General features: G+C 40.3%; 1 protein-coding gene and 2 long non-coding RNA genes across 3 annotated transcripts; 2 read left to right on the forward strand and 1 right to left on the reverse strand.

The window, feature by feature from the left end:
• The first annotated feature begins 7,403 nt into the window (after nucleotides 1-7,403).
• Nucleotides 7,404-13,476, forward strand: LOC125936812 (uncharacterized). The gene is made up of 4 exons (XR_007462131.1): nucleotides 7,404-7,689; nucleotides 9,378-9,518; nucleotides 10,779-10,929; nucleotides 13,285-13,476. It is a non-coding gene; the product is annotated as an uncharacterized LOC125936812 (long non-coding RNA).
• Nucleotides 13,477-30,497: 17,021 nt separating this feature from the next.
• On the forward strand, nucleotides 30,498-115,248 carry SNAP25 (synaptosome associated protein 25). Its single transcript, XM_049651135.1, has 8 exons — nucleotides 30,498-30,626; nucleotides 85,230-85,371; nucleotides 87,262-87,303; nucleotides 94,328-94,376; nucleotides 101,096-101,213; nucleotides 105,155-105,280; nucleotides 107,797-107,941; nucleotides 113,935-115,248. Exons 2-8 carry the CDS (start codon nucleotides 85,300-85,302, stop codon nucleotides 114,001-114,003), a joined length of 621 nt encoding a protein of 206 aa, XP_049507092.1. The 5' UTR covers nucleotides 30,498-30,626; nucleotides 85,230-85,299; the 3' UTR covers nucleotides 114,004-115,248.
• LOC125936814 (uncharacterized) lies at nucleotides 58,020-92,080 on the reverse strand. The gene is made up of 2 exons (XR_007462132.1): nucleotides 91,989-92,080; nucleotides 58,020-58,276 (listed from the first exon to the last, which is right to left on the reverse strand). It is a non-coding gene; the product is annotated as an uncharacterized LOC125936814 (long non-coding RNA).
• Nucleotides 115,249-144,179: the final 28,931 nt, after the last annotated feature.

Below are 144,179 nucleotides of genomic sequence, written 5' to 3' on the forward strand. Positions count from 1 at the left end.
CTACAGATGGCCCCAGCCTGGCCCAGAGTTCCTCCTACTATCTACCCAGCAACAACTCCACAGTATTTCCTGAGAAGAAAATTTCCTAGAAGGCACAAAGGCAGATCCAGGAGGAGCTAAGGTTTTCCAGAATACAGTCTTGGGCCTTGAATACCTTTGGATAGAGCTACAGATGAACATTGCATGGCGTCTGTGACTTTATAATCACTACCACCCCTTGACTGTGAACATACTGTTATTTCTATGTCTTAAATTATAGGGTAAGGGATACTCCTCTGAGGAAAAAAAAAACAGCAAATAATTCAAAAGTACATAAGATGAGAAAACTATGGTGTGGTTTCTACCTCATTTCTCAGGGGTAACCATTGCTTTTAATTAGGACACATCCTTCTAGTCTTTTTCCTACACATACTTTTCTGTGTGTGACTTTCATGCATTATTGACCAAGACTGGGGGAATGAGGCCAACATTCTAGGCATCACTCTGACAGTCCAGAAAGCCAGGCTTTTCCTCTTTCTTGTCCAACCCTTGTGCCATCCTTCTCTAACCACAAAAATGCTCCCCCTGGAAATGAGTGCCAGTCTGCATGTTTATGAAGGATTAACACTGGAAAATGTAATGTAGAAATGTTGGGGCAGGGGAGAGGTAGAAGAAGATGAGAGAGAAACAAAAGAAAAAAAAATCAAGAAATATCAGCAGGAAAAAAAATGTTAAAATGGAAAAATCTGGAAAATGCTGTGGAGATCCTCTGGGCTGATATTTGATCTCAGGACCTAATGGAAGTACATCACATCCTGAATGAATATGGGTGATTAGCCTAGAGATTAGATACATCTTAATAATGAACAGGCCAAGAGGGGCCTCACATATCCCATTTAATGTTTACCATTTTTAGTGTTATTAATGGACCATTTCAGTTACAGAAGTCCCACTTCTACCAGAACTTTCTACTTGAAAAGCATATGTCAGTTTGCATTGGATTTGGATGTAGATACGTGTGACAGAAAATGTAAAACAACAGTGCCTTAAGGAAGATAAAAGTTGTATCCCCCTCACATAAGACGAATATAGATTTAGATGTCTGGGGCAGATTTGGCACTCTGTGATGCCGAAGACCCAAGTTCCTTTTTCTCGTTGATCTATTATCCTTTTAACATGGCCTCCACCTCATGGTCCAACATAGCTCCTAAAATTCCAGCCATTAACTTTGCATTCCAGCCTGCACAGTTGGAGGAAGGCAGTGAAGAAAGGTTGAGACTATTTCTTTAAGGAAACTTCACACAACACTTCCTTTTATACTGCATTGGCCAAAATGTAGTCTCATGACCATGGCTAGCTGCAAGGAAAGCTGAGAAATATAGTGTTTGTTCTCTAGGGAAGGATCTGTGCCCAGCTAAAAATAAGGTGTTTTATCACTAAGTATGAAAGGCAAAGGGATATGGAGGAGCAAATAGTAATCTCAGACATATAAAGTCATCAAAAAATTTCCCCCTGAACCTTATTGAGAAACTGAGTACATAAACACGGATGATGTTTGGGCACCTCAAACTCATTTTATTTTATTTTATTTTTTTTTAATTTTTTTTTCAACGTTTTTTATTTATTTTTGGGACAGAGAGAGACAGAGCATGAACGGGGGAGGGGCAGAGAGAGAGGGAGACACAGAATCGGAAACAGGCTCCAGGCTCCGAGCCATCAGCCCAGAGCCTGACGCGGGGCTCGAACTCACGGACCGCGAGATCGTGACCTGGCTGAAGTCGGATGCTTAACCGACTGCGCCACCCAGGCGCCCCTCAAACTCATTTTAAATATACAGTTTGCTTTTTTTTTTTTTCCAAAGGAGGATAGAAGGAACATTGTCCAAGTTAAAGAAGGCAGAAGATTGAAAATCATCGCAGTCCACTTGGTTTCCACAACCCCAGAGGTCATCCCAGCCCAAAGTCTTTCCCATAGAACAGTGGGCAATGATCTCAATTATTCTCTAGAGAGTTTGTGGCTATGAAGTTGGTAGCTTTTTCCTTACCTTCAAGGAGGAATACTACCTTTAATTACCCTTCAACAGGGGAGGGGGGAAGTTGAGTCTATTCCTTGGGCATAGAGCCTCACCTGTGACCAGTCTTCCCCAGGCTCTACAAGGAGCGGGAAAAAGAAAGCCTGTTTTGTACTGAGCAAAACAGGCTGAGAGTGCTCTTGAATGTTTGGTGGAGTGCACAGAAAGACACGGGGAAGAGGACAGAAAGCTGAGGGTGAGAACGCCTTTGCATACTCTTATCATTTGGAAGGCACCGGAGAGAAAGATGCCTTGCACTTACAGCAAGTTCTCTCTCTCAGCTTTCATTTTCCTAATATATAAAATAGGGACAATGAAATCAGCCTCATAAGCTTATTAGAAAGGTTATTTGGGAAATACTTGCCAAAATTCCTGATAAACACCTCCACTTAATATGTTAAGTTCCTTTCTCTTCTTCCTTTTGGAATAATATAATCTAATTGATTAGTAAGGATACTTTTCTACAAGATAAATTTGGCAAACAGTCTAGAGCTATAATATGGTAGCCACTAGCCATTTGTGGCTATTAAGCACTTGAAATGTGTCTACTATAATTAGAAACTGAATTCTTTATTTTATTTCATTTTAATTTATTTAAGCTTACATTTAAGATCTGATACTTGATTCAAGTATTGGAAAATGTTTATGCATATTTGGAACAACTTGGGCATGTGAATTCCTTTGTCGACCACAAAGTATGAAATTGAAATACACATCAAGGATTTCCTGTGAGAATTTAACACTTGAATTAAGATATGCTGTGTCAAATACTTAGCATATTTTAAAGACTTACTACAAAAAAAGAGAGAATGTAAACTATTTCATTAATAATTTTTACATTAGTAATTTTTATATTTATATTGATTACAAGTTTAAATGATATTTGGATATGTTGGGTAAACAGAATACATTATAATTTTTTTAATCTGTTTCTTTTTACTTCTTTAATGTAGTGACTAGAAAATTTAAAACTGGGGCACGTGGGTGACTCAGTCAGTTAAGCGTTCGACTTTGACTCAGGTCATGTTCTCACGGTTCCTGAGTTCAAGCCCCGCGTCAGGCTCTGTGTTGACATCTCATAGCCGGGAGCCTGCTTCAGCTTCTGTGTCTCCCTCTCTCTCTCTCTGGCCCTCCCCCACTTGTGCTTGCTCTCTCTCAAAAATAAATAAACTTAAAAAAGAGTTTAGGGGCACCTGGGTGGCTCATTCGGTTAAGTGTCTGACTTCAGCTCAGTTGATGATCTCACAGTTTGTGAGTTCAAGCCCTGCAATGGGCTCTGTGCTGACAGCTTGGAGTCTGGAGCCTACTTTGGATTCTCTCTCTCTTCCTCCCCCACTCACACTCTGTCTGTCTCTCAAAAACGAAAAAAAGTTTTTTTTTTAATTTTTAAAAAGAGTTTAAGAAAAAAATTTAAAACTGCATAAATGACTTGCATTATATTTCTATTGGATAGTGCGTGGCAGAGGACAGCAAATAATTAGATTGAGTTTTCCTACCAGAGTGGCTGGTGATCTTGGCCTTGGTCAGATATTTCATTAATTGAGCATCTATTCTGAGCTAGGGACAATGGAGCGACTGAATCATAAATGAGCATATAAACAAACACTGTAAATAATATAATTACAAATAATTCTCTTGAGTACAAGGAAAAACATATATTCAGTAATGAATGAGGCCAAGAGATTGGGGTAGTTTCCTTAAATGAGAAAGCAGGCAGAGGAGGCTTCCAAGAGGAGGGACATTTGAGTTAAGATTTGAAGGGTAAATACGAACTAGAAGTGCAACAATCTTGATGAGTGGAACATTTTATAGGAATGTTAAATGGTTGTACTCAACGTCAGACAGTCACTCAAGAGTCAGACTGGGATTATACACTCACATTTGTCAGCCCCCAGAGTCTGTGATCTTAACCATTTGTGAGAAATGATGCTTTTCCCTCTGGTGATAATATGGCTCTAGTCTTCTAAAGGGGCAAAATTATTGCCACTGACTCACTGCCCTTTTCCTGACTTATTGTATAGAACCTATCTCATTATGTTATGAATGTGGCATTCCCCAGTTAGGTTCCTAAGGGTGGGAATCCATAGACATAGACATGTGATGTCTTGGAGGAAAGCATCCTTTTCTACTCTTTTTAGTATTTTGATCTTCTCTGACAAGGATAAATTACAAAGATTGCAGAAATGGTGGAAATTATTTCTGAGGAAAGGAGTTAAACAGGTGTTTCTTTCTAAAGCTATGACTTAATGGGGTCAGGCTAACAAGCTTGAGGAAATAGAAATGACCTAGTGGGAAAACAAAGGTAATTCTGAGAGAAGGACAGAGTGGATTTTGGAGCAGGGGAACAACCAGCACTATAGTCCCATGGGGAGTTATTAGACCTGGAAGAGCAGCCATCACTTGAGGCTTTTATAGACTGAAAAATTGATGTAATCTGCTGCATTGGGTTACAGAATTTATAGGCAAAACTGATGAGGAGCACCACCTTTTTCTCAGACTTTGAGTCTCCAGGCTTTCTTTTGAACTTCCAGAGAGTGCTGTGAAACTACAAATGTATGGCATGGAACCATTTACACTACAGATCTTGCTTGATGTTTTTTTAATGCCATGGCTAAAAACCCAGAAATCTGGTTAGGCTTTGCTTTACTTCACAAAAGAAAAGGACTAAAGAAAATCTTTATAGGTACAAAAACAAATATGGAGGAAGATGACCCCAGTGCTGTGTGCAAAAGCATGGAGGAGGATATTGAGATTCATAAGTTTGGGGAAAGATCAACATAGCTGTGTCAAAAGAATAATTCAAGTTAAAAAAACCCTCATTTTTGTGTAATAAAAGAAATTCTATATCTAGCTCTGATCTCTCCCCTGGCCCCAGGCTTATAGATCCAATTGCCCACTTGGTGTACAACCACCAATAGAAAAAAAATCTCATGGTCATCCCAAATGGAACATGGCAAAAATAGAACTTTTGGGTTCTATATGTAGTTTTTTTCTCACCTAGGGAAATTAGCACTATTTAATTGCTTAAGCCATACCCTCCAATATCCATTCTGTCATCAAATCTAGTTAATTCTACTTCCAAAATGTATTTAGAAGTTCTTTACTTTTTTCCATCTCTAAAATCATTCCCCTTTAGTCCAAGCTGCCATCATTCCGTATGGCAGCAAGAGCCTTTGAGCAGGTGTCTTGGCTTTTATTCTTGCTTCCCAATTTGTTGTTCAGGTGACAATCACAAACCAACCTAGATCCAAGGTAACATGGACCATTAAGCAATCAGTGAAAGGAGTGTCAAAGAATTTGTGGCCATTATTTTTTAACTGCCACACTGACTCTTACAGAAATTGGTATCCCTTGTAAAGTACTTCCTTTGGCATTTCCACTGCTTCTGGTCACAGGCCTTGCCCAATATGAAAAAAAGTCCACACCAATGGCATCTTTCCACAAAGTCAGTTTTTTTTTTTTTTTGCATGGTTTACCTACCTACAAGAACTCAGCAAGCCTATCTGTTTAGACTTTGAGGTGGTTAATTCTGAGTAGCCCTTTACCTCTGTGTTATTAGCTCTTCAGTTAGTCTTTGGCAAATTATTTAGTCTCTGTAGGTCTCCGTTTCCTCATGAATTAAGGGTCCTTATATCTCATCATCTCTAAGTGCTTTGCAATTCAGCCAACAAAATTAGAGTTTAGTCACTGACCATGCTCACAGACTATGGATATGTAGCTAATCGTAAGTTTTTAGTTGCACTAATTATAAGAGATCATTTCATCTTTTGATCATGGAACATGATGCAAGTATTCTGAGGATTTGGGCTGTCTTGCCATCCTTCCTCCGTAGCATCCCTAAATCATTCAAACCAACTCTAGATAGTATGATGATTTCTACAGGCAATTTTATAAAAACTACTTTCTCTTTTTGCCCCAGCCAATTTGTCCCCATTCCAGTTTTCCCAGCAAGCCCCTGTCTGATTTGGCCTTTTTTTTTTTTTTCCCTGCAGTCTTTTCTTTCTAACTGCTCTTAAGTTTTTTCTTCAGTTGTCTTATTCAGAAGAGGCTTCTTTTTGTTACCATAAATTCATAACAAAAAATATTTTCTCCTCTATTTGTATTTGTTTTGCTCTTGTATTAAAAGTACAATGCATGTTGAAACAGAGAACTAACTTACTTTTACATTTGGGCGTTCTTTTAAGCCAGGGTAAAAGACAAAATATTTTTTTTGCAGCATTATTCAGATGAAAGTTTTTAAAATCCATTGTGATTGAATTACATATAAGGAGAAAATATTTATTTTCTTTATCCTCAAGCCTCTTTTTCTAAATTTTGGTTCTGAAATATACATGAATATATCACATATACGTAAATAAATGTAACAAAAGTGAGTTCCTATGAAAAGACATTTAGTATGTTTAGTCAAACTAAATAGCTATCAGGTTCAAGAGGGTTGAGGTAGCTTAAAAAAACTTTTTATTGCAGTATAACTTATACATGGAAGATTACACAAATAATAAGTGTATGATTTGAGGAACTTTTCACAAACTAAAAACATCCATGTAACCAGCCAAAGGATAGACTTTTACCTTGCTAAAGGATTTTCAGTGGTGGGTTCTTGAGAAACTCCTGTATAATTGTCCTACATTGTTATTAACTTTATGTAAGCATGAGGCTATTCCCTCCAACTAAATTATACATTCAACATGGTTTCTACAGTGGGACCATAGTTTATACCTCATTTTTTCTACCACAGAGCTAGCTAAATGCCCTGAACTGAGGACACCTTCAATAAATGAACATGAGCTATATTCAGACTCAGTTTATTAAACATTAATACAAACCAATTTCTTCTTTATATGCTTCTATTTCCTACTTCACCTTCTAGATCACTGACCTTCTGAGTCTTTTTGCTGGCCCCAACCTCATCGGCCAAATGGAATTTCTTGAGACTCTTCTTCATCTATTCTTTCACTCTGAACTCAACTGTTTCCACGTTTTTAACTAATATCTATGTGCTGAAGACTCTCAAATTATAACCTATAATATAGTCAATTAATGGCAGTGATGGCCCAGTTAATAGCCTCTTGGAAGCCCTACCCCTTTGCAATGTGACTTTGCAACTGCTCCCATCATGAGGTAGAGTCTTTTTTTCCACCCACTGAATTGGGCTGGCCTTGTATCTCTCCTTGGTAAATAGAATACTGGGGAAGTGATGGTATACCAATTGTGAGTTTAAGTCTCTTCTTTTTTTTTTTTATTCTTTATATATGTTTGAGAGAGAGACAGAGAAACAGAACGTGAGTGATGGAGGAACAGAGAGAGAGGGAGACACAGAATCCAAGCAGGCTCCAGCACAGAGCCCAATGCAGGGCTTGAACCCACGAATGGTGAGATCATGACCTGAACTGAAGTTGGATGCTTAACCGACTGAGCCAGCCAGGTGCCCCTAAGGCTTTTCTTACTCTTGGAACCTTCTCTCTATTATATGAGTAAGCCCAAGGCAGCCCATTAAAGAATGAAAAACCATGGAGATCATTACACCAACTGACAATCAACCAACCCCTAGAAGCAAACCACCTAGCCAACTTGCAGCTGACCACCAATCCATTAGGGAACCCAAGTGAGACTAAATAAGACTCCCAGCTTAACCCAGGGTAAGTTGCCAACCTGAAGAAATAGTTATTGTTTAAGCTGCTGACTTTTGGAGTGGTTTGTTACACAGCATTAGCTGATATACCAGTTTAGACTTATATATAGACATACATTCAACTACCAGCCTGGCATCTCCATATAAATGGTCCACGGCCATCTTAAAAAAAAAATCTACACTATACTGTTGATTTTTACCCCCACATACAAAACCTCCCTTTTTCAATCTTTTCCTCTTGGAAAGTAGCTCCACTATATATCCAGATATTCAAACACAAAATCTGAAAGCTATCTTTAATTCTTCCTTTCCCTTACCTCTCACACTCAATACATCAGCAAATCTTGTTGACTCTCCTTTCTAAATTTGTCTTGAATCTACACTTCTTTCCAGCACCTCTAACATCACTTCTCCCTGTCTAAGCCTCTTCTGTCTCTTGCTTATAGCGATACAGTAAGCTCCTATCTGATCTTCCCCACTCTACTGCTAAACTTCTCCAACCCCTTTTCACACAAAAGTTAATTTTGGCTTTAAAAATTCTACAAGATCATGTCACTAACCTGCTTAAAACTCTTCAAAGACTTCCCATCATGATTAAAATCAAATCCAAATTTCTTATCATGGCCTGTAAAATCCCACATGACCAAGCCCCTGTCATTTTCTCCAATCTCACCTCCTGCCCCTCTCCCTTTAACTCACCATATCCCAGTCCATTGGCCTTCTTGCTTCTCCCTGAACAACCAAATCCCTCACATCTCAAGACTGCCATTCTTGCTGTTCTGTCTGCTACAAACCTCTTCCCTTGCTTTTTGTTCTTAATCTGGTAGGATCTATTACATCCTTCTCAGGTTAAATCTCACCACCTCTTGGAGGTCTTCTGTGGACACTCTCAAGTGGTATTCCTGCTCCACTCATTTTCCTCCATCAGCCCATCCTGTCCAACTCATTGAAATTGTTACAATTTCTTATTCTTTGTATATTTACTTAACAATTCCTTTCTTTTTTCTTTTTTCTCTTTTCTTTTCTTATTTTTTTGCCTGTCTTTTCTACCAGATCAGAAGTTGCATGAGGGCAGGAGACTGTGGTTACTTTGTTCATTTAATATCATCAATGCTTACCACAATTTCTCTCCCACACTAGGCACTCAGGAAATACTAGTTGAATAAATGAATTTAATACAATCCCTTCAATAACAATGTCAGATAGATTTTTATTACCCCAATTTTGTAAATGAGAAACTTGAGGATAAATATTATCTGTATAATTATTTTTCAGAGCAGATAAAAGGATGGAAACATGATAGCGAGGCTAATTTGTTTAAAAAAAAATACAGTAGGGGACTGGAACAAAATTAACCTACTGGGAACATTTACAAGGCCTAATCCTTAATCCCTCAATCCAGTGACTTGATTACCAAGCAAGTGTGCACTTGTTGGGAGGGAGTGTTGTAAAGAGATATGAAAAACAACATGCCCCAACTCACAACTGGTTGTTTCCCACCCTTGGACTGTGGTTGCAGCTCCCAGAGTCATGTCCTCATGGAAATAAATCCAGATGTAGGAAGAAAGGGTCATAAAATAATGGTTTTTCCTTAGCACCTCCTTCTTAGCAAAGAGCAAAATATTTCCCAAAAGCCTGCAGCAAATTTTTAGTTATATTTCATTGGCCATAATTTGGTTCTACTCCTACTTCTAGACAAATCATTTGCTAAGGAGACCACAACTGCCACGTCTGGTCTGCATTCATCACCATTCATCACCTGGACTAGGCTTGTTGCCACACAAATGTATCAAGATTTGGTATCTGTGATAGAAGGGGAGAAAAGAAATTGATCATGTAAGCAACAGCATCTGTCACAGCAATTCAATTATCCTGTGTTATTTTGTCCCATTTTATCCTAGAAATTATAGGTGCTATAGATTTAGTCCATGGGCTAGGAAACTCAGAGTTCAATCTCATGACATTGAAGGTCAGCAAGGTTACAGCCTATTTTTCTCAGAAATTGATGAACCCATATGTTGTACTCAAAGAATTTCAACCTCTCACCTTTTGGCAATGGATAAATTCAAATACCAGGCATAGTGAAACAAACAAACAAACAAAAAATGAAATCATAAGGCACTTTTCTGATGATAAACCTAAAATTGTCCTGATAAATAAATCTAGCCATGTTTTTAAATTCAGCACTTTATGCAAATATCAAAATACATCCCTTTTGACAAATCTCTATGTTCCTTTCCTCATAGAGACAACTTTCATTTTCCATAAAATTCCATCTGTTTACGTTTCATGCAGTCATACAAAAATGCTGAACAGTACGTATAGACTAATAGAGGCAAGTTTGGCCTGGTGGAACCAGCTTTTGCCTGAGAATTGGATACTAGTCTTGCTATATCCCAAAACTGGCTGTATGAACTTGGGCAAGTTGCTTCATTTCTTCTTCTGTGAAATAAAGAGATTAAATAGACTGAGAGCTTTCTAGGTTCTAAAATTCTGTGATTATATCTGATATCCAAGTTAAAGCCAAATGGACAATGTATTGGTAAGGACAATTGATATTATAACAAAAAATGCCCGAAATTATAGTGGCTTAACACCATAAAAGCTTATTTCTTACATAATGCTCCAATTAGATTCATGAGGTGTTCCTGGTGTCTCCTCCTAGCAGTGTTTCAAGCACTCAGCTTCATTCATTTTATGGTGCTAGTGTCCCCTGCATTTGGCTTCCATGGTTTCTATAAGAGAGAACATGAATAATAAAACAGGAGGTTTTATAGCAGACATGTCAGTCTTGGAAGATGCATTGTCCAGAATCTTGTGGCCAGAATGCATGGCCCCAGACAAAATAAAAGTGAGGTTGGATAATGTAATCTGTGAGACTATAAAGAAGGAACAGGATTGAATAATACTGAGCCAGTGTCAGCCATAAACATTTTTGGATATATTTCTTTCTTTGAATTCCAAGTAACTAAGGGAAATAATAATCTTACTTTGAATATTCCTATTGTGTCACTGCTTATCCTGTGTTCCCTAGTACCTCATACTACCACTATGTTTTATCATGAATTAACTCTTTACATGTCTATGTCTTACTAGTTGCTGGGAGCTCCCTGAAAGAGGGACCTTGTGTAATTCCCCTCTATACCCTCAGCGCTCAGCACAGTGGATGGCATCTTCTAAGGATTGGAGATCCTGAACAAATCAGAAAAGAGGATATATTCCCAACTGCTTTGTCTTGATGTTGGTGGTCAGTGCTCATTCCCAAATATCTATATTGAGGAGGCATGATCTATATGGTTTGATTTTTGTGTCTGTATGGGGGGAGGATAATGGTAAAATTATGTTTGTTTAATGCTTTAGAAAAGTTTTAAGAAACAGCATTTATCATTTCACAGAATGATGGGGAAGGTTTATTAAATGGAGGTGAAGGAGGTAAAACTATCAACTTTGAACCCCACTGGTGTGGCAGAAGGATGGTAGTGAGAGTAGGTAAAGAGAAGATTGTGTGTTTGTGAAGCTCAGATCTTTTTCAGCACAAGCGGACTGAGCCCATGGCCTTAACAGAAGATATTAAGGCCACCACAATGACTGGCATTATAGTTCTGCTCTAGAACAATCGCTGACATTCCCTCCACCCATCCCATGGTCCAACACTGACACCCAGGATGGCCTAACCCCGAGTCCACTCCCAAAGAAATGATTCTGCAGGTTGATAGAATCTCGAGATGCCCATATCCCAGAATTAGAAACTATCCCTGTGGCAGTCTCAGGTTTTCAGCATACAGACCAGAGATGCACACACAAGTTTCTTTTGTTTCAAGTTAAGGATGCATTTTCATGTTTTTTTTAAAATTCAACAATAATAAACATTTGTTGAAAGCCCAACTTCTAGAAATGTACTACTCAATACAGCAGTCACTAGCCACATGTGGCTATTAACATTCAAATTTAAATTAATTAAAATTAAACAAAATTCAAAATGCAGTTCCTCAGTCACACTAACCACGTATCAAGTGTTAAATAGCTACATGTGGCTAGTGGCTACCCCAACTGAACAATGCAGCTATAGAATATTTTCTGGCATCACAGAAAATTCTACTGGACAGAACTGTTCTAGAAACTGCTTCCATATAGTGTGTCCAGTTTTCTGGATCAAGTTATCTCAAGCCTATATGGTAGAAGATACGATAAACTCTTTTTAGGATATCAAAAGAGGACCTGTGTTTTGCTAAAATTTAGATATATACATGCAGTTTCTTAAAATAAATTTACATATTTGAAGGGTCAGTCCACCTTGGAAAGCTAAATTTCTCATCTCTAATATGAATGAAGTTTTAACTGCCGGAACTCAGCCATCATTATAGATTAGAGGTTAAATAAAACAACAGATCTAATATCTCCTGACATGTTCCAAAAAGAGAGACAGAGAGAGAGAGAGAACAAGCAATGTGAGACCCTTTTCAGATAACAGTAGAAGCAAGAATGAACTGAAAAGGAACCTTGCCTATCTTTTGGGTATTATCTCCAAACATGTATCATTTGAAAAATAAAATTCTATTTTAAAATATTCAAAGCACCGAAACATTTGTACTCCTCATACATGTTAACCTCTAAGCTGTATAATAAGATATGGCATCATTTTTTTTCCCCAAGAGAAGTTAATTTACCCAAAAGAAAAGTAAATTGGCCAGGAACCTATTTTGTCATTGGTCCAGGAGAGGCAAGAATCCTACCTAATCATCAGAGAGGCCATCTGGGCTAGTTATTAGAGATGTTCATAAGAATTTCAGCTCTATTTCTCCAGGAATATGGGAGATCCACTTCACCACTCCCTAAAGTAAGAGAGGCCAGATAATTTGTTTGCGTGGTTAAACATGAGCAGGAGTGATGTATGTCTCTTCCAGTGTTAGCATTTAAGTTCCTGTGCTTGGCCGATTCCTCCTTTCTCCTCATGATGACAATCATGGAAGCCCACACGGGAGTTTCCATTCATGGAAATCCATTACTGATTATGATGAAGAAAGGCCCTGCTAATTTGTATCAGACAAACAGCAAGTAAAAGAACCAACTTTTATTATATTAAGCCATTATGAATATGAAGGTGTTTGTTACTGAAGTACAATCTAGCCTGTTGTGACCAATATCATCCAAATTCAGGTCATATGGCTCAAAATGGAAACAATGAGTTCTGAGCCCTTTGTTTTTGTGAATAAAAATTAAAAAGCCATATATATGCAGATCAAGAGTTAGACAGAGGCAAGGGATCAAATTTGACAAAGTCAGTACTAGCCTGGATTTCCTATAGGCATTAAACATAGGAAGAAAAAATAGCTTGTTCATGTGAGCATAAATGGTATGTAGAGATTTATTTAAGCTCTGCTGTGAGTCGGGGCCTCTTTTTTTTTTGCAAGGTTGAACTAAAAAATGCTATATAGGCTATGTATATCTATGATGCTTTTCCTACAAGAGGCTTAAAATTTTCATTCCCTTCTTTCTAGATATGCTGCTAAGATCTTTTTTTTCCCCTTTAAGAAAAAATAAACCATTAAGATTAACATCCAGCTTGCTGAGTCATTTGTTTTCTACTTGATGTTAACTACAGGGATCTGAAGGCAGCAAGGAGAGAGAAAGAGACACAGAGACAGAGATGAAGACATGGAGAGAGAGAGGAATTTAAGGAGAGAAGGAGAAAGATTGATTCTAGAAAGAAAGAAGAAAAATCTGTTAAGTCAAATGGAAAAGCAAAAATAAAATTTGAAAGATTTGGCTATGACATCAGTTTTCTTACTCTGTAGTGGAAGCCCTTTATACAATATTTTAATGAAAACTGTAATGTGATTAAGGTTTGAATTGGATTTTCAGAGTGGAAAAGGGCAAGGTCATTAGAATGGGAAAAACCTAATGTTTTTAGCACAGTGCCTCCACTATTAGCTGTCTGACTAACAAAAGTCAGCTAACTTTTCTGAGTCATGATTTCTTTGTCTATAAAAAGAGAATAAAAAAACTTAGCATATACGTTGGTCGGAAAGATAGAATGCTATAAAATACAGTAAAGGACATTGGAAAGTGGATGACACCAAGCAGAGATCACTGTTTCTTTCTCTCTTTGGACTCTCACATTATCTCTTCTTTATTCTACCAGAAAGTTTCTTTCTCTATAAGGCTTTTTGAATACCAGCTTTAGAAGGGCAAACGTAGTTCTAATTCTGCCACTTACTGGAATACTGTGTTAAGTTTTTCACATTCCTGGGTCACCTGGGTAGCTCAGTCAGTTAAGCATTCAACTCTTGATTTCAGCTCAGGTAATGATCTCACAGTTCATGGGATGAAGCCCTGTGTGGGGTTCTGTGCTGGGTTCTCTCTCTCTCTCTTTCTCTCTCTCATAATAAATTAAAAAATTGTTTTAAAGTTTTTCACATTCCGTATTTAATATTCACATAATTCTCTGTAAGTTTTTCCCCCTTTTACAAAGGAAGAGGCTTATAGAGAGTTAGAAATTTGCCCAAGTTCACATAGATAGCCTTTTAGTAATCTAATGCCACAATAATGCAGTCTTGCAAAATTCCTCAAATTCAGGGGCTCATAAACAGCCGTTTGGTATGCTTGTCAACCTGTGGATCAACTGGGAAGTTCTGCTCATCTGAATTGCCTCAACAGGGTCCACTCATGCAACTGCAGTCATTTGGGGTTTGGCAAGTCTCTCTAGTCTATGACCAAAGAACAATAAGTGAGCAGCAGGAAATGGAGTAATCTCTGACTTCTTCATTAAATGAAATGCTGACCATGAGCCAGCAAACTAACCTTCCTTGGACCCTAAGCCAGGGACCTCCTTTGGTCCAATGCCTTAAATCTGTACAGACCTGGAGTAGGGAAATGATGAAGCCAATGATTCTGACAGAAAGGATGCCTCAATCTCCATTTAGTCCCTGAGAGAGATGACTGACAGCAGGACAGAGCCTAGTAAGGGCATATAAAAAGCTTCTAACCCCTAGAAGGGACTAGAAGGGAAGGATTTCAAGGGAAGGGCAATCAAGCTTGGGAATACACCACAGCTAGAGATGATTGGAGTTGATGCTTCAACACAGTGCCACACCAAAATGTGGTCCATGAACCAGCAGCATCAGCATCACTTGGGAGTTTGTTAGAAGTGTGGACTCTTGGGACTCCACCCTAGACCTCCTGAGTCAGAATCTCAGAAGCACTTTTTTAGGAAGAATCAAAATAGACTCATATCATTGAAATAGCATCTGTAGCCAGATTTTCACTAGTAGGTGAATTAACCCTTCAAGTCCCAGCACCTTGCTGAGCCTCTGACGTCCCAGCCAAGCTTTTAATACCTTCAGTTGCTCAACTGGCCCCACTCTCTAGAATGAACATCTATTATTTTTGCTTACTTAGCATCCATTCCCCTTCCTGTTGACCTCACTCAGAGACCATTCTCCTCCTCAACTCCCAGTCCATGTCTTTTGGATGGGATTTATCATGGGAATGGACATGTGACCCAGGGTACCGAATTAGAGCACAACACCCTTCCAGTCACAGTGACTGGTTCTGGAAGAAGCACATAACCCAGGACTAGCCAATGAAAAGAATAGTCAGGGATATTTGTTGGAACTATTAGAAAAGCAGCATGCTCTTTTCTGCTATTGAGCACAGCTAGTGGAGTCTATCTGAAAATGAAGTCAACACACAGATGTTAAGAGATTAATTTTTGATGACATTGTTTGAGCACCTGAATCTAGCTTTGCTTGAAGCCAGACCTAACGCTAGAGGTTTTAATTGTGTCAATACGTTGCCTTTTTTGCCTAAGTTATTGAAATTTGGATTTCTATAACTTGCGAGAAACATATTCCTGATATACAAAGCCACCCCATGTTCTAAGCTTGCTGACCCCACACAAGTCCTCACTCAGCTCTCAGCTTCCACTCTCTCTTCTGTTCCTCATCACTCATGACATGGTCATTTTCCAAACTCGAAATTTCAAAATTGTTTGTAATTGTACTTGTTTCCATGGTCACAAGCCAAATGGAGTTTCATAAGATAATATTGGTCATGACCCCCAGAGATTTGGGTGGACATTATTTTTCCCAAGTATAACATAGACCTGAAGTTTTGGGTTCTATCAAAACCTCATTATTCAAAATGTGGACCAGGAGCATCAGCATCATCTAGGAGCTTGTTAGAGATGCAGAATTTCAGGCACCACCATGGATCTGCTGAATCATAATTTTCATCTTAACAAATCCCCAGTAATTCATGTACTCAAGTGGCAAAAGTTACTGTCTGGGAGTTAGAAGACTGGTCCTATCTTCCTCTGTCTCAGTATTTTTTTACCTGTGAAATGAACAGACCGGGCTATTTCAGAGATTTACTCCAACCTGGACTTTCTATGATACTCATGTTTTTCAGTCCTTGACTCAGACTGTGACAGCTTAGCATGCAAATTAATAGAAACGGCAGGGGGTGGGAGTCAGAAAAATAAAAGAATGCTTCTATCAGTCAGAAAGCAACTGGTTGGACCGTTTGTGTAAAATGATATCAACCTCCAAGTAGAAACATATTCTATTTTAAAAATGAGAAAACAAGCCCAGAGAGGTAAACCGGTTTTCAAAAACCACATAGCACAGATACAGCAGAGCAGAAATGGGAAGATATAGTATTGCTGAGAAGGTACAAAAGAACAGGGGTTAGTGTTTGCACATGGTTGTTCTGGTGCTGGGCTGCCTAGGCACTTATTACAGGGTCCTTGGGAAGATACTTAACTGTTCCGTGTCTTGGTGTATTCATTTGTCCAATGGACATTATAGTAGTACAAACTTCATGATATTGTAGGGAATTAAATCTGTAAAGTGTTTAAACTATGCCAGCAATATATAACATTTGATATATGTTTGTTAAAGAAATAAAAATAAATCTTGATCCCAGTCTAGAATGATTTCCATAGTATACTGCAGCTCTCCCATGCCAGAAATATCCTCTCTTTCCCCACAAGATTTCTATAACCACCAGGCAATGTGTCTGAAACCCTACCTTAGTTCTTTTTAAAATTACTTTAGTATTTTTTAGCTTGGTGAACATGAATTAATTTAACACGAATTTAATATTAATCAGTTAATAAATGGTGATCCATTTTTAATAGAAACTACCAAGGCAGCAGGTTAGCTCTGCTAAGGTCTTAAAAGGAAAAAGGGATTTAATTAAAAGATTGAGTGAATAGAATGAAACAAAAAGAAAATAAACAAGGTAACTCCTATTCACCAATTTATCAATGGCTTACCCACAGCAATAGTTTGAAATACTGGATACATTTGGGAGGCTTTAAAAACATTATCAATGTCCAGGGCTACTTCAACCTAATTAAATTAGAATTTCTGGAAATGGTACACAAGCATGAGTGTTTTTAAAAAGCTCCCTCTAGGGGCGCCTGGGTGGCTCAGTCGGTTGGGCGTCCGACTTCGGCTCAGGTCACCATCTCACGGTTCGTGAGTTCAAGTCCTGCGTCAGGCTCTGGGCTGATGGCTCAGAGCCTGGAGCCTGCTTCCGATTCTGTGTCTCCTTCTCTCTCTGCCCCTCCCCCATTCATGCTCTGTCTCTCTCTGTCTCAAAAATAAATAAACATTAAAAGAAAATTTAAAAAAATAAAATATAAAAATAAAAAGCTCCCTCTAGTAGGCTGAATGATGTCTCCCAATGATACCAGGTTCTAATTTCTGGAACCTATAAACATTATTTCATTTAGAAAAAGTGTCTTGCAGATGTGATTAAGTTAGGGAGCTTGAGATGAGATTATCCTAGGTTTTCTAGTGTAAGGCTTAAATGAAATCAGGCTTCATGTATCCTTATGAAAGGGAGAGATTTGGACATATGAGCACAGAAGAGAAGGCGATATGCATTTAAGAAAATTGTGTATTCTGTTGTTGGGTGGAATGTTATATAGATGTCTGTTAGGTCTAGTGTGTTTTAGTGTTGTTCAAGTCTTTGAATGTTATTGATCTTCTATTAAGGTCTTCTATATACATTGAAAACGGAGTGTTGAAGTCTCCAACTATTATTGTTGGAAGTATCTATTTTTCCCTTCAGTATATTTGTGGTTTTGCTGTGGTGTATATATTATTATGTCTTCTTGAGCAATTGACACTTTTATTATTATAAAATATGCTTCTTTGTCTCTAGTAATAATTTGTGTCTGAAGACCTATTTTATCTGTTATTAGTATGGTCAGTCCGGTTATCTTATATTTGTTTGCATATCTTTTTATGTCTTTTTTACTTTCAATCTATTTGTATCTTTGACTATAAACTGGGTCTCTTATAGCCAGCATATAGTTGGATATTTGAACAATTTAACCAACTTCTGTCTTTTGATTCAAGTGTTTTATCCATTTACATTTAATACAATTGATGAGGTAGGCTTTATTTCTGCCCTATTGTTATTTGTTTTCTACATGCCTTATGTCTTTTTCCTCTACTCCAACTGCCTTCTTTTGTGTTAGATATTTTCTAGTGTACCATTTTAATTTCATTGTCATTTTGTTTCTTTTACTATGTTTTCTAGTTATTTTCTTAATGGTTGCCCAGTGCTTAGTACTTCATGTAAGGCAGTTGTGCTACAACAAATTTCTCAGGTGTTTTTGTTATCTAGGAATGTCTTAATTTCTTTTTTGAGTGATAGTTTTGCTAATACAAAATTCTTGCTTGGAAGTCTTTTTCTTTCAACACTTTGAATATATCATACCATTGTCTTCATGGTTTCTGATGAAAAATCAGCTGTTAATCTTATTCAGGATGGCTTATATGAGATGAATCACTTCTGTATCTGTTTTCAAGATTTTTTCTTTGTATCTCCTTGAGTTTTCCTACTTGAAGTTCAGTAAGTTTCTTAATTATTTAGATTAATGTAATTTTCCAAATTTGGGATGTTTTGGCCATAATTCCTTCAAATATTCTTCCTATCCCTTTCTCTTCTCACTTTCTTATACTCCCTTTATGCATATTTGGTACACTTGATGGTGTCCCACTTGTCTCCAAGGTTCTATTAATTTTTTAAATTCTTTTTACTTTCTGTTTCTCAGACTGAATAATTTTAATTGACCTACATTTATTTATTTTTAAAAAAATTTTAAAGTTTATTTTTGAGAGAGAGAGACAGAGCTTGAGTGGGGGAGAGGCAGAGAGAGAGGGAGACACAGAACCTGAAGCAGGCTCAAGGCTCTGAGCTATCAGCACAGAGCCCAATGCAGGCTTGAACCCACAAACCATGAGATCATGACCTGAGCCAAAGTCAGATGCTTAATCGACTGAGCCACCCAGGTACCTCAATTGACCTATCTTTAAATTTGCTAGTTCTTTCTTCGGCCAACTCAAATCTACTACTGTCCTTCTCTAATGAATTTTTCATTTTAGTTATTATACTTTTAAGCTCTGGAATATCTATTTGGTTCTTTTTAAAAATAATATCTATCTCTTTATTGATATTCTCTATTTGGTTGAGTTATTTTTCTAATAGTTTCCTTTAGTTCTGTAGACATGAGTTAGTTCTTTTAGTTCTTGACATACTGATAATCACGAACTTAATTTTTTGCCCAGTTAGTCCAGTATCTAAGTGTCCTCATGGGAAGTCTCTATTGATCATTTTCCTCCTGCTTATGGGCCATATTTCTTTACATGCTTCAATACTTAGTTAAAAACTGTACATTTAAAATAGTATAATGTGACAACTCTGGAAATCAGATTGTCACCACCACTACTCCTAGCAATAATTACAGCCACTGTTTGTTAGTTTAGTGATTTTCCTAAACCACTTCAGTAAAATCTGTATTCTTTATTGTGTGTGGCCCAAAGTCTCTGTTCAGCTAACTTAGTGGTCAGCTAATGAATGGACAGATTTCCTTAAATGCCTTGAACCAATAGGTCTCACAGTCTTTGCAGAGAACCTCTGTGTGTTAGGGTAGTGTTTCAACATTCTCGCAGGCAGTTTACAAGACTACCTTAGTCTTTACTTCCTGCTTTTGCAGAATCTCAAGATCATGCAGAGCTTAAGGCCTTCTCAGATCTTTTCAGGGCATGTGCACAGCCCTATACATCTGTATGAATATCTAGATTCCCAGGAATATATTGGAGTTTTTCAAAGCCCCTATGTTCATCTCACTTTTAAACATTTCCTTTTAAGTTTCTTTGTCAGCATCTTGTTTGCCCCAACTATTATTACTGCCTCAGGCAGCTGCTATGTTAAACATTTGCTGCTGACTGTTTTTGACAAATGCCCTGGGGAAAACACTGTTCACACTGAGTTCTGAGTCATTTCAAAGACAAGCACTGAGAGTGGTAGTTTCCAGGAAACTTTCAAACAAGTAAAGTAATGACAATTCTCTTTGGATGGGGCTTCTGGGGAGCTCCGAATCAATTATGTCCCCCACCTTCATTGTCTTCTAGGCTTCTAGGCTTTCAGGGCTACCACAGAACTGAGGAGACGGGGGTGGGAATAGAGAAAGTTAAATGATAAAAAATTTGATGTTCTTACTTAGATCTAGCCTTTTTGTCTTTTTTTTGTTTTAATACATGCTCTTCAAATTGTTGCATACCTTTAGTTAATTTCCAGAGTTCTAAAAAGTCTGTTTGGTTTTGACAATTTTTGCCAGTGAGTTTATTGCTTTTATGGAGTAACATATTTTGGAGGTCCTACCTCCACCATTCAAAAGTGGCTCTCCCATAAACACAATTATATTATTGAGATGTTGACTCTCAACCAGACTTCTGCCCAGATATTACCTTTCACATCTCACTTTTCAATTTTAATCCTTTAGCTAAAGGGTTAAAAACACATTTCAATATTCGTTTTTATTCTCCACTATAAAAGTGGATAGCATTTTAACAGACTGAGAAAATAAGACTTTAGAATTGCCAAGGCATTATAAGATAGTCATTTAAAGGAGAACACTGCAGCCCACACAAACCAAGTGTGCCTCTTTAAAAGCATTTTGAAATAATTTCATAATTTTGCTATCTCTATTCTTTTTTACTTTTTTTTTTATTTGAGAGAGTGAGAGAGCATGTGTGTGAGTGGGAAAGAGGAGCAGAGGGAGAGAGAGAATCTGAGGCAGGTTCTACATTCAGCATGTGGAACCCAATAGAGGGCTCACTACCCTGGGATCATGACCTGAGCTGAAATCAAGAGTTGAACGCTCAACCAACTGAGACACTCAGGCACCTCTATCTCTATTCTTTTTAAGAGTTAATATATTCACATTAAAAAATGAGAAATTAAAAAAATATAAAATCATGAGTCTTTGTCTTTATTCTTTCCCAAAGAAACTATCTTTAAATATTTCAATTTTAAGTTCTTCTTGTTGTTTATAACTTTAATTTTAAATTACATACTTCTATTCTTGATTCATGAAATTTGAATAGTATGTATTAACTCTCCTTTTTAAAGATTAGAACATCATCTAATTGACTCTCTCTTTTAAAAAATTTTTTAAAAAATGTTTATTTATTTTTGAGAGAGAGAGAGACAGAGCATGAGTGGGGGAGGGGCAGAGAGAGAGGGAGACACAGAATCCAAAGCAGGCTCCATGCTCTGAGCTGTCAGCACAAGCCTGATGTAGGACCCAAACCCACGAGCCCTGAGATCATGACATCAGCTGAAGTCAGATGCTTAACCAACTGAGCCACCCAGGTGCCATGGCTCTTTCTCTCTTATTCAAACACCCAAACTTTATTACTTTCATTGAATTTTTGTTTTCTGTTGATTGATTTTATATATAGCTTTGTATATAATCATGTAATATGATTAAACCTTATTTCTTTCTTCTATCAACTTTAGAGTAATTATCTTAAACCTTTACCGTAGAAAATTAGTAAATTGGGGCTTGTATATTAAATGACACCCCTCCACCTTAACCCCTCCTCAGCTCCCTCCTTTAACTACCACATTCTGACAGTTCTATCACCACTTTTATAGTTTAGGACTCATACCATTTAGATTCTGTTAGGAAAACATAGTGAAGTTTCTTGTGCTTGATCTACCACTTGATTATAAACTTTAAAAATCAATAAATAGCATTTATAGCATTATGATCATATAAATACTATTCACTGCAGAACCAAGCAGTGACTCTTTAAATATTCCTATGACACCAAATCTTCACACAAAGAAAATAATCAAACAAAAAGGACAAACAGAAGCTCTTTCCTTAAGCTCCATCAAAAATTGCTCAAAACTGGGGGCCCCTGAGTAGCTCAGTTAGTTAAGCATACGACTTCGGATCAGGTCATGGTCTCACAGTTCATGGGTTTGAGCCCCATGTCAGGCTCTGTGCTGACAGCCCAGAGCCTGGAGCCTACTTCAAATTCTGCAGTTCCCTCTCTCTCTGCCTCTCCCCTGCTCTCACTCCATCTGTCTCTCAAAAATGAATAAACATTTTTTAAAAAATTGCTCAAAATTGTGTCATATTTGGACCAAAAATGTATGGTAAGCTTTCATTTTTCCTGACATTTATAGGACACTTTTATTTTTATTATTGTTCAAAGAGACCTATGTCATTGTCAGACTAATACACCTTTTAAATTACACTATTTGTTAAGTTACCTAATTTTTACTGTTTTATTTCTGTACTTGCTTCCTAGTTTTGATCCTAGGAGAAATAAATCCTACATTAGTTCTAACATTTACTAAATCCCTAGCCTTCTGCATTTTGTGTATTTTTTTGTGTATTGTTGTTTTTCTGGGGTACAATCCTCAGAAAATGTTTTTATTTGCAGACTGAGTGCACAGGAAGTAAGCATCCTGAATCTGTGTATTTCTGGAAATGACTTTATTTTGACCTTAATTCCTTATCAACATTTTAGCTTAATAGAGATTTATAGACTGCAACTTATTTTTCTTCTAACACTTCAAGATTTATTCCATTGCCCTCCTATCATCCAGATTTGCTGATGAGAAGTCTGGTGTTGATGTAATTCGTGTTTCTTTGTAAGCAACCATCTTTATTTCCTCTATAGAAGCTCTTAAAACCTTCTTCAAGTAAAGTGGGATATTATGCAAAAGAAGAAGCATACTCATTGTGTGGGATTAACAATGTTAACCTATTCATATTAATAACTGAGTCATCATTTAACAAAAAGTCATGGCATTGAGAGGATGGGGAAAGGGTAAAGGGGTAATATAAGAGAGCTTGATTATCATTGGTCATAACAATAAACCCAATGATAGTCTATTTTATGAGTCAAGAATTAGCAATATCTGCACATTATTTAGAAACAAAAAATACTTTACCCAAAGGAAACACTGATGTCATTAAAAACTGTTACCTTTATATAGAGATAGATAGATAGATAGAGATATAGACTTATATATATTATACATAATATATATAAACAAATATATAATGTCAAGAGGAGAAAAGTGTTATGAAGAAAAATAATTCAGGGTAAGAGAATAAAGAATGATAGTGAATTGGAGATTAGCATGATTAGCTAATTTGGGTTGTCAGAGAAGACTCCTTTGGAAAAGTAGCATTTGAGGAGGTGAGACATGAGAAGATCTGGGGGAGAATGTTTCAGGTAAAGGTAATAGCAAATACAAAGGTCCTGAGGTGGAAGTTCATTTGATTGTACAATGAACAACAAGAAGGCCAGTGTGATTATAATGGAAATAAGTATAAGGAGAGTGTTGGGAAATGAGTTTCAAGAGGTGGCCAGAAGCCTGATCTTGTAGGTTAGGAGAAGGACTTCTAAAAGTCATAGGAGCCATTAAACGTTTTTTGAGAAAGATTTTTTATTTTTGCCAGTGTCATTGTGATAGCTATATGAAAAAATAAGGGCTAGGAGACAAACTAGGAGGCTACTGTAAGAGCCTAAGTGAAAGATGATGGTGGCTTCAACTGTAGAGGTTGAGAAGTGGGTGAATTTAGGAAAAGTATTAAAAATAGAGCAACATTTTCTCACACATGAGATGTTCACGGGAAAGAGATTAGCGAAATAAGACAAGATTTTATCCTAAAGAAATAGGTGAATGTAGATGCCATTTACTAAATGGGGAAGAGAGCCATATTGGAGTTAAAAATCTCAAATTCTACTTGGTACATGCTAGGTTTTATATCCATATTTGCTTTATATTTATGTTCAGGTATTGAGTAGGAAGTCAGATGGACAAGCTGAAGTTTAAAAGATAAATCAGGGTTGAATATGTAAATATGAGGACATTAACACATAAATGCCACTCAAGGTTCTAGAACTGGATAAAATCACCAAGAAGTGAGTGCATAGATAGGAGAAAAGGTATATGACTGAGCCTATAGAGCTGGGAAGATGAAGAAAAGGCATAAAAGGAGAACGAAACTAAGATCCTTCTGAGTGCTAATTTAGTAAGCAGGACACCTACTGAGATTGTTAATTAAGAATGTAAGAGATGAAGAAGAGTGGAGGAAACCAACTGATGCATATATATGTTCAGTTTGACATACCTTGATCCTACAGATGAGAGTATTCAGTAAGAAGCTAGGAATATGACTCAAGCTCATGAGAGAAGATGGGACTGATAACATAAAATTAGCAGTCCTACATACATAAAGAATGCTTAAACTCAGGGGGCATGAATCAGATTCTTTTAAGATAACATGTGAAGGAAGGAATAGGACATTGGTTCCTATTTTCCTACCATGAAGACTACAGGAGTCCGAAAAACTCAGTCAGAATTCTCATGTATTAATTTAGAATTAAAATAGAATGGCTCAGTCAGTTAAGCAGTTAAGTGTTGGACTCTTGATTTTGGCTCAGGTCATGATCTCATGAACCATGAGATCAAGCTCTGCCTCAGGCTCTGTGCTGACAGTGTAGAGCCTGCTTAGGATTCTCTCTCTCCCTCCCTGACTACCCCTCCCCCGCTTGTGCATGCTCTCTCTAAATAAATAAAATTTTAAAAAATTTAGAATTGAGATAATAATTGCTTGTACATATATCGCAGAGAATTGTGAGAATAAAATGAGACCTTGTGTGTGATAGTGCTTTATAATTTGTACAGGCCTTTGCAAATGTGAGCTGCTAAATTTTCTTCTCTTTGGCTTAGAGTGCAAAAGTTTTCATGGTGGAGAGTCAGGACACATTACATGGACAAATGGAGCTCCCAGAGGGCTTGTGTGGAGCTCAGGAAAATGTACAGCTTAATCTGCTGGGCGCCACAATTCTGCTGCTTCAACTCATTTGCTATGGAAAATGAAGAGTCAACAAACAAGGGAGAGAAACAGAGATGGGGGCACTTCATAGAGCACTTTAAGAAATGGAATGAGCAGTACAGAGTATCAAGTGAAGGCAGAAGTTAAGAAAGATGGGAAGTCCATTGGAAATGACCAGGAGATCATTAACATTACCTGCTGAGATATTAAACTGAATAAATGCTCTGGTGTTAGGTAGCAGAATTGTGCTGTCTTTCATGGCCAAAACCAATCGAATAGTTCCAGATATCCTTTGTACATTCCCAGACATATCCTGAATTATTCACCTTAACCCATCTCACCCTGATTTTCACTGCCTGAGTTCCTGGCTCCTGGAATAAATTCTTATTTATTTGTTTGTTTGTTTGTTTATTTATTTATTTATTAAATAAATTCTTATTTAAAATCTCCTATCGTTCCCTCAAAACCAGTGGCCAACCTTGCTGTTCTGTTCTGACTTCCTCGACTGACTCTTTCAAGTACATTTTGACTGCATCATCTTGACCCAATTCTTATTTATGCTCCTTATTTGGTATTGATCTCTAAATTCCTTCCTTGATTATACTTGGCACTCTTCTCCTTTAACTCTGTTGTTTCTGTTTACTCCAAGTAATCATCTTGCCAGCCTAGATCCGTTTCTTGGAATTCATCCCAACCAAACCTTGTGGTCAGTGTCCATAGACTCATCCCATTAGCAATGGAACCCTAAAGCTGTTAATGAAAAAAGTCATACACAAGCCACAATATGTTGAGACAGAGAGGTTAGCTGTAAAGGGAGGATCTGATAGTTAATTTTATGGATCAACTTGACTGGGACACAAGGTGCCCAGATATTTGGTCAAACATTATTCTGGGTGTTTCTGTCAGGGTATCTTTGGATAAGATAAACATTTAAATCAGTAGACTGACTAAAGCAGATTACCCTCCCTAATGTGGTCAGCCTCATCCAATCAGCTAAAGGCCTAAATAGAATAAAAAGTCTGAATCTCTGCTCAGCAACAGAAAGTTCCTTCTGCCTAATTGCCTTTAAACTGGGATACTGGCTTTTTTCTGTCTTCATATTCAGACTGAAACAACATCTCTATCTGAGGCTCAAGTTTGCTGGCCTTTGGACTGGTACTACACCATTGGCTCTCTTTGGTCTCCAGCTTCTGACTTACACTCAGATCTTGAGGCTTATCAGCCTCCATAATCATGCAAGCCAATTCCTTATAAGTCTTTTTGCATATATATATATATATATATATGCACACACACACATACGCACACACATATATATACATACATATACATACACAGAGAGGGGCAGGGAAAAGAGAATACACGTGTGTGTATTTGTGTGTGTATACATTCTATTGGTTCTGTTTCTCTTTCCCTGGAGAACCCTAATACATAGGGAAGGAGTCTGATGGGGCTGGAAGATTTTGTACTAAAGCATAATGATTATGAACTTGAGCCATGGGGTTCAAATTCCAGCTGTACCATTTATTAGCTGTGCCTTTAGTCAGGTTATTTAGTCTTCAGTTCCTTCCTCTGTTTTACCTAAACTCCAATATGTGGCAAGCATATGGAAGGTTTTAGATGTTGAATAAATGAATGAATTCAAACAGATGAAGAAACCAGGGCCCAGATGAGTTAAATGATACATATCTAGTCATTAGCTAATGAAAAAAAATCAACCCTCCATATTAAAGCAGCAGTTATGAGTAATTAGAGAAAGTTAAGAGTCTCTCAAATTGATAGATTTATTTTATTTAACCAATACTTCATAGTGTCAGATACGATGATTCTAAGTACTTCACAATTGCCTTGTGAGTTGATTATAATTATTGTCCCCATTTTACCTATGAGAAAACAGAGAGATGACAGAATATTAAGATTCTTAAAAGATTTACTGAAGAAATACTGTGATCTCTTTCAAATAGCCTTTTTAAGTTTCACTAACTTTGACTATTATGTTCTCCTTCCTTGTATCCCTGGTTGACACAAGGTTCTTCCACCCTCCTTGACCACAGGCACATCTTGGCATTGGAGAGAGTTCTAGGGTGCATTCATGTACAAAAGAGAGCCTACGATGTAGAGGTTTTAAGGAATAGGAGCATGGAAGCACCTACCCTCCTCTGGCTGATGAGGACTCTCCTCCTTTCCTACAATGCTGTTCTTAGTAAAAACCAAAGTATTATTTAAAACTCTGGGTGTGCAATCTTATTTCTTCTCTACATGGCAAGCCAGAAACAGAAACCAATACTCCTGATTCTTTTTCTACTTCTCACAAAATATGGCCCTACCTCAATGGCTTCAGGTAATAAGGAAAACCTGGGGAGTTTAGAGCTATAGCCCTTAAGCTTTCACCAGGTACTATTTATTCACTTTCTGTGACTGGGGTGGGGGCTGGGGTAAGGGCTGGAAGAACATGTAATGAAAATGCGGTAAACACACCATGTGGAAAGTAAACCAAGGAATCAAAACAGTTGATCTGTCAAATTGTATATTCTTGTGCCCAAGCCTTGTGCCCTCATGGTGTTTTGAAATATAGTCACAGGATGCCAGGCCTATCCCAAAGGTGGACCTTGGAAGGGCGGGGGGGGGGGGGGTTCTGAGCTAAGAAAGTAACTAAACTATTTGCAAATCGACTTTGGAAAGATCATATGATATAACGTTTTATTAAAACTTTTATTATTATACTCTTTGAAGTAGTAATTTTTTAATCAATCATACATCTTGTACCTTACCTGGGAAATACAAGCTAAATACCTTGGATCTGGACCTATTACAAACTAGAATACTTTGGGGCATGGTGTACCAGAAAAAGCTTTCAGAGACTGAATTAGCATAGTGTAAATATCCATCCAGCAGAGAAGGTAATTTTCTCATTACTCATCAAATGAGATCCTAACCATTAGTTACTCTACATGTTGGTTCTTTGGTTGGTTCACAGGCAGCTGAATCATTTCAAAGCAAATTTTCCATCACCTTCCTTCTGCGGTTTAGACCTTTAAGACCCTGAATAACTTAAATCTGTTGGTTCCCTACTGGTAAGGATGACTGTTGATATATATTTTTTTTTAATCAAGCAATGAGAAAACCCTGGGGGTAGGGGTGGGGTGGGAATCTTATTATCATATTAAAAATATATTTAGGGCTATCTGATCATCCTTAGTAGACTTATATTTATCCAGTGTTTATGTCTCAAATCAGACTCTGCTACCTTTCCCAGAGCAAGATGAAGAACCTCCTAACCTGTATAGTTTTCAGCTTAAGCACAGGAGAGTGGAAAATGTTGCCACCATCACAAGATAATCCTTTGGGCCTGTGGTATTTTCTGTGAACCTTTGAATCAGTCTCACTCTTTCCTCTTATGTGTAATATTTAAAGATGTCAGTGTGGGGCATCAGCAGTTGAAAATTCAGAATACCAAACCGGTCCTCCCTGGTGACTACCACATCACTTTTGCCTGCAGGATGAGCCTTAGTCAGTGACGTACTTCCTTTATTTATTTGTCTTTTTAAATCTGGAATATCCCCCAAGTCCTCCATTCTTTCACAAAACTTTCTGCATGAATGACTTCCAGTCTGAGGGCCTTACACATATTTTGTTTCTCCTCACTGCAGGCTTTTCCCCAGGAAGATTCTATGTGCTAAATAAGTGCCACATTTTGGAAACAAATCCTGACTCTAAAGGATTTTGTAGTGACATTGCATTTGTCACCACTTCCCTGAGCCCATTCCAGCTTGCTTTATAAAGAAAGTGAGAACTGTAACTAGGAATTTTATTGCCAATTAAGTATCTGAGGACCGTGCAGATTTTCTTCTTCTTTATTGTATAAGAATCTTAAATGTTTAATGAATATTTCAGCAACATGCCTTGTTTTAGGAATCCAGCTTTAATAAAAATCCAAACAGTATTTGTTAATTATTATTGAAAACATTAATATTTCAAAATACCCTTTGGGTCAGGGAATCTTTAAGAAACAATGACTTCTACTTATTTCAATTAAAGGCATCCTTTATTTAATTCTTACAGCTCTGCTGGCTCTAAACGCCCCCTTATAACTCTGCTTTCCTTCTTTCTTTTCCTAGCATTCTCTCTACAATAGCTTGCAATTAAAAACTTGAGCTTGGTTCTCAGGCCAGAGAGCCGGGTGTGCTGGGGGTGGGGGTGGGGTGTTTGTGTGTGTATGTGTGGTGGCAGGGGTGGGGGCAGTGCGTTGTTTTTCCGGACTCGAGACCAGGATTTTCCATCGCCTGAAAGAGGCCATCAAGTTTCAACATTGCGAGGCACGACTTCTAATCGCATCCTTCCCGGAAAAGTACAAACAGTTCCTCAGCCGAGGTCCCCCACCTCCCACGCGCTCCCCAGCTCTCCCTCCCTGCGGAAAGCCCCGCGACAGCCTCCCCAACACCTGTGAATCATCCGAGAGGCTGCCACCGCGGAACCATTTGCATACCCCACCACCCGCCCTCCCTCAGTGCCTAATACACAACAAAGGAGGACAGTTAGGATTATTGCTTTATGATTATTATTGTTAATCTCTCATATGACCAGCACAAGTAGCTTTTCTCTCCCACGCCTTTTTGAGCGGCCCCCAACCTAGCCTGGGTTTGCGCACTGAATGAACCACCAGAATTTTGTAGTGTCCCAGAGATCCTTGAATCCGCAGTCCTCCACACTCCCCTTGGAGGTCAGGGCGGTCCTATAAGGCGCGTATGCGACTCCGTGAACTATTCCTAAGAAACCCCAACATAAAACCCCAGGCTCCGGTTGCAAATTCAACCGAAAACAGCGTCATCGATTTTGCCCTTTATAAACAACTCTCAACTCCAAGGCTTGAACTCCAGCAAACCCACGCTGGTTGGGTTAACTACTTTTCCCTCCCCCGTCTCCCAATTCATTTTATATCTCCCAGAGATAATTGCTCTGACGTACTTTAAAATAACGTGTACGAGTCTGTCTCCCCAACTGACCACACTAATGCAAACTCCAAGCACTCGATGCTGCTTTGATAAAATGGAAGAATTCACTCATAAAAATAGCAGCCCACGTAGCCTGGCCATATATGGAGCTGGCAAGGGTTGACAGGGATGCCCCTTCCGAGCCGCTTCTTTAGAAAAAACAAATTGCAACTGAAATCTTCTCGACTCCCTCCCCCGCCCCCTTCTACTCCTCTGCCTTCCCCTCCCCTTCCATGACTCAATCAAAGACAACTCAGCAGGGAGAAAAATTATATATATCACATGTTTATCGCATATATAACACACATATAATATATGCACAAACAGATACGTATGTACAGACACACGCACACACGCAGAATATCAGAAAACCAGTCGCGAGATAAATGTATTTGCCCGAGCCCTGGTGTTAAAATGGAGTCATAAGAATCGTCCCGTTCAGGTGTTTATAAAAGACTACAATACAAAGGTTTGCAGTAAAGCGCCCCGGGAGCTGAGTCAAGCAGTCCGCACATCTCGGCTCCTCCCCTCCCACCACCAGCTTCCATCCTCCCTCCGCCCTCCCCTCAACACACTTCCTCCCCGCCCCTCCTGAAGAGGGCTATTAAAAGCTGCTGACGTCAAAAGGGACGGCCATCTTTGATGAGGGCAGAGCTCACGTTGCATTGAAGACGAAACCTCGGGGAGGTCAGGCGCTCTCTCTCCTTCCCTCCCAGCCCGGCGGCTCCTCCACACTTGCGACCTGCAGGGGCCGGGCGAACACCACCCTCTGAAGAAGCCAAGGTAAGGAGCCTCCACCTCAGGTCGTGGTTCTGGTTTTGGATGGCTGCATACCCAGAGGGGACCACAGCCGCGGAGACCAAGTGAGCTTGAGCAAATACAAGTATTTGTGCACCTAGGGTGCGGTATTCCGTGTGTGCGCGTCGGGATAGCTCCTGTCTGGGGCTTTATAAAGTATTTTCGAGGTGAGCTGCTTAGGGAAGGGAGGAATGGGGACACTGCAGATGGAGCGATGGGGAGGAAGCGCAAGGATACGTACCGAATAATAACTTACTCTTTCGAAATAGTAGTGGGACTCTCTCTCTTCCATCTTGCGATGCAGTTTTCAGAGGTCTTTAGGCTGCTGGTTTTTTTTTTTTTTTTTTTTTCTGTAGACCAAAACAAACAAACCCTGCCGTTCTGACCCTGTTAGTTTGACTATTGTCGTTAAGGCGCTATTATCCAGGGAAGAATTAAGGAGAGGGCAGGTTGTGGGAGCTGGCGAGGCGAAAGGAGAAGGGGGAGTTCCCGCCCCGGGCTAGCTGAGCTGCAGCAGCGGCAGCAGCCTCCATGCCCCGCGGACTTGATTTATGCCGCCTGCTCCACGTCAACTGCAGGCTGGCGGGAGGCGGGCGGGTCGTGCTGTGTGGGAGGGCTCTGCGGAGGGCTGGCGGGGGTGGGCTCGCCTCGGGGACTGCGGCGGCCCGCAGTCAGCACCCTGGACAGCAATACCGAGGGACCGCACAGGCGCCCGCGACCTTTCAGCACCGCGGACAGCGGTCGGCAGCAGCGCCGCATCTTCCTGCCGCAGAGATGCCTGGCCAGAGCTGGGTATTCAGGGCTGGAGGCCAAATTGCCTCTGTGAGACCCTGGTCTCACAGAGACTCCCTCATAGAGAACGCATAGTAGGTTAAAATTTTTTAAAAGGGGGGAAAAAATCCTTCCCATAGGACTCCTGTGCAGGTAGTTACCTGCTCCCATCCTCAGCTCCTGCATAGCTTCAAAAAAATAAGTCTACTTGTGGAAAATTTCATGTTACCTTTTACCCCTTTTTTAGGTAGGAAATAAACAAATTTTAAAAAAAATCTGCATTCATCCTCCAGTTGGATATCAAGGATTTTGTTTGTTTTTGTTTTTAACACAGAGTATATTTGTCTACAGACCGCGGGTGCACATGAATGAGGTATATATGAAGATGCCAACATGATCTGTTTACAAAAGTGATATATTTCCATATATATTTCTATTTGATAAAAAAATATATATATGGGGGTAGAATCAACTTTAAGAAGAATCAACTTTAAAAATGAAACCCACTACCTCTTCCTTCTCCCCCATCCTTGTAATTAGGCATGAACAGAAGCACACACTCACACAAATACATCTCTGAGAAATATTATTGGTCCTGTAGGGTGTAGATTTAATCTCCTTGGCCATGGTTTCAGAGTGAGTGGAAGTGTTTCCTATGGACATTGGTTATCTCAGGCTGATAGTTTTTGATTTTGACATCATTAAGACTGGTTTTCCTCAGGAAAATGCAACTTTGTCCTTCAGGGTAATGCAGGTGTTAGACTGAAACCGGACTCTGACCTAAAGATCTACTGCAATTTCTATTATGGCACTGCGGGATTTTGCTGAGGCAGTGATAAGTACTTTAACCATTTTCTACTCTGAGGCTTGGGGCCTCTGAGTGAACACAAATTACCACAGGGATGTTTCCTGCTGTTTGATATAAATAAAATAGGCATAAAATGACCAGGAGCAAAACTGTGCTATTTGAATAATTGTTAAGTAAGAGTAACAGCGTCATATGTAAGAATATATGCAACGCATTAAAGAAACGCTGTCATGATCCTTTGAAAAGCCTCACAATAAGATCTTGGATTGTTTTTGTTCGTCATAACTCTGATTATTTCTATACTAGAGCTGCTAAAATGCCTTGTCCATATAGATAAGATATTTTCATTCCCAGCTATTTATTGCCTAGTGTTTTTCAATTTTATAAATAACCATGTGTTTCCACATAAATATATGTTGATCTATTACTATATATGGGTGTAAAATTAATTTTCAGGGGTATGTAACTGCGTGGAGGAATTTTTTAACTCTGCAATCCGCAAACGAAATAAACAACTGTGTTTTAGTGATGGGAGGAGGGGAGAAAAAAAGGGTAGGAGGCTTTTAAAATGCTTTGACTTCATGCTGCATGTCCAGACAGCTCTGCGTAGTTGCGTCAAATGAAAAAGCCTAACGCTGCCAGAATTACGTGCTTGGACATTAGTAATTACTGCTGGGTTTGTTTGCTAGTGGAAGACTGGGGGGATGGGGGGTGGAGGTAGAAGACCGCAGTGAAGCTGGCAAAGGGCACGTATTTGGGAAGAAGTGGCGATGTGCACAATTATGGAGCTAATTCTAGAACAGCTTACTGAGAAATTAAAGAAAAACATAATTTAAGCATGAATTTAACATTTATATTATTGATAAGGTTCAGGGGGGAAATGAAGAGATTTTCTATTTTAAGTTTAAAATTTTAAACATCCAGGGCAATACGGCAAGAAGAGGCAGGAACAGATGGACACAAGGATGTGCCAGGAAACATTCATGCAGACCCTCTGATGCTACCTACTTGTTTGTTCATTGGCATTTTCTGCATTATCACCTTGGCATTCAGAATACGAAACCATTTATAATCTCCTTAACCTCTCCATGGTAAAATCTCCCAAGAATTTACAATTTTTTTCTACTCTGTTAAACATGTACGACCACACATACACAAACACAATAAATTGCCCCTTAATTAGCTTGACTAAAGACATTCCTAAACTCTAAGTGCTAACCCCAGATTGATGGTTATCAACCAGAAAACTGATATTTCTGCCAGTGGCACCTCTTTTCATAGCAGCCAGCCTTCAGCAGAACATGTAGGTTTTGATGATTAGTAGAAATGAGAGGTAACTTGAGAAAGAGGTTGAAAAAGGAGACATGAAGGATAAAAATAGATAAATCTGCTTTTTATATGATGCACTATGAATAAACTATTTTTCCCCCATTATGGAACTGCTTTTCAATTCTATAAAGGTAAGAAAATTGGTGTTGTCAGCCTCAGCGTAGATCCATTTCTGCAGTGTCACCCCTTGTCAGCAAGGACCAACCTAATAGGAAGATATTGACCAATCAGTGAGTACCAGATACATAAATGAACCCCATGGAGGATATAAAGTCTCATGTTTATATGGTCTTTGACCTCAATAAATTTAGCATGTAGTAATCTTAGTAAAAACAATAAACAATAAAATCAATAAATAATACCAGAATGAAAATATAATACAACAGTGGAAGAAAAATCATGAGGGAGTATATAATTATTTGCCAAGTGAATGTGACCAGAAATAAGGAAGGTAAATTCTGAGGAGGACATTGTTGCAGTGGACTCGAATGATCTGAGCAAGGAGGCAGGACTCCAGTTGGCTTTTGGTGGTTGGAGGAGAGATCTTCTCAGTAAAAGTTACAGCGTAGACAGAACTACAGGTAAGGTAAGCCCAAGTTATGGACAGCAAATGCCATCCATTTGAGTAGTGGGGAGCTTACGTTGAGGAATACACTGGAACAGAGACTTGATGCCTTCTATGGAAGGCCTTGAATATACCATGCTGGTAATTTGGTGTTTTATCATCTAAAGTTGATTTCAGAGCAGAAGCCAATATAATTAAGTAATCAGGTCCTTTTTAACATCTGAGAATTGCTATTCACAGATTGGATTATATAGTTCTTCCAGAAATAGAGGGGAGTAAATTGGTATAAAGGATGATTAATTAAAAGAAAAAAGAAGTAAGTCCTTATTGAGGCATCTTTTAAGATCCCTTTCAGGATATGAGTCCTGCCCAGAAGTTAATTGTAAGTTTCAAAATTTTCATTATTGACTAGAACAAATTATACAAGATGAGCACCTACCAGAGAGATTGAAAAGCAGGTCAGGAATCCAGGAATTAGAGGTACCAAGAAAGTACACTTGAATAATAAACCTGCAGAACACCCTCTCACACCTTCTGAGTATTCTGCATTGTCAAATACATTGGCTAGCTATATGAAAATAGGTGCCAGTTTTTCTGTGCATGTTTCAGGCAGCATGACGCACAGAACCAGCCCCAAGTGGCTAAAACTGAACAACAACAAAAGAGCTGTAGTAAAAATGTGGAAAACTGAGGTGAGGTAGACAGAATATAATATTTCTTTCCCTACTATCCTTGCTGACTTTGGCCGAGTACCCTCACTCCAGGGCTGGCTCAAGGTCTGAACTATACCTATTTCGTTTTTAATCTTGTGGTTACTACTTGCACAGCAGAGCTTCAGAATTCCAAATGCTGACAGAACTGCTGAATTGAAATTGTCAATGGCTTCATGTGGAGGAATAAGTGGTGGTTGCAGACATAGATCTTGTCGCTATTTCAATTCTTGCTCTGAAGTGTCAAGGGACTATCCTCATCTGTTCTTCACCAAAACACTGGCAGGAGAGACAGCCTTAGGATAATATGTTGATTTCCAAGCTGATTCCCTGGGGGAAATTTGGAAATAGTGACATTTCAGAGGTCAAACTGGTAGTTCTTAAACTGAATGCAGAGGGCCTTCCAAGTATCTGGTAAGAGGGAGGGAGGAGACACCATGTAGCATTGAGGAAACAGGACATGGTGAGTGGAGAAAGACTTTTGAAAAAAAAATTAGTTGTAAAGGGGGAAAGGGATTTCAGAGAAATTTCCAGAGAGTTCTAGCTGCAGCTTCAGAATTACGATCATTGCTATAACAATAATTGCTACACATTTCTGCATAATTTTCTTCACAAGGATTTCAGTGCACTTCACCCAATGTAAAAGTATAACCAGTTTCTGATTTCTAAATGAGTAATGCAAGCCACAGTAATAATATGAGTTCATATATGATATTAGATAACATTTAGTAAACCATAGATCTGATTAAGAAGAACAGAGATACCCAAAGCAGTGATTCATCAGAATGGGCCTATCAGGGAGAAGAGTGAGCCACTAATTCTAAAAGCTTTTACCTGTACTAGTTCACTGAATCTTCATAACACCCCCGTAACCAGGGTACCATTATTATTTCTATTTTACAGATGAGGGAACTGAGGCAAAGAAAGGGTCAAAAACTTGCCTAAGATCACAGAGCAGAGCCAGGATTTAAAAGCAATCTCTCCGAGTCCAGAGACTAAGCTATTAACTATCTATTATACGACCTCTTGCATCATCCACATCTTTCATATTGGTCAAATCAGGCACAGAGAATGTATATGATTTCTTTTCCAATATCTTTTCCCCCTCAGTTGGGTCGCAGGGCATGATGTCAAGGATGCTTGCTGATCAGGAGCCAGGAGACCTGGTTCTAGCCCTGAAGTCTGCTTGTAATTTCCTGTTTTGGAATCACACTGTCTTTAAAAAAGTCACTCAACCACCATTGAAAGTCAGTTTGTTCATCTGTAGAATGACAGAACTGGAATAATATTTTCCAATATCCCAACCATTCAGAAGTTAATGAAATCAGTGCTGAAAACTCTGGGTAATAGGTCTGGGTCCAGTGACCTGTTGGTCTCAGCTGGCACTGCCTTAATATTGCTTCAGTACCTGATTTGACTCCCTCCCCCATTATAAGATTAATTTACATCCACAGCCTTGCTCCTCCTCAACCTCCCTCTCTCTCTCTCTCTCTCTCTCTCTCTCTCTCTCCCCCAATAATTTCTTTGACACCATTTTTCTGAAGCCTTTCCGGTCAGATTTCAGTAATCCTGGCCTTTTCCCCAAAGCCCTCATCTGAGCCATTGCTGTTGTGGGGATCTTCTTCCATCTCAATCAGATTTATTGCTGTCTGTCAGACTATTTCCTACAACCTGCTTAAACTTTTCATAATTCTTTTTCCAATCTAATTAGCTGGGTCCCCCCCCCCTTTCTAGACCCCCTTTTGATGCTCTCCTGTGTCTGACTTAAAACAATTAGCTACTATTGTTTCATTTCTCCTCTCTCTTCCTCTGCCACTTAGAAAGAGAGAAATGGACACTTTTATGGGATCTGTGAACTCTTAAGTACTTAAAAAGTAACAATTCCATATGACCTGAATCACATGATGTTAGTAGCTAGCTGAAAAACTAATCAAATTTGAAGGATGGGCTAGGGGTGGGGAGGTAGAGTAACATTTCCAAAAAGCTTTGAGGTCAAGGGACAGGAGAAGGGGAAGCTTTAAAGCCTAGGCGATTTAAAGTTCAGAGGCTAGCAGCTGGCAGTACAAAGTTTATTAATTAAACTCATAATCACATGTGAGTTAAAGTCCTGTGTTCCAGAAAAGCCATGTTCTCCTTGTTGCTACAATCCCATTCCTACTGCAATATTTCAGCATCTTTTTACTGAAGTAAAGCATGATATTACAAGAGGAGATCCTAACTGTTTTTCTTACCGCTGCTGACTCACAGAGGTTAGCCTCAGTAGTGATTAACTGATGATAAGAATTAATCTGTATCCCCAAAAGGAGACGGGGGGAAATCCTGTGTAAGGGTTCATGTTTCCTTTTAAATGCTTAACAGTCATTCTAGAGAAAGTCAAAGTGAATTGCAATGCCAGCACCAGATTGATGCTGAATGACAGCTGCACTAGGTTTATGGATTGTTTTCTGTGGTCATGGAAAAATATACATGATCCTCTTAGCTGGTAAAGGAAGCCAAATTCTGTTCCATGTGAAGGGGGAACTAGAACAACTCACTAATCTTTTCTTTTGCTTTTGGGTTTTTTTGTTGTTCTTGTTGTTGAACTGATTTGGTTCCTATTACCCAAACATGGCTAATTCTCCTGTCAGAAATTGAGACTGTTTGCACTTTCTGCTGACTCACCTCATCCATCTTCCAAAATGGTCCCTTTTATGCTTGAAGAGCAAGGTTATATTCCTGCTAAAATGGGAGGTTCTGCAAAATGACCATCTGGTCTCATCGCTTCCGGTATCCAAATAACACCAGTCACAGATTTTGAACTTGGGAGATGACTTTTCATGCCTGCAGGCTTGAGTGAGTGGCTTCTATTCTTTACTGATGGCAGCACATCAGAAAATGAAAGCCTTATAGGTACCCCCCTGGCCTCACCCCTATTTCAGAGAAATACCTCGAAATACCTCGGTATAGCTCTGAGAATTCTGCAAGTTGGACAGAATTCCTTTCCAATGGAGAATCTTAGACAAAATTGATGATTTCCTTTCTTCATATTCATCTTTTGTACAATTTCAAAAAATAATGACTGAAAAATTGCAAAGCAGTCTATTTCTTAAATTTCTCTGCAGCTAGTCTGAGATTGGTCTGACAGCTAGCTAGAAGTAACTCACACTGAGGCTTCTCCATCAATAAACAGAAAGTAGAGGGAAGTAAATGCCTGTGAGTCTGCTAGGAAGACTATGTAATAGTCCTGTCAAGTGAATTTTTTATTTTAATGGGAAAGCCTATTGTAACTTCACTATAACACTAGAAATAGAGATAGCATTCCTGATTTAGGCCAGAGAAATTGCTGAACATATCCACTTTTTCCTGTTTCAAGATGACTATCCCTGTATTCCTCAAACATAATCAGCTGTCATTATGGCACTCTTAATTAATTAATTCAACAAATATTTATTGAGCATCTGTCATTTACCAGGAAAACACTGTACTGATTACTATAGAGCAGTAAATTAAAAATGCATGTTTCAGCCCTCAGTGCATTTTTCTGGGCATCCCCTTTTGAGGTATTATTATTTTAGAAGACCTGTTTCACATGGTATCCCTTTTTGAATCTAAGATATTAACCCAACTTAGAAACGAACTTGGTTCTCTATTCAGTATATGCAATTGATTGAAGGTTTTTACTGAGTGATCAGTATCCAGAGAGAGATTGCTACATCATAAACAGAATATGTATTAAGAACCAGCCTCAGCCATCAAGGAATTTAGTAAATATTTAAGATATTCCCTTATGTAGATTTGTCTCTATTGACATGACAATCAACTAGGATATCACTAAAATTTTCTTTAAATGTGTGTCTGTATTCCTGTATCCCCATCTATTAGAACCTCTTCCTATATAGATCATTCCCGCCACTCATGGGGAAAACAGGTCAAGCTTTGAGGAACATGGTACCTCCTAGGCCGGAAAAAAACCTAGCCATGACTATAAAGTTCATGGAGCAGTACAAGAATAAGGTGACAGAGAAACAGCAGCATCTTTTTGATGACAGGACTTCCCAAGCCAATTCACTTCCCTCCTTTGAGAACTCTGTCTTGTTAAACAAGGTTCAATGATTCAGGATTGAGTAGAAGTGTGTGTTAGTCCCCCAACTTTTGCTTTTAGAAAGTTGCCTCTTCTTACCAATGAGCAATGCTCTCATCTCCCTTGTATGATTTATCACAGTGCTTTGTAATTACATATTTATGCATTTCTCTTCCTTAACAGACTATAAAAGTTTTTGAGAGCAAGGGCAATATGTTAACCATCTTTGAACCCTTGGTACCTGTAACAGTGCCTGTCACACACCAGGTATACAGGAAATGAATGGGAATACCAACTGCTCTTTTGCAGAGAAAAGAATTCTACCACTGTAAGTAATTCCTCCTTTTATTGACCAAATGTTACACTTAAAACAACTCGGGAAGGTTGATTCACCCTAAATGTTGGAATGAAGTTATGTCCCAAAGGAAGCATTTTTGTTCACCCCCTACTAGCTGCCAAATTTCAGCAAATAGTTATTTTTCGGACGTGCTTTTTTATCTCCTGTGAATCAGGGGTTAAAATGCTAATGAAGAATCAGGTGATGCTCAAGCAAAGCATTGATAAGAGCAGATTTATATTCAGAGATGAAAAACCATTGCCTGTGAGTGATTTAAGTCAGTTTCACATACAGAGCCAAGCTATTTGACATATATCAAATACACAGTTAAAAAAGAGAGAGGGGCAGAGAGAGAGGGAAACACAGAATCCAAAGCAGGCTCCATACTCTGAGCTGTCAGTACAGAGCCTGATGTGGGGCTCGAACTCACAAACCGTGAGATTGTGACCTGAGCCGAAGTCGGATGCTTAACCAACTGAGCCACCCAGGTGCCCTGAAAAAAGAGAGTTTTGATGCCGCTGTCCATTCCTACCAGAGTCACCAGGGGGATAGATTGGTGGCTTCAGCTAACTCTTATTTTCAGGGTCACATATTTGCTGCTTCTCTGTTAGAATGATGGCATAGGGTATACAAGAGCTCCATGTTGAGTTGTCTTCCCAGAAAATGTCCTCAGACACATCAGCTTCTAACTTTTCCTTTCACGTATCCAGTGTTCTCTTGCCTAGGGGAGAAAAATAAACTGAGGCATGACATGGTAAATCACTCCCATTTGTCTTTAAGAAAAAGCTGTTATCAACTAAGCATTGAATTTTGCATTTCTTTTTCCTAGTCCTTCTCATGAAACAAGTCTAAAACCTCTGGCCAGTTACCCTGTACCCTACTTCCTCCAACTGGGAACACAGATACCACTTGATAACAATAAAAAAAAAGTAACTGACTTATTGAATGATTGTGGTGTGGTGCACTAGACCTTTGGCATCCATTATCTCATTGAATCTCTATGGCAGCCTAAATTCTAAAAGAGTTTAGAAATCTTATCTCCGACTGCAAAGTCTGTGTTTTTTTACCAACACCTTGTGAATTTTCCTATGAGTTTTCCCATGAGTTGCACGTAATCCATTGAGATCTTGTAACAGAAAGCATGCTCCTGACATGTAGAACATGAGTTAGCAAAATCCAAAGAACTCAGCCCTCTGGACTAAAAAGTCAAGTGAGAAATGTTGGTACAAGTAACCAGGAGAAACTAAGTATCCGGAGAAGCTCGCTGAGTGCTGGATTGAGAGAGATGGTTGCGTACCTGGCCCATTTCTGCCGCTTCAGTTTTATGACCCTGACCAACTTACGTAACCTGAACTGAGCCTCAGTTTGCACATCTGTAAAAAGCAAGCAATAAACTGCCATGCATATGTCACGTGGCTGTCATGGCACATAAAGGAGCTAAGGCTTGTGAAGTGCTATTCCCTCCACTAGTCTGGGAGCAAGGGAGGAACTGTTGTTATCATGTCTGTTAGCCGTCATTCAGCATACCAGATTTCCAGGGTTCTTTTTTGCAAGTTATGTGAAGGCCATTCTTTTCCTCTTTATAATGTTGAGTTTGCTTAAAGAAACGGGTCTTGGTATCGCATTATTTTTTAGCTTGAGCAGCATGCGTGATAAATTGGGAAAATGTGTCAACAGTCGGATTTTTCTGTTTGGGGGAGGATTTTTAAAAATGCCTCTGAATAGCATCTCTGCTTTCAAAGTGGCTTTGTGATTCTCAGAATAACGTCTGGAGACCAAAGAGGCTCAGTTATGGTTTAACGAAATGCTAGTCCCCTCTTGTTCAGTGCCTTGGGATTTAAGGCCCTTAAGGAGTTAAAAAGAGATGGTATGCAAAATTTCCTACTATTCTTTAGCTTGAGAAAAAGAAATTTGCTGTAAGCTATTTAGCGAATCATTTTTAAAGCTACATCTGTTGGCTTCATTTTGTATTCAGCTTTGTGTTAGATTGTTTGTTGGGGAGGGTTGGATTCCTTACTGAATACTGTGTGTCTGCATGTGTGTATTTGTATGTGCACACAGTATACAGGCAGAGAGGTGCAAACACCTCTCCTATCAAGGTCCTATCAAGGTGCTAAGTGCTGCCCCTTTCCTCTCCATGAACCAGTGGATACATAACCAGGAGTCAGTGCTTTTTGTTTTAGTCTGATTGGGGAAAAAATGGTTGGGACCAACAGCCAGAATCAGACTAGTTCTGCTCCAAGTCTAGGCATTGGGACCCACCAAAGGAGAAAGGGCTGCAGAGATATGCGAAGTCAGACAGAACAGCTAGACTACCTAAGATCCTCCCTCCCTCCTCCACCCATCCACCCCAAAGCACAGAACCTTTCTCAGGAGGTTTGCAGCTTGGAGGAGCAGAAAATGCAATCTTGCTATGAGCAGGCAGATCTGAGAGAAAACAAAAAACAAGTTGGCAAGGAGGAGGCTGGGAGCTAGGATTGCTCACTGCTTATTTCGTTATCTTGCCGAGTACTTAAGCTGGGGTGGGAGGGGCAAATAAAGGAAGGGTTGGAAGGGATGATAGAAGCTATCTTCCCAGTACTGGTCTTCCCAAAGAGTAGAGGCTCCCATTTTAAGGGACAAGGTAGGAATTGATGAATCTTTGAGCATCAGAAAATGATTCCTCCTTCTTCCACACAGCTAATAAGAGAGAGAACTTGGATTTGAATTTAAGATCCTAAGTGCAATATTACTGATCTTCCACCATCAGTGACTCATTACTCTAGGACATTGGTTCTTAGACTATGGACATTAGACCAGCAGCATCAGCATCACCTAAGAGTCTGGCAAAAATGCAGTTCTCAGGCTGTACCCCAAACCTGCAGAATCTGAAACTCCAGTGGAATGGGGAGGGACAGAGTCTGTGTTTTCATCACCTCCAGGTGATTCTGAGATAGGCTTAAGTTTGAGAACCAATGTCCTAGAGATCTTAGTAGCTCCTTCAAATGTTCACATTCATCTTAAACTGGGTCTGATGGGGCTGAGGTGTTTCCACTGTTCTCTACCTCACAAAAGCAGTGACCAGTTACTTAGAGAAGAACTATCCTGGGCCACTGGACCAAAGTCTCTACTCACCCTCTGACTTAGTAATAAAGATGCTGTTATTCATGAGAATGAATTTGAAGGATGAGGAAGGTGAGTGTCCACAGCATGAGGATAGGGGTCTTGGGCAGGGGACAGAGAGCTCCTTCGTTATACTTCTCTCCCCCTGTAACAATGGCTCAATCTCTGGCTCCAAGAATCTTCCTCCAAAAACTTAGCAAAATTTAAAATCTTACGAAATGACAGGACAGCCCCTTTCTTCTTTCTGCTGTGTCAGCCTGCAGCCTCTGAAGGATACCAGAGAGGAAAATGTATCCACTCTGCAAAGGATAAAGCAGTTCCCATTGCTCCTCTTTTGGAGCATGAACAGGGAGCATGAACAGCCATGGGAAGAACAGAGAGGTGTTCAAACACTATCAAGGCTCTTGCTTTGCCTTCTGTCACTGCTTCTTTCTGTACATTGACTTTACTTTCTCTTGTTAAAACACCAGTTCCTCCTTCCACATACCAGAATATCACCACCCACCATGAACTGTCCTGGTACAGGGAGGGGGCCTGTCCCCTTTCCACACAGCCATGCAATTTCTTATTTTCTCCTCTGGATCACAGCACGAACTGCCTTGGAGAAAGTATCCTGATGGCTCATATCACCCCTTCTTTTCTGCCCTCCTCTCATTTGGGGAGAATCACACATTTGGGTTTCTTGGGCAAACCTTACAAATGGCATTGTTGAAAAATGACAAATGACCAGGCCCAGAAATAAATTACTTACCAAAGCTGCATGGTGAGAGCTGCATCCGGGACTCCTGACTCACAGTTCAGTGCTGCTGCTCTTGCCCTGGGCTGCCTTGACGCTACTGCCTCCAACTCTTTCAAATTTCCTCTCCAGCACAAGTCCACACTCCAATCTGGAAATCTCTCGGTCTGCTGTTACCCTCAGAGATCTTTGGCCTCAAATAGTGACCCAACAACTGTAAAAGCAAAGTAGGAACATTCCTGTGATTCCGAGCTGCCAACAGAGCTTCCTGAAAAGGTTGACCATATTGCTTATGTCTGTTTGGTTTTGTACATGACAAAAACCAAAGGTAAATGGTTTAGGCTAAAATGCAGATGAATTGGCTCAAAGAATGTGAATAAATGTTGAACAGCCAAGCCATGGGAAGAACAGAGAGGTGTTCAAACGCTATCAAGGCTCTTGCTTTGCCTTCTGTCACTGCTTCTTTCTGTACATTGACTTTACTTTCTCTTGTTAAAACACCAGTTCCTCCTTCCACATACCAGAAATATCATCACCCAGTTTGTGCTTCCTACACATCCACTATGGAAAGGCACTGCCATTTGTTTTCTGTACCCCCTGTTCAAAAATCTCAGGGAAAGACTCTGGTCTAGCTTGGGCCAGGTGCCCAGCTTATACCAATGCGTTGTGAATGTGGAGTGTTATGGAAGTGTATGACTTATATACTGGGACCACACAATTTGATTGGGGGAAGTACCAGTTTCTTAGCAGACATAATAAGCCATATTATGTGTCCTATATACACAAGCATACTTTATCAGGTCACTTACCAAATAGTTGTATTAATTCAACCTGTTAAGTGTTTAATGACACTTGTTTCTTTTTTTCAAATTGTTCCCCCCACTATGACCTAATTTTTTTAATTTTATTTTTTATTTTTTAAAATTTACATCCAAATTAGTTAGCATATAGTGCAACAATGATTTCAGGAGTAGATTCCTTAGTGCCCCTTACCCATTTAGCCTGTCCCCCCCCCTTCCACAACCCCTCCAGTAACCCTCAGTTCACTATGACTTAATTTTTAAAACTTCATGGCAGCTCTGGAAAGAAAGATGGTAAAAGAAAAAAAAAAAACAACAACCATTTTTCAGATGTAAAAACTGGAGCCTAAGAATTTGACTGCCCTGGAAAAGGCAGTCAAATTAGTCAAAGGCAGAGCTGGCTCAAGGATGAAGGTTGGCCAGATGTCTAGTTCTGCTCTTAATTCGTGGATGGCAAACTAATGGCCCCTAGGCCTACTACTATCCAGAAACTTACTTTATTTGGCCAATGATGGATTTGCAGATATCTTAAACATGAATGCCTTAAAGCAGGGTATTTCCTCTCCAATTTGCCATAGAGCCTAACACTACATGTCTTTATATACCTAGTTCAATCCACATAGCTTTATTATCTTCCCGACCCCTGTAGATATTTCAGTTTGCGTCTGCTGCATACCAAAGTTATGGCATTCTTGTGGTTCTGTACTGTGCCACAATCAACCACAGGTAGAAGTTTCTTGGGTTATTTTGCCATAGTTTTTCCCTTCAGATGTCTTCATAATTTATGTCAATATTTTGAGAGACGAGATTGGGCAAATAAATTGCACATAAATAAGACCAACCAATTTTTTTTTTTTTCATCTGAATAGAATCAGCTTTTTGTTTTTCTCATTGACCCTGCTGACAGTCTGGTGATGCCTATGAATCCCTTCGCAGAGTGACATTTTTTAATGTATAAAATAAAATACATAAAATTTCATATGAAACAAATTGTATTGAAATACAGTTATGAAAATATTTTTAAAATTTGTGATATAGTCCTATATAGTCTTTTAAAAATTGTACCATTAAATAGCAGTATTTGGTGGTGAGTCTAATAATGACCACAATTTAAAAGTGGTGATGAGAATACATATTTTGAGAAAGATGTAACAATTGTGCAGTGATATGAAAACATCTGATATTTCTACTGGTGCTGCATCAGGCTCAGGCCCCCCTTTAGCCCTCCCGGTGTGAGGGTGGGAGGAAGCCAGTGGAGAGAAAGGAAGGGTAGATCTACATGTCATGTGGGCACAAGTGTTATCTGGGGTTCCCTGAAGAAGTTGTTTCTTGTTATGTAACAGATTACCCCATAACTTAGTGGCCTAAAACAGCAATTTCTTATTGCTCATGGGCCTTTGGGTTAATTAGGTGGTTCTTCAGTCAGCTGATAGATTGGGGTCTTGTTGGTCTGTAATGTCCTCACTTCCATGAATGGTGGTTGGTAATGGCTGCTGATTAGGGTGATGGGTGACTAGACCACATATCTTTCATCATCCAAAAACAGCGAGAAAGGACGAGCACCAATGTATGAGCACTTTTCAAGTCTGTTTAGGCCACATTTGCTATTGTCCCATTGGCCAAAGTAAGTCTCATGGCTAAGTACAGAGTCAGTATGGGTGGGGGCCACCCAAAATTATGGATATTGAGAGAGGAATTATTACAACCATTTTTGCAAAATTGTCTACCACAGCCCCCACCAAACTTGGGAGCCTGAGTCAGAGAAAGCTCTTCCATCTGTCACAGGCTGAGCACTAGGCTCTCCCTGTCCATCCTGGAGCTACATAACTTCCACTACATTCCATAAACCAGGGAACTTAGGCATAGATTATTATTACCCTGCCAAAGTTAGAGCCCTTAGGGTTAAGTTTTGGATATCCTTGGGTCAAGAAGGCACCTGAAACATCTCGCTGCATCTCTCCAAGTTAACTAAACAATCACAGACCCAGATGTCTGGTAAATTCAGGGGGTAGTCAAAAGGAAAATGTTCTCTAAACATTGAGGATCTGAATTCAAACTGGAAAAAACACATCACCTTTTTGTTGTTTTGCGATGACATTTCTTTATCTGAAATTTCTCCTGGGCTTGCCTTGGCGAGGACAGTTGTATTTGAAGTTTTTTTCTTTTTCTTTCCAGAAACCCTCCCCTATTTAAGCAAACTCCACTTTCTCCTCTAATTGCAAGAGCTCCCCATAATGGTAGAAACAATTCTCAGCCAGCCCTCTGCCCAATGAGAGATTTGGAAATGGGAACCCAAGGGAGGAGGCAGTGGAAAAAACCCTGAAGGCTTTTCAACTGTGCTGCTGCGTCATGGAAAAGAAGCCAGGCACCTGCCTTGGTGCCTCACAGCAGGCCCCACCAGAGCCTTGTCTTAGTCATTCCATAGATGAGCAGGGGATGTCTGACTCACCCAGCTGTCTAGTCCGGCACTTCAAAGAGCATTCTGAGTCCTGCTCTCAGTCCTTTTCTCAGCTCACTTTAGGTATTAGATGGCAGACTCCTGAGGATCAGACCTGGAGCAGAAGAACTGTTCACTCTTTCAGATCCTGCACCAGCTTCCTTACTGAGCTCCCTCCCCTGCCAAAAAAAAAATTTAAAGGTTTCTAAATTCTTCAGTCAGAATGCTATCTTAAGTTGGGTCCTCCCAGAAGCAGAAGGTGAGGAAGGATGTGAATGCACATATTTTACTTGGGAGGTGATCCTAGGGATCACAGGTAGGTGAGCAGGGATGAGGAGGAAGAATGAGGAGGAAGCCAATGCAAGGAGCGTTAGTGAGCAGATTACCAGCTGTTGGAGCTCAGGCCTGAATTGCTTTGTTTGAAGGGCAAGGAATCTGGAGTATTTGCGAACCAGCTCCCAGCCTTCAGTGGCTAAGGGCCATTCCCAGGGGTATAAACTTGCATCCAGCCCTATAGAAGACCAAGCCTACTCCAGAGACTAGAGAAATCCCCCTGGCAGTGAGTCATAGCTTGAGTAGAGAACCTTAGGATGTACAGGAAAGGTGGGTGCCAAGGAGATACAGGTGGAGCATTAAGAATGGCTCCTCCAATTTTGCAGACTGTCATCTCCAGACACCCCAAGCTTCACAATACCTGTCTCCAGCTTTGGCGCATTAATGGTTTAGTCCTGTGTTTGTTCAACACCTATTCATTGGGCTCCTGCTGGGTACCATTTATTTGGCATCAATGTGCTATGCAGTAAACTAAGGTTTTTGCATACATCATCTCATTTGATTCCCATGACAACCTGCGAGGAGGTATTATTAGTTTCATTTTACAGATGAGAAATCTGAGTTGCAGTAAGGTTAAATAAATTACCTTAAGTCCCTCAGCTTGAAAACGGCAGAGCTGAGATTCCCATCCTGGTCCACCTTCAGGTCTCAGCTCCATCCAGTATATCCCCCACCCAGTCAGGTCAGGAGACCATTCTGCTGATTTGAGAGAAAGCTCAACCACGCCCAGCCCCTGTACCACCATTTTCCGGAATCCTTCCCCTCTCCCCTCTTTGTCCTGTTCTTTTATATCTTGTTCTCAAGCTGGCTCCAGGGAATTAACCCCTGCCTCTTTGGTGTTCCAAATCCTCTCTCAGGGCAGTGGGCTGTCCCTCCCATCCTCCAGGCCCCCTGACCCTGGGCACGATGACCTCTTTCTCCAACCTCATCACATCTTTGACTCTCTAGGTCCTTAAACACCCAACTCACACCCACTCATGATCTGTCCTCCTCCAACCAGTATCCATCAAGCACTTTGGCAGGTTTTGCTGCTTCTGGTATCCTGCCGAAGGGATCAGAGAACCCTCTCTTCATGACATCTTGTGACTTTAGGGCTAATTTCACCTGTGGGCCCCAAGCAAACAGGCACCAAATGGTTTGTTTTTGAGCAAAAATGCAAGTCCCAATTTACTGTTGTTAATATTTTAAAAATAAAATGGCATGAGATGAGGACCGGGAGAGGGAATAATTAATTCCAGCTTGCCAGCGGGGGGTGAGAGGAAGGCATCAGCTCTCACAGTCTCTGGAGGATACCCTGCGGTAAACACAGAGCTGCAGCTTCCAGGTGGCAAAGAAATATAAAGGGGGCAGGTGGGGTGCAGAACAACACTGCACAGCACCATTTTCAGGATAATATGTCTGGCTTCATGAACACATCCCATCATTTTGAAAAACAGTGTCAGTAGAGCACCAGTGCCAATACCACGTCTGGTGCTTCAGAGCCAGTATTGGTGAGTGGCCTGTTCTCTCCACCTCTCCAGACAGTCAAGTTGGAAATGGTGAGACGTGAAACAATAGGGCTGAAGCCTGTGATGGAAAATGGCATGTTGTAGATCAGTGAGTGCAAACGTTATACCAAGGGTCCAACTAGACCATGTAAATGACAAAATCCAAAGTGTTTTAGCAGAGAACGAAGAGTAGGGGCCTTTGGTCACTCAAGACCTAGTTTTGAACCCCATCTTGGATCCTACCTCTCGAGGCACTTTGGAACCCCGCAGTGTGCTGTGCTGTGTGTAGGTTACATCGTAGCATCAGGGGAGCTCAAGATGGAAGAAATGTTGGGAAGCATCCAACCCCAAACTCTCACTCATAAGTAAAGATACTGTTGTGACTTTGTTAAATTAACCCTTGTTAAGTAGAGTCCCCACGCTGCACCACTATACCCATGAGGCTTCCCTAAGTGGAGGAGCAGAGGGAGACTGGAGCGGGTAGAAGCCCTCTGATTTCAGGAGGCAGCACCGGGAATGCACCAAGGCCTTTCTAGAACCCAGATGCATTTCTTATTTATTGCTGTGTTAACACTATTACTGCAAAACCAGAGGCTGCAACAGCACACATTTATTATCTCACAGTTTCCATGGGTCATCAGTCTGGGCATGACGTGGCAGAGCTCTCTGCTCAGGTTCTTACAAGCTACTGGGGCTGCATTATTTTATTTATTTATTTATAAGTCTTTATTATTATTATTATTATTATTAATTTTTTAATTTAATTTTTTAAATTAGTTAGCATATAGTTAGCATATAGTGCCACAATGATTTCAGGAGTAGATTCCTTAGTGCCCCTACCCATTTAGCCCATCCCCCCTCCCACATCCCCTCCAGTAACCCTCTGTTTGTTCTTCATATTTAAGAGTCTCTTCTGTTTTGTCCCCCTCCCTGTTTTTATATTATTTTTCTTTCCCTTCCCTTATGTTCATCTGTTCTGTGTCTTAAAGTCCTCACATGAGTGAAGTCATATGATATTTGTCTTTCTCTGACTGACTAATTTCGCTTAGCATAATACCCTCTGGCTGCATTCTTATCGGGAGCCTGAGGTCCCCTTCCAAGCTCATTCAGGTTGTTGGCAGAATTCAATTTCTTGCATCCTAGGGCTGAGAGCCCAGTTACCTGAGAGCTCTCAGACAGGAACCATCCTCAGTTCCTTACCGCACTGCCCCTGACAGGCCCTCTCACAACATTGCAGTTTACTTCTTCAAGGCTGGCAGCAGAATGTTTTTGAGAGGGACCAGCACCTTCTTTTCAGGGCTTTCACCTGATCAGGGCAGGCCCATGCCCAGATAATCTCCTTTTCAATGGTCTCAAAATCAACAGTTTGGGGACCTTAATTACACATGTAGAATCCCTTTACCTTTTCCATATAATATAACCTAATTACAGAGTGACATCTTGTCATATTCACAGATGCCACCCACACTCAGTGGGAGGAGATTCCACACAGAGCCTGTGTGCCAGGCATGGGAATTGTGACAGTCATCTCAGAATTCTGCCTCCCACACTAGGGAATACCCAATTCTTCCTTCAACCATCCACATACTTCTACTCTAGAGAGCACCTGGATCCACATCACACGGTCAGGGGCCTCCCAAATGGCCATTTCTCAGCGGCCAGGCCTCATTCTGAACTGGGTAGTTTTGATATTTGCAGACCTGCCTGCTGGCCTGTGTTGGGGCCTGCGTGCGTTTTCCTGACATTGATTGCCTCAATCCACAATCATCGTTCCAGAAGAGATGAGGCTTACGGAGTCCTGGAAGAGCAGGCAGGGGGCCCTAGAGGATTTGACTTTCAGTGTTTGCTGTTAGCATCCTGCAGAGTGATGCCAATGGCTCCGATCATTCTGTGGGGCCAGCAATCACTGCAGGTTTTGGGGAGGGGAGGTTCCTGGCATGAGCTATGAAAATGCCTCTGGGAAGTAGCTGCTGGGGGTAATAGGGACGTCGTGCAGCCTCGCTGAGCTTCCACAGAGCCACTCAAGAGTTCTTCCACCCCGCTCATGGGAGGTCAGTGTGACTGTGGGGCTCTTAGCATACTGAACCCTGCCAAAGCCAGACTGCTTTGAGCCAGAAAGAGCAGTGGGGGCCTTGGCTAGAAAGACAGGGATCGAGATGGACCTCAAGGGGCAGGCTGGCAGAGGAGGTACAATCAGGACAAGGGTGGTCTCTTCATTCAGTGACCTACAGGTAGCCTGGAACTGCCTCCTGGGCCTCAGAGGGCATTGGGTGGGTTGAACCCTGTGGATCCTCACCACTCAGAGTTAGAGCCCATAGCATCAATTCTCCCTGCCTCCTCCTGGCATTCACCACATATTTACTGAGCATCTATTACACACCTCATGCTGCTATAGGTACTGGGAAAACAGGGGTGAACGTCAGGCAAGAACTTCTCTCGTGGAAATACCATTTTAGTGGGAGGAGACAAATAGTGAACAAACAGATAGACACTGCAGTATCAGATTGGGCCAGAAGCTAAGCAGGAGGTTGGAGTGGGTTGTGGGGGTAACATGAGACTGAGGTAGGGGGGACCCCTCTTAGGAGATGGGAGTTAAGCTGCAGATGAGAAGGGACCCATCATGGTGGGGAGAGTATTTCAGAAGGTTGGCGCAAAGCCCTGAGACAAGAGCAAAGCTGACGTGTTTGTGCATCTGGGGAACCAGCGCACCTGCCAGGAAAGAGTAACAAGGATCTGGACAGGGCACCTCCAGCATCCATTACCATTACAGTAGCCATGACTTTCTTGGCTGAGGAGGGGACATGACCAGGCTATGAAGCACTCTGCTGCAAGAAAACACTAGTCCCCCAATTTTTAAAATAAATTAAATGAGCTAACATGGGAGGTCTGTTATAAGAGGAAGCTCTCATTGCCCACAGGTTCTTGTCAAAAAATCTTTAAGCAGTCAGCTCCCACTATGCACCTAAAATAGGAATTGATTTACTGGTGTTCCATTCACCCAGCTTCTCAGGAATAAATTCAGTGCATGCTGGAAGGTGTCAAAAAACCAAACTGCATACTAAATAAAACAAAGTAGAGAGATGAGTGTATTGCAAGGCTTTTGATTTGCAAACCAGGAAAACCAAGGCTGTGGGCACAGTGAGTTCCAAGTTGCTCACAGACTAAGGAGTTTTTGTAGGATAAATACAGACGTTATTTAGTTTTTTCAGCTGATTGGTTGCATAGTGGTCTTCTTTCTTGTCTGGATCGGGGTAGCTGAGTCAGGGAAACAATGAGTCCAGAGATGGCATGGATAGACTTGGAGTTTTGGGGATTGGCTGAGTCCTCTGCTGATTTCAGAGAAGAACTGTAAATTCCTATAAGGGTAGGTTATGTTTCCTTAATGCACCTGTTAACCATATCCATTTTGTCCTTGACATAAGTAACTCCATTTTACTGTGGTTCTACAAAGGTTATATCTGAATATCTGTTTTGCTAACCTAAAAGAAGATTAGGATTAGGTCCTAACCAGTACCTTAGAGTCTCCCACCAGAGAGATCTAAATGTGTTTCTGAGAGTAAATATGAGAGTATATGTGGCCTATTCTCAAGGAGTGTGGTTCTGGGAAGAACCACTGCACTGTGATAGCAGAGAAGGAACCAGTAGGTCAGAAGTAGGGCCATCTTAACACAGCTGTCCCTTGTGACTTTACTTAAAAACTGGCTTTACCGCTCAACTGTGTAGCTCTTGAGAATGTAGATCACTGGGGGATACCTGGGTGGCTCAGTCCATTAAGCATCAGACTTCAGCTCAGGTCATGATCTCATGGCTCATGAGTTCGAGCCCCACATTGGTCTCTGTGCTGACAGCTCAGAGCCTGAAGCCTGCTTCGGATTCTGTGTCTCCCTCTCTCTCTGCCATTCCCCTGCTTGTGCTCTGTCTCTCAAAAATAAGTAAACATTAAAAATAAAATAAAATTAAAAAAAAGAATGTAGATCAGTGGTTTCCAAAATCTCTCTGCACATCAGAATTGCCTAGGGTCTTATAAAAATTCCCAAACCCAGGCCATATCTTAAACCAATGTAATGACAATTCCTGGGGGTGTTTTAAATAAACTTTTTATTTTGGAATAATTTTAGATTTGCAGAAAAGTTGTGAAGATAGCATACGTCTCCCCTCACAGAATCTATACCCCTCATCCAATTTCCCCCATGGTTATCATCTTACATTATTGTGGTACATTTGTCACAACTAGGAAATTGACCTTAGTCCATTACTATTAAACTCCAAATTGTATGTGGATCCCACCAGATTTTCTATTAATGTTCTCTTCCTATTCCACGGTCCAATCCAGGGACCACATCGCATTTAGTTGTGTCTCCCCTGTCTCCTTTCTGTGACAGTTTTCCCTCTTTCTTTGTTTTTTGTGACCTTGATAATCTTGAGGAGCATTGGCCAGGTACCCAATCTGGGTTTGTCTGTTGTTCTTATCATTAGACTGGGGTTATGGGTTTTGAGAAAGAACATGGCAAAAGCGAAGTGCCCTACTCATCACCTCATGTCAGGACGTATAGCAAATCCCTATGACCTCACTGGTGATGTTACACTTGACTATTCACCCAAGGTAGTGTTTGCCAGGTGACACCACTGTGAAGTTACTATTTTTCCCTTCTCATCTTTGGATGAGACTCTAATCTTTGGAAACGTGACACTGAGTCTAGCCCACCATCAAGATGTGTGTGTATGTGTATGAAGGGAATTGGTAATCAAGCCCTACCTGCAGGCAAAAATCTGAAGGGCACATTTTCATGGCCACCATACTGTCCTAATTTCTTTGCTTTGTTCCCAGTCACTACAGTGCAAGCTTTGTCAGATGGTCCAGGACTTGCCATGTTCCTCCAGCCCACTGGGAATGAACCAGCACTCCCTGGCTGTATTACCTCGGGCAGGTTATTAGTCCCCTGCCTCAGTTTCCTCATCTGACAAATGGGTGTCAATAGAGTATCTATCTCTAAGAGTTATTGAAAAGATTAGTTACATAATGAATATAAAGTTGTGACTGTCCTGCTGGGCATAGAGCAAACCTGCCATAAGTGTTAACTACCAATAGTGGTAATAATACTAGTAATGCCTTCCCTCCTCCCACCTTGTGTACAGGTATGTAGTATACCTCAGTGACACAAACCAATAAGTTGGAACTTACATATGAGGACATATTAAACAACTCATTCCACAAAGTTTACTTATTAAATGAACACTTATTTAGCATTTACCATATGCCAGGCACTGTTCTGATCATCTTCATGAATATTCACTCATTTAGTCTTCATAAAAAGCCTAGGAGGTGACACCTACTATTATCCCCATTTTACTGATAAGGAAACTGAGGTACAGTGAGGTTAAGGAGCGTGGCTAACTTTGGCACATGGCTAGTGAGTGGCATAGCCATTTGCACTGAGGCAGCCTCACTCTCAAGTCCATGTTGGTAACCGCTACACTACACCAAATGATACAAATAAGTAGCATTGTGTGTTGTGAGACTATTTAAAGGGGGGCTTGGCCTGGTGAGGGAGGGGAGCCCAGTCAGAGAAAATATCCATGAAATCTTAGGTCATCATATACCAGGCAAGTGTGGGGTAGGGTAGAGGAAGGAGAGCAGGGGTGTTTGGAAAGATTAAGGAACATTCTGGTTCCCCCCAAAAGGCAGCTGATGTTAGGTATTCTTTCCCTGAGAAGTCTCCTCTCTCTCATCTTCTCACTTGCTTTCTCAACTCTTTAATGTGCACTTGGGAAAATTTGGCATGTCTTTGATATTAGGGACATAGAGAGCGTAGGACACCTCTTTCAATAACTGGAACTGATGGTTGGCATAAAAGAATCTGGACCATTCAATACACATCCTCATGCTTGTCTTCCACACGTACAAAATTCAATCTGTCCTCCTTCATTTTTATGTCAGGAGTTTGGTAATGCAAAGGAAATTCCTGATTGTGAGAACTTAGATTAGCTATCAAAATGTGTTTTGGGAAAATTATTATTCGTGTGAATCTGTGAGACTATAAAAAAATACTGGTTCCCTGGGTTTCAGAGTATTGCATTTAGGTCTTCACCCTGGGGGTGTCCCCAGATCCATATTCTTGCACCCGAATGCAACTACAAACTTGGTGAAGGGAATGCTATCTTATCTGTCTTTTACACATCCACACACTAAAAATTCCCACACAGTAAATGCTCAATATGTGTTTTGAAGTGGATTTATAATTACATAGACTCATGATAAGATACTGTGACTTGCTTATTATTTCCGTATTTGAAGCTGCATCTAGATTTGAAACCTCAGGAGCATATGCAAATCACAAGCTATGTCACTTCCTTTGTCCCATCATGTCCCCATATAAAATAGACTTTCTGCTTCCAAAATCGGCAAGAAATAAAAGTATGTTCATTTACATCATAATTAAATTTTTAACATACTTTTGCTGACATCTGAGACTTCAAAGTAACATGTCTTTCAGCCCAGGTAAAGAGTGTTCTCAAGCACTGGTGTTATTTAGTGGAGCTCACTGGAATTCACTTTATGCTTGAATATGTTGATTCCACTTCTGTCTGAAGCCTGCTGGAAAAACGCAGAATTCTGGTGGTTTTGCTGGGGACATACTGATTCTGAACCAATTCTGAGTCATTGTATTTCAAAGAACAGTATCACATTGAATTTTTCTGGTTTGGAACAAAAGAAAGAATGGTGGGCGTACATGTTCTGTGCACATCTGTATGGGTATGTGAGGTGGGAGTAGAAGATGGAAGGAAAGAGATAAAAGGGGCTGACCTACTTATTGAGAAGGAGAGCAAATTACACTTGCAAGATTCTTATCAATAAAGACTGAAAGATGCTGAACCTAGGAGTTGATGCTTGGCTAACCCATCTTACAGAGTTGATGCAAGTGTTGATGTTTGGCTAACACCTCTTACAGAGAAGAGAGAAAAGAGGCAAAGCTACCCTGACAGTGATGGGTGTGTGAAGGAGGTACTTCTGTCATCATCCACACATAGAACCTGAGTGCAAACTGCTTGCTTGGTGGGATAAGTCACTTTCCAGACAAATCTACTAACCTTCCTACCCAATTGCCACTGTTTGAGCTCTAAAGAATTTCAATTCTTTGAACTGAATTTCCAGAAAGAATAGATGTGCTGAGAGTGGCCCTTCAAGTGGAAATACACAGGTAGAAGAGGAGAATAAATCAATACTCATCACTAATATTTATTCCCCAAGGGCACTCAGCCACCCCCCCCCCCCCAGGTGCAACGTCCCTATTAGGGCTTATAGGGTAAGTCAGACACGGTTATTTATCGAGCATCTGCCATGTCCATGCACTGTGCTGGCCTCTGGTCCCGATCTGGTTAATGGCAGGTGCTCTGGCCTAAGACCTAGGGGAAAGCTCTTTATTCTTTCTGTTCCTCATTTCTTTGTGTCTAAAATAGGGGTGATGATAATAAGGTTGTAAGGATTCGCACACACAAAGAGGTTAGACACAGCAAGTTAATGGTGTGTCATCTATGGTGCTTCTAGGCACTCAAGATGGAGTAATTCATCTAATTAAAATCTATATGACCCAAAAGGTAGAAAAGCATAGGCAATGTCTCAACAGCTAAGGCAAGGACTTTCTTACTCCCTAAAGCTGCAGAGAACACCCTGCTTCTGCCCAGATTACTGTGCCTGATGACTCATTAATTGATGGCTATCAGCAGAGCAGTAAAGATGTGCCACCAACAATCACTTGGGCAGATTGACAGTGACATCTGGGTTCAGCCCTGCATCGACTTTTTTTTTAGCCTCCTGAAATGAAATCTGATGAAAACATTTTATTTTACCAACTACATTCTTCCTGTCCTGGCCCACAACTTCAGTATTCCTTTTTAGACCAATATAGACATTAACCTGAAAATAAATTTCAGCATCAATAGAGGAAAAGACTAAGAATAGAATTACTGGTTGTTCCTGATATGCCATATGAAAAATTTATATTAAGTCATGCTTCTTTCTTTTCTCTTGGCCTATTTTCTTTTATTAAAGGATGTGAAGACAGCACCTTCCATTACCGATGTGCCTTCCAAGCATGCTTTATTTCTGCTCTACTTGCTGCCTGCTGCTTACTCATACTGATAGTTCAACTGTCTGTAAAGCTCCTAACATAAAAGAGTGAAAAGTTTGGCTGCCGGGTATGGAAGGCAGAACAGGATGATGACACTATAGCCAACTCTTGAGGTATACCCAGTATATCAGTTAGCTTTCACCGGGTAACAACTTCCCAAATGTAGTAGCTTCAAACAGCATTCATTTATTTAGCTCAGGATTCTACAAGTCAACAATATGAGCTGAGTTCAGTTGAGCAGTTTTTTTCAGTCTTGGTTGAGCTCACTCTGTGGCCTGTTGGTGGGTCAGCTGGGAACCAGTTGGTCTAGAATGGCCTTAGGTAAGATGACTTATCTCATGAAGATCTATCTCATGATCCACTAAGCTAGTCTGGTTCATTCACCTGATGGTTTTATGGATATCTTAAGCCCATGCCAATGGTAATGAGGCCTAAGAAGTTGTTCTTCCTGATTGATTACATGGGAATGATCAGACTCACTCATGTATGTTCAGAAGCCAATACAAGGTATGCTGGGCTATATGGAAGGGCACGGGTATAGGGAGACCCATGAGGACCCATGAACTATTGCATAGCCAAACATAACACCTCATCTACTTCAGTTGTTAACATTTGTCCTCCTTGAACACAAATCATTTTTATAGTGTTTCTTCTGGTTATAAAAGCAATTCATGGTAATTGCAGAAAAAAAAATGTGTAAAGAAAAGTATACAAAAAGAACAAAAATGTTCAACAATGGTCTGATGGTTCAGAGGCAATAATTATAAATAAATTACTATATTATATATGGTATAACATTGGCTTTGTTTTTATCTGTACTTAAATATCCAATGATACTATCTGTTGAGCCCTACATTTCAGGCCTTCTGTTCCTTTACATGTGTTACCTCATTTAATCCATACAGTAGCAATGATTTTTGTCATGAGGAAAATAAGTCTCAGAGAGGCTAAACACCTTGCCTGAGATCACACAGCAAGTTAGTAGTACAGTCAGCATTTGAAAAACTGCAGCCACACTTCTTAAGCCACTTGTTTCTTTTAATGTTTAGTTTTGAGAGAGAGAGAGAGAGAGAGAGAGAGAGAGAGAGACCATGAGCATGGGAGGGGCAGAGAGACAGGGAGACACAGAATCTGAAGCAGGCTCCAGACTCTGAGCTGTAAGCAGAGGGCCCAACGTGGGGCTTGAACCCACAAGTCGTGAGATAATGACCTGAGCCCAAGTCAGACAATTAACTGACTGAGCCACCCAGATGCCCTTCCTTAAGCCATTCTTAACCATTAGAATCTTCTGTCAGTCATCGTATTCAGTGTTACTCAAATTTCAGTGTGCATCAGAATCCCCTAGAGGACTTGTTGAAACAAATTGCTGAGCCCTGCCTCTGGATGTTAAGATTCAGATGGTCTGGAGTGGGGCCTGAGACTCTGCATTTCTTTGTGTTTTTTTTTTTAATTTCTTTTTTATTTTAGAGAGAGAGGGAGAGAGAGAATCCCAAACAGGCTCCATGCTCAGCACAGAGCCCAATGAAGGGCTCAATCTCAAGATCGTGAAATCATGATCTGAGCTAAAATCAAGTTGGACGCTTAACGACTGAGCCACCCAGGTGCCCCACTGTGTTTCTAACAGAGTCGTAGGTGATGCTGATGCTACTGGTCCACGAACCACACTGAGTAGCTCTGCTCACAGCAGAATTTAGTTATGTAATGTTAATTCTGCTTCACAGATGGAAAGACAGAAGTTCAGAGAGGTTTAGTAAGTAGGTCATGGACACATAGCTGGTCAACTCTGTTATTTTCTTTGTCCAGTTTACTCTCATGGAAAACAATGAGTGGGCTTTTCTTCTCTTGACGCTGTAGCACTCAAGGAAATGGTTCAGGATTTAGATGCAGCCTCTGTGACAGTCAGGCATTTCTGTGAGATGCAAAGATTGCAGTTATTCCTTCTTTATTCATTCATTTCCTTCATGAGGGGCTCTAGCTGGGAAGCCCTGGGATGGATAATGCTGATATTTAACTGTCCTCATCAAAAAAGATCTAAAAGGAAAAAAAAAAATGCATGAAGATACTGCCTTTTGAAGCTACAGAAAGAAACATGCTCCAAAGACTTCTGTGCTATTTTTAAATAGCAAAGAGCCTGGTAATATTTTGCCAGGTTTCTTATAAGAAAAGGAAAACCCCTCCTTGTAGTCACCAAGCTTTCATGATGTTCCAGCTAGATGGAGTATAGCTTTTGTAGCCACGTAGGATGAGCTGATAGCTTTCTGGGTGTCTGTCCTCACAACTCAAAGTGTGGTCCGGGGACCAGCAGAATCACCATATGACTTGGTAGAAATGCCAGTTCATAAACCCCACTCTAAACCTACTCGATTAGAATCTCTGAGGTTGGAGCCCAAGAATCTGGTTTTTCCAGGCTCTCCCAGTGATTTTATGGAGAACCTGCAGAACTAATTATTTTGCTTCCCAAGGACAGCTGGCCTTCTGGAAACTTCTGATTCTGCAAGTCCCAGACTCATGACCATCAGGATCACATGGAGAGATTGTTAAAACAAATTTGGGGGCAGCACCCTCATACTCCAATTCAGCAGATCTAGAATGGGGCTCATGAACGTGTATTTCTAGCAAGTTTCCTGGGTATGCTGACGGATGCTGCCACTCTTGGACCATATGCTAGCTAGCACTCAGTTAGCCAACATTCTTCATAAAGAAAAAAAAACCTGACTTTAACTTTCAAGACCTTTTTAAGATCTCTGATTCTATACTTATGTTTAAAAATGCTGTTTCTTTAGTTAGGGAACCCATTTTCTTCAGACAACTACTTACCTCTAAAATAGTCTTCAACCAAAATCCACAAACTGTTTTGAAATAGAGCTGATTCTGGTGTCCAGGGCATTTCTAAAGAAGCTGGTCAAGTCTAAATAAGTGGAAGAGTGTAAAGTACAGCTTCACGACTTCAGTGTTGGGAGATATTGATAACCTTCCATTCGCTTAGACCCAGAGCCCACTGATAAACGGTGCATGGGTATACATTTTCTGGGTGTATTAACCAGGCCCCCACAAAAATAACATCCAGCTGGCCAAGAGTAGTCTCTAAATTCTCCAAAAGAGAAACCTTCATGTGTTTCTCTAACATTTGCATCTGCTCATAAGCCTTCAGTACCAGTGAATGAATGTATGTGTGTGTATGTGTGTGTGTGTGCATATGTATAATTTCTTAAGTTGCTTATTGGACTCTCTAATAAATATTAACATGTTTACATTAATTAATATTAACATGACAACATACTGCCTCAAAAATGGTCAAAGGAAGATTAGTGCCAGAAAGCTGCAGGAAATAATTAAGCAACGTATATATGAGTGCCTACTCAAGTTTGAGACATAGCATCATGTCAAACACAAATGTTATGAAGAAGTATGAGCTATGATTTTTGTCCTCAAATTATTTACTCCATGATTTCTGTGTACTAGCCCCTGGTACTAAAAGGGTGCTCTTTGAGAACCTGCCTAGGGTGGTGGGGGATGTAGATAACATAAAGAGACCAATGTAGTACAAGGTGAAAACTGCCAGGCCAGGACACCTGAATCCAGAGGAGCCATGGCCCAGGCTACCAGCCTCCTCTGGGAGATGCCATTTGTACTGAATTTTGAAGGCCGGATGGAAGCTGGCCAGATAAGGAGGGGTGATATTCTGGCAAACAAAATGACAGGGGTTTGGAGGGTTACAGTCAAAGTTAAATAGGTAAGCAATTTTCATCAGGTTTGCTCCTGAGGGAGCAAATGATTAATAAGCATGAGATCTGATTCCTTGGAAAATGTTAAACAAACCTACCACTACCTCAGAAAAGCAACACATAAATCTATTTGAAGGGAGTGATGTTTGCACTTGTGATTAAGACAGGCTAACCTTTCCTGGTGGCTTTTGTCTTAACATTTTGTTATTCATGAAATCTTTCATTTTTATCACATCCCCTCGAGGTTCTAGCTGCTTGGACCACAGACCCAGAAAAGCCTGTTTGTCTATGATACCCACCTCCTAGAAAGCAAATTTATGGAAATTTTAGATATTTGTATAGCTATGGAGAAAAAAATCTCAAGTATGTTGGAAGAGAAAGAACAGGAACTCAGGGAGACTCAAGGCACAAATTCTCTGGACACAGTGTTTGCCAGGTCACTCCACCAGTATGTACCAAATAAGAATGAGGGAGAATCACAGACTTGCTTTCTACCATGGCAGCTATGATCTTCTAGAAACATCTAGAGCTTTACCATTGTTAGGTGGATAAAACAATATGTGCCCTGATTTGCTGTCTGGAAGGGCCTATGGACGAGGACACATCAACTCATTCTGAGATGCACATACGCAAACTCAGTAGTGACAAAATACAATTTCCAGAGTTAAACCATGACTCTTCTACCAACATACAGTGAATATATGTCAGGGGTTCACTCATGTCATTAGTGAACCAGGAGGCTGAAAAGCTCATTCACAGAGCATTTGAGGAACAAAGATTTATATAGACAGTCAAGAAAGGAATAATAATATGAATTTCTCAGCTAAGTATGAAACTGATTAATGTCCTATAGGGCAATAAAACTGTAACACTTGGGATTATCTTTTCTACCAAAGAAATCATTTGCATCTCTACTGAATGAAGGTCATTTGCTCAGTTTTCTATAAGGTAACATCTAAATTGATAGTCTGGTCTCTAATTGAGAGTAAATAGTAAAAACTTTTGGGAGTGATGGATTTATTTATGACCTTGATCCTGGTGATGGTTTCATAGCAAAGTACCTCTGACAAAATGTGTCACATTCTATGCTTTAAATATGTACATTTATTGTTCATCAATCATATACCAATAAAGCAGTTGAAAGAGAAAGGAAAAAAATAGTAAGCAAAACAAAAGCATATTCCCTCAGAAAATTAGATGATCCTTGGATGAGTCTATTAGACAATGTTTTTGTATGCTATAGAAGGATGCTATAGTCCTTTTGCTTCATTTCTAAGTTTTTGATAATTTTTCTTGACACTAATTAAAGCAATTGATTCTATAATAAAAGAGATTTAGGTTTTGGTTACTTGCTAATTGTGTAACCTTGGGCAAAATATTTAAGCTTGCCTAAGATTTTTCTATCTGAAAAATTCAAGATAATAATGTGCTCCTATGTCACAGGCATATAACTAGGATGAAATAAAATGGCACATGTGGTGCCTAGTAAAGAACCTGGTGTATATTATATTAAGGACCTAATAGGGGCGCCTGGGTGTCTTGTTCGGTTAAGCATCTGACTTTGCCTCAGGTCATGATCTTGTGGTTCATGAGTTCAGGCCCCTCATCAGGCTCCGTGCTGATGGCAGAGACTGCTTCTGATCCTCTGTCCCCCTCTCTCTACCCCTCCCTGGCTCGCACTCTCTCTCTCAAAAATAAACATTTTTAAAAAATAAAAAATAATAAAATATAAAAAAAGGATCTAGTAAATGTTAGCAGCTCTTAATTATTGTTTTCAAGGAAGAAAGTAGCTGAAGACCCTGAATGAGACACTATGGCAGATAGAAAAACCATAGACTAAGAATGAGGCTCTGTGGATACTAAGAACTGCGGGATCACCTCCCTTTACCCATATCTCTCATTTCTCACCTATTAAACTATAAGAAGAGTAGACAAGGGTCAAAGTGGGATCTAACTTTTAAAGTAGAATTCACTCACTAGGTCTTAAACTGAATATTGATGGAATTCTGGTTTCATCTCATTCCGAATCTATTCATAAGCACTTAGGGCTGAATGTCCACAGTGATCAGTGGCAAAGACTCTGGATTCAGGCTCTCTAGCTTCAAATCCCAACTCTGCCATTCAGTAGCTGTGGAACTGGAGGCCATCCACTTAACCCCTCTGTGCCTTGGTGTCCTATCCATAAAATGGAGACAATTAAGGCACCTGTCTCACATAGAGTTGCTGGGACTGTTAAACTGTGTTATTACATCCAAGGATCTAAACAGGGCTTGGCAGACACTAAGCATTCAGTGATCATTCCCTATTATTAGGGCCTTTGGATGAGTGGCTGAGTAGCCACAGGTTGTGGACATTTAGCAAGACTGAGGACTTTTTGTCGAACTTCTTAGAGTGATGAAGGTTGAAAATGTAATTTTTACATGCAGGGCAATTCCCCTTTGGAATATCATTCAGTACTAACTAACTATAAAGGTATATTTGGGGTTGTCTGGCAGTGTGTGCAGTTTAATGACCCAAAAACGTTCTGTTATCTACGCATCACCCACACCCTGGGACTGGAAAAAAGGTGTTGACACCTACAAAGGGTCTGGCCAGGCAGGTTTCGGGGTGACCTGGCCAGGCCTTCTACCCTGCTGACTGGCAAGGTTCCATAAGCAGGATGTGCCCTCGTGTTCCCACAGAGCCCACAGATGGCTTACCACCTGCTTTGGGCAAGACATCTTCTCTCCAGTTCTGAGAACTAGCTTGGCCCAGAGCTGCAGGAAGATCTATCCCCAGAGAGTTCCTATAGTGGACACTGTAGCCCCCCATGACATCCCCTTGGATCCTTTCTACCAGCCCACTGCTCAGATTCTGTAGGTTTTGCTGCTAAAGGCAACTTATGACTTTCCCCATGCAAAGCATTGCCTGTGTATAACCCCATAGAGGATTGCCTCATCCTTACAGGTTTCCAGAAATGCAGGGAGTTTTTGTCTCCTGGTCCCATTGAGTGGCTTTCACCAATAACTGACTGGTCCAAAAGCCCAACACACTGGCCTTGAGGTGGGATGTCCTCTAGGGTGTATTTTACATATCAGAACTCCCTGCAGAATGAGATTATCTTGCTAGGCTTCTATCCCTTTCTTGGTTGACTTCCTCCACCCCCTCCCTGGTCTCCCAGGGCAGCAGAGTGGGTTGGGATTACTGGAGTTTCCCCAGTAAACCTCTTGCACTCAGATTCTTGGCTCAGGATTGACTCCTGGAAGAAGACAGCCTAGGGCTACCTCTTTGCCTTACTCTCACTGCCAGTGGAGAAGTGCCTTTGGGAGAACTTGTGGAAGTTTCTATAAATCTAGGGCTTGTTTTGAGCAGTTGGCCCCATCCTGAGCTGCTTGCTTTGTAAACACTTTGAGTACTGGAGGGGAAACAGGAAAGGACGTCTTGGGGCTTGCAGCAGTAAGGGAAACAGCCATTCAGAATCCTCTGAAGAAAAAAATCATGTTTTTAAGGCAATGTGTGGGCTAGTTAGGCCTGCCTTCCTTGAGGCTTTTCCCATGCTATGGGAGGTCCCATAGCCTCAGGAACTTCTGAGATACAATCTGCTCTGTGCCTCCTTGACCTCAGAAAAGTTTCCTCCACCTCCTCCTTCAGCTCAGCCATAATAGGGGGTCTGAAGCTTCTGTTTCTTCATTTTAGGTAAAAGTTTGCTGAAGCACACTAGGACTCTGCAGCACAGTCATCTGCTAGCCAAAGGTCCTTGAAAAGACTTGGAGGGATCCCTTCCCTAGAAGGTGTCGACGCAGCCCATAGCCTGGTTTTGGTAAAAGACCTGAAGGTCTGCTTCTTTGAGTTTGTGAGGTTACAGAGTCCAGGGGAGCCCTTGAGTGAGTATAATGAACACAACTGCCAACGTGCCAGATTTCCAAAAGTCAGGATGGTCTAACATGGACTCTGGTGCCAGAAAGCACTTCAAAGTTTGATCACTAAAAGGGCCCTGGCCATAGGTGACACCCTTAATTCTTGTCCACCATCTGGCAGTGTATCCTTCAAATGAGCAAATAAGTTCTTGACCAAGACAGAGGCTGGGTAGGTGAGGGTGAATGGATCAGGGTAAGCTCTCCCCAGTTTCTGGAACAGCAACACACACTCACATACACACACCTTCCTCTGTCTTCTCGGGGTTATGGGTGAAAATTTACTGAAGTCAGCTGTTTCTCTTTGTAATATGCAATCACTAGTGGTCTGTGTAATGCCTGGCAGGAGAGGCACCATAAAGGTTTCTCAGACACAACAGAGTTAAAAAAGAGCAATAGCTAATGAAATGCAACTCATTAAAAAACTTAGTAGGCAAGTCTGCCTTTCCTCTGATCTAACAGAGGCATCTTGCGGGTGAGGGGGGAGAAGATTGGTGTCCTATATTCATTGAAAATGTTTCTGTTTTCTTGAGTGTAATCTGGCTTTGATGACTTCGGGCTTCTTTTAATGATTTTCAATAGGGCTATTAAGCATTGGTCAATGATATTATGCTGACTGTAGAAATAATATTAAAAATAAATAAATATAAACAAAAATACATAAAAATGGATCTCACTAAATTCAGAATTGTTAATAAGTCAGTCTGGGACATTACATAGAAAAACCTTTCTTCAGAGATAATGCAAGGTATAGCCAATATTACACAGGAAGAATGTTTAAAGTAGAACAGATGGATTTAGGCAGGTCTGTTATTGGCAAAGCTACAAGCTGCTTGCAGACAGATTAAAGCCATCTTAGAGAGGATGAGCTTTCAAGTTGTTTTTCAACACCTAAGAGTTCTGTAAGGGAGTGAGTGAGAGTTAAAACCACAACTAGATCACTCCAAGAAATAGCAATGGTTAAAATTGAGACAAGAATATACTCAAAATCGTTTGTTACTAGTCTGTCTTTTTCATGTGCATCTGTGAGTCTATCCACTATTACAAAGTACAGTTAACTAACCTATATATTTTTTAAAAATCAATTCCATTATAGTTATCATACAGTGTTAATATTAGTTTCAGGTGTACAATATAGTGATTCAACAATTCTATACATTACTCAGTGCTCCTCACGATGAATGTACTTTTAATCCCCTTCACCTGTTTCACCATCACCCCACCAACCTCCCACCCTGGTAACCCTCAGTTTGCTCTCTGCAATTATGAGTAGTAATTTACATATTTTATGTTACATACATTAATGGAGAAAGAATGAATTATTCCACAAATGACATTGAGAAAAGAAGCTGTTTGGGGGAAATCTCAAATTAGGGATTTAAGTCTTTCCATATACACACTAAAATAACTTTTAGCTGTATTAAACTTAAAAATGCCCTTTGAGGGAGACTTTTAAAAATGATTTTTTAACTGTTCTTGGCATATGCAAATATTTCATAAATAAATAATTGAGGAAATCATCAGTTAAAAAGTATATATTTATAAGACTTTGTAGAAATAAATGTCTTTAAAACATTTATTTTCAGGGGCACCTGGGTGGCACAGTCAGTTAAGCGTCCAACTTCAGCTCAGGTCATGATCTCACAATCTGTGAGTTCGAGCCCCGCATCGGGCTCCATGCTGACAGCTCAGAGCCTGGAGCATGCTTCAGATTCTGTGTCTCCCTCTCTCTCTCTGCCCCTCCCCTGCTCGTGCTCTCTCTCTCTCTCTCTCTCTCTCTATCTCTGTCTCTCCCAAAAATAAATAAACAAAAAAATTAAAACATTTATTTTCTTTGCCCTATAAATCCAATCCCGGAAGTCCATTGTAAGGAAATAATCCAAGATGTAGATAAAGTTTTTATATAAATATGTTCATGGCAGTCTAGCCTATAATGGGAAAAAAAGAAAGAGAAAGAGAAAAGAAAACATAGCATTAAAAGTCCAGGAATAAGAGATAGCCAGATAAATCATAATACATTTATATGAAACACAATACATTCTTTTAAAATAGCATTTGAGGGGCACCTGGGTGTCCCAGTCACTTAAGTGTCTGACTCTTGATTTTGGCTCAGGTCATGATCTCACAATTGTGAGATCTGTGGGGCTGAGTGGGAAGCCTACTTGGGATTCTCTCTCTCTCTCTCTCTCTCTCTCTCTCTCTCTCTCTCTCTCTCTTTGTGCTCCTCCCCCACTCATGCTCTCTCTGTCTCTTTAAAAATAAAATAAACATTAAAACAATTTTAATGGAATTTGAAAAAATAAAAAGTAAGAAAATGGCATTTGAGCAATGTTTAAGTTATTTATTATTTTTGATAGAGAGAGAGAAAGAGAGCAGGGAAGGCGCAGAGAGAGAAGGGAAGAGAGAATCCCAAGCAGGCTCTGTGCTGTCAGCACACAGCCCCATGTGGAGCTTGAACTCATAAACTGTGAGATCATGACCTGAGCTGAAATGAAGAGTTGCATGCTTAACCGACTGAGCCATCCAAGTGCCCCAAGCAATGTTTAATGATTAATGAAAATTTTCAAAGTGTAATTAATAATAAAAGAAGAAACAGGATAAATATACCTTAGTATGATCCTAATTTTAAAATAAATTTATGTATACACATACATATATTGCTTCTAAGTGGTACAGTGGTTTCAGTCTTGATTTATCTTAGAATCACCTGAAGAGTTTTAAAATATACTGCTGCCTGTGACCCGTTCTCGGAGATTCTCGTTGAATTGGTCTGGGGTGTTGGCTGGGTATCTGGAGTTTTTGAAGCTCCTTAAGAGATTTTAATGTGCCCCACCATTCTCCCACCAGGTTTGAGAACCATGGGCATAAGATGTTTAAGATGCTTCACTAAGTGCACTAGGAGAACACATGAATATCCACTCAGCCTTCTGGGGCAAAAAGTTCAGCTGGTGGCTGCTACCAAATATAATGGCATAGTGCCCAAAGAAAAACTCACTCGTTTCTATTATTGAGAAAAATTATCCTAAACTAGGAAATAAGGCAAAGGATGGATGCATGTCTAATGGACCCACTCAAATATTATGTAATTCTCTTTGTTTAACTTACTATTAACTTTTGATTAGGCTCCATACTCTGTGAAGTTACATGTTTCTTAACTCGAAGATTTTTGTGTGCTGATTTAAAAGATTATGTGTGGTAAAAAAGACAACTATAAAAGTTACAGTTTTATTGCCCTATAAGATATTAACTAGCTTTGTGTCTATTTGGCAATCTCGTTCCAGCATGATTATATATGAATTAACTTCAAACCAAATTTATCATCTTATTGGTTCCCTCATTAATGAGTGAAATAAACCTTTGACACATATTCACTCTATGTTTTTATGAGAATCATGTTTTTAAGTTGTTGAAATTGTACCTTGAAACTAGCAATGATCAAACACACATTCAATAACAGAAGTGAACATGGACACTCACACTGGGTGGAGACTTATCCAGCATGAACGTCTTACCATTTGACCACAGAAAGCTTCCTTCTCTCTGATATTTTCAGTACATGCAAAATAATAATAATAATAATAATAATAAATAAAAATCCCCAGTCCCTCTGCCCACAAAGGCTAGTCCAAAGTGCTTCTTAAATCCACTCCACATTAATGATAGTGAGTGTCAAATAGAGTAACTAAAGAAGCCAAATTTATACACTGCAGTAGTTACTGTCACATTAGTTACTTATCTCAAGCATTGGAGATTTGGGTAAATCTAATTTTATAAATCAGTCTTTGGTTTCCAATGACTTACACAATCACTTCAGAGACACTTTATCATCAGTTGGAACTCTTGTGCCATCAGCCGGGACTCCCGACACTTTGGCCAGACTTTTTAGTTTTTGGTCCCATTCTTTCTGTCAAGTACTTAACAGTCTATGACATGTTATAACGTAAGCTAGGAGCTTTGCTATTTGAAGAAACCCTGCAGCAAATTCATTTTTGGAGCAAATAATTTCCTATGAGTCTCTTAGCTTAACTATTTAAGTAGGTTGGATCATGATAAGTTTGTTTGCAGTGGGATTGTGTTTTTGGGTCCTGGTTGCTTCAAGAAGAGACATAGCAGAACTGTTATCTAAGGCAAAAACATAATAATGATTATCTCCATCGAAGGTAAAAATAATTAAGTCCAGGGTGAATGCCTATATTCTTTGATATGATATTGTCAGATTAATCTGGGAAATAATCATTAATTTGTCATTTTTGATCTTCTCACCTCCATCAAGCAACTTTGCAGGTAAGTTAGCTCCTCCCTGAAACCTGTCCACTTAGGGAATGTCTTCCTTACTTACAACCACAGTGGATCTTTTAATATTGAGAAGCAGATGGTTTTCCTTCCTGCATGGCAAACCTTTCCCAAAAAGGATAAGAGGATAGAATTAGGTCCATCTAAATTTTCATACACCTCAACTTCTTTCATAGAACCAGAGACCTCAGGCTTGGAAGGGAATCCAGTGTCCCTTTTCTTGACTGAATTTTGGCCACCATCGGCCACTAGGCTTTCCTTGATTGTTTTCTAAGAACAGGAATTCACTTCATCCAAGATTTCCAACCCAGACTTTGGGTAGATCTTGTCAATGTTCTTTATTGAGCCCAACTCTGTTATCCTATAACTTCCTAGTGTTTCTGTTTTTTTTGTTCCTTAGAGTTTGTAGTAAATTGACTTCTGCCAATTTGCTATTTGCCAGTAGTTATTTAATAGATATCTGCAGCCTTTAGTAGTCAGGTGATGTTTATAGCTCTCTTCTCCTATGACTTTGAGAGTGGGTTTTATGTTCAAGGGAAACAAGCCTCGGGATGAATTCTTTCCTCCATGCAATACTTGATTTTATTTTATTTTATTTTATTTATTTATTTATTTATTTATTTTTTAATATATAAAATTTATTGTCAAATTGGTTTCCATACAACATGCAATACTTTTTAGAAAGAAGCCACACTCCTAGTTGAACAACCTGTTCTACCAACACGATGTCCCAGCTTTCTTTGGGCACTCCAGCAAGCACCTTCCATAAAAGGCTTATCCAGGGAAGATGCAGCAATATTCTAGTAACAGGATTCAGGTGACCTTGTAATCAGATCAGGTAAGAGCAGTGTATTTTTCTTTCTTTCTTTATTTTAACGTTTATTTATGTTTGAGAGAGAGTGTGAGTAGGGGAATGGCAGTGAGAGAGGGGGACAGAGGATCTTGAGCAGGCTCTGCTTCAACAGCAGCGAGCCCAACATGGGGCTCGAACTCACCAACTGGGAGATCGTGTCCTGAGCCAGTCGGACGCTCAGCTGATTAAGCCACCCTGGCCCCCAGGAGCGGTGGTTCTTAAAGTGTGCTTCCTGCACTGTCTGCAGCGGTTATCACCTGAGAATTTCTTAGAAGTGCAAATTTTCAGACACCATTCCGGTATCACTTACTACATCAGCAATCTCAGCTTTAACAAACTCTCCAGGTGAGAACCAGTGGGCAAGAGAATTGCCTAATCATAACAAAATAAAGGACCAAATTTAAACTTTAAGTCAATAGTGTAGATCCAGACCAACTATACACATACACACACACACCCTATTTATGTTATGGGGGATGTTAGTGCCTGTAAAGTATTTCTAGCCAATTCACATATTTTGAATACTCATTTCACCAGTGAGAAGTCATTCCTAACATATATTTCGTTAGTTAGCAAACCTGCCAGTGCACCACAGAAAAAGGAAGTTGAAGCTCTTATGGTAACTCTCTCAGGGATGCAGGCTTCTTTTATTTTAAAGATTTTTTTTTTTTTTACCTAAAAAATTTTCCCTAATGTTTATTTATATTAGAGAAAGAGAGGGGGAGGGGCAGAGAGAGAAGGAGACAGAATCTGAGGCAGGCTCCAGGCTCTGAGCTGTCAGCACAGAGTCCAATGTGGGGCCTGAACTCACAAGCCCTGATATCATGACCTGAGCTGAAGTTGGATGCTTAACCAACTGAGCCACCCAGGCACCCCTTAAAGACTTTTTAAAATGTTTGTTTATTTATTTATTTTAAGGAGGAGAGGGGCAGACAGAGAAGGGGAAGAGAGGGAATCCCAAGCAGGCTTCATGCTCATCCAGAGCCTGACTTAGGAATGTGGGCTTCTGATTAAAAATCTTTGAAATGCTAACTGCCCAGCCCAGAACTGTATATTCCTGATTCTGGTGCATACAGTGTTTACCAACCACCTCTGGTGTACAGTTTACAAGTAGCATATACCCGTGCCAAGGAATTTTAAGTTAAATAACAAATAACTTAAGGGTTCATATAGAACAAGTCTAATGTCCCTTCCTTGTAGTTAACTGTTGAGTCTTTCCCTGCCTTTTCTCTCAGCTAAACACCCTCACACCTTCATTCATCTTTAGTACAGTGTGATTTCAAAGACCTTGACCTCCCTGATCCCATCTCAGCTTCAAGTTACCCACAATTAATGAATATGATCATTTGATGGAAATCACTCATTTATTCTGTGGGCTCCTAGATTCTAAGATAAAGGTATTTAAACATACACACACACACACACACACACACACACACACACACAAAGTTCCACTTCTATGCCCTGGCCACCACACTCTAGATTTTGCTCAAACTCACAGCCCCTTTTTGTCAATCTTCTCTTGCCTGTCTTTGTCCTCTCTACATGGGTCAGACATGTGGAAATGAAGGCAAGAGTATGGTGGGTGACCCTTCCCCATATTTTTAAGCAACGAACTTCCAAGTATCTCTCTCTCTCTCTCTCTCTCACACACACACACACACACACAGATGAGTTTAAGAGTATGATAAAACTTGCTTTTAAAAATTTGAATAGTTGTATGTCTATTTCAATATATCCAATATATTGAGAAAACACAATTCACATATAAAACTTCTCGTTGTATAGATATTACTACTTAGAATGAAGTTTGAAACATGAGTCCATTAAAACCAATTTTAAAAAGGATTAAGTTATAATCTGGTGTGCATGTATGCTTTAATTGTGAAGAAAATGCAAGAAGCCCAGGGTTTTGAACAAACTGTTCATATGCTAACAGGTCTAGGATATGGGGGACCTGGCTTTGGGTGTCTTCATTATGACACCTTTCCTAGGAAAATAGATCATGGTAATCAACATCATTTACCTGTCAAATTGTTTATGTCTCCAGAAGGAAAATGCCAAAAATCAACTAGTTTAGCGTCACAAATACTACAGGTTCTTTGATAAATCCCATATGGCTCATATGCCTTTTTTTTTTTAAATTCAGGAGATAGAAACTTGTATACGAAGACCAGTACCCGCCAGAAGAGATCTACGCTAGAAAAAACTACAGTTTGGGTTTTGTTAGCAGAGAGATGATGGATGATGAATAAAAAGAGCAACTGCCTCAGATTAACAGTAGGAAAAGAGCACAGGCCACATTGGCATTAGTCATGGTGTTTTTATACATTCTGAAAACATTCAGTGAGCTCAGACAAGACTAGTCTCTTCCTCCCAAGTTTTCTGATGTTTGCGGTTGCAACACTACTTTAGGATGAGCCCTAGATTGGGAGTTAAAAGATAGATTTGGGCTCTAGATGATGATGTGACCTCCAGAAAACTACTGTGCCTCTCTGAGCCTCCCTTTCTCCTATGAGGATAGTACTCTGATAACCCTCAAGTTCTAGCCACTCTGTGATGTTTTGGATGTGGATTCTTCCAATTTTGGCTGGACTTACCATTCTTTGGCATGGCTAGGAATACAGGGAATTTTTGTTCTCCCCCCTGCCCCACCCCTTTCCTGATGGAATGATTTGTTCATTCCTTTCAGTACCTGCTTTACAATCATCCGTATTTCATAAAATATAACTCACAAGCCCATGGAAGTTGTCTTCGGCTGGTTTCCTCCGAAGCAGACCCTTGGACAAGGATTTGTATGCAAGTGATTTATTAAGGAAGTGCTGCCAGGAGAAACAAGAATGGGAGAGGAGGAAGCAGGACAGTGAGATAGAGAGGAAGCCAGGCGGTGGAGTGATGGGAGGAGAGGTCTTAGATCTGGCAGGACCCTTTGGTTGGATGGTCCATTATATTTTAGGCTATGTCTTGCCTTAAGGCAAACACAGCAGGGCTTCTGTTCTGCTGTGCTAGTCGGTCACCACCAGCTGCGGGTCTGCCCTGGGGAGACCCAGGCACTTACATCTCTCAGTGGATCAGGTGAAGCAGCCTTAGGGCGGTCTTACAAAAAGGCGTAAAGTCAGGAGTGAAATATGCAAAAACTAGAGGAGTGAGTCAGGCATGAAATATGCAGAAACTGGGGGACCCCCATGTGGAATGAGTGAGGGCGATCCTAGGGGGCTGAATAGAGCACCAGCATCCATTATTTATTGCTGAAGGCAAGACTGTCAGTGAGCATACAGCAGCTTCCAAGTGTTGCCTCAGTCCTGTGGGCATAGAAAGGGTTTGTTTTTTTGTTTCTTTTTTTTTATGTTTATTTTTTGAGAGCAAGAGAGCACGAGCAGGAGAGGGACAGAGAGAAAGGGAGACAGAGAATCCAAAACAGGCTCCAGGCTGTCAGCGCAGAGCTGGATGTGGGGCTCGAACTCATGAACCGCGAGACCATGACCTGAGCCAAAATCAAGAGTCAGACGCTTAACCCCACTGAGCCACCCAGGTGCCCCCAGAAAGGGTTCTTTCTGCTTCGTCTTGGATTTTGTCTGTTCATTCACTCCTGAGTGAAACCATTTTATTTAGGGAGTAACAAGACTTGTTTTTCATGTGGCCAAGTGTTAGTCCTGCATGGATATTACCGTTCTCCCAGGAACTAGCCGGATTCCTTGGAATACAAACATTTTCATCAGTTCCCTCCTAGGCAAGATGGAGGAGAAAACCCGAAAGCAAAAGGCTTCTAGCTAGAGCCCCTAGAGCCATCTCTTAGAGGTGGCCATTCCTCTCCAGCTGCATGCCAGTTGTGGCTGCACTAGCATAACACTCGGTAAACATTGGGTAGATGGCTAACCAATTATTGTGGTTTGCTATGACTATGATCAGGGTAAATGAAATGAGGTTTGGTTCTGCCCTTCCTTTTCTTCCTGGTCAGTGAGTCCTCACTGCTTCAGGCTTCAGTTCCCAAGTCAACAATCAGGAACTGTGGCATCATACAAAGCTAAATACCCATTTGGCTGCATTTGCAAAACAAAGGAAACATTGGCACTTTTGAAAGGAGAGATTTAGGCATAATCAGTGTTGGTTGCGGCTGACAGTCCTGTTGCAATTAAGAGATGCCAGAGCTGGCTGCTTGGAGGCCGGCTGCTTTAGGGTCACAGACCAGGACCCTAAATTACAAAGCTGAAGCCACCTATTACCATTGCTGTTATTATGCCCAGAATAGTCCAGGGAAGGGGCTTATCAGGGAAGTCAGAATTTTCTTTTCAAAAGAAACCAGATCAGGACTGTATTTGTTTATATATCTAGATGTACAGTCACAGAGTCCCATTTAGGAATGGGGTGGAGTGCAACGGTTTGGAAAATAAAGAAGCCAAGCTTGAAAGGAAGCTAGCTATAATGTTGGTCAGTGACTTCCATCAGAGAGACTGGGGAAGCAGTGACATATCTGTGAGCTGGTTGAAATATCTGTCACTTGAGATGGTTTCTTAAGGCAAATTTCCCTATAAGAAATGCATTCATAGTGTTTAACCTAGCCCATTCTATACCATCAAATATTGTGAAAACATGGTGGGGGAGAACCAGAGGCTGCCACCTCAGATCAAAATAGCCATGCAAATGCAAAATAGCCATGCAAATGGCTAAAAAATTTGCATTTTTAGATGGTTTTATCATAGGATGGTTTTATAAGAGTTTCCCCTTGGATATGTGCAAAGCTTTTCACCCTATGTGAAGTTATACATGAATCCCCCCATTCTAGGGAGCATAAGAAGGACCTATGGTTGTTACTGAAAATGCGAATTCTAGCCCCACCATCATCAGTCTCTTCCCATAGGTGCTATAACTGGCAGTCTGCATTTTTACAAGCAGCTAAAAAGATTTCGATGCAAAGAGACCTTAGACCATGCTACAGAGAAGTGCTATCGTGAGCACTTGTGACTCATCTGTGACCTAGATAATGGGCATAAAATGGAAGTGAGGTGGTAAATCCATTTATTTATGAGCCACTTGTTCTTCATATCTGAAAGATATTTTTTTATTCAGCTAAACAATTTGTTAAAACCAGGAGTCCCACAATGAAGAGAGAAGGAAGTTGAATTTCATGCACAGGAATATTCAAAGTAGAATAACAAGGAGCCGGGGCGCCTGGGTGGCGCAGTCGGTTAAGCGTCCGACTTCAGCCAGGTCACGATCTCGCGGTCCGTGAGTTCGAGCCCCGCGTCAGGCTCTGGGCTGATGGCTCGGAGCCTGGAGCCTGTTTCCGATTCTGTGTCTCCCTCTCTCTCTGCTCCTCCCCCGTTCATGCTCTGTCTCTCTCTGTCCCAAAAATAAAAAACGTTGAAAAAAAAAAAAAAAAAAAAAAGAATAACAAGGAGCCAAGTCCAGTCCCCACTTTGAAGAACTTATACCACCATAAACACTGCAGATTTAAGAACTGGCCGTTTTTAACAATAGAAGCATAAACAGAACCTTGCCACCTTGCTAAAAGTTATTCTCTGCTCTGATCCTTAGTTTGTCATTAAGACCTATAATTTAATTATCATCATTTTCGGAGGAAGAGTTTATCAGGACTATCCAGCTCTAATCATGTTAAACAAGTCTTAGCCTTCACAGACTCTGTTACTTGAAGGAGGAAAGTCTCTGTGTTCTTTTTCTGATAAGCGTCTTCCCTTTGTTCTTTGAATGAAAGACTATATCATGGAAATTAGCCAGTGTGTCCACCCTTCAAGTGCAGGACACTGTTATGAGACATTTGGAACCCATGGCCCGTGGAGCTTTCCATTCATTTGGGAAGCAAATGCTGCTGGAAATCGGCAGGTGGTGTAGAAAGGGGAAAGTGAAATATGGAGCAGACACTGAGTCTGGCTCCCCGTGTTGGGATTCTCATCCTCTCCCAGCTCTGTGATCTTGGTTGGTTATTGAGTCAACTTGTACTTCATCTTTTCTTGCTTAGTATGGAGATAACATGGTTCAGGGCAACACTTCTCAAACTCCTGATGCCAGATGACCTTGTTCAGGAGGTCTGGGGTGGAGCCCATGGTTCTGCATGTCTAACAAGCTCCCTGGTAAGGCTGATGCTGCTGGTCTGGGGACTGCATTTGGAGTAGCAAAGGGTTGGGGGTTCCTATATAACCCCCATAGCTTTGTACAAAATTCCTAGTTTGATTCCTGTCACATAGCACATTCCCAGTAAGTGATGACTATTATGCATAATATTTAGGCAATAAGAGTTATAATGACATAGCATGTTGGAATCGATGCAGCTGATTTTTCTTAATTGAGAATGGCTGCTTTGAACCCGGGACAAATTCTGATTATTCAGAATAAATAATGCTCCTGATGCGGTTGAGGAGTCTTGAGGACTTGTCTCAAATGCAGTAACTGCACTTCACTATTTCCCTAGAATAGGCACTTTGGATCTTATGGTTGCATCACTTTCAAGGAGAAATTTCATCCAGTAAAAATAATGGCATTAGGCCCATTCTTGATCACATTCTCCTATCACTGTAGTTGGGGAAAGAGAACCAAAGATTGTAGTTGGGGAAAGAGATTCTGCCTCCAAACACATCCAAGTACCAACTCCTTGAGGGTAAGGGCAAAAACTCATAGAAAACAGGTGACTACCTTACTGTTTGATTCTGAGTCATGAGCCACATGAGAGCTCCCACATCTGGTTTGTTGTTACTATTGTTGTTTGGGTTTGTTTTAGAAGATGGAAAGGATAGGACTAAGATGTATATTCCAGACCCTTGAGTTTAATCAAAGTTGTACACCATAAATATAGTGAAGGGGAATGGGTGATACAGGCTTCCAGGTATAGAATGAATAAGTCATGGAGATGAAAGGTATGGCATAGGGAGTATAGTCAATGGTATTATAATAGTGCTGTATGGTGTCAGATTATAGCTGTACATGTGGTGAGCGTAGTATAACTTACAGACTTGACAAATTACTATGTTGTACAGCTTAAACTAATGTAACATTATATGCCTATACTTCAATAGATAGATAGATAGATAGATAGATAGGTAGATAGGTAATATAGTGAAATGGGGAGTATGGGTGCAATTCTATTATTTAATATTGATAAAAGCTACAATTTACTATGAAAAAGTAGCTATCATCGGCTATTATATGACAGTTCTCCTGCAAAATATTAAAAAGAAAAAAATGGGCTGAAATGTAAGAAGAAATGATGAAGTTACAGTACCGCAGGGGTCTTGAATACATGGAGATCAATAGATCCAATTGACTAAAGATTTCAGGGAGTTTGAAAAACAAATTTTCAGCTTAATTTGATGTAGGTTGGTAGCAAGATAGAGTCAAAGATAGAATAGACTTTCTTTTTAAACACAAATCAAACATTCCCAGAAATTGGCCATGGACATGGATACAAAGGAAATCTCACCTAAATTCAAAAACCACATCATATGGGTCACCTTTGCTGCCTATGGTGGGAAAAAAATTAGAAATGACAAGCAAAATACCTCTATTATTAAGCTTCTTTTCTATTATTTAAATTTTAAAATCATACTTTCACATAACTCTTGAGTTGTTTGAAATTAAAATTGAAACAGAAGAAATTTGAATAAAGGAAATTAAAACTGAAATTTAATGCTATTTAGAAATAAATAACAAAGGCTATAGTGTACGCCCCAATCTTTAGGATAGGGCGACAATAACACAGGATAATTTACAGTAATAAGTACACTGTACCAAAAACAACAAAAATGTAAAATAAATGAATCTTTTGTCAATTCAAGAAGATATAGAAAGAACAACACAATAACATTTAGGAAAAAGAGAGAGTTAAAATAAGCATAAAACCGGGGCGAGGGGGTGGGAAGAAGAACTGGAGATTAAATGCATGGGTAGAGGGGTACCTGGGTGGCTCAGTTGGTTAAGCTTCCAACTCTTGATTTCAGCTTAGGTCATGATCTTGGAGTTTGTGGGATCAAGCCCCATATTGAGCTCCCTACTGACAGTGCAGAGCCTGCTTGGGATCCTCTCTCCCTCTCTCTCTGCCCCTTCCCCTGCTCATGCTCTCTCTTTCTCAAAATAAGTAAATAAACATTAAAAATAATAATAAAATAAAAGCATGCGTAGAGATGATAAATGATATCAAAAGCTGGGATATACTGAGATGTACCTGCCAAACCAATCTATGTTATTTTCCAATCTATAAATTAGACTAAAATAAAATAGTTTCCAGTTTTTGATTAAAAGACAAAATTAGCCACACAATGTTCTTTGAGAGTAAATATGCTTTGAAAATACGCTTTTGAAAATGACCCAGATTCCTGATCTGAAATTTATCTGTGTGGTTAATAGAGTTAACTTCTAAACATGTTTCCTAATTTACAAAATGGGGATAGTGAGAATTTGCAGACCGTATGTCATTTAAGGTTCATGTAAGTTATTATATGAACAGCACTTAAAATAGGGCCCAGCTAAGAGTAAGCCCTCAGTCAGCGTTAGTGTGATTTTATTAATAATTAAGGAGAGTTGTCCAACTTGGTTTATAAAGTCCCTTTATTCTTCTTTGGGCACAGTTGAATATAGTGAATCTTCAATAAACTTTTAATGTTTATTTTATTTTTGAGAGAGAGAGACAGAGCATGAGCGGTGGAGGGCAGAGAGAGAGGGAGACACCGAACCTGAAGCAGGCTCTAGGTTCTGAGCTGTTAGCACAGAGCCTGACGCGGGGCTCGAAGTCACAAACCGTGAGATGACCTGAGCCGAAGTCAGACACTTAACCGACTGAGCCACCCACGCGCCCCTCTTCAATAAACTTTTGCTGAATTTTAAAGTGTATCTCCACCAGAAAGCAGGCAGGTTCTGCAGGAGGAGAGAGAGAATACCCCAAAGAGGCCTTGTTCAAATGGATTAGCAGTGCGAGAAGACACCAAGTTGTAGGGTGCAGCTCTGTGATAATTCAGCCGATAGATGTTGATGTATATGGGTTTGCTGGTTTGTCTTATTAATTAAAAGATAAACCATGAAGAGAAATAGGTGTTAGCTCAGGGCACACTCCCCTTACATCTTTCCCAAAATGTTCCTGCCTGATGGCACTCGAACTAATGGCCAGTGTCCCCAGCATAATAGCTATCCATGTCACTGTTGACCTTGCCTATTAAAAACAGACATCTCATATTTCCATGCTCACCTCTTTTCCTGGGTCCTAACCATGTTTGAATCCAGACTCTGCATCGAGAGTCTGTTAGAGAGTGTTAGCCTAATGCGTGAAAATAAATAAGTCCCTTGACAGGGAAGAAAGGGTTGTCTCTGTATTTTATTTGCCCCATGTCTAATGTGAGTCTCAAATAGACTTGCAGCATTGGAAAATGAAGGGCTTTGCAAATTATACTTGACATCAAGTTATAGCTTCAGCCTGCCTACTTTGTACCACATACTGTGACAGCCACGGCCTCTTAGGTGTTTCTGTCCCTAGTGCAGTCCAGTGCTGCTCCTGGGGCTGGAGAACCTTGGCTGGCAGCTGGGCATGGAAATTAGGAATCTTTGTGAGAGCTGTGCAGGCTTCCCAGAACCTTGTGATGAATGACATGGATTAAATCCATAGTTTATAGTCCTAAAACCCTATACAATTGTCAATCAAAAGCGAATTCATGTTCTTTTTTAAATGAAAAAATGACACAGGAAGCTCCATGAAGAGGGACTTTTTCAGACAAATATAGACAGAAGAAAACACCCCACACTGTGTCTGTCTACAGGAAATGTACAGTGCCCTGCGGGTATGGGAGATGGATAAGGAATGCTTTAAGGATTTTGTTGGACTTGATTTAGCCCAAGGATCAGTAATTGCTTTCTGTATAGGACCAGAGGGTAAATATTTTTGGCGTTGAGGGCTGTGGTGTCTCTTGCAACCACACAACTCTGCCATTGTGGCCTGAAAGGACCATTGATGATAAGGAAGCCAGTGGGCGTGGAGTATGACAGTAATACTTTATTTACACACCCTGAAACTTGAATTTCATATTTTTACATGTGCAAAGTCTGCTTCTTCTTTGAGTCTATTTAACCATTTAAAATATAAAACCATCCTTTGCATCGAGCCAACACAAAAATGGGCAGTGAACTGGATTTGGCTGTAATTCCCTGAAGCCCCTGGCTGAGCCTACTGTTTTCCCCGTCTGGGTAATTGTGGAGCCGCCTCGCTTCCCATGCAGCTGGTGGCTCTTACTAACATTCCAGGAGACCGTTCTGTATATCAGAGCTCAGCAAAAGTGCTGTCTGGGCCTATGGCAGCAGCATTGCCTGAGGCTTATTGGAAATGCAGAACCTGGGACGCCCATCTCAGATCAACTGACTCAGAATCACTGAGAGTGGGACCTAGCACTCTGTTTTAACAAGGTTTCCGGTGATTCTGATGCTCATTGCAGTTTTAGAAGCACTGCCCTAGACCACACCTGGAAAACTGCTGATTTAGGAACATTAAATGCCACCTGGAGAGTATCAGAACAGCTCATTCTGTCTTTCACTCAACAAATCAATTAACATGAATTGAACACCTACTAGGGGCCAGACCCTTTACCAAACACTGGTGATTTGAGATAATTAATAGGATACTGTTAGACCCTTAATAGAATGGGAGATTATCTTACATCAGAGCCCCAGGGAACAGTTTTGAGTGGCTCTGCTTCTAATTTCTTCACTTAACTAAGCGGGCTTTGCTGGCTGGGACCACACTAGTAGCTCCAGCAACACACAGGAGGGAGGTCCAATGTGCTAACATGATGAAATGTTCCATGCCGCCTAGATAACAAATGCCATTTCACTGTTAACATCCTTTCAGCTGGTGAAATTGCTGTTCATCAGTGTCTGTATGCCTCTTCAGGTGTTATCTCCTAGAAGGTTAATATGCTTGGGTTTGTGGTTTGTGGGGAGAATTTATCAAACACTAGCATTAAATACCCCAACAGAGGGTTTGGAGGTGTTCTTCATGCCTACTCTCCTTCTCTTCTTATTAGGAGAGTGGACATTGCTCTTTTAGCTTGGAAATACTGTGCATTTGAGATCTGTCAGATTCATTAGCCCTCCTCCCAAATCACAGGCATCCCCCACATGTTAGGGCAGGACTAAGGTGTGGGAGTTCCTGGGGAGACCATAGAAATGACAGAAACAAAGGTATCCACCACATGGCTTCTCTGCCTTCACCCCAACTGCCCGTCAGCCAGGTCCTTATCGGCTGCCGTCAGCTTGGTCCCAGGGGACCCTACAGCTGTTTTTCAGGTGTTGAGAATAGCAACTTGAGAGGAGATTGCCAAGGAAACCCACAAGACATTAGTGCGTGTGTGTATGAGAGAGACAGAGACAGGGAGCCTAAGAGAGCATCACCAGCAAATAAACCTGGAAGAGAGAACTAGCAATAGTACTACACGTCAGAAAGCACGGGACCAGCCTTCTAATAAACTAACCTATTAGGAGGAAAAGTCAGTTGCTTGCTTGGACTGAAGCAAGATGTTTCCCCGAGGAGCCCAACAGCAAAATACAAAGATGAAGAGCTGGGCCCACGTGGCAATCCTGAGAGGTGCTGCTTTTAGACTGGAGGCTCCGGCACTTTGCTGGTTTCCCTGGTTTCAGTGTCTGCAGGTGCTTGGCGCCCCAGCAACATGCCTCCTGCCCAGCCGTTTCAAAGGAAAGCTAATTAACACACATTAGAATTGTTCCACTCTTAGCAAAGGGTATAGGCTTATCCTGAATGAGTGAGGCTTTCTGAATATTAAGCCCCCACGTCCTTACAAACAATGTTGATCAAAACTTTCTATAATATATTCCTCTCAAAAAGCCTATGAAACTGGTATCATGTGCCCTGTTGAAAAAACTGAGGCTCAGAGACAGTGATAGATTTGCCCAGAGTCACCCAGCAACCGAGTATCAGAGCCAACAGTCTATCTAAGCTCTTGGCTACTACACTAGGCTACGGCCCGCAGTCTACTCAACATTTCTACTGATGCACCATTTTACTCTAGAGGGTAGATCCCAGTCACTCAGAAGAACATGGAATCTTGTTTCTGCTTGTTTCAAGGTTCAGAAGTGGTTTAGTGTAAATTCCTTTCCAGTTTGTGTTTGCTAGATCCATAATTTCTAAAGTGGAGACCCGTGTTTAAGTAAAACACAAAGCATTTAAAGCTCTATATCATATCATGAGTACATATTCTGGTGACCAGAATTGGTGTTCAAAAATTAACAGGCTCGGGGCACTTGAGTGGCTCAGTCACTTAAGCCTCCGACTCTTGATTTTGGCTCAGGTCATGATCTCACAGTTCATGGGATCGAGACTCATGTTGGGCTTGCTGCTTGGGATTCTCTCTCCCTCTCTCTCTGCCCTTCCCCTGCTTGCACTTTCTCTCCCTCTCTCAAAATAAATAAACATTAAAAAAAAATTAGCAGGGGGCCCCTGGGTGGCTCAGTCTGTTGAGCGTCCGACTTCGGCTCAGGTCATGATCTCACAGTTCGTAGGTTCGAGCCCTGCATCAGGCTCTGTGCTGACCACTTGCTCAGAGCCTGGAGCCTGCTTCAGATTCTGTGTCTCCTACTCTCTCTGCCCCTGCCCCGCTCACGCTTTGTTTAAATAAATGTAAAAAAAAATTTTTTTTAATTAAAAAAAAAATTAGCAGTCTTATGGTATGATGCCCTGTTGAAATTTTAAATGGCTGCCCATAGAACCAACCTAATATAAGCTTACTACCTTTTTTAAAATGCTGGTAAGCAAAATGTAGCCCTGAAGCTTTTTTCCTTATGTTTTACTGTGATCCCACATTTGATGCTTTACCCAAGAACCACTGGCTACAAAAGAACAGTGAAATCTATTATTTACAAAGAAGATTCACTTTAAGACTCCTCCTATCAGGAATCTTGAATAGTCTGAGTTACTTCACAAAAGTAATACATGTGGCAGAGTCTAATAATATGTATTAAATTAAGATCCCAGAGGAATCCACTTTAGCTGTTGAGAAAACAGTATAGCAGTGAGCCTAGGAGATGGGGTCATTGAGGGCCTGCCTCTGTGAACCTGATTATGTTGATGAAGAGTTTTTGTTCTACTTTTGCCAAAAAAAAAAAAAAAAAAAAAAATGCTTCTCGTACAAATAATAATAACAATAATAATTACTATAATACTTAAACATTGCTTCAAGGCCCTAAATCTAAATTCCTTTCCCATCTTCAGTTTTTAATAGAAGAAAAAAACCCAGATGTGTTTTTCAGTTAGGAAATCATGCTCCTATGCAATATTTTTATTCCATTTAAAGTCTCTTTAGGCCTTCATTAGTTAGTGTAACATCAGCTGCTATAACAAAACAAAATCCTTACATTTTCAATAGTGTAGCACAATCAAAGTACACTGTCATTTCATATGAAGGTTTAGGTCTTGGTGGTTAACTGTCAACTTTCCTCCATGCAGGGATTCTAAGGGTCCAAATTCTTGCCGTCTCATAGCCTGGCCATCCTCTAGGGTCCTGTTTTTTCTTTTCTTTTCTTTTCTTTTCTTTTCTTTTCTTTTCTTTTCTTTTCTTTTCTTTTCTTTTCTTCTTTCTTTCTTTCTTTCTTTCTTTTTTTCTTTCTTTCTTTCTTGGCAGAGAGGGAAAGAGAGGGCATAGGAGGAATGCCTGTTTTTTTTTAAGTTTATTTATTTATTTTTGAGACAGAAAAAGAGAGCAAGCAGGGGGAGGACAGAGAGAGGGAGACAGAGAATCCCAAGCAGGCTTGCCCTGTCAGTGCTGAGCCCAATGAGGGGCTCAAACTCACAAACTGTGAAATCACGACCTGAGCTGAAACCAAGAGTTGGATGCTTAACCAACTGAGCCACTGAGGCACCCCAGGAATGCCTGTTTCTGAATTGCCTTAGCCTGGCAGGGATGCACATCATTTCCACTGTAACTCATAAACCACCTCTAGCCACATGGACCACCTCCTTGCAATAGGAACTGGAAATGTAATTCCCAACTGGGCAGCCATTTCCCTAAAACAACACTCTACAATGGAAGAGGGAGGAAAAATTCCAGTGCACACTTAGCCATCTCAGCCACAAAACAAGAGCCCATGCCTTCTATAATTTCACTACTCACAGAGAAGGTTTTATCATATCAAATATTTATCCTCTTGAACCCTTCCTTAGGCTCTTTATCCCATTACCTCTGATGGCCTTTGCTGGGGACATGACTTCCTCAGGGAAACCTGCTATGACCCATGGGCACCCATGGTATATCCCCAAATATAATCAGTTTCACACTAAGTAATTTAATTTCCTTATTTTACTCCCATCTTTCTAATTAGGCTGTTGCTCTGTGATAGCAATGAATTTACCTGTCTCATTCATCAATATCTTTAGTGCCTAACACTGCCCTGGCATATTATAGGTACTCAGTAAGTATTTGAAAAAGAAGGAAAGACAGGATAAAGAAAGACGGGAAAAAGGAAGAGGGAGAGGGTGCTGGTTGGCTCTGGAGGGAGCTCAGTGTGGCTACCTGTAATTTGCATCATATGGGATTTCAAGAGTGTAACCATAAAATGGGGCTGGTCACATTTCAGGGATAAGGATCCAACCCTTTTTGGAAAAATAGTTCTGCATAGTCAATAAGCCTTCTTGGCAAACTCTGATAACAACTGCAAGAGACTAAAGATTTTCAGCCTGTAGCTCCTTGCTGGAGGAGGAAAAAATTATCTGTCATTCAGGATTCCTTTAGCTGGCCTAAGAATTAAATGGATTTGAGACCGATTAACAGGAGAAAATAAAATTTAATTATGTATGTATGGGGGATCCATGTAGACATGAGTTCCAAAGACAGTCAGTCAAAATGAGGTATATATGTCACCCTGAACTAAGGAGAAGGGCGTAGGGATCTGGGACTTAAAAGGAAAGGGAGAAATTTGCAGGAAGATAAAAAAAAAAAAAAAAAGAGTAAATGTTTGCTGGGCCATACAGAAACAAATGGCATAGGGACGAATTTTATCAGACTTCGCTAAATCCTTCTTGGTCTACCACCCCTAGTTCTTGTTATACTGTAGTTATCTATGGTGATAACTCCTTTCCAGGAGGAGGTCCTCTATCTAAATTCTTGTAGGCAGTTAGGGACAGAGTCAAATTTCTTCCTGAGTCTTTTGGGCCTTGATTGTTTTCAGCTGGAAATAATCTGTATGCCAAAGTAACACATCTTCAGGTAGCCTCCCCTTAGCCCTATATTCTAAATGCTTCTAAATGCAATGGAATACTACTCAACATCAAAAAGTAACAAACTGTTAATACATGCTACAACATAATCTCAAAATAATTATGCTAAGTGAAAGAAATGAGGAAAAAAATGACATACGGTATCATTCGTTTATATAAAATTCTAGGAATTGCAAACTGATTTATAGTAACAGAAAGCAAATTAGCAGTGTCTCAGCCCTGGAGTAAGGTGAGATTGAATGTGTGGGTAGGATTACAAAGAGCATGACCAAATTTTGCGGGGTGATGGATATATTTTCTTAATTGTGGTCATGGTTTCCTGGGTGTATACATATGTCAAAACTTTTCAAATTATATACTTCAAATATGTGGGATTTATTATATGTCAGTTATACCTCAATAAAGCTCTTAAAAATAAAATAAAAATAAAAAATAAATATGAGGTTAAAAGCATACTAACCCAGAACAGCATCCCTCCATATTGTCATTCCAAAATCTTGGGTGATTTGTGTCTTTTTTTTTTTTTTTTAATTTTTTTTAACGTTTATTTATTTTTGAGACAGAGAGAGATCGAGCATGAACGGGGGAGGGGCGGAGAGAGAGGGAGACACAAAATCGGAAGCAGGCTCCAGGCTCTGAGCCATCAGCCCAGAGCTCAACGCAGGGCTCGAACTCACAGACCGTGAGATCGTGACCTGAGTTGAAGTCGGACGCTTAACCGACTGAGCCACCCAGGCACCCCTGATTTGTGTCTTAAGAATGCTTCATAGTTATCTGATATCTTCGTAGATATCTGTCTACATTGTAAAGTTGGCAAGTATACATTCATAATGCACCCTTTGTTGAAACAGCAAAATTCTGTTGATCCTGGTCTGAGTATGGCTTCCACCTTTCAGAAGATGACTGAGTTATGGAGAAAGAGTGTGGGCTATTGAGATCTTCTCCTATTTCCACATACTACATGCACTCATATAAACCCTTACATGTTCAAATCTGTTTCTTTCAGGTTTTGTGTCCAAACCTATCACTGACCCCCCAGCCCAAGCACCCAGCCACCTCCCCCCACCACCACTACCATGGCTGAAGACGCGGACATGCGCAATGAACTGGAGGAGATGCAGCGAAGGGCTGACCAGCTGGCTGATGAGGTGAGGGATGGGACACAGGAAAGGAACAAAAGATGGGGAACTGAGTAGTTTGACTTATTCAGGTTCAGGTGGAAAAGGCCTTCCAACATTTCAATTTAAAAAACAGTGGGGTATGACTTTGATATTCAATATACCTGATACCTCTGCAGACAGGAATGGTTTGATAAACCTACATACAAGTAATGACTTACCCTAAACTCCCAATTTCTAGAAATCTAGAGAAGTCAAGATCTTCTAAAAAAAACAATGTCTTCGGATATCTTATAGCTTACAGTGTGCTAGAGCTGGCCTAATTCTGAGAGGTGACTATTACATTTTCCAGAATTTTGCAAACTGGTACTAAAACTGAATTATATAAACTGACAATTAAATAGATTATATTAAAACCAAAATTAATAAATACTCAAAACTCATCACGTCCTAATTATTTTACTGTATTTTACTTCTATCTATGATTTCAAAGTTCTTGACTTGTGTTGTATCTATAGTGTAGGAATACCATGTAATGGTACGTTACTGTACATCTTCCCAAGTTCACCTTCAGTGACACCATGATATAGTTAAAAATCAGACAGATTAAGAGTATTTATATCCCAGGAATCTGCAGGCACTGCAAGTCAGGGCTGACTTACTGTTTTATTGTTTGTCTAGACTTACGAAAGTAGAGAAAATATATTAATAACCTTAAAAGTCTGCCTGTCTCTAGCCATTATTCTTCAATTAACACAAAAAAATGGAGGAAATCTTCCAGTATTCAAAAATTTTTGTTCTCGTCAGTAAAGAAGTCACCTGCATCATTGACAAACTAGTGAAGTTCCAACATGTCCTCATTGTTTCACTTTCCTTTTATTCATTAATGTAAATGAAAATATCAACCAACATTCCTGTTAGAGCTACACTTGTTCTTTGCACGCTTAGCATTGGACACAAGAGTTCTGCAAACCTTAACAGAAACTTTCTGGGAGAATCAATTGGCTATATGGAATGATTTGTAAACTTAATGCTCTCCATCCCTTATATCAGAAAAATAGTAAATTTAAATACATATATACATATTCATATATGTTTTCCAGAGAGCTGTTTGTTTAGCATTTACTAGCATACCATTGCTTATAGCCATTTATTTCAAAAAGCAGCCTCCTGACAGCTCTTCCAGGAGAGTTAACATTCTTCACATTTCTGCAGAATCTTGTCCAAAATAAGTTTGTCACTTAAAAGCAAAGCCTTGAGAAATCACCCTGGTTGCTGGAGTCTAGTTGTTAGTTTCAAAAGAACTGAGAAAAAAGCGACAACGCTGTGCCCGAGGGACCAGTGCTGACTTCAGATTTTCCGTCTCACTTTGTCTTATCTAAGGATGAAGATAATTATTATAGCTGTCTCCTATAGGCTAGTTATTTCAAACATGCTTGATTTTTTTCACCCTAAGGCGACAGCTTAATTTGTATTGATAAGAACTTCCAATTGTGTTTCTAGGAGCTTTATGAGAAACTTGATGTTAGATTCATCTCAATTCATGAAAAATTATGTTTGTGTTTAAAATTCAATATTCCTGGTCCAGGGAGGCCAAATTAGTCGTCTGAGTATTTGAGATAATTTTTCATGCATCCTGCACATGCAAAATTATCTTTTCCAGATTACTTTGTCTTTGATATCAAGATCAGCTTCATATGGTTTTGATTTTAGAAGATCAGCTTTAATGTAATTGCTTTAGGGAATCTTATTATGTAGAAAGACTGATAGGAAAGAGATTGAAAATGTGTTTCAGTTATAAACTTAAAAGAATATGTGATAGTAACTCTTTGTGTTTCTCAAGTAAAGAGAATAGTTCTGGTTTTCCAAGACCTCTGGATTCTGCACTGATAATATTTATGCATTTTTTTTAAATCTCAGTCACTGGAAAGCACCCGTCGTATGCTGCAACTGGTTGAAGAGGTAAGGAGTGGCCGTATTTCAAGATAATGAATTCCTTTTGCTGGCATATTCTTTTCCTAGACCCTACTGCCTTTTCCTAGGCCATGATCCCATTGATTCCAGAGCTAATGAAGTCTACCAGGAAGCCACGTTAATGAGGGAGATGTCAGGCAGCCATTAAACTATCCCCGCTCCCTCCCAGCCCTGGCTACCTTTATAGTCTGGGAAGTAGAGATGGATGGTATTTCCAAGTAAATGCTCCCAAGAAATCTTCATATAAGATTGAATCACTTTAAGCAAATATAAGGAATTATCTACATAAAAACTTCCCTTGTAATGACTTTGATGCCTCTAGGTCACATCTCATCTTGACATTCTGTTTTGACTTAACCACATATATATATGACTTTTAAAAATATATATCCCAATAGATACAACATTTTCAGAAATTGTAATATTGAGAGTCAGGCACTAAAATTCATGAAATAATAGGAAAATTCTTTGATAAAAGGAATTTCAAGTCCACAACGCACATATAGAAGCTCTTTTATGTTCCTGACTCTGGATTAAACATCCATTTGCGAGGCATGGTTAATGAATCCCAAACTATTTTTAAATGGGTAAAATAGGACAGATAGCAATAATGGAATCAAAAGGGCACTTACAATAAACCTTGCTCTTTCCAATTTGGTAGAGCAGCAGTCAAACAGGAAGAATAAATGGATTAATTGAACTTGTCTATTGGGAGAGATGAAGTGGAAAAAGAATGGGATGGGCTATATTTATCTGAACTGAATAAAACAAGCCTAATAGTTTTTATTCAGTGAAATGCTGTTTTAGCTATGCTTTGAAACTGCTTATCAATTCATGTGTGGTTATCATTTTTCGAGATCTTCCGTGTTCTCAAGGAGAATGATTAAATGAGCCTATTTGCCTCATGCTACTGTAAATTGCTTATGCAATGACATGAAAGGAAAGAAAGATCAATTTTATAAGGCTAAAAGGAAGTTCAGCTGCCTCTCACACTACAGAAGCCAATGTCTTCCCTTATTTCTGCACTTTCAGCTTCTTACCCAGAAATGAAATACTGGCTACATGTGAATTGCCACAGGAGGAGTGGGGAGAAGGTAGTGCTGTGGGCACCCCAGGACACTGAGGAAAGGGTGAGAGGTACACGTAATGAAATCGGTTATCACGAGAAATGAGAATTTGAGCCTGTAATGTAGCATAAATTGGCCCCTATAGGAAGGCAGGCCAACAAAGGAGCCCTCGGCATCACATGAAGCAGCTTTCCATCTCTAAAGGAAGAGAAATATTGTCTTTGCTCTACCCTGGGAACACAACTCATGCAGAAATACTTGAGGACCAAGAAGGAGGCAGATATTCTAAATCTAAGAGTGCTGGTGAGGCTTTCTAGAGTTAGCTTATTGTCCCTCAACCCATCATGAGAAGAAATGAATCACATTTTTGTGACATTCCCATGTGAGTTCTCATGTTGAAATGAAGCGAACCCACATGTCAGCTGACATTATTATGTTATATGTCTTTATGACCTTCAACCATAGTCTCCAGGTTCGTTTTTCATTTTTGTTTACGTGTATGCATGTGTCAAGTAAATTTCTAAAGTACCAGAACTGTTACCAATTTGCCCACGTATGCAAGTTGAAACACTGCTTAGAATGTGGGAAAATGGTGGAGCAAATGCATTAAAATGCATCACTTTGAACTGGCCCCTCACCCATTGGAGTCTTTGGGTCAACCAATATTTTTTTGCCTCTTCTTAACTTGCAAGTAGTGTCAGTCAGTCTTGAGAAAGAAGTGTCTGCTCTCATTTATTCTAACAGAGGGAGAGTCTCAAAAGCTCTACGGATTAAAGTAGGATACTTAAATCATACATTTTTGTTTCTCTTAAGGTATTTCTTGATCAAGCATGAAGTTGCATCTTATAGCACCAGGGGTGAAACAGACAGAAGCTAGTCCCACCTCTATAAATGAGAGGAGGCTATTAGACTTTCTATCCTCGGGAAATTATGAGCAAGGCATTATTAGAGTAGACTGATTGCTCTTACTTCCTCCTGGGTTATTTTATATTGATGGTCAAACACCCCTTATGTCTAGGGCAATGGCTATTCAGATGATAGTCTGCTTTTCAATCAAAAAAGAAATTTTCTTTAAAGAGAATCAGCATTAAATATTCATCAAGGGCAGAAATCATTTGGCAAATACGAGCACTGAAATACCAGGATCTTCCCCATGATCCCAAAGTGCATCAGTGCTATCTAATTTGAATTGAGCTGAATTCTTATTGAAATTTAGTCTCAAAGACAGGAAAGGTCACTAAATTTGTAAAGTCTCCCTAAGGCAGACAACCCCACTTTCAGTTCAGTATATGACTTTGTGCCATCCCTCATAGACTTTAGGGTGTAACAGAGTGGCAGGTGTAGAATCTTACTTTTTAGTAGAAGCCATTATTGGCATTTCAAGGATAGTGTAAAGTTACACATAAGTCAATTGGGAAAGTTCAGAAAAGCTAGATACCATATACAGGTAAAAAGATTAGAAATCATATAACACTTGGTTCCCAGCCTAGAGTTGCAAACTGGCTCTTCTGATGGCTGTTCTTCAACAAACATGTATGGAATTCCTAACTTTGGAGGTCTGAGGGAAGATATAAATTTGTATCATGCAGGAAACCAGGTATGAAAATAACTCTCCAAGTTCAAGGCCTTACCTGCCTTTGGAGCACATAAGAGGGAACAATTAATTCTGGTAATAAAATCATGAATGTCTCTACAGTATTTGGTTCCCGGCGAAAAGGCTAACTCTGCTGACAATAAATGCTGGAAATGAAATCTACACATGAATGCCTTGAGCTATGAAAACTAGCCCCAGGAAAGCCCCACTGCTTTAGGGCAGGCCAATTCAGAAGCACCACACAGAGCTTTCCTGGAGTGATAGTTACTGAGGCTCTGTGTGGTGTTTTTTGCATGGATGTTTTAAGCATCTTTTCTTTTCATCCCAATTTATCTTTCAAGACACTCTGGTAATGAGAAGGGAATAAACATTCTAAAGCTATGTCTTTGTTATGCCAGACTTTCTACTAAAACTGGAAAATTGAGGCAGGGCAGTTGTTTTCCTGTAGGTAGGTATGGGGTCTTTTGGAATTCTAGCAGTTAAGATAGTGCCTAGACAGTCCTGGTTTTAGTTCAGATGTGTTGGGCTTTGGGGAAAGCATCTCAGAATGAGAAAAGAAAGACTTTAAAATGTTCTAGAAACATTGTCTTAGTTCATCTGTGAGAAAGGGAAAATAAAAATAGAGAAAGAAAAAGAAAGAAAAAAAATTCCTGACATCTCCAACTCCCTGGTTTTTAGGTAGACAATTTTCCCAGCACTCTCAAACAGAAACCAAGAATAGAGCTAAGACAAAAATGGAACCATCTTCTCTCATTCCTAGCTATTAAAACACAATACTCCCTAAGAATAAAAGTAATATTCTGCCTTTCCTGAAATATTATCCCCATCCCTGCCCTTCTCCCTTGCATTTCTAGTATCCCCAAAGAATAATCCAGTTATTTTGATAAAAACTGTCAGGAATACAGTGGAGTCAAATGTAAGTTCTAAAATTTATTGAGAACCTACTGTGTGCAGAGTACTATACCTAGAGCCATCATCATCAAACATATATAATCTAACTTAACCCTTGTAGGTAGCCACCTTTTACTACTATTCTGATCTCCATCTTACCAAGGAGGAAATTGAAGTACACAGTGGTTAAGTAACTTGCTTGAGATACCCAGCTACAAATGGTACACATGAAATTAAAACCCAGGTCTAGTGAATCCCAGATCCCAGACTGTGAATTCTTACACACAGCACTCCCCTTCCACCAGCAAACCCTACCATATTTACTTTTTCCTTTGAGAATTCTCCAAAAAGCAAAAGGATCTGAAAAAACAAACACAGCAGCCCATTCTAAACTGATTGAGATTCTATACAAATTAAATCCTTTATCTTAATTGCTTTTTGTAAATACAGCCTCCCATAGAGTTGAACTTTTAGAAGCCTTTACTTTCTGAGCTCATTTTAATCTTTATAAGTACTCTGGGCAGTAAGGGAGCTGTTTCTGTCCCTGTCTGACACCTAGGGAAGCTGAGACACAGAACAAGTGACTCTTACAATAGAACTACAAAGATAAGTCTAAAATTCGAAATTATCGACTCGCAGATCCCAACTCTGTCCACCTAACCAAACTGTGTCTAACTCTGTGAAGCAGTTGAGAAGCCATATGCTTGGCCCTTACCTTAGTGCCTGGAACAGAGTGGAGGCTTAATAAATAATCAGTGAATGAATGAATGAATGAATGAATAAACAAATGAGTGAATGAACACCAACCCAGTAACCACCCAGTCTTCTTTGGCATCTTTACCCTTATCTTAAACATGGGGAAACATGCTAAAAATCAAGTGACTCTTCCACAATCTCATGACTAGTTGCTGATTGAACTAAGAGCGCAGCCCAGTGTTCCTGACTCCCTGATTAGGTACCCGCAGCTTCTATTTACCCAAATGGGAGCAAGCTCTTGCTCCTTCACATTAGTTCTGTGAATCATTCCAGCACTGAAACATTTAGCAGCAAATTGAACAAATGTGAAGTTATACTTGCAGGCTTCCATAGAAAGTACAACAGAGAGTGTGAACAGATGAGACCTGGACTGTCCAAACTGAAGTCACTAGCTGCTTCTCATCCTGTGTCCTCAGTAGAATGGAACAGGGATTTCATGCATGGCCTTGAGTTGTGTCTTATAAAGAGAAAATGCTCTCTGAGGTGATTCTGTCCTCACCAGTACTTACCTTGTCACATCCATATGCTTGAATAAGGCCATCTGCTTTTTACAATTTCTTCTCTTAAGCAAAGGCTAAAATTTGCAGGAAAAAGGGCACAGAAATTGTTAAAGTACCAGCTAGTGTAGACAAACGTGTTTTGGGGTCTGGAATCTTGCTGTTCAGCATGTGTCTGGGCACCAGCAGTATCATTAGATGGTAGAGCTCATTCAGAATGCAAACTCTCAGGCTCTATCCCAGTCCCACTGAATAAGGATCTACATTAAAAAAGTTTTTCTTAACATTTATTTATTATTGAGAGACAGAGCATGAGCATGGGAGGGGCAGAGAGAGGAGGAGACACAGAATCTGAAGCAGGCTCCAGGCTCTGAGCTGTCAGCACAGAGCCTGACACAGGGCTTGAACTCACGAATGCAAGATCATGACCTGAGCCGAAGTTGGATGCTTAACCGACTGAGCCACCCAGGCACCCTAAGGATCTACATTTAAACAAGCTGTTTCCTATGCAGGGGATACATATGCGCTTGAAGGTTTGGGAGGTAGTGGTCAGGAAGCTTCTGATGGTAGTTGGTAATGATGATATTTTTCATTTGCCTAGATATCCTTTTATAGACACATTTGCTGAAGGTATTTATTTTATATACACTTTTGTCATGCTAACTGTAGGCCAATCACCAGTCTAGCATGTGGGATGTACTATTGCACTTAATTCCCATGACAACTCAATGAGGTATTAACTATTATTACTATATTACAAATGAGGAAAATGAGGCACAGAGTAATTAAGACATGTACCCAAGGTCCCACAGCTAGGAAATGAAATCACCAGGATCTCAGGGCGGAGTCTGGCTCCAGAATCTGTGCTATTGAGGACTCCTGAAGTCATCCTAAGCTCTACAGACTACACCCTAACCTCACAACTAAAGCCTATCAAAACATGTTCAAGAGTAACTTGGCTTTTCCTGTCTAGGAGAGTTAACTACACATTCTCTGAAATGGTGAGTTTATAAAATTCACAAAAAAACATTTTCAGTGTTATATTTTTTAGAAGTCCTATTGGAACTGAGCTGTTAAAATACTATTAAAAATAATAATAATAAACATAATAAATTAGTAAATAAACTACCTCTGTTGACCTCCACTAACTTGTCTTTCTTTCTTAGTTCTTGGTTTAAAATAAATCCCTGGAAAATAAATGGGGCCATGAGAGATGTCTTACTTTTGAGCTTATTCTAGGGGCCACCATGAGCATTCCTCAAAAAACCAATTAATCCCAACTATTAGCAATGCCACTTTATACTTATTAACAATCACCCTATGAAACAAAGGTCTTTCCTTAACTAGTTTGAATTCCCAGGAATGATGATTTTTAAAGTTGAGCCATGCAAATATCTGTGTTCCTTTTCCCTACCCACCAACTCCTACTCCCATCCCCCAAATGGTTCAGGTATTCAATTTGTTTAGATCATAAAGAGTGAAGTGAGGGGTGCCTTTTACAGACTTCTGCACAAAATAACTGCAGTAAAGCTTGTGGCTGAATTATTTTCTCATTCTCTTACTGTGCAGAATTTTAGATTTCAGAATAAAGAGCCCCTATTTCTCATCCATCCATCCATTTTCTAAATCTCACAGAACTTTCCCCTGTAGAGAGAAAATGGGAGAGTGAGTTCTGTTTGGGCCTGTATTTCTCAACCTTTGTGAAGCAATGATCTGTTTTGATCAACCTAAAAATTTTGCCCCAAAGTTTCTTACTTTCCAGTTGGTCGTCTCTTCCCTATTCACTTGAGGGAAACTTCCTGATGCATCATGCCAGAGAAGATTTAGTCTAGATTTTGGAAGATTTGCTTTCCATGGATGGTGTTATAGAAACTATAAGGCACTTTTGTTTTCCAAGTATTTCACAGTATAATACTAAGTTGTGTATTCCAGTTCCATGCCAAGCCCCATCCCCAGCCCTACTTCCATGGAGACTGAGCTACATCCCCTCTTCTATCCTAAGAATCACTGAGAGAGCAAGTCCATAGGTGACCCCTTCCTCTGATCCCTCCCCAGCCCTTAATACTCTTGCCCTATTTCCTCCCTCTCTTTCCTTTGGTCCTTCTTCATTTTCCATTTCTTGGGCTAATTGTCCCCTTACTGATTTCTGTTTCTCTCTTTTCTCTCTCTAACTGCTTTTCAACTTTGCTACCATTGTTGGAATGTAGAGTAAAGATGCTGGTATCAGGACTTTGGTTATGTTGGATGAACAAGGAGGTAAGTTGAGATTTCTTCAGTAAGAACAATTCCTCATCTGAATAAAGTGCATTTTCAAAAAATTATTTTTGCATACACAGGTGGTTCTTTTGACATGTGTTACACGCATGTAGGAAGATGAGGGTTCTAGAGTTTTCATCGTCTTGCTTTTCTCCCTTTCTTTGTTGAAAACACTGGTAAATGTATGGGAATATTGAGGCCTTCATGACTGATTGAATGTTACTACTCTCCCTGTTATATATGTTGGAATAACAGAATTTTGAAGGCAAAACTCATGTGTTTGTATTTTCTTTTAATGGTAGTATTTTGGACAGTTTGAGAATTCTCGCATTCCCCCTTATCCCCAGTTTTCCCCATAAATTTAGTTTCTTGTAATAATCCCTAGATAGAATGAGAGAATAGTATATCACATTGTCCATTTCTTCTGACCATCCTAATTCAGTGTCTGGCGGTTTTGATTTCCATGTCATCATGAGGATTCCTTAAATAACTAGAAGCTGTCTTTAACAGGATAGAAGCTGAGGGAGATTATTGGAAAATGGGAAATTGAACCACTTAAAATATTTAAATTGGTTTTTAAATTATTATGGAAATGCTAGAAGCAATAAAAATCAGAGTATCAAGGAAAATCATCTCTGTACTCTAAAGTGGAAGCTAGAAGGGTAATATTTTTTTTTCTCAATACATCTAGTCATATGGCAATTTTTATTTAATGCTAGTCACAAGTTAGTTACCTGATTCTATTCTGAATTCTTATCATAACAAACAAATTTTTGAGAACTTTTTTCTTGTTATTTATATTTTTGAAAACATTAGAAAATTCTTAGGAATCATGAGAAAAATTTTTTAATGTCAAAGATAAAAACGTAAAATGTATTCACAACATGGGACACCACAAGCCAATTTCTGAAATAAATGAACTTCAAAGGAGGGGGGATTGCCATACAGCCATACAGATAGCAGACTTAAGGCATTTCCGTAAAATACAGACAGACCTGCATATCATCAAAGAAAAGGGCAAAACCTACAAGTAAAATGGATTTAAGATATAAATAAATTGTCAATTTATAAATAAACGTATGAAGCCATGCCTGAACCAACAACAATAATGAGATGCCACTCTTTAGAACAGACTGATACAAATTTTTAAAATTGATAATCACCAATGCTGTGAGTGTTTTGATAACACAGAGATTCTCAATGTACAGATAGGCACTGTAGACTGATAAAAATTTTTGAAGAGTAATGTCATGATCCTTTAAATTATGAGGTGCACGCATCTTTGACCAAAACATTCTACTTCTAGAATTATATGCTGTAGATATACATTGACAGCTATAAGAAGAGAAATATACATGCCTAACCTATAATAGTGTAAAACTGGAAACGGCCTAAATGTCTATCAGTGGGGAGAGCAACCAAATTAATTATGATCTGGCCATAAAGAAATATCCTGCAATCATTACACTAAGTGAGATAAATCTTTACCAACTTCTGAAGAGTTAGGGCCGGTACATGGAGGAACTAGTGGAAGGTATCATTTGGGATCCTCTGGGAAGCAAATGCTAAGAATCAGAAGTGTTTGAGATCTATTATGGACACTGTGATGAGTCAAGAGACGAGGAGCAGGAGTAGACAGGGACAGCCAGTCAGATTGACACAGGTCTGACACTTGTAAGAGGAATGGAGGGGAGGAGGTTTGGGGAGGAAGAGTCTCAGACTGCAATACTGCTCTGAGAAAGTGTCAGCCAAGCTGACGGGGAGCCCAGTAGCTAAGATAACCTAATGATAGCCCCATGATGGGCAGGAATACCTCATCTTTAGTGATTCCATTGTGCTCAGCTCTAGGCTAGAAGCGTCCCAGGGATGCTTGAAGCATGGTCTCCATGCAATTGCTTTGGCGGATCCCATAGGTGCATCAGCTAGAGATGTGAACTAACTACAAATTCCCTCTTGAAGAGAGTTCTGAGGGGCACATCTTCATGACTGTCATATAAAGGCTTTTGTTTCTATATTATGTATTTGTATTGAACTTTGTCAATAAATAGATGCCAACCAATTTAAAAAAAAAACAAAACAAAAGAAAAAGCTTTTAAAAGCAATTTAACATCAAGCCCAACACCTCCCTGCAATTTTTGAAATACGAATTATCAAAAGGTGTATGTAAGTAAGGCAGTCTAGTGAAGTAGTTGTATTTTGAAGGAATTACAGTAGCTGTGGCAATCTTCAGAACTCCCCAAATGAAGTTGCTATAATTGTGAGACTTGCTGGCTTGGTCTGTGTAACAATGTGCCAGATTTTGAAACTCAGGACATAGCAAATCATTTTTTAAAAAAATTAAACAGCAGGTGCCCATGTAGAAGAGCAGTACCTCATTTCCAGAGCTAAATTGATACATATATACCCAAATAATTAGGAGTTCCATCTTATTAACTGTTTTTGTTAGTAATTTGTATGTGAAGGGAGTAAAAAAGGGAGCATGATAATTGGAAGGAAACTTTCAGAAAGGCTCAAGATGATGCTTTTTCCCCCCAATATTATAATGCATTGACATGAAGACTTGGAAAATAATACATACAAATGTGGAATCAAGAGAAAGTGGGGCGCCTGGATGGCTTAGTAGGTAGAGCGTGAGACTCTTGATCTTGGGGTTGTGAGTTCAAGACCCACATTAGGCATAGAGCCTACTTAACATTAAAAAATTAAATTTTTAAAAGAGAGAAAGTGAATAACATGCTTACTTGAGTTGCAGATTTCATTGCACTTTGATGAAGAAAATCTAGAAATAAAATTTGCCAAAATCTCCACACAAAAATATATTATTCATAAGCACAAATGATTCCCAGGAACATCTATATATTATTCTCTGAGAAAGAAAGCAGAATAACAGATTTCCTCCCAAGATAGTTAATGTTCTCAGCTCAAACATTTCATTTGTGGCCACATCACAGTAAATGCTGAATTCTTTGGTTAAACATATTTTCTAGAATAGTTTTGGTTTTACCAGATGCATGGTAATTACATTGGTACTGAGAAAAAAAACATGCAACTGTAAAACCTCCAAAAGCAAGTGGCTTCTGCCTGGTCGTTAGTGGTACACACGTTCCATTTATACTATAGGGTGATTAGGACCTTTTAAAATGACAGATGAACATATCTTCACAACTATCTTCACTGCCATGGTAAATGCATTTTAATTCTGTGTATGCTGTGTTTAATTGTTTAGATCAGTAACTGCTTTAAAATGTCTCTCCAGTTATGCTCTACTAATTTTATCTATGCCTCAACACCAAAAATGTTGATTGCTTCTACCCTTGCACAGGAGTTTCAAGAAACAGACATCCTTCTAAAGAACCATTCCAGGTTGTCCAGCCAAAGGCTTGCACTCGGCAATTCTTTATGGGATTCTTGTTTTATACCCAGGTATCAGGAGACACCAAGGAGCACTGAACATGACAGATGGCCCTGGAAATGCACTGATTCCTGGGACTTTTATTTCTCTAGAAAACTTGTCTCCAAGTGAAATCCCCATGAAACCAACCTCATCACTAATGTGGGCTGATTTAACCTTTCACCTCTGTATCTCTTATTCCTTTTGTTGGCCTTTGCTGGGTTATGTGTTTGTTTCACTGCTGAAGACTCCACTCTTGAGACAATCCCATGGGATCAATTTCAAACTAAACAGGGAAATCTTTGACCTCTGCCTGGCAGAGTAAAAGCAAAGTAGGCCTCTCCCAGAGTGACGGCCGACTTTCTTAAAAGGTTCATGGAGGTACAAAGTAGCATTTGAGAAAACATTCCTCTTGCTAAAGTCTACACACCAATATCTGTTATGAATGACTAAAGCTGCACTGTGGTAGCCACTAGCCACACGTGACTATTTAAACTTATTTAATGAATTTCCATATGTTCATCAATGCTAAGGAAAATGAAAATCATGTAGGCAGCATCTGGTAACTGAATATACTCAGGAAGGCTTGCACACTGGGTCAATAGCATTGACATTTGCTATTCTTCTACTGTGTGTTTTTAAACCAGGTCGAGGATTCTAAGGGCCTCATGTTGCCTTACTTAAATAAGATTAGTAGGAAAGGTCTCTAAACTTAGATCCCTGAGCATCCTGCCATTGGTGGATCTATCACAAGTAACCAGTCATCCAAACATGGCGAAAGAAAGTACTATCTCTTGCCCCAACATATAGCATCATCTACTGGAATACTTCTCCTAACCCAAAATGTTACTATCTTCCTAGTCTCCAGGAAGAGACAGAAAACAACCAAAAAGCAAGCTTAGGGAGGTAAGGAACAATCAACAATGGACAGTACATTGCATCAGTCAGTTGGATGCTAATGTCCACCCTGGAATGGAATGAGGATATTGATTACTTTCAAGGATTTGCTGAGAGATTCCTCACAGAAATCCATTGAAATTGTATGAAGTCCCAATATAAACATAACAGTACACTCTAAAAATGAAAAGTTAGAATACCTATGACAAAATGGTTCCACATGTTTTTAATTAAAGGTTTGACTCAATTCGGTAAAATGATCAATTCAACCAATATTGGTAGCTATAACATAGTTTTCTGAATCAACTTTTCCGTAAGAGCTTTGGCATCTCTCTCTTCGCTATGACCTTTGCCTAACAATCTGACAACCCATGATAGAACCCAGCTTTTAGGAATACCGATTGGGACCAGCCTGTTTGTTTTTATATTTTATTTTGAATTCCTGGTTCAGAAATACAACACTTGTGAACCAATTCACATTTTTATTTTATTGCCTTTTATTTTTATTACTGCCTAATCCCTGGGGCTATGGTGGGTGGGGCTCCTGAAATGTTGTATTTTTAGCCAAAATATTAACTCAAGAGAAACTCCTTGGGAAGGACAAATGCCGGAATATGTATGCCCATGCCATAATCTGCGTGTATTTCAGCTGGTATTAGTGGAATGCAGCTTGCTTTCCCTCTGAGTCCAGATGTCTTTCAATCCCATCCTAACCCAGCACTCCAGAAAGCTATTATCAATTATTCCATTGGGATTTCTGTCTGTACTTAACATGGTTCTTCTTTTGACAATGTTGGCTGTGCCTCTCTCTCCCAATCCCCTCATTCAGTAGTTATTATTTTTTTTAATCTGCAGACTAGTTTATTACATTCTTTAATGGGAACTAGAAAAAGTCTTTAGAAAGGTACAGAATCTTCTAGGATGTCAAGAGTTGTCATCAATTTTTTTTAAAGTCTTTTTAAAGATTTTCTTAAAGACATTACTATACCTATACATACTCAGCAAAAGTTCACCAGCACAACACTGTTATTTCTTCCAGCTATCCAACGCTGGAGAAACACCTAAATTTTGCCTTCATCCATCATTTGAGGTGCATAGCACAGGTAGCAGATTCCAAATAAGCTGGATTCTATCCTTTGTCCCACAAGAGAGAACACAATGGGCTCTTGATTTCCAAATGGGCAGTTTCCCCAGTTTGGGTCAGCAAGGAACTTAATCTTCATTTTTTGGAATGATAATCTTCACTTTACAATTTAATGTGAAATTGTTTTTAAATGATTATTTATGCCCTTAGACTGGAAATGTATTTATCAGTTTTATTCTAATCAAGCTTTTATTCCCAGAAGCATGTGTACATGGAAATGTAGATGAAAAGAGGGATGGAAGTGTAATTAGGTTTTGTAACTAGATAGGCATTGCATTGTTCTTTCCCTTTAACAGTCTTAAAAGCTGTTTTAAAAACCCCTTTACTGAACATGTAATTTACTCAATTTGGTGACAACTGTTGAAAAATTAATCAGATTAGTGAATGTAACCCTGGCAACCCAGAAGCACAAGCCGGTTTTATGGCTATCGATCTATGTCTCAGATACACTTGGGTCGGCTTTGCTGGGAGTGATGACTCTATGTTCCAGCCTGCCACCCCTCCTCCAGAGCCCCAAGCATTTGTTTTCCCTGCTGTCTGCCTGGGTTTGGGATCTAACATGCCCCCCATTGTAGAGACTGGGAAATCAAGTGAAATGCCTTCCAGAATTTGCATAGCAAGTAAGTCAGGATGAGAGAGGAATTTAAATGTTCTGGTACTTGGCATATTATTACTCTGTTGATGTTGACTTTTTTTTTTTAACAGTGTCTATGGATTAAGTATTCAAAACCCAAAACTGCCCATGGCCTACCTTTGGCTAGACAGCCACTACTAGGGGAAAAAAGATCCGATATCCATTGCTAATTATCGCTGTAATTATTTTCCCCAAAGAAGATTGATTCTGTTTTCTACCTGTACCTGATCAAGGATGCTTAAAGCCAAAAGATAGAGATAGTTAAAATTGAAGCAGAATACCTTCTCTAGTGGCATGAAATCTGAATGCCTAAAACATAAACTAACACCCTGTTTTTCTTTCTCTCGGGTTTCACTGGTGTCTGAGTAAGTGAATATGCTGTACTGTTTTCCTGGACACTCAGAATCAAACAGGCCTACCTACCCTATCCCATCGTGTCTGAATTACAAACTATTTTGAACATCATTTCTGTTCGTTTCCTTCCACCTATGCCTGTGTAGGGCAGCAGCACCAGTCTACAGCAATGCATCCTCTTGGACCATGCATTGTAATATCTTTCTCTTTCAAATTCCATTCCACATAGTCATTTCTCATGTTCTGTTGGAAACCCCCAAAAAATTCATTCCACACTGTCATCCCTTTGTCCTAACCAGAACAACTCGATCGTGTCGAAGAAGGCATGAACCATATCAACCAAGACATGAAGGAGGCCGAGAAAAATTTAAAAGATTTAGGGAAATGCTGTGGCCTTTTCATATGTCCTTGTAACAAGTAGGTACTGGGTACCAGCTCTAATCTGTGGCGTCCAGTTTTCTTTCTTTCTTTCTTTTTATTTTTTTCTTTTTTAATGTCAAAGTGAATGTCTGAAGTTTTGTCTTTTTTTTCTTTGTCCTTTTCCATCTGCTTCATTCTGTGGGGATAAAATACTTGTGTTTAATCAGAACAACTGGAACGCATTGAGGAAGGGATGGACCAAATCAATAAGGACATGAAAGAAGCAGAAAAGAATTTGACGGACCTAGGAAAATTCTGCGGGCTTTGTGTGTGTCCCTGTAACAAGTAGGTGCTGCCTGCCTGCCTGAAGCTTTGGTTTCCCAAGGCCCATCTCCAAGCCTTGACAAGCTCATTCCTGCCAAGCACAGAGGCAGGATGAGCATGTGGCATGCAGAACAGATCAATACCGTCTCCAATGTATTCATCTCATAGCATAGATGATATTAGTAGGAGTTACTGTTGATGCATTAAAAATCAGGCATACTACAGTGAAAGCTTCACTGTCAGCAACTTTTATTGATGAACGTTTCAACATTTTCCAGAAAGTGTACCTTGAGCCAGAGACCAGCCTCAAGAAAGAGGCGCCCAGGGAATTTTCTTTTCCCCCAACCCCAAAAGCCAAAATGGCAGAGTTAGAAAAGACTGGGGGGGTGAGTTTGGAAGTCAAGAAACACATATGTCATGGTTTGATTTTTTGGAAGAAAAAGAGGCCAGTAATTTGGCCTAAGCAAGCATCCGTAAGATAGAGAGTATGAAAGAGATTCCCCCACCAGTTACCAAATCTGTCCAGCGATTAGACTATAGATGCCATAGCTGCACCCACTGCAGAGGCCATGAGCCCTTCAGCAAGAAGTGCTCAAGCTTTACTCAAATTGGACCCATCCCTCCGAAATTCTTCCTCTTGGAAGATCTACCTGTACACTGCCTAAAATGTTGAAATGTGTAGATTTTGCATGCACGACGTCACAAAACATTCAACTGTCCTCCAGGTTCTGCAACGCTTTTTTGGAATGTAGCAGAAATGTGACATGTGGTTATAAAGGTTTGCAACAGAAGGAACCTGAAAATGAGGGTTCTGGAAGATAGTCTCGTTTGACTAGCGGTGAAAAAAAAAATGCATGAGTGGATTGTCCAACATGCATTTGGAAAATTAAACCTGTACCCAATCTCCCTCACTCCTCCCACCTCCCTTTGAACAGAAGCCTTTTTCCTAAAAGCTCTCCTGATCCTAGCTTTTAGAACAGCAATTGATGTTATTTCTAGCTGATTATATGACCATTCACATCCTTTAAACTTTGAGGCTGATTTTAAAATATCCCACTTCCTATTTAGGAGGGGGAGGGGCTCAATTTACAAATAAATTTAAAACTGTTTTAAATGAATGATCTACGGTAAAGCCTGATTAACTGGAATCTAGCTAACTGGAACCTTCAAATGTATTGATACTTTTTCTTCCGTCCACTTTTAGTAAAAAGAGACAATTGAGCAAAGTGGGGTGGAAATCACATCAGAGACTTAAAATGGTTTTCCTTGAAGGGCAACCTGGGAAGTTTGCATTCTGCCACTCAGTCTACATCCTATAACTTCCATACCTAAGGGAACCAAACAATAAGAGTTGATCTTCAGAAGAAAGGCCATCAGGCACATCAGGAGAAACTATAACCAAGGAAAAAGTCAGTCATGTTCACTACCCTAAAACTCTAAAGCAGGAAAGTGGCTTGAGAATCTAACAGATATTCAACAATCACCCCTGAAACAAAATTTTCCTCCATGGCCCACTGTTAATTAAGAAAGGCATTTAATTCACCAAGATGACTCATTGCTATGCATTCCAGTTAGTCAAGATTTACCTGTATATCCTTTTCAGTGGCCACTTGTCCCCCCAGGTGAGATTTCCACCTGCTTTGCGGTGAATTCCAACAGATACAATTTCCCCATTCTTCAGCTGTGTGGAGAAAGTGTGGAGGCAGGCCCAACCCCGGTATGGATTCTAATGTTCAGATGAAACGATGGCCCCTACGAATTCCACATAGTAGTTGGCACTAATTCCTTATTGCACAAGAGACCCTAACTGAGCTTCAAAGCTTGACTGAAGTGTTCCCTATTGTGTGTAAATAATGCTTTAAAAACCATGTGTCACAATGCAGTGGCTGGTGGTGCCCTGGACTCTCTGAGGGCTTCGCCCTGTCTCAGCATGTTTCGAAGGACTATGGTAGATGTACGGCAGTTATGTGAGTCTATGTGCAGCATTGTGGGTGCAGTGATTCGCCTTCTTTCAGAAACGCAAACTTTCCCACCCCCTTGACTTGGCCAAAGATGGTATACCAGATATTTTACATAGCAGAAAACATCACAAGGTCCATATAACTTCTTTTAATGGGAGGAGGGAGGGGGTGGGGAGTTGGAAAAAAACAAAGCCAGACTCTGAGCTCTATTAAATTAGTTTTTGGATGCTGTCCCACTGAGTGGGCCCATGGCTCTTTAGCACAGTAAATTCTGACAGCTCAGGGCTGTGGCATTATACACTAGATTGTGGGAATTGCTGAAATTCCATTTGTACAATTTTCCAATTTATCTCCAGTGTTGCTTGGTTCTCAATCTGCAAATATTAGTATTAGAGCCAGTTTTAATAGATGGCTGTGATTCTCTAGTGCATGAAAAAAAAGGGGGGGAGGGCTAAATTCTGTTGTCTTATAATGGAAAATGTGAACATGGGACCAAAGGAAGCTCTCTTGTTTTTTGGATGGAAAAGCATATGGTTTCTACTATGCAAAGAACCTAAAAACATCTTTGATTGCCTTAATCCAACACACCCACCAAAATATGCTGCACATGTTTCTATTGGGCACAACAGGTATGCCTGGATTTTAAGTTTATCTCCAAGGCAGCTCAGTGAAATATGGCCCATGGAGACCACACCAGTTCCAGACCACTCTCCCCTGTCACGCCCCAGGATAGCCTGAAGTAGGAGTTTGTAATCACTCCCACCCTGCCCACCCCCCAGCCTGACAAAGAAGCTACTGAACCTGCGTTTCAAATCCTCATGAAGGCTATTACTGTCCTGCTAGTGCCTTTTTCGAGAATGGTCAACTCCTGGAGTAGTTTGGCTTAAATGAGAATGCTTCACTTTCTACTCATGCCTGTAGCTGGTGCATGAAGAAGATATAGAGGGATTTCCTTTTCTGGTGCTAGATGGCTTGTTCTCTCTTCTATTTTCCTGCATTCATTTCACTATGCCTCTTTTACTTTTTGTCTCTGTGGACAAAGGTTTGTACATCAACTAGATGTATAGTGACTGTTTGGAAGTACCGATATATTATCTAATTCAAATCACACTAGAGGCAACTCAAAGACCACCACCCTTGGCCAACCACCAGTCCATTATGTCCTTCATGCAGAGTTGGAATAGCTAGTTCTGTACATGCATTGGGGGGAAAATTAAAACAGGGAATCTGCATGATGGTGTGTAAAAACTCAGTCAAGTGTGTTTTTCTTGATGACAGTGTGTTGCTGTGGTGTGATGTACACACTCTACTTGGCAGTCTTGTTATGTGTCTGTCTGCCAGTATGTTTTTCTGTGTGTTTTGTGTCTCAAAATATAACCATGCCACTGAAATAGAACTGAATGTCCTCCAGCTACCTTAATCTTTGTCTTAAATCCAACGAAACTGCAAAAAGAAACCAAAACAAGAACAACTTTTGGGGCAAAGGTTGCAGTCTAGACAATTGCAATTGGCTCAATTGGAAATGAAATGCTGAGTAGCTGAGGCATGGTGGTGGCCAACTGTTTCGGTCCAGATTATGATATATCGGTATTCTCTAATGCCTCAAATTAAAACCCATTTGCTTGGTTCGGTTCTTCGCTTGAAGAGGTAACCATTGTTGTGAGCTTGATGCTCCACCCCCTTGCCTTGTCACTCACCCTCTCTTTTGCATAGGCTTAAATCAAGTGATGCTTACAAAAAAGCCTGGGGTAATAATCAGGACGGAGTGGTGGCCAGCCAGCCTGCTCGTGTGGTGGATGAACGGGAGCAGATGGCCATCAGTGGTGGCTTCATTCGGAGGTGAGCCGTGTGCAGCCAGTCCTATAGCAGTTATCTATTATTGAGTAAAAAATCACCCCAAGCTGAGTGGTTCTTAAAGCAACAACCATTTTACTGGTTACTTATAAATATGTATGTTGGCTGGACAGTTCTTCCAAGAGCCCCTCTTGGGCTCCCTCATTACGTGCAGACTGGTGCGGGATCACCCAAGATGGTCTCACTCAGTTGTCTGTTGGTTGGCTGGGCAGGGCACCTCCATTCTCTTCCGTGTAGTCCCTCCAGCAGAAAAGCCCTGGTTTCTGATGTCGTGGTGGCAGCATTCCAAGCATTGTGCTCCAATGCACAAGCACTTACCACAAACCTTGTCAGCTTTGCCAGTTTCATCAGACAAAGCAGATCATGTGACCACATCCAGTATCAGTGCAGCAGAAAACGGGCATCTATCTCATTCCACAAACTTAATTGAACAGAACTTACTAAAGAGATTGTTTATAGAGGCATGGGCAGGGCTAATAACAAGCAATAGTAAATCACTTGTGGACTAGCAGCAGCGGGAAGAGTCCTAAAGGGACAGGAGCTATTGTTAGAACCTGACAATAGTTACCACTGTGGGTGAGAGACTGTAGAGAAATGCAGCTGTTGCAAAACCAGCAGGAAACGAGAAAGGGAAATAAGTGCCCTCACTCCTGTCTCCTCTTGCCCTCCAGTATCTCACTGGTCACCACCAAAGTCTAGCTGGAGGGTAAGAGAAGCTGGGTGATGTAGTTGTAGAGAGGCCAGCATCTCTGGGGAGAGAGCAAAACCAGTCAAACAATGGATCTGGGGGTACAAATAGAGAATAACAAGCATACCTGACTTCTTATTTCCTTTGAGACCTGGAAACAAAAGCCAACTTAAATACCCATTTAAAAATCTCAAATTACACAGATCTGCCTATCCAGAATTCAGCTCTCAGGAGACTAGGAAACAAAATAATAATGACAAATATTCCTGTTGTGAAAAAGAAAAGGGGAAAAAAAAACGATTCCTTTTTACAGGCTACTATGGAGCTCAGCAGTGACTAGGGTACCATTGACTAGAGTGGTGTACAGATAGTTACACATCTATCTGTTCCTGGACCATTGTAGCTGATATTACCAACCAATAATCCAGATTCAAGTGACAGCTTACTGTCACTTAGGTATAAGGTCTATAAAGCCTCATAGTTGACAATTCTATTCTTGCTTCTATTTGCTCCCAGAGAAACTAGACCAAGCGTTCTCAATCCTGGGTGCACATTAGAGTACCTGAGGCTATTTTTTTTAAAACATCGGGACTTGAGCCAAACCTACACCAACTGAATCAGAATCTCTAGCAGTGAGACCCAGGCATCTGTGGTTTTTAAAGCTCAGGTGATTTGTTGAGAATCACAGAACTAGAAGTATGCCTTAGCTGTTGATGATCATTAAAATAAACTTTTATGTTAAAAAGCTAGGAAGTTCTCCTTTAATTTCCCCTGGTCTAGTCTGCTTTAAAAACGTTAATGAAACAGTCAACTCTGGAGGTTAGCATGGGGAATGGGTTTTTTACCCCTCTGGACATTTTTAGGCTATCACCATCTGCAGTGGTAAAATGTTAATTAGCCAGTACATTCTAGAATGAGTACTTACCACTTGCAATAAAGAGCTACTACCTTTGTAACTTTCAAGCTGAGCTATGAAAAAATGGCAAGATGGTAAGGCACTTTGAGAGCCAACTCCTTCCTCCCCAAAATGGGACAATAATCTTTTATCGCAATTTCTTCCCTTGAAATCCCCCATTTGCAATGCCACCAAAACCCCCATTGCATTGAAATCTGAGCAAATGGAAATCATCTTGAACAAGTAGCTCCCTTTGGAGTTCTTGGGAGCAAGCTGGATTAAGGGGCAGACTGTAATTATCATTACCCTTCCCATGGATGTTTGTCCCAAATGGGGAAGAACATGAGCAGAGAAATTCTCTGACTTAACACAATAAGCCTTTTCTTTCACTCTAAATTTAACTCTTGGAGACATTGGTTGACATCTCAGAAGGAAAATACAGTTTCTAACTAGTTCCATCTTCATTCTCCGACTTATAATGCTCCCAACTAAAATGACTTTATTCCTAAAAAATGAAAATTGAGATAAACATATGAAGAGAGGAAGCGATGAGCTGGTGGAAATGAGAGAAGTAGATAATCTATTTAATATGCCTTCTTTATAAACTCAAGAGTTCAAAAATAAAATTTAAAGATTATTTTCTATTGTAGGGGCACCTGGCTGACTCAGTCAGTGGAACATGTGACTCTTGATCTTGGGGTTGTGGGTTCGAGCCCCACGTTGGGTGTAGAGATTACTTAAATATTAAAAAAAATTATTTTCTAATGTATAGACGCTAAAATGTTCTTATATTGAACAGAGTGAAGGTAGATAGGATTGATACCTAGGCATCTACAGATTTTCCCTAAGCTTTGAGTCCTTGGTATTTGAGATTTTTCTCACATTCTACCTTCTAAAAATTGCCATTTTGACTCCCAGGGTAACAAATGATGCCCGAGAAAATGAAATGGATGAAAATCTGGAGCAGGTGAGCGGTATCATTGGGAACCTCCGTCACATGGCCCTGGATATGGGCAATGAGATTGATACACAGAATCGCCAGATCGACAGGATCATGGAGAAGGTAAGCTTGTGGCAGTTAACAAGTTTCCACTGTTCATTACTTCTTCTGAAATAACCACTGAGGAAGGATGAAGGACATAATAAGACCCTCAAGCTGTGATACTGGGTTCAGGCACACCAATAGGTGGAAGTTTCCCCTTATTTTCCAAGACACAAATTCACCAACATATAAGTAAACAAGAGGGTAGAATCTAGCAGATATTCCTATTTCAAGCATTGTGCTAGGCACCAAAGGACATAAATATGAGAAGGACATCATCCCCACTAGTAAGAAACTCACAGCCTATGGGAAGCATTGAGCCTCCAGATGAATTTATATAATTTGCCAAGAGAGCCACACATAAAATTCAAAGTAGGGTTAGATGAGGGAAGATTGCAAGAGTTAAGTTATAGGACAGTCTCCCAAATAAAAGTCAAATTGAGTCTTGAAGGTTGGTTAGGAGCTTGTCAAGAGATGATGTAGGAATATAATCAGGAAATATGGGAAAGAGTACTTACTTTAGTTTAACCAGAAAATGAATATGAGCTTTGATTTTATAAATGCCAAAGCTTTCATGATAGTTCAAAAAGGCCCACATTCCTTTTCTAGTTCAGCAGTTCACATGTCCAGATCTCAAAATAGAGAGCATAATCTGGTGAAGTTGAATTCACACAAGGACACCAGATGTGGCTCTAAGACTGAACCCCCTGGTGTCAACAAGAGGCATAAGGAAAAGTGGAGAGAATAGAAGGGGAAGGAATGGGTTTGGGGGCTTGAGATTGGAAAAGAACAGAAAGAAACACTGGGTAGCTTTTATAAAAAGATTTGGGGCACCAAAAGCTGATATCCCACACTATACAAATCTGACATACTTTCTATGATCTTGTATTCTGCCCCCTCCCCAATCAGTAGAGTCCTGAATATTGCTTATAATCTCCTAAAATGTCAAAATGACAACAGGAAGAAATAGATACATTATAAGTTTAGTGGCCATCCTGCATCCATAATCAATTCTAGTTGGCTAATCTTATATTGTATGAGTTTATTCCCTGGAGGATGTTGAAGTTCTGAGCCTGAAGCCCTGAGTTTCTTCTAAATAATTCATTCCACTTTGGTGAGCAGAGAAGGATGCTTTGAATCAGAAGGCTAAATACTGAGTTTCTTGGAACCCAAGACTTGAAAAAGGAAGTAGACATAAAGGGAATACTTTGCCTTATTGTGCTCTATGTGCCCCATATTAAAAATATCTGATTGCATAATATTTTGCCCGATCAATACTGAGCTATATAAATGTCAGTGCTGTTAGCAAAAAGCTTGTGCTTTACTGACTTTTACAAGTCATGACATACTTATCCTTGCTAAGAGCCTTTGATATGCTAAAGCTTTTAAAGCTGTGCAAATCAATAGATTTTACAACAATATTGAGAGTTTCAAAAAGCACTGGAGCCAACACAGACTGACCTGCCCATGATGGCCCAGAAAAATGAACTAAGAAATAATTGCTGAACCACCTTCCATCAGGAAATGATTTGAAAAAACAAGAAGTACTCATTTTCTGTCAATGGACCCAATTTACTCACGGATGTAGAGAGATAATGTACCTCTAACTCAATTAGAGTTCCAGAAGAACTTTTACTAAGAGAGAGGGGTCAAACCTTTATTGATGGAGTTGGACTTTAAGCACAAAAAGTGTTCCTGGAAAGGCAAGTGGCATCTTAATTTTGCCACTTTGCATTTCTAGTTCTCTTCTCTAGGGAAAACCTTTCATTTGGGGCCCAATTTACTACAAGGGCAAAGACATATGCAGCCATGAGGTATAATTGGAAGGCAGGCAAGTGGATGGGAAATAGCCGTTATGGTTTGTATCATCCTTTTAGGTGTGGAATTGCTTAAGAAGTGAGAGAGGGGTCTAGTTGCCTTCGAATAACCAGCCTGGGTCTTACTCCCCAAATCATAATCTAAACATGATTAGATAGAGTCCATTTCAACCCAGCGTTGCCCCAAATGATACATGTTATATGAGCTGCACAATTATTAATAGACTTCTACCTTCTCATGTAAATTCTCACTTCTGATAACAGGTAACAGTTTAGAAGGTCTCCTGCATATTTAAGAGTAAATTAAAATCACACTGTAAGAGTGAAGAGAATCTTCTGATGTTTCTCCCATATTCTCTCATGACCCCAACAACAAACTTCACCCTACCCCATCAATCATGATCCTTTCTCATCACTTGGATTGATAGTGAAGTTTGGGAAGTCCAAAACAATGTAATTTTTTTTATGTTTATTTATTTTTGAGGGAGAGCAAGCGAGCATGAGTGGGGGAGGGGCAGAGAGAGAAGGAGTCAGATGAGGCAAAGTGGGCTCTGTACTAACAGCAGAGAACCCAATGTGGGGCTCGAACTCACAAACTGTGAGATCATGACCTGAGCTGAAGTGGAACACTTAACCACCCAGGTGCACCCAAAGCAATGTAATTTTAATACGTCCCCATGGACTGTCAAGAAATTACTTTGTCTATTTAAAAACCTTGCTTTCTGCTTTGAGTTATTTATATATATACAATCTTCTAAGGTTAAAGTGGTACAGTTCTTTCGGAAAACTACTAAAATGAGGCAAGTTTATATTAGTTGTTTTATGTTGCTCAGGAAATAGTGGTATTCAAACTTTGAATTTTTTTTTAATGTTATTTATTTTTGAGAGAGAGAGAGAGAAAGAAAGAGAGAAAGCATGAGTGAGGGAGGGACAGAGAGAGAGGCAGAGAAGCAGGCTCCAGGTTCTGAGTTGTCACCAAAGAATCTGACGCGGGGCTTAAACCCACAAACTGTGAGATCATGACCTGAACCGAAGTCAGACACTTAACCAACTGAGCCACCCAGGTGCCCCGGTATTCAAACTTTGATTTAAAGTTGTCAGTGTTGGTGGTAGGGGCAACTGGGTGGCTGGGTTGGTTGAGTGACTCTTGATTTCAGCTCAGGTCATGATCCCAGGGTCATGGGATCAGGCCCCACATGGGGCTCTGTGCTGAGTGTGGAGCCTGCTTGGGATTTTCTCTCTGTCTCTGTCTCCCTCTGCCACTCTTTTCTGCTTGTGCATTCTCTGTCTTTCTCGCTAAAAAAAAAAAATTAAAAAAAAAACAAAAAGAAAGAAAAAAAGGAAGAAAGTATCTAAAGTTGTCAGCAGTAGATGCCACACACACAGTGAAATACAGTGAAGCTGAAGCTTTTAGCATTCCTTGAATTCTCCTATCAATGAGGAAACACAGCATTTGAAAACTAAGACCTCAGGTTCCAACAGCACTCACCAGCTTCGTGACCTGATTTTTTCATCTGGAAGATAATAAGGAACCAGTTCAAACCTCAGATGAGAATGGGCTGCCATGTAGGGTAATAAACATCTACTTCTGGCATTCTGAGCAGGGGCCTAAAGGCTACCTGCCATGGTCTGAAGCTGATATTTCTAGAGTGTTCAGAAGGGTGGTGGGCTAATGAGCTCCTTCTAACTCTTACTGGCTCAGTGGGGGGCAGGGGGGGGTCATCCTTGCTTTCTCACAGGGCAAATCATGTAGCATATTGGGTATGCCAGCAAGCTTAAGATTCTCTAAATAGAAATGTGAAAACTGGGGTGGGCTATATTCCATAAATACAGTCCTAAAGCATATAAACAGAATGAACACAGGCATTCTCCAAATACCAGGAAGACATCTAAAAGGAGATTACCTCAGGATTTTTTCCCCAAAAGATCCTATTTCTGTTATACAATAAAGAGGTAGAACCTTTTGCATCAGATATATGGGCTTGCATTTTGCTTGCTTCAGAGAAAATTTAGGTGGAAATCACAGATGTTTATTGAACATAGGTCTGTTCCAGAACCTTTGACAATATCCAAAGAATAACCTCATGTTATACTTCAAAATATCCCTTTTCACCACCAGGTGAAGGCTCACCAGTGCATTCTTAATGCAAGAGTTTCTACAATGTTTACCTCCAGAAATGCCACCCATTTTCAAATGAATGATTTTCTTCATTTGAGCTTTCCTCAGTGTATAGTCTGGAAAAAATAGCATAATTCAATCTGCAGGAACATTTCACACTGGTCTGAGCCTTTAATTTTCCTTTGCACCAAAGGGTCATTATTTCTGATAGAATTTAGAGCTAAAGAGGGAAGATTTAAGAGCCAAGTAAAATTGGAAAGAATACCTATTTTCCAAATCAGTAAACTAAGGTCCAGAATATGAGTCTATAGATCAAAACAATCAAGGCAAATTAATGTTCTTACCTGTTTTGAAAGTCAACTTTTGGTTATCCAAACAGATGGTAGGAAGCCATTGCCAGATAATTCAGAATTACAGTAACCTAGCAATATTTCTATTTTAACTTGGCAAATGTCTAGTTGAATGTCGGTAACTCTAATTGTGCTGGGAATTCACAATTGAACTGAATAAAGAATATCCAATTTGGTGGAGGCAGGAAAGTACCAAGTACCATAGTAGATGCAAAATCAGTAATCATTGAATAAATACTGGTTGATAGAAAAACAGTTGTTTCCCACACTGCCTCTCGGTTTCCTGCTTCTCCTCTGAGGCTGGGGAGGGGCAGACACCATTACCAATCACGCTGGGACAAAACAACAGCCTAAACAGAATCTTCATATTTGCCTCTGCTTGCTGACTCATACCTTTCTCAGTGGTGTTGGGAATACTTCATTTTCTGGGGTTTAAAAGTTTATTATGGTAGCAACTCTGGGTTTCATGCTATATATACAGCAAAAGGTAACCCAAGCAGTGAGATCAGTCAAGGCACAAAATTATGATAAAAGTCCCCTTGTTAAAACAAGTCAACTAATTATAAGGGGCACCTGGCTGATTTAGCCAGTAGAGCATGTAACCCTTGATCTTGGGGTCATGAGTTCAAGCCCCATATGGGGCGTGGAGCCTACTTTAATAAAAAAAAAAAAAGGCAATTATCAGACTTACAGGAGTGAGTCTTCAGAAATGAGGCCTAAAATAATTTTTTTGTATTTATTTTTGAGAGAGAGAAAGACAGGTGAATGGGAGAGGGGCAGAGAGAGAGGGAGACACAGAATCCAAAGCAGGCTCCAGGCTCTAAGCTGTCAGCACAGAGCCCGACGCATGGCTCAAACTCACAAACCATGACATCATGGCCTGAGCTGGAGTCGGACACTTAGCTGACTGAGCCACCCAGGTGCCCTGAGGCCTAAAATTATTAAACATCCCTAAAACAAGTCAAGTTTTCATCCAATAACTATAATTGCAAGATAAGATATGATGAGTACTTAATCTTTGTAAAAAATTATTCTAACATATTATATATATAAACTCATTTCATTTTCACAGCAGACCTAAGTACTATAATGATTAACATAATGATTACCAGTGTGGACTCTGACTCCAGGCTGCCTGGTTTCCTCATTGGGAAAAATGAATTAATAATAATATAAAAGAATTAATAATAATATACATCTCATAGTTGATATTAATCTTGATGTTGTCAAAGTTGAATGAATGGGATATAATAGACACTCATGGTTGTTAGCAATATTCTTTTTTATTCCCAGCTTATGGACAAGAAAGCTGAGGCCCCAAGATGTTATGTAATTGGCCCAAAATGATACTGCTAATAAGGTAGCCATGATTTGAATCCAACTGTATAAGTGGTGGTAATTCAACTCAATCCAACAGATGTGAATACCTAACATAGAAGTCATTGGGTGTCATTCCAGGATAGAAAGATAAATGATGTAACACTGTCCTTAAAAGGATAATCTCTGGTAGTTTTAAACAGTCATGAGAGCTAAGATCAAGCTTCTTTGATCATGTCTAAGTAGAGCCACAGGAAATGGTTCAGGAATCACAAGACAAGAGAGGGTTAATTCTGACTGGGGGAGTTTCAAGATGCCTTCATTCAAGAAGGGGGCACTTCAATAGACCAAGAAGGAAGAATGGAATGTCAAAAGGTAACCTGAATTCTGTTTTCTTTTCCCTTTTTCTAGGCTGATTCCAACAAAACCAGAATTGATGAGGCCAACCAACGTGCAACAAAGATGCTGGGGAGTGGTTAAATGTGCCCACCTGTGTTCTCTTCCAAATGCTGTTGGGCAAAATAGCACCTTCATGCTTTTCTCATCGTATTACCTAGTAGGTCTGCACACATACACACATCAGTCCACTCCCATTGTGAATGTTGTCTTGTGTCATTCATCACCTTCCAAACAATATTATGTGTTTTGTTCTTTCTGGGTCTCTTTCTTTCCAAAGGTTGTATATAGTAGTCATTTGGTGGCTCTAACTCCCTACATAAGATGTCTTGGGTTTCATTTTTCCTTTTCTCTCCTCAGTGGTGTTTGCTGAATGACAACAATTTAGGAATGCTCAATGTGCTGTTGATTCTTTCAATACACAGTATTGTTCTTGTAAAACTGTGACATTCCACAGAGCTACTGCCACTGTCCTTTCCTTGGGTGTCAGGCTCTGAAACTCTCAAAATTTGCTGTCCTTGGTTCCTCATGGCTGTCATCTGTCTTTATGATTTCATGATTAGACAATGTGGAATTACATAACAGGCATTGCACTAAAAGTGATGTGATTTATGCATTTATGCATGAGAACTAAATAGATTTTTAGATTCCTACTTAAACAAAATCTTTCCATGACAGTAGCATACTGATGAGAAAACACACACACACACACACACACACACACACACATACCAACAGAAACAACAAAACAACAAAGCATGCTCAGTATTGAGACACTGTCAAGATTAAGTTATACCAGCAAAACTGAAGTAGTGTCACTTTCTTTCTGTCAATATATAGACTTATTAATCATAATCATCCTTTTTTTAAAAAAAGAATTAAAAAAAAAGATGGATTTGACACACTCACCACTTAATCATTTCCAGCAAAATATACGTTTGGATGAACTATGTCAAATGAATGTAATATAGGATTTGTTTGCTGCTTTTGAAGGCTATGTTTTGGAGAAAGCAATCTTGCTGTGAAACAGTGTGGAGATGTAAATTTTATAAGGCTGACTCTTTTTAATCACCATTTCCCCCTGTGGTTTGTTATCAGTACAATTCTCTGTTGCTTAATCTAGAGCTATGCACACCAAATTGCTGAGATATTTAGTAGCTGATAAAGAAATCTTAAAAAAAAATAAAATAAATGAATGAAATATAGATAAACTGTGAGATAAATATCATTACAGCATGTAATATTAAATTCCTCCTGTCTCCTCTGTCAGTTTGTGAAGTGATTGACATTTTGTAGCTAGTTTAAAATTATTAAAAATTATAGACCTCAGATGTCTGCTTTAATTTCTTCATGGACTCCGTCTGATTTTGCAATCACATGAGAAGGGGAAGACTGGCTCCTCCATCCCATTGCTCTGAAAAAGCAGTTCTGCATGCTGAGAACACTGTATGGGGGGAAAAAAAAACCACTGTATGAAAAAAAAAAAATGTTCCTTTTAGACACGATTCTAATGGCGGGTGACACTTGGCTTGATTTTTATAATCTGTTTCAGAAATACTTGTGTGTCGATTCAGTGTCAGCTATGTGCAAAAATGTAGTTTTCCAGAAGATAGAAAAAAATGTCTATGGAAAAAATCTGTGGTACTCAGACTTGACCCAACATAGATTTAGGTATATCGGGTATCAACTCTTCCTTCCTCTCCCACACACCAAAAGTGAACCCTCCACAACCACATTGCTGATACCCTCGCTTTTTTTTAACAGCTTTATTGATGTATTATACAATTCACCCATTTGAAGTATATAATTCAATGGTTTTTAGTATATTCACAGAGTTGCACAATCTAGTATTAGAATATTTTTATCACCCCAAAAAGAAACCCCATACCTATTAGCAGTCACTCCCATACCACTCCCACCAGCCATAGGCAACCTCTAGTTTATGTTCTGTCTCTATAGATTTGCCTGTTTGAACATTTCATATAAATGGAATTATACAGTATGTGGTGGCTTTGTGTCCAGCTTCTTTTACTTATAATGTTTTCAAAGTTCATCCATGTTGTAGCATGTAACAGAACCCCATTCCTTTTAAGGCCAAATAATATCCATTGTGTGTGGCTACCACATTTTGTTTGCCTATTCATCCACTGATGGACATTCAAGTCGTTCCCACTTTTTGGCAATTATGAGTTAGGCTGCTATGGACGTTCATGTGCAAGTCTTTGTGCAGACATATTTCCAGTTCTCTTTACATCATCATTGTTACCACCATCATCTCCACCAGCACCTGTACCACCCCTCCCCCCACCATTGCCACTACTTGCCACCTTCCCCTTTCTGCCTCCTCTGCAACTTCATCATCTCACATAATACCTTCAGCATCTCCACCATTATCACTGCTATCATCCCAGTCACTACCATCACATCCACCACCTGCCACCACTGTCATCGCCCTCACCTCCACCTTCGGCATCACCTTCGCCATCACCACCATTACCTCCCTCACCTCCACTACCTCTTCTGCCCTCTCTCCTGCCCCGTAGTATCAATAGAGATGAATTCATCCTGGTTGCCTTGATTGGCCACCAGATAATTTCATCCCTGAAAGCAGTTCTGGATGTTTGCTAAGAGAAGTTAAGGAACGAAAACAGTGATGACAAACTCATTCTCAACAAATCTTTGCAGTTCTTCACCCTCTTGCCAAGCCTCAGAACAAGTTCTAGACATACCCAGATACTCAGGGAAGTTATTCTGAGAAATAACTATAACGACATATTTCTTCTTTAAAGTAGTAGAAAGGATGCTAGAATATGGAGAAAGTGAATAAATATTCCGTATATATGAAAGCTGCTAAGGGGTCAACGTATGGGTCATATTAGAAAGTTCTGTCCCTGGGGCGCCTGGGTGGCTCATTTGGTTAAGTATCCAACTGTTGGTTTCGACTCAGGTCATGATCTTGCGGTTCGTGAGTTCAAGCCCCACATCAGGGTCTGCACTGGCAGCAGAAGCTGGTTGGGATTCTCTCTCTCTCTCTCTCTCTCTCTCTCAGAATCAATAAATAAACTTAAAAGAAAAGAAAATTCTGTCCCAAATTCCATATCCTCTCAATCATCTCTACTCAGGTGAGTGAATGTTTGTGTTATTAAAACCCCATACTGGATACATGAAAAGTGAGATACAAGCATTTTGCTTTAAGCCTATGACATAATTCATTCTGAAACACATTTTCTTGGATAACTGAGTTTGTCCAGCCTCAACTCTTATGCAGTCAGTTTCTTTTGGCTAAAGGAGGACATGTTCCCAGGGGATGAATCAGCTCTGGGTAGGAACCAAGTCAGGAAGTACATTAGAAATATAATTACTGGGGCAAGGCTGAATCTTCTGTCTCCCTCATCCATGGCCCTTCTACAAACAACCAGAAAGTGAAAGGTGGTCTCAGGTCCTAGGAGCAGTGTCCTTTCCTCTGGCCTATCTCTTCATTTGTAGTTTCAGTTTCCCTTTTTTCACATTCTCCCCCAGCACCCCCTTTGACCAACGTTCCTGATCTTTGTGTCACTGATTTGTCGGCAAACTGATAACTGCACCCGAAATTAAGAGAAAAGGGAGAAGATTCATACTTTGTGATCATCTACTACATGCCAGGTGCTATGTTAAATGCTTCATTTATGTTGACTCATTAAACCCTCTTGAAAATGCTACAAAATGGGGGTCATTAGCCCATTTTGCAGAAGAAATTAATAGTTTATTTTAGCAAGACTTCTCAGCTAATAATTGATGATGTAGGCATGATTCAAACCAAATGTGTATGATTCCAAAGCTATAAGGAGGTCTGGAAGATGAATCCAGGATTGTGCCTCTCTCAATTCAACCAGCCAGGAAATTCCAGGAGACATTTGGCTTCACAAAGAGCAGCAAAGACAAATTTACTGGACTTCTTAGCCAAAAGTCTTGGTGAACACCTTTGATTCATTTGTTCATTCATTCATGAAATATTTATTGAACTTCTATGCCAGGCCTTGTTTTGAGTATTGGGAGTACACAGGGCAGGGGAAGGGGAGAAGGCAGCAGGGGAAACAGGGAAAATTCTCAGCATTCATTGAGTTTATATTCAATCTTGGGGAGATAGATAAACCAACAATTCAAATATGAAGTATATCAGGAGATATGTGTCTCACAGAAACGTAAGCAGTGAAGGGGGAAAAGAGTGCAGACAGTGGAGAAGGTATTATTTTAAGAGAGAATGATTGGGGAAGACCTCACAGATGAGTTTAAGTAAAGAGTTCTTCAAGGTTTGGAGTAACCAAAATGGTATGTCCAGGGTGAACCCATTTGAGAAGCAGATTTGGGGAATGATGAAACAAATGTACAAATTATATGTTTTCATTTAGTAATACTGGAACTCCTCCTCTGCAACTCAGTCAGTCCTGGTTTTAACTATTTCCCACATCGTCTGGAAGAAACTTGCAAATATCTTTGGCTCAGAGAGGAAGGAGCAAGCCCAGAGGATGAAACAGTGTGCAAGGAATGAACATCAAGTCAAATTGTCTCAGGAGAGTAGGAAATGTTGACTTCAAGGTCCAAGTGGTCTTCATACAATCATTGACATACTAGTTTATCTTCAAGCAAGTTAGTCACAAATCTCAAATTCTCTACCTAGGATTTGGAAGCCCAAATCCATCTCCTAGAATGTAGGACACTCTGGGAAACAAGGAAACCAAAGAAAAGTAAACCATTAACAAGTCATTTAACCTCAGTACCTACAGCTAATTCCAGGATGAGTTGCCAAAGTATCCAGACATTTAACTATTCCAGTGTTCCAATCCTAAATGGGGTGCCACCATTTTACCTTTCTTAGCTCCTCCAGCCTCTTGCCATAACACAGCTTCAAGGCCATTCTGTTCAGGGGGCTTACTGCCTAAGTTCATGATCCTCTTTCTATAAGCAACTCAGAAAAAAAATGGCCCATAATCCTTCTACTAGACAATGCTAGTGCCCTGCCCATATCCTCTGAGCTCTTACCTCTACTCACAAAACACTGTTTGCAGTGAAGAACACTGCAAATCTCTGCCTTGAGATACAGAACACCAGAACTGATATTAATGTTCTGGGAAGCAGTCCTTAACCAAGGATGGATGGGGATTGGTGAGTAGATGCCCAGTTTCTTTGGCCCCAGTCTGGGATAACTCTGAGCTGTGTGCTCTACACTGTTTCCCAGAGTTCCTGCAGCAGAATCAATCACCAATCCCTCACACGATATCTTGCCTGGTAATTATCACTATCTTTATTGGCTGTCTTTTCTGCTCTCTTTCCCACCTCGCTATTTTTTTCCTGGAATATCTTCTCAAATAAACTACTTCCCCTGAAATCCTTGTCTCAGGTTCACTTCTGGGGAAACCCTACCTCAGACAATACATTCTCATGAGATACATGCCAGTGTCTGAACATCTCCAAAACACTGCTATAAAGAAATGTGCTCTAATTTTTTCACCATTGAAAGGTGAAGGGTCAGTCTTTCTGACCTGTATCCAAAGGTCATAAAAGTCAGGAGCATTAATATTGCTTTTTGCTACTGTTCATGTGCAACACAGGAATTATTCCCTGGATGTTATGAGAACCAAATGAGTTGTACACTTTACAGTTCTATCCTAATATTACATGTTGTTATCATTGCTGCAAATACTATTAATAATATTAAGGCAAACTAGAGGAGCACCTGGGTGGCTCCATCAGTTGAGCATCTGACTCTTGATTTCTGCTCAGGTCATGATCCCAGAGTCTGGGACTCTGTGCTGAGAGTGGAGCCTGCTTGGGTTTTCTCTCTCTACCTCTCCCCTGCTTGCATATGCTTTCTCTCTCTCTCTCTCTCTCTCTCTCTCTCTCTCAAATAAAAAATAATTCTTAAAAAAATGAGGCAAACTAGGCTAAGAATCCAAAGAATATGGTGGGGGCTATGAACCTTCTATAACAGTTTTCCACTGCTTTGTAACAAACTTCTCCAAAACATGGTGACTTAAAACAATAAATATTCAGCTCACAGTTCTGTAGTTTGGCATTTTGAGCTAGGCTTGGCCGTCAGTTCTTCTGGTCTTGGCTGGGTTTCTCACATGACTATAGTAGACTGCAGGTCAGCTGGGCAACTTAGCCTCTGAGAATTGGCCAGCTATTGGCTGAAGCTCCTCACTTCTCTATGTGGCCTCCATTCTCCAGCAGGTCAGCCAGGACTTTTTCTCATGGTAGAGTCAGAAAGAGTGCAAAACCTCTTCTAGGCACACTGCTTCTACCATATTCTATTGGCCAAAGCAAGTGACAGAACCAGTTCAAATTCAAGACATAAGGAAATATACTCCACCTCTTTCCTGGTAAAAGCTTCAAAGTCATATTGCAAGGAGAAGGGTGAATAATATGGCTATCTTCACAATCAATCTAACCTCAAAGAGGCCTACAGAATCCTCCTTTCTTCTGTGTCTTTAGAACCTGATGCAAACAAAAGGTTAGGGTGAGCCCTTCATGCATCTTAGAGTGGACTCATTCTAGTATTCTTCCCTTTTAGTAATATTCAAAAGAAAAAGCATAGGGCTCAGCAGGCATTCAGCCCTAGGGAGGATTTGAGAATTGTGAGCAGAATGAGAGCAGAATGATCGTAGGACTGAGGATTGCTGACAGGATGTGGCAGCCTGTCGTTAAGACTGACCTTAATCCTGAAATAGGGAAACTAATCCCTCCTATTCAAAGCAATAGGGTTTCTGCACCATCATTAACCCCTAAACAACAGAACTTGAAAAAACGATTTTAAAATGTTCAAAATAGAACTGGATCCTCAACCAGCACTTGACAAATGCCCTTATTCTAGAAGCTTCTGTAGTTTTTCCTTGCCATCTTTTATTTGTTGCTATTTTGTGGGAAACTTCTTGGGGGGGGGGTGGAGAGGGCTTTCTTTTATTTTCCTTTCCTCCTTATCTTTTCTATACAAAAATATACTGTTCTCTTTGCTAAGAGGATAAAAAAGACTGATTACTCAGGGATGAAAAAGAAATTATGTGTGTCAGAGACAGCTTAAGTATACACAAGATGTATCCTGGGTGTCTGGGGGAGTGGGGGTGTGGGAGGTGACTGCTGTCTTCTGAGGCACTGTCTTACTTCTTTAAAGAAACTGTGACAACCGCCAGTTTAGGAAAGATGAGGCAAGTGCTAATGGTGTGTGTTTTTAAACTTTCAGAGGCTGTGGAGATAGAAAGCCCTAGAGACCTAAACGCATATTCTCATCTGTTATTAAAGGCAAAACTCCAAACTAGGCCAAGTAGATTCTCTAAGGGATTAGAGCTTTTATACCTCTCCACTAAAAATCCACTTTGTTTTCCAGACCTATCCATTTGACCATGACAATGGCCCATTTCAATTTCTGCCCACTGAACTTTCATGTATGCACCTGAAATGCAAACTTCGGCTCCAAGAATAATGAGCAGTTAGTTCTTCAGTCAAGATATCCCCACCAACTATCTCAACATAATTTTATTCCCCAGCATTAATTTCAAACCAAGAAAATCACCGGAGTGCCTTGGAAGTGCTTTTCCCACCCCCCAGGGGGTTGAGTTAGGGGTGTTACTGGCTGGCTTCTCAGAAAACAAAGCCTGAGACAGTGGCATAAGGCTAAATAGTTAATCTGGGAGTGTGATTCTGGGGAACAGGAATGAGTAGAGGGAGGATAAAATGCTGAAGGAAGGAGAGCTAATGCAAGAATGCAGGACAGAGTTAGCCATTGCTATAGGCACCTGCCTGGGTGTTTAATTCCCATGAGGCAGCTGAGAAACCTTGCAAAATGTACATCAGGACCATCTTCCTGGGGCAAGAAAGGGAGATTTACCCATCTGCTTCCATCTCCCTTTGGTCAAGTATAGTCATGGGACAGGGCATTAACTCCCCTGTACTTCTGGGTTGTGCACATGTATGTCAAGGGGTTCTTTCTGAGGATGTCCTGCCTTAGAAGAGCAAAGAAGTTCTACAGCAGAAGTGAGAAGTGAGACTGCGATAGATAGACACTGTCAGTTCATACTTATACGAGGCTGGTTGAAGTCTGCATAAAATTGGTTGCCACTGCTGTGGCTGGAATATGAGACAGGGAGAAGAGAATCTGAAGGTATATTTAAGAAGTATCTAACATGAACTGCATACAGTTGTGCAGGTTACATACTGTTCAGCCATAGGGGGCATTATTCACATCGTAACAACTCCACATTTTCCCTACTCGATATATAGGGTCAACTGAGATTTTGTTTGAAAGAGCTTCCACTGATAAAAAAGAAAATGCAAAAACAAAATAAAACAAAAAATAAAACCTTCAAAAGCCACTGTTCCAGAATAACTTGGAGGACAAATTTAAAAAGGCAAATTGTAGGATAGATAGCAAAAATGAAGTTCTAAATATTGGTGTTGGAGCATGGGTTTCAGAAGACAGCAGAAAAATAATAAGGGAAACGTTGTTGTTGATGTTGTTGTTGTTGTTGTCTTTTTGAATCCTGAAGATCCAGAGGAAAAGGGTCAGTATTCAGCATAAGGAGGAAGAAAAGAAAAAGGGACCCCAAAGAAGATAAGACTGAACAATGCTGCCAAGGTGATAACAGAAGAAAATGAGGGCAGGAGTGACATAACTAGTTAAAAGGGAACAAGAAAGAAATATAAAAAGGAACCTTTAAATAAAAATAGTGACTGGAAGATTGGAGGACATGGGGCTGGTTAGAGATTTATTTCCCTGTTGCCACTTCCTGGCTATGTCTCCTTCATATTCTCGAAACAACTCCACCTGTGTTCCTTGGTCCTCCCTTTATTCTCATGGCCATCGTCAAGGTGACCTTGATTACAATTTTCTACAGCTTGAAACTGTTCTCATTCAAGCTGTTCGCATCTTTAGTCTCAACGCATTCAACATTTCTCCAAACTCATCCTCTGACCAAAATATTTCACACCTCTCTTTTCTCGTGGTCTTACATCTCCGCCTATGCCCTTCAGACTTCTAGTTCCTGCTTCTAAGTTATATCTATCAATAAGTCCAGCTTCCGATGTCAGCAAAATCCCCAGTGCACGACGCCTTCTACTCTCATATCGGCATCTTCAATTTTCTGCCCTTCAGCCCTGGAATACAAACCCCAAACTCTGGATCAATGTAGTCCTCTGCCTGATTCCCCCTGTGCTTGGGGTTCTTGGGAACACAGGTGAAAATCATGCAGTGACCTGGACTGATGCCAATAAAAATGTATGGCCCCACTGGAACTCTCACGCCCAGTAGGTGGCGCTGTAAATTGGTACTACTACTTGGAAAACCATTTGGTAGTATCTATGGAAGCTAAATGTGTACATACACTATGATTTGGCAATTCTGTTCCTAAGTATCACCTTTTTGTTCATCAAAAGACACATCCATAATAGGATGTTCAGAGCAGAAATATTCATAACAACCTCAAACTGGAATTTACCTAAATGCCCATTAATAGAATTGGGAAATCTTACTATGGTTGTTTACCCATGTGGTACTTACAGCAACAAGAATGAGCAGAGTACAACTACCTGCTGAAGCAACATGCATAAACTGTGCTAATTCAGTGTGGAATAAAAGATGCCTAATGAAAAGAATATATTGTTTGATCCCATGTATATAAAATGCAAGAATAGGATAAATTAATCCATAGTGTTTGAAATTAAGACAGTGGTTTTCTTGGGATTTAGAGAGTCAACCAGGACACAAGGGAACTATCTGGAGTATTCACAACATCTTATTTCTTGACATGGGGGCTGATTACATGGGTGTGTTCAGTTTGCAAAAATTCACTGAACCATGTAATGTGATAAATGTGCACTTTAGGGGATATATATTATATACCTCAACAAGAAGTTTTTGAAACTGGAGCGCCTGGGTGGCTCAGTCGGCTGAGTGCCCAACTCTTGATTTCAGTTTAGGTCATGATCCCAGTGTTGGGGGATAAAGCCCCGTGTTGAGACCCATACTGAGCATAGAGCCTGCTTGGAATTCTCTCTCTCTCTGCCCATCTCCCCCTCTCACTCTCTCTCTCTAAAATAAAACAAATAAATCATTAAAAAAAGTTTTTGAAACAGTCATAAAAGCAGCAAAATACAGTCCCCAACTTCATCTGGCTCTCCTTTCCACTGCAGAAGTCTTTCAAATATAAAGAAACTCCTGCCTCACTCGTTTACCTCCCTCTCTCTTAGCATGACTTTATCTTATACTTTAAGGGAAAACTGAAGTTGTCAGCAGGAGCACAGTTCACACAATTCCATCCCAATGCGAAAGATGCTTCCCAGAGTAGTGCAACTTGGCAGTCTGCAATTATCAGACAAGAATTATTTGCATTTCCTGTCCCTTCAGTTTCAAAATTGTCCCTTTCCTCCTGTGTTGTACCGTCTTCCCATATTAGACTCCTAGAGGGACTGAATAATGCAAGGAGAATGTCATAATAGGGACTATTTATGAAGGTGTGGGCAGGTGTAGAGAAACCAGGAGGGAGATACAGTCCCCTGGGACTAGCAACAGTGAGAAACCTTTCTCTTCCTTATTTCGAAAGACGTGAGGGAAGGGACCAGTTCCCTGAACCTGGAAAGGCTGGCTGTATAACATGGAGAGGACTGCCTGGCTAAGCTTTGGCTTTACCTGGACAGATGGAGCTAACTTATAGCAATGTGATAGAAGGAAGCTGGGGATAAACACCATAGTTTCTCTCCCTTCCCACCTTCTGATCTCTGGCCTTTCTAATACTTCCCATGTGCTAAACCCCCCAGGAGCCAGGGGAAGGGAGGAGGTGATGAAGTCCACATAAGTTGGCTTGCCAGATCCAGACAGGGTGGAGAAGGGAAGCACGTTGGTTTAAAGGGGTGAACAATGGCATCAGCACACTTTCCCTCCACAGATCACTCTATGGAGGCTATTGTGGCTACAGGAAATTCTCACTAACGGTACTACAGACCAGGGGCACCTGGGTGGCTCAGTCAGTTAAGCATCGGCCTCTTGATCTCAGCTCGGGTCTTGATCTCAGGGTTATGAGTTCAAGCCCCATATTGGGCTCCACTGGATGCAAAGCCTACTTAAAAATAATAGTAAAAAATAAAGGTACAGTAGACAAAAGGAAGGGAGAAGTTTCTCACAGTGAAGGGTCACATGACTGGAATTAAAAAGTCAAGGAGAATACAGGACTCCTCTGAGCCCCATGGAAACTCCACCTCTGTCTCTTTATGTTCTTTTGTTAGCTCACTGCTTTTGTTCTCTCATGATGTTGCTGTCATGTTTTCTCTACTCCTATCCGTCTCAATCTTTCAGTTTTGGCTCTCATTGCTTATTTCTTTATTCTCTAGATATTTTTTAGTCAAATTCCCAAAAAAGGGAAACCAATTAGCTCCTCCCCTATATTCACAGAACAAGCAACACCATAGGTTGCTGACCAGATCATGTTTGGTTGGTTGAGCTCAGTCACGTGCTCCCCTTGGTCCAATTAGCTATTGTTGGAGGGTAAGGTCATGTGACATGAAACATGGTCGCCTAAGCAGCAGAAGCTTTAAGGAAAGGGAGTGCAGTGGGTGAGTACCTATTGCTATCCATACATTTATCTTAAATCTTTAGTGTAAAAGATTTCCTTTTTAGTTTAGAGTCTCCCCAAACACAGCCTGAGATACGGACTTGGTTTCAAGTAATTTATCTAGGGAGTGATATCAGGGAGCAGGAATTAGGGATCCGGTGACGAAGAAAGGCCCATATAAGCATGTGTTGTCAATACACCACTCTAGTTAATGGGGCTTAATTCCATGTGACCTCAGAGAAGTTTACAGAATCCTTCTCAGAATTTGTCCACTCTAAAGATGAGAGGCAGGCATTTTTTCCCCAGCTCTATTGAGATATAAATAACATATAACATTATGTTAGTTTAAAGTGTACAAGGGGATGATTTGCTACATGTTTCTATTGCAGAATGATTACCACAATACAGTTAGTTAATACATCTTCCTCTCATATAATTATAATTTTTGTGTGTGTGGTAATGTTACCAAACAGAGAACTGGTTCCGAACTCAGATTCAGCTGTTCACTGCTTAAAAATCAGTACTTGAGAGCCTATTGAGGGTGGGAAAGCAAAGTTTGCTTTATTCAGGAAGGTGGCCACCTGGGAAGATGCGGAGCATTTTAAAGGGGGAGTCAGGGGAAAAGGGAGGGGGCTATGTGTGGGAGAAACACGTGCCCAGGTGGTTAGTCGTATGTTGATAGGACCCTGAACAGACTTGCTGGCATCTGTAGCAGCTGTTTTCGAATGTGGCCAGGCATTATCTTCTGGGAAAGTTTGGTCCTTCACTCCTCAAGGCCAGCTTCAAGGAAAGAAGGGTAGTTCTGCTACAGATTAAGGGATTTAGGTTTTAGGGACTTGATGCAAGGAGTGCAGAGCTTAAAGCAAAATAACCCTTAAGACTGGTTGGAGTGCTGTTACAGTGATAGCATGTAAGATTTACTCCTTTAGCAACTTAGAAGTATAAGATACAGAGTTTGTTAACAATAGTCACCATGCTGGATATTAGACCCCTAGGACTTACTCATTTTAATAACTGGAAATCTGTACCTTTTGACCAACATCTCCCCAATTCCCACACCCCCTAGCAACCATCATTCTATTCCCCATTACTATGAGTTTGTTTTTTTGCAGGTTCCACATATAAATGAGATCATACAGTATTTGTCTTCCTCTGATTTATTTCATTTAACATAATGCTCTCAAGCTCCATGCATGTTGTCACAAATGGCAGAATTTCCTTCTTTTTTATAGCTGAATAATATTTCAGTGTGTATATATACCACACTTTCTTTATCCATTCAAATGTCAGTGGACATTTAGGTTATTTCCATATCTTGACTATTATGAATAATGAATGTCAAGCATTCATTAACTAGCTTACATCCCCATGGGTGGATGATTATTATTTCTCCCACAGAGACATCAATTCCCCCATACTTCCAAGCTTGCATGTACTGGGCTAAGCAAGCTCTCACTAGTGCTCAGGACACTGGAAAAGCCCTGGGCAGAAAGGAAAATTCAAAGTACATACCAGAAGCCAGATGCTGTCTGCTTGAAGTGAGTCACAGCCTATACAGAACTATCTCCCTATCCATGGCTGAAGTTAGAGCTGCAGCCAAGAGACCACAGATGGTTCTTCTACCAAGCGGTAGTTAATATCCATTGTTGTCTCCATTTCCTTGTCTACTTTTGCAATACACCTCTCATCCCTTTTGACCTTTGATTCAGGTCACCATGAAACTCATCATAGTTTCTGGGTGCAAAACAAACAAACAAAACACTCTTCAATCCTCTATGCTCCTACCTCCCTGAGATATGTGATACTGCTAACCTCCAAAGCCCTCTCTTTGTTTTATGTGCCATCACTTTCCTCTGTGTCTTCTCTTTCTCTCTGGCATCTCTTTCTTAGTCTCCTTTGGTTTCTCTTCCTCTGCCCATCATTTAGGGGTCAGTGTTTCCCTAAAGTACAAAATTTGGGTTGGTTCTCACCTACATAAACCCAACCTTGCCTGTAATAGCTTCAGCCACTGCCTCCAAGTGGATGATGCCCCAAAGTATATGCCTGCTGCAGGCTCCTCTTCTGAGGCCCCAAACTGCTTTTCTGCCTACCTACTAAACACCTCCTTTCAGCTCACCCACAGGCACTTCAAACTCATCGTGACCCACATTGAAATGCTTACCACCTACCCCTTCCAAACTCTTCTGCTTTGGAACTAAAGCCAAGTTCCACCCCCTCGTTATATCAGCTGCCAAGCCTTGTCTGAACCACCTCCTAATATTTCCTTCCTCTGTCCTCTTCTTTCCCATGGCCATATCTGGAGGAGCACAGATTCAAAACTAGCCACCCTGATTCCTGCCTGGTTCCACACCACTTTCAGGGTGCGCTTAACAAACCATCAATCTGATTATTTTATGCCTCTTTAATCTTTTAGTGGTTGCCTTTAAGATAAGGAGTAAGATAAAGTCCTTTAGCAGGACTTATGAAGTGATTCATGATCCAGGGGCGCCAACAATTAGGACCCATCCATTACAACTGCTTTCTAGCTTACCAAGATTTCACATTTACCTGAAAAGGATGTGGTTCCCCACCCCAGTGTCAGTCTTCCAACCCATTCTGGCAAACACCATCTCATTCTTAGGACTTCATTCAGGCATCACCTGAAGTCTTCAGCTTCCCTGATCACCCTGAGGTAGATTTAGGCTCTCCCATCTCACTCTTGGCAGAGCCTTAAGCATAGTATGTATCATATCGCACTGCAAAATTTGCCTTTCACTTTGTCTTTTTCACCACACTGTAAACTTGTATCAGTCACTATTGCTGTCTAACAATCACACAAGCCCAGAGGCATACAACAGTAAATATTAATGTCTCACATTTCTGCAGAGTTCAACCTATCTGAGCTGGGTGGTTCTCCTGGTCTCTACTGGGCTCACTCATCTATGGTCAGTTGGGGTTCTGTCTGGGCTGGGTTGGGCTAGGCAGCTTATCTAGAGGAGCTCTCTTCCATCTATCTCTCAGCCTTGAAAACAAGGATTTTGTCTCATTTATCATGGTGCCTGATGTTGAATTGTTGAATCAAAGAGACAATGAGATAGCTAGTTAATATTGTATATATTAAACAGAAAGTACTAAATTGAAACCACTGGGATCCTCTACTCTTCCCAAATCCTCCCACCTACCCAGACCTAAGGCAGCACAGTATCCTCTCACCTATCCTCATAAGGATTATTTTTTCACTATTATATACTATTATTTTTCACTATTCTAATGATTACGATATAAGGCTTCTATGTTTCTTGCAACCTCCCGGCAAAACATTCAAAAACCAGGTGGTATTTTATCGACAGGGTAAAAATGATTTGCTGCATTCTCTGGAGCTATTTGAAGGAAAGGCACTCTTCTCTGGTGGTTTAAAATATATCTGCAGATTCTTTGACACTTCCTCAAACAGGTGCAGCTGAATTCTCTTCCCCTTAAGTGTGAGCATAGTGACTGACTTCTAAGGAATAGAATAGTGTGTAACTTCTGAGACTAGGTAATCAAAGGCCTTGTGGCTTCTTCCTTTCTTTCTCTTGGATCACTTGTTCCAGGAGAAGCCAGCCACCATGTCATAAAGGCACTCAAGCAACCCTGTAGAGAGGCCTATATGACAAGGAACTGAGGCCTCCAACCAACTGGCATATGAATAAGCTTTCTTGGAAGCAGATAACTCCAGGCCCTTCTGAAGATTGTAGTGGCCTCAACCAACATTGGACTGCAACTTCATGAGAGGCCCCATGCCAGAATATGCTGCTGCTTTATCCTAAGTCTCAGAAACTTTGTGAGTTAACAAATGCTTGTTGTTTTAAGCCTCTAAGTTTTGGGAGAGGCCATTATGCAGCAATAAATAATGAATTCAGCCACTTTGTGAATCAATTATTAAAACCTCTCCCAGAGCCCAGGTTTCATAATTACAACGTTACAAGTGGCTTCCAAACAGCTTACAAAGGGGAGAATATACAACCACACCCCCACCTTGGAGGCTCCCTACCTGATGTTAAAAAAAAAAAAAAAAAGACAAAATAATTATCTACCTTCCTTGGAGGCTAATAGAAAGAAAACTGTCAGGTTTTAGAAGAGACTGTCAAATTTGACTATAAATGTTGTCCAGGAAGTCTGAGTTGGAAAGCAAATTTATAGAGGAAGAATTGAAAAGCCTCTACCATCATCCCCTTGACTGAAGCCCGTCCTAATTTTCATATTCCACGTTTAGCAGCCACCTCCTCAGAGCAACTAGATCACTAGAATGCTAACCTGACCCCCAGGTTATTGAACTTGTCACTTGCTTCACACCCCTCATGTTGGCCCTGAGAAATAAAATACTGCAGGCCAACCCCTATTCTAGCCCCTGAAGGTGATAATGAGGGAAATCATGCGACTCCTCAAAATAATGACAAAAGGGAACAGCGTTTGAGGTTGTGAGTCACGGCTGATTGGGAGTCAGGAGAAGGAGAGCAGAGAGAGGAGATGAACATAAGAAGAGCTGAGCAGAAAATAAACACGGGCTCTGCAGACATGAAGCCAAAGGGAACACAACCAGACCTGAGGCCTCAGAAAGCTTCAGAGCAGGCTGGGCTGGAAGGCTGGACTGGTAGGATAACAGGGGAGAAGCCTCTACAAGGCATCTCAGCCAGGGGAGCTACCACATGTCCAGTCAGGTTTAGCCAGTGATGTGAGTCCTCACGAGCCCCTGATTCTCCCCTTTTAGTCACTGAACAGCAGCATCTACTTACTTCCTCTTCGTGTCAAGAAACAAATACCAGGAGGCCACTTTTCACTCAGCCCTGAGTCAGGACCAGGGAATATAGACATGAATAAGACCCTAAGGATTTAGAATTTCACAGGGAGATTGACCTGGGAAGGTCATAGAAAAGAACGGAGCAAAGGCAATGAGAGAATATTGTTCAAGGAACTCTGGGAGACAGACAAGGGGTGTCTACTAGATCAGAGCCTGGAGGTGGTGGGATGAAAGATCTAGGAGGCTGCCTAGAGAGGTAGGCATGTGAGCTGCAGAAACAAGCATCACTGCGATGAAGTATATGTTGTGGGAGAGGGGAAGGCACCCAGGTAACTCCAGAAACAGGTAATATAACAACTGCTCTCAGTTTTCTAGGGCTGCTACAACAAATTACCACAACTGGCTGGCTTTAAACAACAGAGTTTTGTTCTCTCACTGTTCTGGAGGCTGGATGTCTGAAATCATTGGCTGGCAGAGCCAATGTCCCTATGGAGGCTGGAGTGGAGATTCTGTTCTTGCCTCTTCCAGCTGCCGGCGGCATGCTTTGGTGTGCCCACATCACTCCAATCTCTGCCTCTATCTTCATATCAATTCCTCCCCTGTCAAGTTTTCCTCTGCCTTGAAGACACTTGTGATAGCACGTAAGGCCCATTTGCATAGTCTAGAGCAATCTCTGCCTCTCAAGATTCTTAATTATTTTGTCTACAAAGACTCTTTTTCCATATAAAGTAAGATTAATCATTTCCAGAGAGTAGGACCTAATATCTTTGGGATTGTACTACTCAGTGTACTACAACAACATAAGACCTGGATGTGCAAAGATCCTGGTGAGCAGATAGTTCAGCATTCGTTGGGCTTAATAGGAAGTGAGAGATAAAGTAGGCCATTACATTATACACCAGGTGAATTACATGTGTGCAGCCTGGAGAGAGTGGGCCCACGTTCTCTCTGCAGCCATGAGGGTAGATTTCTGTATCAAATGACATCACTATGGGCTTTGAGACAGGGAAGTTCAGCCCCTGACCTTACAAATGCCTAGTGCCTAGAGTATGTGGGCAATATATGCTTGCTAAATAAAATTTTAAAAAGTGAACTTTTACAAAGACTATAGGAACCAGGGTGGAAAATGGGGAAAAGGCATTGGGGTACTAAAGGCCAGCCCCCTATGGTGAGACAGTTGTTAGTGCCTTGGAGTCAGGAGCCCCGTGGAGTCAGGTGCCCCGTGAAGTCAGGTGTCCTGTGGAGTCAGGCAAGGCCACAGATGAGACCACATCCTTGTTATACTCCTGCCCTGCTTAACCCAGTCACAGGTTCCTCCCCAAAACTCCTTCTAAATAAATCACTTGCACAAGAACCCTCATCTCAAGCTCTGCTCTAAGGAATCTACCCTAACAGCTTCCCTTCCTGATGATGTGGCTCTTAGGAGTGTCTGAGCTAAGCAACAGGTTAGCAAGCAGATGTTCAAACCAGTCATCAATGAGTTCTGGGAGGATGCTAATTCGGCACACACCAAAATCAGGGAAGAAGGTTTAACAAAAAAATCGGTATTTAGTAAGTACATGCCAAAAATCCAGTGGTCTGCACCAAGTAGAGTGGTTTTTTTGTTGTTGTTGTTTTACCCAGAACCGTTTGGGTTTTTTTAGTATGTATGTATGTATGTATGTATAATTTCTATACCCAACATGGGACTTGAACTCATGACCCTGAAATGGAGTCACATGCTCCCCTGACTGAGCCAGCCAGGCGCCCCTAGAACTGGTTTCTAATTAAAGACTATGCCTCTGTCGCTTATCTCACTCTTCACTGCACTAAAAATTTCTGTTTTTGTAACACATATTTTGTTTTCACCAACTAAATTCTTAAATCTTCATGAGTGAGGCCCTGCATGATGGGTTCTTTTTGCCATAATACCTGTCACCATAGCTGGCATTCAGTAGGGGCTTAATGAAAACTGAGAGGTCACATTCTCCTGAATTTGTGTGGGCTTTAATGCTTATGGAGCACTTCGCATACCCAAAGCGTGCTCCATGGACTAGAAGCATCAATATTGTCTAAGAATTTGTTAGAAATGCAGAATTTCAGCCCCCAGCCCAGATCTCTGGGGTAGGGCCTAGAAATCTGTCTTTTAACAGGAACTCTGGGTGATTTTATGGGCGCTAACATTTAAAACCACTAACATATGTCAGCTTATTCAACTTGTTGGAAGATGGATCCACTGGAGGGAAGATGGTTGTCAGAAAGCCACAAAGAAGGAATGGAGCCCCCAACAAATTTGCCTCCATCCATGCGTGTACCGTGTGAGTGCTAGGTCAGGCCTATACTGCCCCATTCCGCCACTAGGACTCAGGCGCCAGGTCCAATACTGGCTGTCTTGGGCAAATGATTTGTCTCCCTCAGCCTTTGTTTCCTCATCACTAGAATGGGAACAATCTTAGCACTAGCTCATATTGACTAAATAAATTAGGGTACATTCGTACAAAGGAATACTCTGAAGACTTAATGAGGTAGGCTTATATCTGCTGTTGCAAAAAGATGTTCAAGTTATATTTTTAGATAATGCAAGATTCTAAAGAGCAAATTGTGTATGTGTCAGGTTAAAAATAAAGGACTCATTACATATATATGTGCATTATACACATACAATAGATTACACACGTGTCCCACATATGTGAACTTAAAGAAGACTCATTAACATATACACATAAATACTCATTACATACATATATTGGTAATGTATGAGTTTCCCATAGGAAACTAATATATGTATATATTTTTATGTACATATTATATACATATATAAAATGTGTGTGTGTAAGAGTCCTCCAGTTTTAATGTCTCATACACACATACACAAAGCACTGACTGTAGGGGAGGTGCTGAAAATACCAGGGAAAATAAGAAAATCAAGATCTTGTCTATGAGAAACTTACATTCTAACCAGGAAGGCAGCCAACAAAACAAGCAAATACATAAACAGGATAATTACAGATTACGATGAATGTTATGAAAGAAATCATCTAGATGCTCTGATTGCCACTTGGAAGAGGCCTGTTTGATACAGGAAGAGAGGATCTCAGGAGGATGTGATATTGAAGCAGAAACTAATGGAGGACATAGAGCTGGTGGTTAGCATTGCTGGGGAAAGGGCATTCCAGGCAGAGGGAGCAACAAGGACAGAGGCTCTAGGAGGGGAATGGGCCTGGCTTATTTGAGGACACACAAGAGCAGAGCAGTGGAGTAGGAGATGAGTAAGAGTTTTAGAAGTTCCAGTGAGGAAGCATGGTAGGCAAACCTTGATAATTGTGTTAACATATTGGATTTTATTCTAAGAACAAGGAGAACCCATCAAAAGGTTTATCCAGGAAACTAACACCATCTGATTTAGGTTTTTAAAAGGTCCCTTGGCTGCTGAGTAGGAATAGGCTTGCAGGGAAATGTGAGGGAAAGCAGGAACCCCATCTAAAAGGACATTACAAAATCCAGGTGAAATATGGTACAGGTCTATACCGACTAGGTCAGTGATGGTGGAGAGAGATGAGCAAACTCGAGGATTACATTTGAGGTAAAACCAAAACTGAACAATGGATTGAAAGGTACAGGATTAGTACGGGAGTCAGTTGACTGTTGGTTGATCCAGACTGTCTTTACCTAGGACAACTCAGATGGAAGCACTCAACTTTGCCCTATGTCTTTCATTCTCCAGTAGGATGGCCTGGGCTTCCACTCATGGAGACAGCAGAGATACTCAACCGTAATGGAGACGAATAAGCATTTTCTCAAGCCTTTGCTTGAGTCACATCTGCTAATATGCTATTGGCTAAAACAAGTCGCATGGATGAAATCAGAATCAAAAATCAGGGAAATAGGCTCAATCTCTTAATGGGAGGCTATAAAGCCACATGGCAAAGGGAATGGATACAGGAATGGCTGAAGAAGGGGAAGACTGCTTTTCAAAGCACCCGCAGCTCTACATTAACAGCCAGGGACAGGAGAAAACAGAGGTTAACGCAGTTGTGAAATGTTGAAAATGATATGTGCCTATCACTGTCTGTAAAATCAGTGAGCTTAGGAAGCCAAGAATTAAACTGATAAATAAATGCTAGACTGTGCTATGCCCTAGGGCCTATGTGTATGCCAAAATTAGGGATGCTGTGCTTCCTGGCCAATTCTGTTTTATCACAGTGAAGCAGAAACTGCAGGACAGCATGAGATAGACTGACAGACAATTTCATTCTCTCTTTAGTTGAAGTTCTTCTCAGCAATTAGTGACCCAGTACCTTCCCTGACTGGGATTCTCCTGGAATCTCTGAGCTGGTTTATTGCCCCCAGAAGCCCATAGTAATTTCCCTAGAGAAAACAGAATTTCTGCTACTGTCCCCAGATAAACCATTCCAATAGTCAGCTGGGGATAATGATGGCAGTGGTGATGGTGACGGTGGCGGTGTACTTTCACTCTGTTTTTGTTTTACTTTGTTTTGTTTTTTTCACTCAGGACATAAATTGTGAGCCCTTGAACGACATCATCGTAATTTTCAACTGTATTGGGACAAGTAGGGATAAGCATCTCCCTAATTTATAGAAATATAAATAGCAAGGAAACAGGATACTTAAACAAATAAGAGCTTTTAACAGAAGGTCTGCAGATGTTGCCTGCTTCTCCTCATCACTGTAGATCTGTGGTCCGGCTCTGGGAAGAGGCAGGAAGCCTTAGGGCGCCTTATTCGAGAACAGTAGATAAAAGTCACGGTCTGGCAATCCCATCTGCTTCCTTGAAGAAGGAAATATTATAAAATAGTAATGTCAGGGCCCCAGGCAACACAGTTTCCCAAGGGTCTCTGGGTTAACTCAACCAACATGTCCTCTTACATGTAAACTTGGACTCATGATGGGGGTGGAGCAGACAGCTGAGCACACTATGTTGGCCCGCACTGCAAATGAAAAGGTACCATCTGTGCTGCTGCTGAAAAATGATGATGCAGAGATGTGACGTTTCTAATGTTCCATCTGGGTACAATTGAATTGCTTCTTTAAAATAAAAAAATCCATATTTGATATCCATCCTTTCTTGTAATGGTCTCCATCTATCTTTTGTTGTTTCTGGAGGATTTATTTCATGAGAAGTATGACATGAAATATGAAAAGCTAAGAACAAAGGTCTTTGGGGGATGACTGTGGCATTTGTTGTTTCTTTGGCTGACTTGTTCTTCATTTTCTTGTAATTTCAAAAACACCTTCCATATGCAAAATGTCCTCTCCCCGCCTTGGGAAAAAACACCCTGACTAGATAACTGGATAGACAGGCAGAAGGTGAATTATCAGTCTGCTATCTACACACAGAAGGAAAACAGGGCGTGAATTTGCCAGAATACCCAGTTGCCCACATTTCCAAACCAAGAAAAGCCGCAATTAATTTTATTTCCTAAAAATCATGTTAGTTCTGAAGAACATTCTGAGAATAATAATAAAGGTAATTAAAAGCACAACTTGAATTCAGAGTGACTTGCTTCTGAAGCATTAAAAGCACAAGAAGGAAACAATAGTATATGGAGGGACTCTAACATGCCTCTCGCCAGGTACAATTATAGATTTGAAATCTGTTGTTATCTTACCATGGCAACCTTCATACTTAATTTCCCAAATGTTGAACTTTTGTCATCCTTCTCCTCTAGGGGAGCCCTTCAACTACTGCTTTCCCTGAATTCATGTCGTGTCCTTGCCTTCAATACCTAGCATTCCTCCAAGCACATGCTGTGGGCTCACTTCCCCAAACCAAGAACAATAGCTAACACCAGGAGAATTGGGTTATGCTCTCGGCAAAAGCACTTAGACGTGTTCTTTCTGTATGATAGAAACCAATAATTGTGCACAGCTTCAAAAGGTCCTTGCCAACTTTGTTTGGCCTCTTGTTCTATCCAGTGCCATTTTAATAAACACTTATAAGTGTCTACTGTGTGCTGGGAGCATTGGGAAATACAAAGATTGGAATAAGCCATATTGTCTGATCTCCAGAAGTTCACAGTGTAGAAAGAGTAAAATCCAGATCACCAGAAAGCAGTTCTCAATGTGTGATCCCCACACCAGCAGCATCAGTATCACCTGGGGCTTTGTTAGAAATGTGGATCTCAGGGGCGCCTGGGTGGCTCAGTCAGCTGGGCATCTGACTTCGGCTCAGGTCATGGTCTTGCGGCTGAGTTTGAACCCTGCATCGGACTCTGTGCTGACAGCTTGGAGCCTGGAGCCTGCTTTGGCATCTCTCTTTGCCCCTGCCCCACTAGTATCTCTCTCTCTCTCTCTCTGTCTCTCTCTCTCTCTATCTCTCTCTCTCTCAAAAATAAATAAACATTAAAAAATTTTTTTTCAAAAAAGAGAAATGCAGATCTCAGACCCTTTCCCAGACCTTCTTTTTCTCTCTCTCTCTCTCTTTTTTTTATATTAAGTATAATTTATTGTCAGATTGCTTTCCATCCAACACCCAGTGCTCATCCCAACGGGTGCCCTCCTCAATGCCCATCACCCACTTTTCCCTCTCCCTCATACCCATCAACCCTCAGTTTGTTCTCAGTATTTAAGACTCTCTTATGGTTTTCCTCCCTTCCTCTCTGTAACTCCACCTCCCTTCTCCTCCCCCATTGTTCTCTGTTAAGTTTCTCAGGATCCACATATGAGTGAAAACATGGTAACTGTCTTTCTCTGCCTGACTTATTTCACTTAGCATAATACCCTCCAGTTCCATCCACTTTGCTACAAATGGCCAGATTTCATTCTTTCTCATTGCCAAGTAGTATTCCATTGTATATATAAACCACATCTTCTTTATCCATTCGTCAGTTGATGGATATTTAGGCTCTTTCCATAATTTGGCTATTGTTGAAAGTGCTGCTATAAACATTGGGGTACAAGTGCCCCTATGAATCAGCACTCCTGTATCCCTTGGGTGAATTCTTAGCAGTGTTATTGCTGGGTCATAGGGTAGATCTATTTTCAATTTTTTGAGGAACCTCCACAGTTTTCCAGAGTGGCTGCACCAGTTTGCATTCCCACCAACAGTGCAAGAGGGTTCCTGTTTCTTCACATCCTCTCCAGCATCTATAGTCTCCTGACTTGTTCATTTTAGCCACTCTGACCAGCATGAGGTAGTATCTCAGTGTGGTTTTGATTTGTATTTCCCCAATAAAGAGTGACGTTGAGTCTTTTCATGTGCCTGTTTGCCATCTGGATTTCTTCTCTGGAAAAGTGTCTATTCATGTCTTCTGCCCATTTCTTCACTGGATTTTTTTGGGGGTGTGGAGTTTGGTGAGTTCTTTATAGATTTTGGATACTAGCCCTTCATCTGATATGTCATTTGCAAATATCTTTTCCCATTCCGTTGGTTGCCTTTTAGTTTTGTTGATTGTTTCCTTTGCAGTGCAGAAGTTTTTATCTTCATGAGGTCCTAATAGTTCATTTTTGCTTTTAATTCCCTTGCCTTTGGAGATGTGTTGAGTAAGAAATTGCTGTAGCTGAGGTCAAAGAGGTTTTTTCCTGCTTTCTCCTCTAGGGTTTTGATGGTTTCCTGTCTCACATTCAGGTCCTTCATCCATTTTGAGTTTATTTTTGTGAATGGTGTAAGAAAGTGGTCTAGTTTCATTCTTCTGCCTGTTGCTGTCCAGTTCTCCCAGCACCATTTGTTAAAGAGACTGTCTTTTTTCCGTTGGATACTCTTTCCTGCTTTGTCAAAGATTAGTTGGCCATACATTTGTGGGTCCAATTCTGGGGTCTCTATTCTATTCCATTCGTTGTGTGTCTGTTTTTGTGCCAATACCGTACTGTCCTGATAGGGTCTCTGGGAGTGGGCAATCTGTATATTCAAAGTTCTTCCAGATAACTAAGATGCTCCCTAAAATGTGAGAATGACTGGTGTAAAGCATTGGAGCACAAGCACCATAAGAGAGATACAAAGTGTTTTGAGTAAAGGGAAAATCACATCTGTTTTGGAAGGAGGGGATTTTTAGGAGTGATATAATTTCTGTGATGCTTTGAAAGTTAGCTAAGATATTGAAATGTAGGCAGTGGAGTAAGAAGAGGACATTCTGGGTGAGTGAAACATGAGCCAAGCCACAGAATTAAGAAAGCAGAAGGCAAATCGAAGAGTCTAGATTGATTGGCATGGAAGGAGATGGAGGTGAGAATCAGAAGATGTAAGTTAGGGTCTCAAGCCCCAAGCTGAAGAGCATGTGGACTAACTCAGTGGGCAATGACAAGCCACTAAGGTTTTTAGAGGAATAACAAAATTAGAGCAGTGCTTTTGGAAGACTTATGTGATGGTTTCAGTAGGATAACTTGAAGTAGGAAGATACACAGGAAGTGGGGAACCAATTGAGTTGACAACTGTAATATTTTGGGTGGGTAATAATGAAAGTTTCAACTAGCGGGTTTACAGAGAAAATATGAGGGAATTAATTGGAGAAAATGTGAAGGACTAAATCAATAGCACTTAGCAATTGATTCAATATTAGCAAGAAAAAGAGAAGACTCAAAACCTTGATTAACAAGAGATTAGTCATGTCATACACCAAAGATTGAGGCAATCAGAGGATGAGTTGGTTTTGGAAGGGATTTGTTTAGATCATAGTTGACATTTTGTGATTTGGTGCATCATGAAGCTGGGAATGCAGGCATGGAGTTTATAATAAAATCTACAATATTTGACCACATAGGCTAGGTCTGGCTAGGCACATGAGTTAGGCACATGACTTATATCATGTAAAGCTTATACTAACTTTATAAGAAGACATTATTATGCCCGTTTTTATTATTTAAATTAGATTCTGTTGCATATAACAGAAAATCCAAAATATACAAAACAGTGGCTTAAACACAAGGTTTATTCTAGCATGCAGAGGAAATCAGGAGGTGGGCAGGCAGGATAGATACGACGGCTTCAGCAAAATCATCAGGGGGCCAAGTTCCTTCTAATGTCCTTCCGCATCCTCCCCTGGGGAATCCTACCCTCCAGGTATTTCATCAGTCAAGATTGCTGCTGAAGCTCCAACTGAAAGTATGGGAATGGATGCTTGTTGAGAGTATGAATATAGAGTAGGAGGTTGGAAGAAAGAACCTTGGAGGATGACCACTAGGAAGGGCAAGGAGGAGGCATAGGGAAGAGAGGAGGACCACATCAACAAAAGGCAAGGAAACACAAGGCTTAGAACGGCAGGGGAGGTGGGGAGGTGATGTTGGATCGTGCAGACCATGAAAAACGCTTAGTGGGTTGGACAAGGTGGGGTCCTCAGTGACATTCAAAAGAACAGCATCATTCAAGAGTTCTGCGGCAGCAGCTCTTAGAGTTAAGGAAATACTAGATGATGAAGTAGTGCAGCAGTAATTTCTCTCCCATGAAGTTTGGTGATACAGGGAAACAAAGAAACAATGGTAGTGACTGAGAAATCCAGCAGCATTGAGGTAATGTTTCCTAGACTAGTAGGCCTGAATACAATTTCCCTTTATGATGTCAGGTCTCCTGGAGACCAGATTTAAATTGCTTGAGCGTGTGGGCTGAGACAGCGAAACACATCTTCCCTGATTGCAGCCCCCGTCCAATTCCTCCCAAGAAAAGTAAAGCGAGTGTTGGCTGATACTGTAGCATAATAAAGGGCTGATACATTTTCTAAAGGCCGTCTGATAAGCTTCATTAATTCATTTTTGGCTTTTGCTCCAAAAGCTGGATAGAAGTTCCTCTAACTCTGGCCTGTGCTCTTGAAGAAAAATTAAATTGCAAAAGTGAGGCTGTTTCGTTAGGCTGCACTCCCCCCAGGGTCAGCAAAGCCTCTCTGGGCGCTTTGCAATGGCAGAGCTGCGGCTCCATTTCAGCAAAAATAAATATCAGATTACACACATTGTTTTTGCAGCTGAGGATTTGGTGGAGTGGCTATTGCATTCTGCAGTTGCAAATAAAGAGAGCACAGCATTTTTGCATCCTTTCTTTATGAAGCCATTTTCTCCCCTCAAGAAGTGCATCCCCAGAGGATTTTTTCCAACAAATGCCTGGTGCTTCTGTGATGTTCATCGTGCATGACTTGCTTTAGAGGTTGTTAAAAATAAAGACAGATAGTTGGGTCAGTTCTCTTGGTGCCTTTCACTCCTCTCTTGTTAGATTTCCACCCCACCCTTACCTCCCTCCCTGGAAAAGCCCTTGTGCTACAAAATTATGAAAGAATGGCAGAGACTGAAACCACAGCACGCCTTTGCAATTCTAACTTTCTAACCTGAAACCAGTGAGCCATAAAACTCTAGAAGCTAAAAGCTGCCTGAGGCAAATCCAAATCTTCTGGCTTTAAAATAGCAACACATCTTTTACCATTTTAGCTATTTTGAGGTAGATTTTCATGCGCAGGCATGCTTGTTGAAATTAAATGTGTTTCATTTGTATCTTTTTTTTTCTTTCTGAAGAAATAGCAGGCTGGCGAGGTACTGCTTTCTGTGTCTTAAAGACTAAATTTGAGTGCCTACTAAATTGAGTAGGTATTAAATTACCAAACTGGGAGTTTTCTATCTAGATTGGATAGGCCTGGTACCAGTCTGGAACCTGGGTACATTTAGGAAAGTTGCCTTACTTGAGCCTGTCTTATGAGTATTCCTGTACTGTCACAGCTCTTAGTCTGGATGCCCCAGAAACAAACCCTAAGATGAGGTTCTGAGGGAAAGTAGTTTATTTGGGAGATGATTACAGGAAACACTGGTAATGTGACTGAACGAAAGGGAGTTCGCTCCCTGATGTATCACGGAAACTGCATGAGGTGAGTTGTCGCACAAAGAAAACTTTATTTGGAGCAAATAAGATCACAGAGAATGGCTTCCAAAGCCATGACTCCCTGAGAGAGGGTAACTGGGTTCCTTTTGTTTAGGTTACGATGAATATGTAGATAGGGAAGCCATGTCATCATATGCAGAGGTGGTGCACATGCACCTTAAGGAAACCTCCTATACATAAATTGTATGTTATGTAAATGGGGCTCCTCCTTGGGTGGAGATTTCAGCATTATAATGAGGTAAAGATAAGTACCAGTCATTCCAGGGGGTCACACCACGGTCCATCTGCGCAGGTGCAAGTCATTTAGCTCAGATGGTCAAGGTGGACTGGGCTGGTACCTGTCTTGTCAGGCCTGTTGCCATCACCTGAGGGGTGGCTTTGGGTTCATTTGCAAGAGTTAAAAGGTAAGACAGAAAGGAGATCTTAAGGAAAGATGTAGGACAGAGGTTAGTGAGTTTGTACTCACTACTGCAGGTACCCACTACCACAGGTGGGCGGTAAAGGTCAGGTCTTAGGGTCTAGCTGGTGACAGTAAAAGGATGGGGAAGTGAGCAGAGAAGAGAAAATAGCTCATAAAAGGTGCCACTGTGGGCAACTGGTGCTTGATCCCGCTGAGGACTCTGGGAAACACTGCATAACATGCACAGGTATGTCCTACCTAACCCCCATCTGTCATTGGTTCACAGTCCTGACCAGAGACGTCAATTCTTTCCAACATCCTCTATAGATTCAATGAAATCCCAATCAAAATCCCAGCAATTATTTTGTAGATGTCAACATATTGATTTTAATGTGTATATCAAAAAGCAAAAGACCTAGAATGACTAAGACAATACTAAAAAAGAACAGAGTTGAAGGACTTATACTACCCAATGTCAAGATTTAATATAAAGTTGTTATAATCAAGGCAGCATAGAAGTGAGTTGGGGGAAGAGTAGTGGAACAGAATAAAGAGCCTAGAAATAGACCCACACAAATATGGTCAATCTATCCTTGACAAAGACTCAAAGACAATTCAGTGGAGAAAAGACAGTTTTTTCAGTAAATGGTTCTGGACACTAGATACTTATACTTTTCACAAAAATTAACTCAAAATGAACCATAGATCTAAATGTAAAGTGTAAAATTATAAAAGTCGTAGAAGAAAATATAGGGGAAAATCTATATGATCGTGGATTGAGAGATGAATTTTTAGATGCAATACCAAAAGCACAATCTATAAAAGGGAAAATTGATATGTTGCATTTTATTAAAATTTAAAACCTCTTCCCTGTGAAAGACAGTTAAGAAAATGAAAGAATTGGAGGAACTAACTGCAAAACACGTATCTGATAAAGGACTTGTATACAAAATATACAAGGAATTCTTAAAACTCAACAATAAGATAACTCTTAGAGCGAAAATCTTTTCTTAGAGCTAAAAATCTACAACGATTGTTGATAAAAACAGGTAGAATGTGATTCTGATTTTGTAAACAATAATCACAATACACATGCAAATAAATAATTTCTCAATAGTCAAGTCTTTTATTATCCCTTTTTGGAAAGAGAGTTGTTAACTATAAACATTTCCCTCCCCAGCTCTTAGTCTTTTTAACTGAGCAGAAGGGATTATACAGTGAGAGAAGGAATTGCAGGAGAAACCGACAGGCAGATAGAAGGGGAGCATTCCTTAAAGGGGAGGAGGTGCCTAGGAGCTGGAGGCCCCAGGTGCCATGCCGTACTGTACCTGTCTGTCCCATGCCTCACTGTACCCATAGGTGGTGGTGAGGCCTGAGAGGGAATCTCAAACACACACTAGCCTCCCATCCAGAGGAAGATTCGGTGCTCCTCTGGACCCTGAAGGCAGTCCCTGCCCTCCTGACCCACTGGACATTAGACAGTGATAAAGGCTGCCATGTTGGGTTGAACATCAAAGACATCCCCCAGCTTTCCAAGCAGTACATAAGCCTCCCATTTTTCTCTTTGACCCTCAAGAAAGATCAAAAGCCCCAGTACTTACAAGGATCTTCTGACAACCATGTAGGACATGAAGGTCAGAGGCAGATTTAATCTGATTTGAAGAAAATGGAGAAGTGTGACATTCCTTAGAAAACTGAGTTTATGTGCAGGCAGTCATACACGTTTTTGATACATATAAATGAGAAAACAACTATAAGAGTAAATGCCTAATTAACGATAGGTGTTGAATCCTGAGTAATGGGATTGTGATTCTTATTTTCTTTTTATTTACTCTGTGCTCTTTGATTTCCATGCAAGGAGAATGTATTACCTATGGAAAAATGGGGAAAGGCTAGGTGGTACAGTGTATAGGGCCTGGGTTTTGAATTACTAGTGCTTCTTATTTGCTGGGTCAGTTTGATAAAGTTATTTACAAGTCTTTTTCTTTTTCTTTTTTTCACTTCAGTTCACATTTTATTGCACTGATCACATGTCATGACTGAGAAGACATTGTATATTGTTGGACTCGCAGTTTTTGAATAAAATGCAAAACACAGTCTTCACTAGAGCATAATGGTCAATTCTTAAGCATTCCCAAGGTAGTCTTAGATGAGATGTTTCCTGAAGATATATGAAAATATGGCTAGGATAAGAATATGTAATGCACATCCTGACACAAGAAGGGAGGCAAGAAAAGGATCGTGCATTGAAATGATTAGCAAGTTAACTATTTTGTGTATTTACCAGTAATCTGAGGCAGACGTGAATGAACAGGAATACTTGGAGGATGATCATGATTGAAAAGCATTTCAATGTGGAGCACTTGGGTGGCTCAGTGGGTTAAGCATCTGACTTCTGATTTCAGCTCAGGTCATGATCTTACTGTTCATGAGATGGAGCCCAGTGTTGGGCTGTGTGTTGACAGTGTGGAGCCTGCTTGGAATTCTCTCTGTCCCTCACTCTCTGCCCCTCCCCCCTCACATGCATTCTCTGTCTCTCTCTTTCTCAAAATAAATAAAAAGAAAGAAAGAAAAATATTATATAGTATAAATGACTGCTCAGTGATATTTCTACTTATTTTACTTATTTCTACTTGTATTACTTTTTGTATTACTTTTAGTAATAAAATATTTTTTTTCTATCTCATACATGATTGAACACATATTTTGCTTTAAAATTAACAGTCACAACTGAAG

Source organism: Panthera uncia (genome assembly GCF_023721935.1).
Source record: "Panthera uncia isolate 11264 chromosome A3 unlocalized genomic scaffold, Puncia_PCG_1.0 HiC_scaffold_11, whole genome shotgun sequence".
Classification (NCBI taxonomy): Eukaryota; Metazoa; Chordata; class Mammalia; order Carnivora; family Felidae; genus Panthera; species Panthera uncia.

What these genes read in the sequence shown, in the direction of transcription:
- SNAP25 (XM_049651135.1), top strand. Translation starts at nt 85,300, where the DNA reads ATGGCTGAAGACGCGGACATGCGCAATGAACTGGAGGAGATGCAGCGA. An exon ending in CTGACCAGCTGGCTGATGAG is followed by an intron (nt 85,372 to 87,261) that starts GTGAGGGATGGG and finishes TTTAAATCTCAG; the next exon opens with TCACTGGAAAGCACCCGTCG. An exon ending in AGTGGTGGCTTCATTCGGAG is followed by an intron (nt 105,281 to 107,796) that starts GTGAGCCGTGTG and finishes TTTGACTCCCAG; the next exon opens with GGTAACAAATGATGCCCGAG.